The sequence below is a fragment of the Coenobita brevimanus genome, chromosome 50 (genome assembly GCF_032717465.1).
Source record: "Coenobita brevimanus isolate Jiangsu-jjx chromosome 50, ASM3271746v2, whole genome shotgun sequence".
Classification (NCBI taxonomy): domain Eukaryota; kingdom Metazoa; phylum Arthropoda; class Malacostraca; order Decapoda; family Coenobitidae; genus Coenobita; species Coenobita brevimanus.
The window spans coordinates 37,420,126-37,564,304 of record NC_137003.1 but is presented as its reverse complement, the minus strand read 5'-3'; the positions used below and the strand labels follow the sequence as shown (position 1 = coordinate 37,564,304).

At 44.6% G+C, this 144,179-nt stretch overlaps 1 protein-coding gene across 1 annotated transcript; it reads right to left on the bottom strand.

The window, feature by feature from the left end:
• Nucleotides 1-30,220: 30,220 nt before the first annotated feature.
• Nucleotides 30,221-132,750, bottom strand: Faa (fumarylacetoacetate hydrolase). The gene is made up of 8 exons (XM_080272357.1): nucleotides 132,618-132,750; nucleotides 122,529-122,639; nucleotides 112,662-112,783; nucleotides 110,292-110,432; nucleotides 59,265-59,515; nucleotides 37,994-38,200; nucleotides 37,624-37,772; nucleotides 30,221-31,883 (listed from the first exon to the last, which is right to left on the bottom strand). The coding sequence occupies exons 1-8, from the start codon at nucleotides 132,699-132,701 to the stop codon at nucleotides 31,686-31,688; spliced, it is 1,263 nt and encodes a 420-aa protein (XP_080128483.1). The 5' UTR covers nucleotides 132,702-132,750; the 3' UTR covers nucleotides 30,221-31,685.
• Nucleotides 132,751-144,179: the final 11,429 nt, after the last annotated feature.

The following is a 144,179-nucleotide window of genomic DNA, read 5'->3' as shown; positions in this document are numbered from 1 at the left end:
CTGCATCCATAATAGGACACTCACTATGGTGGAAACGGCGAGTGGCAGTCCTGAGCGAGGGAAGGTGTCGTCGATCCCAGCTTGGGTACTGAGGCAGCCCAGAATTGCCAGCTGCACCAGTTCTGAGCTTGCTTAGCTCTAGGCAGAGCCCACAGATAATCTTCCTCAAGCTGGGGCTTTTAACTCCCTCTTGGCATTACACATTTTTCTTTCGGCGAAAACAACTTCAAGGAGTGCGCTGCTGATGAGGATGTTTGTTGCGTCGGAAGGCAATGGCACACATCACTAGCGACACCTGCTGTATATGGAGGGTTACCAACGACATTGGTCCCTTCTTTAGTATACCTTCTGGCACAGTGTGCCACACTGCCACATCACAACCTTCCAGTCACACCGCATCTCCTGTAGTAAGAGGGGACCCACGTTGTTTATTATTACCAGCCTCGATAGCGAAGCTGGTATTGTTTTCAGTTTGTCTGTCTGTCTGTCTGTCTGTCTGTCTGTGTATCTCTTAGCACGATAGCTTCGCATCCTTTCAAGATACTATCACAAAATTTTACAGTGTGAAGTAGGGATGGAAATCTACGAGTTCGAAATTGGTGAAAGTAGGTCTGTGTGTCTGTTACCACGATAACTTCGCAACCACTCAAGATATTATCACATTTTTTTCACGTGTGTAGTAGAGATGACAGTCTTACAAGTTCGAAATTGGTGGAAGTAGGTCGGGGTCAAGGTCATATTCCGAGTCGAGCTAGAAATGTATCGGCTGGCGGCTGGTGTGATCTCCCCCCTGGGGCAGCCGCTGGCTGGGTCTTTGTCGGCAGCTCCATTATTACCTGCATAGTAAGATGCCACGTATATGAAAGCAACGCGGCCTTACTTGTTTTTCCATAGTCTTGTACTTATCTGTGTATTTACCAAAAGATAGAACTACATCGAGTGACTGGATGGTGGAAGCCCCGATCTACCATTTACACACACACATACACACACACACACACACACACACACACACACATATATATATATATATATATATATATATATATATATATATATATATATATATATATATATATATGTTATATATATGTCAGCACATTTCCTGAGACCCAGCAGTTCTACTGTACGTGCCACACATTCACATGTCAAGGCTTCGGCGCGAACCCACCGTCCATTTTGAATACATGGCAGGGCCGTCTTTTTGAAGGCTGGTGTGATTTTAGCCGGGGTGTTTGTGTAACATGACTGTGGGTCTTGTGGAGGATCAGTAGCCTGTAGACATTCAGGAGACATTCAAATGATCAAACTGGTCCCTGCCCCAGCCTGGGATCGAACTCGACTCTTTATAGGCCAAAGATCGTTTCTCTAACCATTTGGTCACCACTTCCCGTACGAAGCTTTTTTTTCGCCATAGGTATGATTATTTATCTATGTAAGTAAAATACATTGCACGGCGAGTTATTCAATAGTCTTCAGAGGCTATAGTATCATCAGAGTGTTACTGGTGGACAGATCATTAGATATAGTGTAGGGAATCTGTTGAGGAGACGAAGGGGAAGACAGGAGGAAACAGCTCCTGTGAGAAGAGTGGAGAATTTGCAAGATAGTGAGAAAATGGCAGAGTATAAGAGCATAGTGGAAGAAAGATTGGGAAGGTATGAGCTACAGCAGATGGGAGGGGTGGAAGTCGTAAGATATTTACGGAAGAGATAGGCGCAGCGTGTGAGGTGGTTTGTGGAGTGACGAGATGCATGGGTGTGCAAGGGACAGCATGGTGCAACGATGAGGTGAAACGAGCTGTGGAACAAAAGAAGAAGGCACATAGTGAATGGTTAGCAAGTAGAGGTAGGGGAGAAGATGAGAGAAAGAGAGAGGTATATGTGAGTAGGAGAAGGGAGGTGAAGAGACTGGTGAAGGAGAGTAGAAGAAAGTGGATGAAGAGTTTGGGAGGAATCTGAGTGTGAAATGGAGGGAGAGTAAGAAATTGTTTTCGAAGGAGGTAAAGAAAGTAAGGCAGTGTGAAAGGGGAAATAATAGGGGAGTGAAAGATTGGAATAATCGATTGTTGGTGGAGAAGAGAGAGAAATTGAGATGGAAGGAGCGCTTTGAGGATTTGTTGAATGTAGAGAGAGACAGCAGTGTGAGTATAAGTGGTTGGGGAATGGCTGGGAGAAGAAGAGATGAGAGGAGGGAGGAAGAGATCAGTAGGACGGAAGTAGTGGAAGCAATGAAGAAGATCAAGTTGGGAAAGGCTCCAGGAATTGATGGAGTGTGTGGTGAAATGCTTAGGTATGGGGGTGAGATTTTTGTGGAGTGGATATGGAAGTTGTGTAGATTGGCTTGGGAAGAGGGAAGGGTTCCAGAGGACTGGAAATCAGGTATAATTGTTCCTTTATATAAAGGAAAAGGGGAGAGAGAAGTATGTGGTAACCATAGGGGTATTTGCCTACTTAGTGTGACTGGTAAAATATATGGTAGAATACTCATTGATAGGGTTAGGCATATGACAGAGGAACTAGTTGGAGAAGAACAAGGGGGATTTAGGAAGGGAAAAGGGTGTGTAGATTAGATATTTGTTCTAAGATATTTAGTGGAGAAGTATGTAGAGAAGGGAAAGAAAGTGTATGCGCCTTCATGGACTTGGAGAAAGCTTATGACAGAATAGATAGGCAAGGTATGTGGAAGGTATTAAGAATATATAGAGTGGATGGGAAATTGTTGAATGCTGTGAAGAGTATGTACAAAGGAGCTAGGGCTACGGTGCGAGTGGATGGTGAGCTGAGTGAGTTCTTTGATCTCAATGTGAGACTGAAACAGGGTTGTGTGATGTCTCCATGGCTGTTTAATATATACATGGATGAGGTTGTAAAGGAGATGCAGGGTAGGGCAGTGGATGTGGGGGTGGCTCTAATGAATGAGGGTGAGATTTGGAAGATTTCGGTGTTGCTGTTTGCTGATGATACAGTACTGTTGAGTGAAGATGAATGGGAGTTGCAAGGTTTGGTGAATGAATTTGGGACAGTGTGTAAGAGGAGGAAGCTGAAAGTTAATGTAAACAAAAATAAAGTTATGGTGTTTGAGAAGAATGAAGTCACAGAATGTACAGTGAGGTTGGATGGTGAGGATATGGAGAGTGTGAGTGCATTCAAGTACATGGGTAGTGTGATGAGTAAGGATGGAACTTTGGGGGATGAAGTGCTTGAAAGGGTACAGCAGGGAAGGAAGGTTGTTGGTTCACTGAAAGCAGTGATGAGAAATACGGAGGTGAGAATGGAAGTTAAGAAGTCACTGCATGATAGTATTGTGATCCCTACCCTGACGTATGGAAGCGAGGTGTGGACCTTGCAAGAGGGGAACAAGTCAAGAGTGAGAGCAGTGGAAATGAGTTACTTGAGAGGAGCATGTGGAGTGACATGGAGGGACAGGTTGACGAATGAAGAAGTGAAGGAACGTTGTGGGGTGGATGTGGATGTGGTTGAGAAGATTAGGAGAAATACACTGAGGTGGTTTGGACATGTGGAGAGAATGGAGAATGAAAGACTGACTAAGAGGGTGTATGTAGGTGAGGTGGAGGGAGGGAGAGGGAGGGGTAGACCGAGGATGAGGTGGAGGGATGGAGTTGAGAGGTATATGAGGGAGCGGGGGGGGGGGGGAGTTGGGGGAGGGTAGTCAAATGGTGGGTGACAGAGCGACTTGGAGGCGTTTTGTCTGCGGCCACCCTTTGCGGGATTATGGCGTCGGGCTATAGATAGATAGATAGATAGAATCTGTTTGTTTCTTATGTTACTTTGCCTTACACAGGGTGAGGGAACTATGGTGGGTGGTGATAACCTGCATCCCTCATCACACACCCGACCTCACTCCCACCCTCTTTCCCCTCACACCCTCCACCAGTAATCCTGTCACTGCAGAGAGTAATTCTTAAGCAATACGGTACTTGACATGTTCCATATGTTCTTCATTCTTAGTTTCTTACATATTGACAAGGTCTGTCTGCCCATACATACTGTATACATATATATTTTTATATGAATGATATATCATCGTCATCATCATCATCATCATCACTTATAGCATGAGTCAGTCCATCTCGGGACAGAGACCTCACATTTTTTTGCACTTTGACCTGTTGGCTGTTAACCTGTTCCATCCAGTCCTAGCGAAAGTCCAAATCTCATCTTGCCATCTTGGTTTAGTATAGTTTTAAAGTAGTCTTTCAGTAGCATAACATTGCTTTTTGAAGACTTTCAGAGGCTGTTGTTTCCGTTTCGCTGTGTGTGGCCTGTCCATCCAGTTTCTCACTCTTTTCTAAGCAAGTACCTTCTCATTAGACAAGAGAAACAGTAACAACACTGGAGATTATTCGAACGCCATATTCATTACCTTCAGACGTTTCGAGGTATGTTCTCACGCATATTGATGTTTGCATTATCTCTGGTGTACTTGATCGCTTGCAAGTACGAGGCTCCAAGAATACTCCCAGTTCAAAAGTTCTGAAGATTGTGAAGTAGGACTGCTGGATTTGGGGTAGAAAGCTGATATCGGTATCAAAGAGTGACGTGCAATCACATTTTATTCTCTCAGTCTCGAACTTCCCACAGTGTCGTGACGTCAGCACTGGAGAGTCTATATCTGAATTTGTGCAGGTAAAACACAGGCCTTCTTTTGTTGCGCCTGTGTGTGTGTGTGTGTGTGTGTGTGTGTGTGTGTGTGTGTGTGTGTGTGTGTGTGTGTGTGTGTGTGTGTGTGTGTGTGTGTGTGTGTGTGTGTGTGTGTGTGTGTGTGTGTGTGTGTGTGTGTGTGTGTGTGTGTGTGTGTGTGTGTGTGTGTGTGTGTGTGTGTGTGTGTGTGTGTGTGTGTGTGTGTGTGTGTGTGTGTGTGTGTGTGTGTGTGTGTGTGTGTGTGTGTGTGTGTGTGTGTGTGTGTGTGTGTGTGTGTGTGTGTGTGTGTGTGTGTGTGTGTGTGTGTGTGTGTGTGTGTGTGTGTGTGTGTGTGTGTGTGTGTGTGTGTGTGTGTGTGTGTGTGTGTGTGTGTGTGTGTGTGTGTGTGTGTGTGTGTGTGTGTGTGTGTGTGTGTGTGTGTGTGTGTGTGTGTGTGTGTGTGTGTGTGTGTGTGTGTGTGTGTGTGTGTGTGTGTGTGTGTGTGTGTGTGTGTGTGTGTGTGTGTGTGTGTGTGTGTGTGTGTGTGTGTGTGTGTGTGTGTGTGTGTGTGTGTGTGTGTGTGTGTGTGTGTGTGTGTGTGTGTGTGTGTGTGTGTGTGTGTGTGTGTGTGTGTGTGTGTGTGTGTGTGTGTGTGTGTGTGTGTGTGTGTGTGTGTGTGTGTGTGTGTGTGTGTGTGTGTGTGTGTGTGTGTGTGTGTGTGTGTGTGTGTGTGTGTGTGTGTGTGTGTGTGTGTGTGTGTGTGTGTGTGTGTGTGTGTGTGTGTGTGTGTGTGTGTGTGTGTGTGTGTGTGTGTGTGTGTGTGTGTGTGTGTGTGTGTGTGTGTGTGTGTGTGTGTGTGTGTGTGTGTGTGTGTGTGTGTGTGTGTGTGTGTGTGTGTGTGTGTGTGTGTGTGTGTGTGTGTTCACGAGTAGCTTCTTGTTTGAGTGGGTGTTCACAGTAATACTTAAACCATGGTCACGACAGCACACGCCACACACCACGCCATTTTCAGTAGGCCCCCCACCCTTGTCCTGCAGCCGTCTCGGTCTCCGTTATAAAAATGGCTGTTCAGCTGCCTGTATGATGCAATTGACCCTTCTGTTTCATCGTTTGTTGAACTTTTATCTTATGTTCAATTGCCTGTGTGATGCGATTGACCCATTTTTATATAATGAATTTTATTTCCTCCGCCTCCCTTTATCCCACAGGTTCACTGGTTATTTATAGTTGCTTGCCCCAGTCCCGCCCATCACCTCTGGCCACCGCTTAATCGTGTATGAAGGGTCGATAAGTGTTTCATATTTAGCTCCTGTTTATCATTTTCCCTATCCTGGGTGTAACAGATGGTGTATATAATAATTCTTTTTACTACTAAAGTTCGGTTTGTGAAGCGACCAGAGTAGTGTATACTGGAGGATACCAGCTTAACTTAGTGGACGCATTGATTGCATTGCTACGAGAGGTTACTCCAAAGTTGAAAAAAAAAAATGCAGCAAGAATAAATACAACGATCATCGTCGTGCTGAGGTTAAAGAATTTCACACAGGAACTCTGTCCATTATTATAGGATCGTCTTTGGTGCTGGGTTCAGTATAGTAAAGCATAGTGTCAAGCTGTACAAGTGCTTAAGGATAACAGCCACATTCAGCAACCAAATAAACAAGTGATTAAGCATGAATTCTTTTGAATTTATAACTGATGTGTACCTAATTTCTTACTCAGTACCTTACATTGTGCTTCGCAGTTCCATGCTAGAGGTTTGGTAGTAATGATATGATGCTGAGGAAACTGAATATCTTTGCAATATTACTGCGTGACAAAATTTGGTAATGACCTGGTTGACATACCATAGTTCTCCCAGAGGGCAGCCCGTGCTGCACTGTCTGAATATTAAGCTGGGTTACATTGACCTGGATCACTTATGATATTAATGGATGGATATATTTAGTTTGTGTGTTTGTGTTACTTCTGGCGTGTCCACACACAAATATATATTTAGACCTGGGGAGTCTTTTAATTCACTTTTTCTGGAATATTGCGAATGAATAATAGCTATGCTTATGGACAGATCTAGCGTGTTTAACCATTAGCGAATGTGTGTGTGTGTGTGTGTGTGTGTGTGTGTGTGTGTGTGTGTGTGTGTGTGTGGATGGGTGGATATGTGTTTGTGTGGTGTGTGGGCGTGGGTGTGTTTACAGGTGTGAGTATCGGCATGTATCTATATGTAGGTGTGTATATTTATGTGTAGGTATGTTTGTGTTTGTGCATGTTGTAGAGGAAATTTATTAAGTTAGGATATGGCATGAGCGAGTCGTAAAGTGAAGGTGGCGGTCATCCCTCAGCCCCAACCCTGTCTCGCCGAAACCCCTGTGCAGCCAGCGCAAAGTTACACCATCCAGTCCCTTCCTCCTATTTTTTTTTTCCTTTTCCCTTTCGTTTTTGTTTATCTCAAAGTTTCTTCAGACTTCTCTATATTTTTTTTTTCTTTTTTCCATTTCGTTATTGTTTATCATAATTTCGACACACTTTCTTTTTTTTGCGACACACTGCATAGCTAGAGTGAGGTGTGTGTGTGTATTCTGTAATGTATACTCGTATATGCACGTTTTTACCTAAATAATAAAACAAAATGGATAGGTATTGGATAGGTATAATATTGATTCCGCCCTACCACGAAAGTCAGCATATCAACTTGAGTGCCGTGTATTCTGAGAGCCAGCGTGCGGGGGCTTTAATGTTTTAGAGTGATAGTGTGCAGCCCTCCCTCATACCACACCCGTCACCGCAATAGTTATGCACTACACTCCTTCGACAGCCTTACACTGCAGCCATAATGACACTAACATCAACACATTCCACGTGACGCTTCATACACGGCATAACACCTTCACACCCTACATAACACGCCCACATCCCTCATGATATTCCCACACCCACATACCACACATGACACCTCCACACACATACACAGTACACTCACACACCCCACATGATACATCCACGTCCCAGCTAATACCAATATATCAGTCCTGTATGAGACAGCCCTAGCATGTATTCAGTATGGATGGTGGGTGCTAGCGCCGAAGTGGTGACATGTAGAGGTGTGCGGTGTGTAGGAGGACTACTGGGCCTTGAAAGCAGGCTGTGAAGCCTATGCCCAGAGTCGGTCACATTTAAAAAAAAAAAAAAAAAAAAGATGCCCCCGTACCCCACATAACGCCTCCACACACCCCATATGACACCTCACCCACACCCCACATAAAACTGGCTTCCATGATAAGTCCACCCTCCTCATGACGCCCCCACATCATAAATGATACCTCACCCACACCCCACGACACCTCACCCACACCCCACATGACATCTCCAAACCCCAATACCACCTCACCCACACCCCAAATGACACCTCACTCAAACGCCACGTGACACACATGACACCTTAATTACAACCCGCATGACACCTCAGCAAATCCACGTGAAACCTCACCCACATCCCACATTACGCCACACCTATACCCCACATTTCACTACACCCGTATCCCACGTACCACCACATGCACACCCCACATAACACACCCTACATACTCCTCCACAACCCATGGCACCGCCCACTCCATGTAGCACCACACACTCCACATGAGATGGTGGCCGAGTCGATACAGAGGTGGTCTGTTGTCCTGATGAAAGCGAATTCTATTCCCGACTGGAACAAGACACAGTTTAAGAATTTGAATTTGGTGAAAGAGATTACTACTTTACCATAAGACCCACCAGACTGTCGTAATAACACCCTTTCTAATACCAGTACACCAGTTTTATAGTAGACACCCGTAACAATGTATTCAGTATAAACGGTAGGTGTAAGCGCCGAAGTGGTGACGTGGAGGTGTGCGGTACGTAGGAGGACTGCTGGGCTTTAGGGAACGGGCAGTTAAGCCCGAGGCCTTGGTTAAGCCTTTGCCCAGAGTCAGACGCATGAAAAAAAGGAAAAAATCTACACACCACATCACACCACACCATTCCATCTTTATCACACACACGCCCCAGTGACACCAGACACAACTTCATACTTCACATCCATCACTGCACTCTTACTCCCATAAACATCCTATACGTATACATCTCAATTCATTTTCTCCTATGAGTAAACTTTATCAGGCAGCAGGAAGAAAATATTAAGACAGTGGTATATTATGAATTAATGGAAATTATCTCTAAACCGCATCACTACAAAAGACCGTATCTAATATAAGTGTTACCAACGTTCCCGGGAAAATACAAAATGATCTCCATAGCTATAATATATTGGCAAACGTCTGTGCAACTTGCCATGATAATTCATAAACATACCGTACAAGAATACAAGATCCCAGAGGTCTGTATTTTTTTTACTTTTTCCCTCATAAACCCTTTAGAAAGGTTAGATAAAAGTAAGTAAATAAATAAAAAGGTTACAGTAGAAATAAATAAAGAAAGAAACTGATGGAATAGAATATGTCTCCAAGTCATATGAATATTATTAGCCTGGTGGGAGCAAGACTAAAATAAAACGTCATCGAGTTAAAATGGGTAATCTCCCTTGACACATTCTCAGCCCGTCTTTAGTCCCACCACTGCACAGGTCACACATACTTGGTATCCCACGGCCCGGTTTTTTGTTGTTTTATCATCCCACGTCTCCCTTCTGTTTTGACACCTCACGTCTGTTTTTTTCCTTTGTTTTACAGATTTGACATAACACGTCTCTTATTCTGTTTGGAGTGACATCCCACATGCTTTTTGCCCCTCTATTTCGACATCCCACGTCTATTTTGCTTAATTTTATATTCCAATATTCCCCTCCTTTAGCTCACGTGATACCTTTACACTGTAACTACCCCCAAACTTTATACTCTTCGATACCAATTGTCTCCACTCTCATGACCTAAAACTCTTTTCATGAAACCCTCACTCGCCCCACAACGCGTCCGAGTTATTCAAGGTGTCACTGTTACATCCTTCCATGACACTTCACATCCCTCGTGACACTTCATATCCCTCACGACACATTTCACTTACAATACTGCCATGCCCTTCGTGCTACATCACACGTGATACTTAACATCCCATAATTGACACATCACATTGCATTTATTGAAAGAGCACTTAATACTTCTTGACACTTCTGCATTGACACTAATAACCTATGGCATTATATGGCTGCCTTATATCCTTCTGACACCTGCATTCCATACATGACAGCCGCACCTCATGGCACCATCACAGTTAGCGTAACATTCTCGCTTCATGGTACCCTCACACTCGGAGTCGCATTATGTGTAAACGTAATGGTAATAATTGCATATTTTTGCGTAGCAGGTTTGGCTTCGTATGTGTCATTATTCGTTGACAAGTGCGGATGAGATGATACAAAATTATAAAATATGTGCAGCCTCCTGAATGATGTGTTTATCACGGGCAAACTGTTGACTTGACTGACTGACTGCGTACATGATTTGAGGTGAATCAAGATCTTCATTTCTTTGCGGGTACGACGACCCTGGCTGAGGCTTAGCGACCAAAGGAAATGAACCGAGAATGACGAGTATGTGAATGGGTGTGAGATTACCGGGAGTGCGACTGAGGTGCATGAATGTTGGTAATTTGGTAAGAACCTACCTGTCTGGACGGGCGGGGTGACAGGATGAAGAGAGGTTGTATCCTGCACCATGGTTGGTGTCTAGCGAGAGGCTCACAGCAGGAGGATCACCACGGGCAAGACAGGTGAGGGCAGGGCAGGGCAGGGCGGGGCAGAACAACGGACACGACGCGACACCACCGCCGCCCACCACACACTCACACAATATGGCCGCCCCGTCGCCACTCGTCTCGGGATGCCAGACACTTCCTGATGCGGCCGAGGGCGTGCGGGCGGGAAGGTGGCCTTAAGTGCCTTTACTGTAGTATAACTGGGTGAAGTGTGTGAGGAAGTGTATGAAGGAGTGTGTGTGAAGGCTGAAGTAACAGGTGTATGGGAGTTGGGAGGGGTGACGGGCGTGCGCACAGGCCCGCCCAGCCTGTGAGTGGGCGGCATCCCCCTTCCCCCCACCTCACTGTATCCCACCTCCCTTTACGCCACCCCCCACAGTATACGCACATACACGCGCGCACACACAAACATACACACGCACACACAATTATATACAGTGATTTAGAGTTTAAGGTATACCTGTGAATATCACGACTTCTGACCTCTGCTGTCTGTCAGAAGTATTGATCGAGCGTAACCTTGTTCTCTCTCTCTCTCTCTCTCTCTACTCGCTTGCTGTGCCTCTTTCTTTTAGGTGGGAGAGAGAGTCGTCTTCACCTGTACTCCAGGGATAAAGGACGAGAGAGGCCAGAGTGCGGAACATGTGGTGCATCAGTACTGGTAGCATAAAAAATAGGTACTTCGTACGATACCACGGAGGGATAAGTGCCAGGTCTTTGAACAACAGTAGACACTAATTTAGTTAAGCCTAAGGACTAAGAAAGTATATGTAATTATTCAAGTCTTGTACCATGAGACTTCAGTGTTTTATTACTTACGCATTCCATTTGGAAGTTTGTGCTTATCAGTGTAAAACAGTAACGATATCCCGCTGATTTACCATTGAAAATAGATACTATCGAGTACTTTGGAGTAATACTGGAACGTGGCTGTGAAATTCATTGGGGATTATTATATCGTTGTGGTGAAGGGTAGTTCATGAATATGGCTGTCATGTGTGTGTAGGAGAAGGGTGTCTCTATACCACTGCGTTAGTACTAGGACGAGAACTGTTCGTTGCGAGAAGTTTTTTTTTTTTTTTCTAAACTCTTAATCTCAGTTCATTCAAGGTGGGCGCGACAAGAACACCTCCATGCACTTTTCATCTCTCCACAACCAGTCTAAGCCCCCTCCCCACATGTACTGTTATATGTACTCACTTTTTCGTTCCATCATTCTCCTCATCATCTCTGCTTCTATACACAGTAATAAATTTTCATTCATTGCCTTCCACAGTACCGCCTTTCACGATATATGCAACGTCCACCGTTAAAGCACTTTCCTGCACACTCATTCTTTCGTTCCCCCCACCTCTCTCTCTCTCTCTCTCTCTCTCTCTCCCCTTACTTGTACTCTTCAAAAAATTAATCTCCACCGCTCTCTTGACTGGTTTGCATGTAACTGAATTCTGGGAGGTGAAATTGAGAACAGGGTATTTAGGAGAGATTCTGAAGAAATGGAGTTAATGGCTGAGAGCTTCCATCTGCTTTTATTTCCTGATGATTCATTGGTGGAAAGTAATGAGTGAAATTGGGTAATATGTGCTAGACTAGAAAGTAAACGCACAAGAGAGGTAGCGTTTTAAAGAGGCACAGAGACGAATTGTGGGGTTAGGGGTATTCAGGTATATGAGCAGTGTTGTGATTTAAAATGGTATAGCAGTAAATCAGAAAGACAGGACAAAAATGTTGAGAGCAGTTAAAAAAATGAAAGTGTGGGGGAAAAAAGAGAATATTGACTGATAGTGGATTAGTTTCAACACTGACATCCAGGAGTGATGCGTGGATTGATGCTGGAACGACTTCAGTCAGGAGTGAGATCTGTTGAAACGAGTAAGTTTGACGAACTCGTAGAAAGACAAGGAATGGATGAGGGAAGGCTCTGGAGTGGATGGGGTGGTGTATTGGGGACTGTGATCGTAGGATTGATACTAGCTGTTGTAAGGAAGCTTGTGAATTTAAATTCGATTACACCGTTTTCAGTGTTCTTCCGTATACCCCCACCGAAGCATTATAAAACTTGAGGGGCGCCCAGTGGAGCGCATCTCTCCGACAAAGGCAACGTAATTTCCAAACCACTCATCATAATGGGTTAAGTTTTCTCATCCCTGATTAGGGTTTTGCAAAAAGTGTTTTCCGGATCCAGAATTTGTAATACGATCCGGATCGGTCCCAAAAGGTAATCGATTGTTCCCTGGGACATGGGCTATATACCCACCAAATTTGGTCCAGGTCTCTCTTTTAGTTTTTGAGTAATCCTGCCAACAGACAAACAAACAGAGTGAAAACATACTCTCCTTGTAGGAGAGAAAAATCACTAATGTCGTAATAACGGATCTGATCGTGGTGTCCATTGCATACCACACAAGAGATAGAAGGTCATCGTCGTCGTCGTCATGTGTCAGTTCACTAAAGGAAGAACACCTCTCCCCATCTTGTACTTTGACTCATTATCTGGTAGCTTTTTCCAATCAGCAGTTCCTGAATCGCGTTTCTTCATCTTGTATGCCTGCCTTTCCTTCTCCCACCATCACTAGGTTGCCACTCCTTTACGCTGGTTATTTGTCTATTATTCGTTCTACGAAGGTCATGACCTGCCCACATCCATTTTTTGCATTTTGATTATATCCTCTAGTTTCGTCTGTTCACTTATCCAGGAGACTTTCATTTTCTCCCTTCATGTGACACCTAACAGTAATATCCATTCCTCTCTTTGCATTCTCAGGTGTTTTCCAACGGTGTCGTTATATTCCATGTTTCCAAGATTTTCAGAATGGGAGAGGTTAGGTGTGACTTTCATTACTGTACCTTTTCGCAACGAGAGATTGGCCATTGTTGAATAAAATCGTCAGGAGGTGGCAAGAATATACTAAAACATCATTGTAGTGAAAGGGTCAAAATATATTCCAAATTTCATGTGTAAACTGCTCTTCTGAAGCGTGATAAGACAAAAGGAGGGAATAGAAACTCATTGTTGAGAGCATTCATTTTAAAACTTTTTTCTGGCCTAACAAGTGAACGCCAGCCCTCTGATGAAAGCAACAAAGTGAAGTCATAAAAGAGGCTTCGAGAGTTGTTGAACTGGAGAGAAATTCTGGCTGAGGAAATGGGACAGCACTCACTATCATCATCATCATCATCATCATCGTCGTCGTCGTCGTCGTCATCGTCATCATCGTCATCATCATCATCATCATCATCATCAACAATCAGTCAGTCAGTCAGTCAGTCAATCAATCAATCAGTCAATCAATCAATCAATCAATCATCATCTTCATCTTCATCTTCATTATTATTATTATTATTATTATTATTGTTGTTGTTGTTGTTATTGTTGTTGTTGTTTACTTTTAGCGTTCTTTAGATCAAGAAGACTGCTTAATTAAGGTCAAAGTTAGCTTAGAGTGTGAACAATAAGCATTATTTGACGGCCCTGAGAGTGTTTCATTAAGTGAGATTGTGTCAGTCTTTCGTCAGGTGAAACAAAATCAGATATAGGAAGCCAGGTACGGCAATGACCCATTGTTTGTATGCTTGGTAAAACTACAGGCCCTGGCACACTTGACTACTGCAGAAATGGCTGACAATAAATATTTCTTTCGTTTCCTGGCAGGTAAGGAACAGATTGTGTAGCTCGACCAGTAGGATAAAAAAAAAAAATCAGTGTAAACTCTGATGAACAGTGCAACCTCTTGACTTTCTTGGGTGTTACCGATTAGACTGGACTTTTTTCCCCCCTACAGCACAGCTCTGACTGTGTTGTTCATGCTGTCTTACCTAAGCGGAATGATTCTCTCTCTCTCTCTCTCTCTCTCTTTCGGTCATAGACTTGATCATTAGACAGTACCTGCAGTACTCATGCGCAACAAATGGCGCCACAAATCATATGTCACCACTTGTGCTAGTACGGTTCAGTTCATACTAAGTAAATGGCTGGGAACTGTCATTCAGCACGGACGTAAAGTTATCAGCAGGGATATTTCGACATGTAAATCTTGTAGGAGAACTGATATGAAATTCGATCCCTAAAATGTCCCCTACCACAGCCTGGGATTAATCTCTGGTCCTTTCGAATTGTGCTGCCACTTCACCGCCTCCTTCCTCTGTTGAGCGGTGTTTTTTCATGTGTGTGACTTTGTATTTTACATCACTTGCAGCAGGAGATGCGTGTGAATTTAACGACACCGATTGACCGAAACAGTCATAATCGTCATTAACCGTGTCAATTCATCAGTTGAGAGAGAGAGAGAGAGAGAGAGAGAGAGAGAGAGAGAGAGAGAGAGAGAGTTTGATTTCTCTTATATTCATCTTCTAGTCTTCATATTTAACTTGACAGTTATGTATGACTTTAAACAGAAAAACTGAGGTTGGTCTGGAAACTTAATTTGTCAAAGGGTTCTTGAATTTAAGTCATCAAGGCTAATACTCTAAAGATGCTGAATAAACACCGACTACTATGTTGTCTAATGTAGGTAAATGGTGGGTTAGTATGCCAATATTTACTCTCCAATCACATGTAACATTATCGGAGCGATTTAAGGTAAACCCTGATTTGTTTTGGTAATTTGTTCAGTATGAAGTACGTAGACAAAAGAAATACACTGGAAGGAGTAGAAAGTAAACTTGGTTGTATATCGGCGAATGACATAATTAATGGTAGATAAGTTTTGTAATTATTGAGTAACTGATTACTAAAAATTCACTTTTTTTTGGCGAAATGAAGATGACCAGCAGATAAAATTTTGAACTTATATACTAGGCAGGTTAATTTTATTCTGAAACAGTATGGATTATGAGCAGAAATAGTTTCATAGGTTGCTGTTCTGATGACAGTACGTTTTATTATTCTTTTTGACATTTGTTTCCTGAATTACTTCAGTATTCACACACACACACACACACACACACACACACACGCACACACACACACACACACACACACACCGCTCGCTGGTGCAGTGGTAACGTTCTCGCTTGCCAACTGGTGGACGGGAGTTCGCGCCTCGCTCAGGTTGCGAAAAGTTTCACTGATGAAATGGGTGGTTACTGTCCCCCTTGAGCAAGGGGACGGGTGTGTGCGTGAGTGAAGGTCACAGCCTTGCCCTTAGATCGGACTATATGAGCTCTCAGCTCCCTTCCGGGAGGGTAAAAGCTGACGATCACGACCATCAAGTGATCCTGACCGACCCAGTGAATTACACACACACACACACACACACACAAACTGATAGGTACGGTACCAATATTCTTGCCTATATCATAATGTACGAGTGGTTAGTGAGGTTCAGAGGTAATTTTCTGGGTAAAGTTTGCCGAGTTCCAATACCTCCCCCCCCCCTTAGAAACAAAAAGTATAATGGGAATAAACTCAGACTTCACCCATTCTGCAAAATTAAAAGAATTACTCTAAAGATGAAAGTGTTCCATGGTGGCCTAGTTGAATAATGTGTTTTGATGGTTAACTTTTTCTCTGTCGTGTTTACAGGTGGTTAACAGTTGTGTCGTGCTGGAGTGTAGTTAGTGCGAGTGGCTGTGCAGGGGCCAGAGTCTCCAGTGCTGCTGAGTGGCCGATGCTTTGTGGAGAGTGGCTTGACATGACACGGCGGGCCGCGGAGGACAAGGAGACGCGAAGTAAGAGCGAGCAGTGAAGAAATTTTGTTATTGTATCAGGGCTCAAACTTCGTCTCACCATAACTATGCGGTAGCACTCAGTCCCATACTGTGTTATCCATCTTCCAAGCGTAGGAGCCTGAAGCTAGACCATCGTAGTCTACTTTTCAGTATGTATCGGACTATGGTAGCCTAGACCCGGGCCCCTACGCATAGAAGGAAGGTATTATGAAACCGGTTATACCGTATCGAGGTGCTTATGAAATGAAAATGTGAAATAGTATCCTCTCTATCCATTATATAATTATAATCCATTTAGTTTGTCTTCCTTTTTGTATCTGAGGACGTGTGGACAGAGAAGGTAGATTTGGAAGAGTAGGTTCAGGACAGCAGGTCAGTGTATATGACAGGATTATTTTTATTTTCCGGAGCATCCCACTTCTTTTTTGTCTTACGCCTTTGTAACATCACACCTTTCCTTACCTCCTCCTCCCATCTCTCTCTCTCTCTCTCTCTCTCTCTCTCTCTCTCTCTCTCTCTGTGGGCAGCGGTTGCCTTGACAACGAGGAGGATGAAGGACCTGGAGAGGGGGACGAGAGGGGTCGGATGAATGAAGGAAGGCAAGCAGGTGAAGGACGAGAGAGAGAGAGAGAGAGAGAGAGGTTGATCCGCAATGTGTACAGTATGTGGCAGGTGGATAGATCTTGCCTTTGTCTTGGAAGCCACCCACCCATCCCATTCTCCCAGCTGACTTCCACCCTCACCTTACTCACACTGCTTAAACTCACCCTATGTACATTCACCCTCACCCCACTCACCCTACGTACACTTACCCTCACCCCACTCACCGTACGTACACTCACCCTCACCCCACTCACCCTACATACACTCACCCTCACCTCACTCACCCTAAATACACTCACCACAAATACACTCACCACTCATCCCATTCACCCTACGTACACTCACTCTCACCCCACTCACCCTAAATACACTCACCCTCGCGCCACATACCTTATACTCACCCCACCCCACTCACCTTAAACCCACCCCCACCCCTCACACTACGTACTTTCACCCTCATCCCATTCACCTTATACTCACACCCACCCCACTTACCTGCTGTGCTTACACTCACCTTACTCGTACTCACCCTTACCCCAATCACCCTGCTTATACTCACCCTCATTCTGTTCACCTTGCTTTTACGTTCACCCTTACCCCACTCACTCTGCTTACACCCACCCTCACTCCACTCTCTCTGCATATACTCACCCTCACCCCACTCATTCTACTTATACGCATCCTCACCCCACTCATTCTGTCCATCCTCACCCTAACTCCACTCAGCTTACTTCTACTCATCCACCATTCTACTGATACAAATCCAAACCGCGTTCATTCTGCTTGCACTCACCCTAACCCCACTCACCCTCCTTACACAGCCTCACCTCTGTCACCCTTACCCCACTTACACTCTCGCCCCACGTGCACACACTCACCCCACTTACACTCTCATCCCACTTACACACTCACCCCACTTACATTCTCACCCCACGTACGCACACATTCACCCTACTAACACTCTCATCCCACTTACACACACTCACCCCACGTACACACACTATCCCCACTTACACTCTCACCCCACTTACACTTTCACCCCACGTACACACACTCATCCCACTTACACACTCACTCCATTCACTCACGCTCTAACCCCACTTACACACACTCTAACCCCCCCCCAACACACACACTCTACACTGTCACCCCATTTGTTCACTCCCCCTCCTTATTCCGTCTCACCTCACTCACTCTGCTGTACACATCCTCACCTCCATTCACCTGCTTTGCAGTCACCCTGTTTAAGTTCATCCTTGCCCCACTCACCTTACTGAAACTTACCTACACCTGGCTTACACGCGTCCTTGCCTTTGTCCCACTCCCTTTCCCCTCCACCCTCTCACCCTTGCCTCATCCCATCCTCACCCAGCTGCTCCTCTCCACTTACATTTGCTCCTCTCACACTTACTGCCGTTACCTTCACCACACCTGACCCCACATCCCATACCCCACTCACTTCTTCCACTCACCCTACTCATCTTTACCCCGCCATATTCATCACCCTGTTCAGCCTCACCCCAACACCTCATTCACCCGCACATCAGCACCCCACTCATCGTCCTTTCTCTCACACTCACCCTCATCACAAAACATTGCTCATCCTAACCTCACCTACCCCACCACTTTACTTAGCCTCACACCACCACCCCACTCAGCCTCACACCACCATCCCACTCAGCCTCCTACCACAACCCCACTCAGCCTCACACCACCACCCCACTCAGCCTCCTACCACCACCCCACTCAGCCTCACACCACCATCCCACTCAGCCTCACACCACCACCCAACTCATGTCAGGACTCCATATTATAAATACAAATCATAATAGATAGATGGATGGATAGATAGATAGACAGAGCACCTGACAAGGTGTGGGAACGGGAAATTAGCTTGCAACTCTTTAAGTGAAGGAATGTTGGTCATGCACCGGAAGCAGTACATACACACAGACATACAGTATTCTAGAAGCTTCCACGACAGTATAGCACACGTGACACGACCCCTGCTAAACGAGAATGTAGGAATCAGAGCTCAGAAAGGGACTGGCCATAGAACCGGCAGGTAGTGGAGAGATCAAATAAGAAGAGGGGTCCAGCTAGACATAGTTAGTATATTAGGTCCCTTGTAATACATACGCTGCTCAACTTAGACTTTCTCTGAAGATAATAAATCAAGATCAACTCCCCGTATTCATCTTGAACTCCTCCTGCTCTTCGATTACCAAAATAACTTTAACCAAAACTCAAGACTTAAATATTATAAGAATAAAGAGTTATATATATATAAATGGTGGCTACGAAGTTCCAACACTCAGCCTCCTACCACCACCCCACTCAGTCTGACATCACCACCCCACTCAGCCTCATACCACCACCCCACTCAGCCTCATACCACCACCCCACTCAGCCTCACATCACCACCCCACTCAGCCTCATACCACCACCCCACTCAGCCTCACATCACCACCCCACTCAGCCTCACATCACCACCCCACTCAGCCTCACACCACCACCCTACTCAGCCTCACACCACCACCCCACTCAGCCTCACATCACCACCCCACTCAGCCTCACAACACCACCCCACTCAGCCTCACACCACCACCCCACTCAGCCTCACACCACCACCCCACTCAGCCTCACACCACCACCCCACTCAGCCTTACACCACCCCACTCAGCCTCACACCACCACCCCACTCAGCCTCACACCACCACCCCACTCAGCACCACCCCACTCAGCCTCACACCACCACCCCACTCAGCCTCACACCACCACCCCACTCAGCCTCACACCACCACCCCACTCAGCCTCACCCCACCACCCCACCCAGCCTCACACCACCACCCCACTCTTACCCCACTCAGCCTCACACTGCCACCTCACTCAGCCTGACATCACCACCCCACTAAGCCTCACACCACCACCCCACTCAGCCTCACACCACCACCCCACTCAGCCTCACACTGCCACCTCACTCAGCCTGACATCACCACCCCACTAAGCCTCACACCACCACCCCAAGCCTCACACCACCACCCCACTCAGCCTCACACCACCACCCCACTCGGCCTCACACCATCACCCCACTCAGCCTCACACCACCACCCCACTCGGCCTCACACCATCACCCCACTCAGCCTCACACCACAACCCCACTCAGCCTCACACCACAACCCCACTCAGCCTCACACCACAACCCCACTCAGCCTCACACCACAACCCCACTCAGCCTCACACCACAACCCCACTCAGCCTCACACTACCACCCCACTCAGCCTTACACCGCCACCCCACTCAGCCTGACCTCACGAACCCCATCACCTTACACACCTTAACCGCACCTACCCCACCACCTTACTCACCCAAACCTCACCTACCCCACCACCTTACCCTAACCTCACCTACCCCATAACTTACTCACCCAAACGTCACCTACACCACCACCTTCCACTAACCTCACCTACCCCATAACCTTGCTCACCCTAACCTCACCTACCCCACCACCTTACTCACCCTAACCTCACCTACCCCACCACCTTACTCACCCTAACCTCACCTACCCCACCACCTTACTCACCCTAACCTCACTTACCCCACCACCTTACTCACCCTAACCTCACTTACCACACCACGTTACTCTCCCTAACCTCACCTACCCCACCACCTTACTCACCCTAACCTCACCTACCCCACCACCTTACTCACCCTAACCTCACGTACCCCACCACCTTACTCACCCTAACCTCACCTACCCCACCACCATACTCACCCTAACCTCACCTACCCCACCACCTTACCCTAACCTCACCTACCCCACCACCTTACTCACCCTAACCTCACCTACCCCACCACCTTACTCACCCTAACCTCACCTACCCCACCACCTTACCCTAACCTCACCTATGCCACCACCTTACCCTAACCTCACCTACCCCACCACCTTACTCACCCTAACCTCACCTACCCCACCACCTTACTCACCCTAACCTCACCTACCCCACCACCTTACCCTAACCTCACCTACCCCACCACCTTACTCACCCTAACCTCACCTACCCCACCACCTTACTCACCCTAACCTCACCTACCCCACCACCTTACCCTAACCTCACCTACCCCTTCACCTTACTCACCCTAACCTTACCTACCCCACCACCTTACCTACCCCACCACCTTACTCACCCTAACCTCACCTACTCCACTACCTTACTCACCCTAACCTCACCTACCCCACCACCTTACTCACCCTAACCTCACCTATGCCACCACCTTACTCACCCTAACCTCCCCTACTCCACTACCTTACTCACCCTAACCTTACCTACCCCACCACCTTACCCTAACCTCACCTACTCCACTACTTTACTCACCCTAACCTCACCTATGCCACCACCTTACTCACCCTAACCTCCCCTACTCCACTACCTTACTCACCCTAACCTCACCTACTCCACTACTTTACTCACCCTAACCTCACCTATGCCACCACCTTACTCACCCTAACCACACCTACTCCACTATCTTACCCTAACCTCACCTACCCCACCACCTCACTCACTCTAACCTCACCTATGCCACCACCTTACTCACCGTAACCTCACCTACCCCACCACCTTACTCACTTTCACCTACCCCACCACCTTACTCACCCTCACTCACCCCACTGTTCCCACACAGCCACACCTAGTCACCGTACTCTATTAGAGCATGTTGATTTACGGGGTAAAATTTAAATGAGAATTTTTCTGCTCTAGGATGCTGAAAACAATTTATTTTGTCATTTAGCCTGGTAAATAATGACTACAATATCAAAAAAAAAAAATAAAATAAAAGCCATTCTCCTTGAAAGCAGACATATAATGCAATTTTTTGCTTGCATTTTAAGTAAAATCCAACTGAAACTACAGTATTTCATTATTTAATTAAAGCCATTCCTTAATGAGAAGAAATAACATCAGCAAACCATGTAACTTAATAGATCAAGTCCTGCTTTGATTTATTTTTGAACATCAGCTGCCTGCTTGCTGCTTGGCCTCTGATGATGCCTTCTCATTTCTCATAGCTAAATACTTGGCCTGCAGCTTCTGTAACTTGTCTGACACATTATCCAGTGGTTTACCACTCAGGGATTTTTTTTTTTCACAGAAGAAGGAACCAAAGGCCAGAAGCTCATAAGATTGTTCCCTCAAAGAAAAAATAAAAACAAGAGAACTGTGAGCCAAATGCAAGATCTGTTTTTTTTCGAGATGCCTGGACACGTTGCGTTTGAAAGACTGTAGGTCATAGACAGTAGGAAATACAGACTTGGGAAGACAGTTCCAGAGTTGACCTGTTGCTTACATGGAGGATTGGAAGTAACACTTAACTCTTGCATTAGAGAGTTGGTCAGCAAAGGGATGAGAGTTTGTTGCTAGACAGGTACTACACGCCTGTCGTAGTGGTGGAGGGATGCAAGCACACACTTCACAGGAGCAGTGACCACTGAAGCAGCGATAGAGAAGAGATAAAGATGCAATACTGCGGCATAGAGACAGAGGTTGAAGGAGCCTTTGACTCCACCTTGTTGAGAGGAGCTGTATGTGGGGAGCCTCCATAAACATGAGAGTTGTACTCTACATAGGGGCAAATAAAACCCATGTATAAAGTAAACAACTGTGCAGGAGTAAAGAAGGCACGGAGACGACTTAGCACATCTAATCTCTTGGGAGCAGATTTTACAAGTGACGAAATATCTTTCCAAGATAAATCCCAAGTGAATGAAACCCCTAATATGTTTAAAGATGATGCAGAATTGAGTTGGATATTGTTAAAAATAGAAGATACCCCTGTGGAAGATTTTGACGAGTTGAAAGATGTAAGAACTGAGTTTTTGAAGCATTAAAAACAACAAGATTATTTTTATCCCAAACAGAGATGTAAGCCAAGTCAGACATCGGGTGTGCCATAGCCTCATCCCTTATTTGTTGAGGTAACTGCTGCTATGGATGCTGTGGGAAGTGAATGGAATGGTGAAGGGTGGAGTCATCAGCATACTCGTATGAGTGGACAGGGTTAGATGTACAGCTTTGGAGGTCACTGATGAATAGAAGGAAGAGAGTTTGTGATAGGACAGAACCCTGAGGAACACCACTGTTGATAGCACTAGAAGATGAGCGGTGGCCGTCTACAACAGCAGCTATAGAACGACCAGAAAGGAGGCTAGAGATGAAGCACTGATAGGGGGATAGAAACTGTCAGAGGGCAGTTTGGAAATTAAAGATTTATGCTAGACTCAATCGAAAGCCTTTGAGATGTCAAGTGCAATGGCAAAGGTTTTGCCTGAGTCCTAAAAGGAGGATGACCAGGAGTCTGAAAGGTAGGTGAGAACATCGCTAGTGGAGCGTCCCTGGCGGAACCCATACTGACAATCAGAAAGGTGGTAATAGGAAAGGTGTTTTAAAAAAATTTGTTAAGAATTGATTTTAAAAATTTTTAAATATAGGATGTTAAAGCAGTTGGGCGATAGTTAGAGGACTGGGAATGGTCACTCTTCTTTTGGACGGGCTGAATGGGAGAAAACTTCCAGCAAGAAGGAAAGGTACAAGTTGACAGAGAAAGGCAAAAGAGTTTACCTAGGCAGGGTGCAAGCACAGAAGCACAGTTCTTGAGGACAACAGGAGGGACCCCATCAGGCCCATATGCCTTGTTAGTAATGTCGCCAGCGATGACAGAAAATACATTGCTTGAAAAAATTTTAATGTCAGCCATGAGGAAATCAGAGGCGGGAAGTGATGGAGTCTAAGGTGGAACTGGAGGAGAAAGTCTGAGTGAAGAGTTATGCTTTATCAGTAGAAGATACAGGCACAGAACCATCAGAGTGGAAAGAGGAGGGAAGGATGATGAGGTAATGTTGTTAGAAAGGTTTTTGGCAAGGTGCCAGAAGGAGCGGAAAGAATTTGAGTTGGAGAGTTCAGAGCATTTACTACAAATGAAATTATTTTTAGCAAAGCAAAGAACAGACTTAACACGATTCCAGGCAGAAACATAAAAGAGATGAGAGTCAGGAGTGGGTTGGCTTTGGTACCTTTTGTAGGCCCTCTCCTTGTTGTGGGCAGCATTAGAACAAGCTTAATTAAACCATTTTTTTTCTTGCATTAGTCACATGATAAAGGAATGTATGCTTCTATGTCCAAGAGAATAACCTTTGTAATGCGCAAGGCACACTCTGATGGCCCTCGGCCATGAAAGCAATACAGTAATCATTCCAGGGAAAATCAAAGTACTGCCTGAGGGCCTCCAATTAGCAGCCCCAAAGTGCCACAGCCGCCACTTCTTGGAAGGGTCCATAGGCCTTATTGGAGCAATAGTACAGGTTAAGGTGATAAGGTTGTGATCAGAGGGATCCAATGGAGAGAAAAGATTAACAGCATAAGCAGAAGGATTAGTTGTAAGGAAGAGGTCAAGTATGCTGGAACTCTTTCCAAGGCGGCCAGGGATGCAGGTAGGGTGCTGTACAAGCTGCTGTAGGTCATTAAGGACAGAAAAGATACAGGCTTGTTCACCATGTGAGTCAGTGAAAGGAGAGGAGAGCTAGAGGTAGTGGCGAAAATTAAAATAATCGAGAATGGAGATTTCAGAGAAAGGAGGAATTTAAAGGATGTGTTCTATCGTAGATGTAAGGTAGTTGAAGAATTTTTCAGTCAGTAGAATTAGGGGATAAGGAAAATAGTACAGATATATTTAGTCAGAGAATAACAGGATAGCTGAAGCCAGAAAGTAGAGAATTCAAAATATTCAAGTTCAGGAACATGGGAGCAAGATATGTTGTTGCATACATATACATACTGCCTCGGAGATGAACTTCTTCACTTCAGGTGTTGTGAGCCCACAAGTTAATGGTGGTTTGGAGGTTCCATTAGGTCATTCATTTGAGTCCAAGAATGAGATGCTTCTGGTTTGATGGAAGAAATCTTCCTGGCATAGACAGAAATATCCCCAAATTGAGTGCCATCATCTCCCTCGCTTCTCAAGTCAGTAATCTTTTGGACACAATTCTTCATCTCGTCACTCTCATCAGAGCAAATCATTGCTTGAATTATCATTCCACTAAAGGCAAACCATGCTGACTGCTGTATGGTAGGCATGACAATATCCTCCACACCCTTTTCTGTGCTTTAGCTGCTGCATTTGGAACGAAATGTGACGAGGGCCCTGAATTCAAGAGTGTTTAACTGAAATACTGAACCAGCATGTATAGCACACCTGCAGTGTACTCCACTATCATTCTCAGATTACTCACATGTTTTCCTTTGAGGCCATGCTTTGATGCCCATAACTGGCAATACTGAACCAGCATGTACAGCACACCTGCAGTGTACTCCATTATCATTCTCAGATTACTTACATGTTTTCCTTTGAGGCCATGTTTTGATGCCCATAACTGGCAAAGTCTGTTTGCTGTTGTCAACCACCTTCAGTGATTTACAGGGTCAGTCTCAAGAAGAGCCAGCATTGTTGGCAGATTACCTGTTCTGATTGCCTGTGTAATCAAGTAACCATAGGCTTGATCAGTAAAGAGATCTTTCAGTATTTCGTTTCTCAGGTGAACAAGAGGTTCGCCATTTTGTATCTTTGTATACGAAGCACTTATTTACTTCTAGCTCTGCGACAGAATCAAGCATCTTTCCTGTAGTGCCAGTCTACTTGTTGTTTGACAGGGTTTTGCCATTCACTGCTGTTATTAAGTGTCACAGAGGTAACTCATTGGTATGGAGGCCACAAATCAACTGGGTCAGCTTACGACCAAGCTTCAACTCCAGTGCATAGTGCCCCCCCCCCCAGCCAGTGTTGACACTTGTGGAGTCACCACCAATGGCTTGAAGACTCTTGTCAATGCCTCTTTCATTCATGAATTCTACGAGATTGTCTGCAATGATCTCAGCACGTTTCCATGTCTTTGAGGCTTTGTCAGGTGTGACAGTTTCTGTTTGTCATAGTGGTTTTTCTTCAGTCTATCATGGAGTCATGTATTGGTATTTTTAGCTTTTTTATTAAGGTAGACTGCCACAGGAGTAGTTAGAGCACTCTCATTAGTGACTGCCGAGGTTGAGATATCATGGCACTGGCTGGATCCTTTTTATCAGTAGAGTGATATTGGATGGTATCTGCAGTTTTTCACAACATTGCCTGTTTGGGTATGGGTGTTGGAGCAGTAGCTGAATCCTCAACGGCGACTGTTAAGGCTGATATGACACACAGATAAGTGAAACTGTTGTCATTGGTGACTCAGGGTGAAAGTTACCAGGGTTGTAGCTGAAACCCATCTTTACAATAGCCTTCAGAGTAGTTATATTTTTGCAGTAGGGTGGGTATTCGAAGGCAGTTGCTGGAACCGTGCTTAGTGGTGGCCCTAAACTGATTTGGGCTGGCTTCCTCATTCCCTAATATGTATACCCCCCCGGGTGGATTTAGTTCACTGCTTCTCGAAGGTTCCTTTTGCAGGTGTTCACTTAGGTAGACTGACGACACATGATAACCCTAAGTTAATGTGAAGTTGCCCTCCCTAGGATGTAATAGGCCCAAACTCTGACAAATCTGTGTAAATACAGAAGGGGAAAGAACCTACTGATTGTTCTGACATGTCTTTTTCAAGGTCCAGAAAGCTTCCTTCTTTCTTCTATGCTGGTAGTGGGATCTGACACTGGCTGAAAAGTGGGAATGACCCTTTGGTAGAATGTGACCAAACCCAAGAATGCCTGCACTTTTGTTGGGTTCATTAATTGTCTTTTGCTATAGATGTGGAGCTTTCATGAGTGTCATTTTGTGATGTTACATGCCTCAGGTCAAAATTGATGAGGAGCCTACATGTGGTGGCACTTTGTAGCTTGGAAGAAACAAGGCAGCTGTAGTGTCCACCCAGGAGCCAAATCTCTTCATATTTCCCTGCACCTCACCAGGGGAAAGGGCCCTAGTCTGACCCAGGCAAGGTGGTGTTTTCCTCAAAGGGGCATCGGTTCCCTGCATGGTTTGTGTGCAATACTGTACATGTAGGACAGCCCCACAGAAGTTGCTTATCTGTGGATGGTAGGTCTGCTTGGTCAGATAGCAAGGGGCTAAGCAACAACAGCGGCATGTACTATGTATGGTACAGTGATGAGTTTGATGTTTTCAAGTTTAGATCAGTATTCAATAGGTGTTGCAGGATTTAGTGTGTTTAGTGGATGTTAATGCCATGCGAGTGCAAATATTACGTTTTCTGAGATTACTTAGCAGGTTTCCTAGGTAAGCTCTTTAAGAAGTTAAGAAGTGCAATCACTAAGTGGGAGAATGTAGCTGGGTCATGCCAAAAGTGCTTAAAGACAGCACATTGAACTAGTGACATTAATTTAGCCAAATGATCACAGTCACGTTGTTTTAGCCAAATGATCACAGTCACGTTCTCCCCCTCTGACTTCCTTATGTCTATAGTTCATAGTTTCGTAGAATGTACCTTCTGCCCTCTCAGGGCCTCAATACTAAAAAGGTGTATGGACCTGATGTGGTCCATCCCATTGTTCTCAAGAATTTGTGCACCCGTGGTTACCCAATGTCTAAGCAAACTCTTTTGCCATTTTCTGTAACCTTACACCTTCCCTTCTGGATTGATCACAATGCTGGATTGCTCAGTTGCTTTAAAGTCTTGCATTTCCAAACTCTTTGAGTCTGGCCCAGATAGGAAGACCCTATAGCACCTTCTCTTTCATAACTTTTCACACTGACTGCCAGTATGGGTTCTGTTGAGGGTGTTTCACTGACTATACCTTCACTTTCCCTTCTAACTCTTGGTCATCCTGTTTTCAAGACTGGTAAAACCCTTGCAATCGCACCTGACATCTCAAAGGCTTTCAACAGTCTGGCATTAATCTTATGATTTTTATTCTGTCTGCTATAAGCTCTGCCCTCCCTTCTCCTGCCCTGTAACTTGTTATAGATGGCCATTTTTTTTCTAAACCCATTAGTTATGGACTTCTCCGAGGAAATGTCCTGTTACCACATCTCTTCCTCCTATTCATTTATGATCTATGCTGCACATCTAGCCCTATCCACTCATATGCTGATGATGCCTTCTTTCACATTTGCACCTGCTTCTCACAGCATCTATCACAGCAGTTCCTTAGTCATGAGATGAGGCTATGGCACACCTAACTTCTGACCTGGCTATTGCCGTTATTTCTGACTGGATTAAAAAAAAAAAAAAAAAAAAAAAAAAAAAAAAAAAAAGTTTTTAATGCAGCAAAAACTCAATTCCACCATCTTTTATCCTGCTAAAATTTTTTCCATGAGCCTATCCCTAAATATTCAACAATACTTGTATACAACTCATTCTGTTGTCTCCTAGTATCCTTGGGTATTTTTCTCTTGGAAACTAACATGGAAAAATTACGTTACTTCCCTTGCAAAATTAGCTTCCTAGAGACTAGGTGTACTGAGTTTTTGCAGTGAAAGAGAAGTAACTGGGCACAGGAAATGGAAAATCAAGTAGCACAGGGAAGAGAGTGGCTGGAACTTTGAAGGCCTTGATATGAAACTGAGGAGTTATGGAGGATTGAATGTGAAATGCAGAAAGTGGTTTGGATAAAGAATAATGGAGTTATGGAGGAATATATGTAGAATACGTATGGAATCAGAGAGTGGTTAGGATAGAGTAATGTGGTTTGTGAAAATTGTGGAGGAAGGAAATCTGTCGACACTAGAGTTGGAGACAGTATGATTATATGGAGAGGATGAATGCAAATAAGGTGATGAAAATGTTATGTGAGAGAAAGATTGAAGGTGGGAGGCAGCATGGTCGGCCATGAAGGTGGGCAGATAAGGTAAATGAGTGTGTGAGTCAGGTATGGAGTTACTGAGAGTATGAAGCTGATGGGACTGAGCTGGTTGGAAGAATTTTTTATGTCTGAGTGTATGACATGGGTCTGAGTTTGCTATCCCTGTTTTTATCTGGTGATGTGATAGTTGCTGGAGTGACTGGCTAGGTGGTAATGTGAAGTGCCTAAAGGTAGAATGTTATGCTTATCAGGATTCCTGTGGCTTAATGTTGAGTGAATGAGTGTGGTCCATTTAACTGGGCAAGCTGTTTATTAGTTCCTGTACTGGGATTTTTTTTTTTTTTTTTTCTTGCTGTCTGACCCTACACTGTCCCATCCTTGGGTGGGAAAAAGAACTCAGGATGAAGTCAGTGAGGCAGCTTGCTGTTTAGAGAGGGTATTTTTAAATATGTTGTGTCAGAGTATTTGCATTTAGTCTTAATTTTATACAGTACTAATTTTGCACTATCATTCAATCACACTAACCCACTTTAATGAACACAGGCACAGTAAAAAAAATATATATGGTATATATAAACTTAGCAAAATTTATTGCATACATTAGGCTAGTTGGACTTACTGCACAGTCCTTACAAATGCTTCTGGACATTATTACACAAATTTCTCAGTACAGGCAAACCCCAATATACGATACCCCTAGATGCCGTACCCTGGAATAGTGATGCGGGTTGAAATACCACCCTACCCTGCCTATTGCAGGCCTACCCCTGGTTTTGCGTGGATCTTTATTTATTTATTTATTTTACCGATTTTGATGATACTTTAGACTTAAATCCAGTGTTTTGGTTGATTCATAAACTTTTAAAACTTAGATTAATGCATTTTAGTCATAAGTGGAGTGAACACTGTCATTTGGGGTATGGATTCTCGCCCATCAGGCGAGGTACAAAACAGTTTGGACTAGGTGACTCAACAAAGAATATTTCGTGTTTGACCACTGAACATCTAATCTATCGTGGATTACATAATAATAATTTTTGATAAATATTAATAATTGTGAAAGCCTTAACCCGAGGCGTCCCGACAATGTATGGATACGTTCCCACATTTTGTCACGGTGACACCCGACAACGTATCCATACGTTTTGCAATTGCAAGGTCCATCATTTTGCACATTTTTCAAGTTTCATAGGTGATTTTTGGTAGCCATATGTGGGAGACCTTCCTCTACCCAACGCCAGGCGGGGCTAATGCCTGGCCCCACCTGACCCCCCTTCCCCCTCCTGCACGCCATTTTCTCGGTAACTCACCTGTTAGCAGTGACCTGGCCAGTAAAGACATGTCGTACCACGGTCTCTCCAATGACGAAATTTAAGGCGAAAGTGATTCCCGAGGTGGAGAACAAAGGAAGAAACATGCCAGAGAAGAAACAAACAGAAGTGATGTGGTAACATTGTAAAGGAAGGTGCCATATGTTGATGTGTTTGGTGAGTGAACAATGCTTATATTGCCTATATTATTGTGTGAAAACCAATATACTCTTGTACTACATATAAATTCGTACCAAATAAATAAATATTTACATAAAATGAGTGGTTTGGAATAGTTACCCCTCCCAAGAAAACGTCTTCTCTGGAGCCTGGCCTGAGAGAACACAGTACCAAGGTGAGGATACTGTTACCTGTATATGTATTTCTAAACTCAACTGAGCATATTCTCTCTGAATTTTTGATGTTTCTCACAAAAAGTGGAGGTTTTAGCAAAAAAAAAAAAAAAAAAAGGCCAGGATTGGGGAGAGTCATTGGTGGAAAATTTGCCGGGATGCAGCGGGTTAAAGAGCAAATATTTCATGCATTGATGAAAACCGACATTGATAAATCATGTGTTTTGAATTTGAAATATTTATTGTCGTCATGTGTTTACATTCAGGCGGTTCAAGGAAAAACGCTTGAAAATACAAAGGAATTTCTAAATAAATGTTGGAAAGTAAGAGAGAAAAAATAAAGCTCAGCAACCAGAACAGTAACTAAAACGACATAAAGAGGGGCCATTGAAAAGGCCATCACAATCGCATCATTGACTGACAAATTATGTGTTTAAATTCGGGCTGTTCAAGGGAAAATGCTTTGAAAATACTAAGGAATTTCTTAATAAATGTTAGAAAATAAGAGAGAAGAAAAGAGCTCAGCAACCAGAATAGTAACTAAAACGATGGAAAGAGGTGCCGCTGAAAAGGCTATCCTGCCTGCATCATCGATTGCATTCCCCCTCAAGAGAATTCCCCGTCAAAACAACGATTCCCCATCACGACAATTTGCACCTTTTGCGATTCTGCGTCATTCATACATTATTATTATGCATAACTGATGTTTATTTCATTGTCCCGGGACCATCTGATGATGGGATTGTATACAATGCTGCTGCTTCTTCTCTACTGTGTTTGAATACGAGTCAGAGATCGCATTCTCCAGTGACCTCGATACAAGCGGGATGGGCACTGGTTTTAGGCTTAGGTTGGCTTCTTTTACAGCTGTTAGGCCATTTAGATTGGCTTTAAACTTATTCTTGGACTCATTTCAGTGGGTTTAGGACTTGGTTGGGAGGTAAACCCAAGGCTCAAAAATGCATCCCTGTAGTTTACATGTTAAATCTACCCTGAGATACGATTCCCAGCCCAGCGACGGGCTTTTACTTAACCAATTGCATTGTTAAACTGGGGTTTGCCTGTATTAATGATAGTGTGTAAAATTTAAAAGTATTTAATATCGTACAAAAACATCTGAAATACTGTCCTCACTTAATACACCACAGATATACAGTACTACTGTATATAAAGTGCTGAATACAGTGGTGACACTGAATTGCCAAAATAATTCAAGCTGTCTTATGTTCATCTACCTAAAATCACTTATAAACAGGTTGTAAAGCAGCACAATTATGCTGCACCTGAGCAACAGTTATGCTAATTTATTGGAAGAATAAGGAATGCACAGAACCGGTAACTGGACCCTGATAGCTAGTGGCCAAAAAATAGCAATAATTCAGAAATAAATGCAAGCTTTTGAGACACAGATAATCTTGTACACTATGCAAGTATTGTAATCAGTGTACTTTCTTGGCACCGATAGCAATAATGTTATTGACCACACATCTCTACCAAGAATAAAAAAAAAAAGTTTGAGACATATATCAACAACAGATACAACTTGCTGAGGTATCTCTAGATGCCCTATTGCAGAGGATGAGCTGGGAGAACCTTGCCAGTACAGGCACCAAAGCCAACCTTGTATCCATCTCCCTCGCAGAATGCAGTCATGATAACCTCATCACCATCCTGCAAAAACTTCCGAGTGGCACCACCCCCAATGTCCACAGTCTTACTTCCACGCCATGACAGTTCCAGCATTGATCCAAATGATTCTTCAGACTGTGGCAAAAGGTAAGTTGGTGATATAATTAGTATTTATTGCATGGTGAATGTGCATAATGTTAAACTAGAAGCTGTTAGTGGAGTGGATAATTCTTTTATCAGCCAATAAGATAAAGATGCCTGGTGAGTAGAAAATAATACATATTAACAGTATTCCCTCAGTCCAATGCATTGTTCTGTTTACTGCAAACAGTTATTCAGCCTGAAGTGACTTCTCAGTCTGAAGAGATAATAAGCTGTGTCCATTAATACTTAATATTTTTACTTTTTTTTGACAACCAGCAAACATTTTTAATAAGTTTATTTCAGATGTCTCACACTTACTAGGGTTACCAGTAATTAACCTCTTTAATCCAATTCTGATTTATTATTTCTGCCTCCTAACAATTTTATTCACTTTGAGAGATACGTGGTGGCGCTCACCATCCACTCACTCGATGTAGTGCTGCTGTCGGGTGTCTGCCCTTTCCTCTCCTCCATCATTCTTTCCTTCCATCCTTGTCTGTCTTCCTTTTCTTCATTCTTTCCTTGTCCTTCTGCCTATGGGTAACTTTAAACTCCCTCTTCTGTCTTTCTTTCCTTCATTCTTTCCTCTTCCTTCTGCTTGTGGGTGACTCTACACTGAGTGACAAGCCAAATGGTTTCCTGTACACCAGGAAACCATTTACTATGCTGGATGGTAACCATAGAACCAAATTTTGGTGCCTGGTGATCTTGTGGGTAATTATCGCACTCCAATTGGACTGAGCTGGTGAAGGTTTATATCCAAGGGGTGGTTGGGGTTGTTTGCTCATGTAATGCCACTCAGGGATGAGTGAGGCTCGTCACTCTCATCTTCAATGTCAGGACCAACTGCCTAGTCCCGGGCTCCTACGCTCCTCATTGGGCAATGTAGGATTGGATGATGATGATGATGAGATATTTTACAGTGTGGAGGGGTAATAAACAACTTTAATTAATCCTTTCACTACTACAGAATTTTCAGTCTGATTCCAAATTTCACAATTATTGATGCATTTCTAATGATTCGGTTAAGTTTATCATACAGTCATCCTTTCCATCCATCCATCCATCATCCAATCCTATATTGCTCCATGAGGAGCACAGGAGCCTGGGGCTAGGCAAATTGGTCCTGACATTTAAGATGAGAGTGACCAGCCTCACTCATCCCTGAGTGGCATTACGTGAGCAGTAAACCCCAACCACCTCTTGGATATAAACCTGCACCAGCTCAATCCAATTGGAGCACCATAATTATTCACTAAACCACCAGGTGCCATAATTTGGTTGGAGAAGAACAGGGAGGCTTTAGGAAGGGAAGAGGTTGTGTAGATCAAATATTCATTCTTAGATCTTTTGTGGAAAAGTTTCTAGAGAGGCGAAAGAAATTGTATGCAGCCTTCATGAATCTGGAGAAAGCATATGACAGGGTGGATAGACAAGGATTGTGGAAAGTACTGTATTAAAAATATATGGAATAAATGGAAATTGTTGAATGCTGTGAAGAGTACTGTATGTATGAAGGTGCTAAGGCAGCAGTGCGTGTGGACAGTGAACTGAGTGAATTTTTCTATTTAAAGGTTGGATTGAAACAGGGATGTGTCATGTCTCCATGGTAGTAGTAGTAGTAGTAGTAGTTGTTCCCTAGGCAGTCTGGCTGAACAGCCCCGAGTCCCTTAGGAAGGCCACGGCCGAGACCGGACCCTCCCACAGAGCTCCCAAAGAGTGCATGTTGCGCTGCTGGCACAGGTGATTGTGTGCAATGCAATCCCCCACAATGCTCTCAATAGTATGGGGTGCTGTGTTGCATCCTGGACAGGCACCAGCGACGGAGCCATCCAGCCCCCTCTGGTAGCTCAAGAGGGCTGGATGGTGCCCACATCTCAGCCCGGCCAGGTGGACCCTGTCCTCACGAGGAAGATAGGATTCAGAAGGGTGGATGTCAGGAGGCCGTGCATGCAGCTGTGTGTTGTCTTTAAGTGACTGAATGGAGCGGCGAGTGATCTGAGTGTGGATATGCTTCTGGAAGCTGGTCTGAGGTGGGCAAGGGGGGACAGATGACAGTATTTGTGTATGGTATTGTGTGCTGGGTGTTGTTTTGATGTTCCCTGGTGTGGGCGGACACGCTGCCATGTACTGCAGTGGACGTTGTGGGCTTGTGGAGGCTGCAGCAAGAAACTGGGTGCCTCTCAGGTCCACGCGATCCCCGACTTTGAGGACCCTGGTCTCCTGATGTAAGTGGTCTGCGGGTGCAGCAGCTGTGCAGCCTGTGACTATCTTTAGGGCCCTGTTCTGCATGGTCTGCAGAGTGTTGTAGTGTGTTCCGGTCAGGTTAGAAGCCCAGGCAGGGCTTGCACAATTCATCACTGAACGCATGCATTGCTTGTACACTGTGGTGGTGGTTTCCCCGCTGTGTCTGAATGTTGTATGGGCAAGCGACCCCAAAGCACTGAGTCTTGGTGTTATTTTATTTTTAATGTTTGTGATGTGTTTCTCAAATGACACTGACGTATTGTATGTTACACCAAGGATTTTGGGTGTGTGTGTGTGTGGTAGGGGAGTGCTGTTTATGGTGAGGTGTGGGACGCGACTGTGTTCCGCTGTCCAATTTGTGAGAAGAGTCACTGTAGATTTGGCTGGGGCTACTTTGAGCCTGTTTGTGGTGAACCACTCATGTAGTGTTGCTGAGGTAAGGTTGAATGATGTGTGCAGCTGCGTTTGCGCTCTGGTGTGCACATGCAAGCGTCATATCATCTGCATAGGAAGCCACATGTATCTGTGGTGTGTGGGGTGTGGGTACGTCGTGCATGTATAGATTAAAGAGTGTAGGGGACAAAACAGATCCTTGGGGGACGCCGTTTGCGAAGTTTCTGATGTTAGAAGACTGACCAGCAAATGTTACGTGTGCACATCTGCCCGCTAAGCAGTTTGCCAGCCATCTTTTTGTGTTATTGTGCATGTTTGTGTTGAGTATCTTGCTTGTGAGGTTGTGGTGGGGGATGGCATCAAAAGCTTTGTTAATGTCTAGTGTGACTAGGAGTGCTCTGTGTGGTGGCCCAGCCGAACTCATGCCATCAAAAACTCTCTGTGCAAGGTCTGCAAGAAGGGTGCTTGTGGAGTGCAGTGGCCCAAAGCCATGTTGTGACCAGGCTAGGGGAATGTGAGGTGTGACCAGTTGCAGTATCAGTCGTTCAGTGACTTTAGAGGGGGTGCAGAGGAGTGCGACAGGGCGATGTGAAGAGGCTAACGTGGGGTCTTTGTTGGGTTTAGGGATAGTAATGATATTGCCATGCTTCCAGATGTTGGGTATTATGTTGTGTGAGTAGCTGTAGTTTGATATGTTGGTGAGTGCTTGTATGCCTTGTGGTCCCAGGTGTTTAAGGTGAATGTTGCTCATGTTGTCTGGTCCACAGGCAGATGAGTGCTTGAGGTTGTTAATGATGTGCTTCGTCTAGTTGTAAGTGAAAGGTGCGTAGTCTGGGTCTGTGGGAAACTGTCTCTTACGTCTGATGATACGTCGGTCTTCCGGATGGGGGGTTAGATGGCTGACTTGTGAAAAGTGATTGATGAGACTGTTTGCTTGTTGTTTGTTTGAGGGTATGGTGTCTGTTGTTGTGATGGCAGCATAGGACTGTGTGGTGTTGCTGTTGGAAAGTGTGATGCTGTTTAGTGTTTTGTAGAGTCTGCTGATGTTTGTTCTGTGGTCAAGTGTTTGGAGGTAATTTTTCCAGTTTAGTGTTTGCTGTTTTGATATTTTACTGTTTATCTGAGTGTTGAGTTCTTGTATTTGTTGTATGGTGTCTCGTGAATGGGGTGTTGGGGAGTGTCGCAGTGTGTCCCGTTGTCTGATGAGGCCCTGAATTTCTGGTGTGAAGTTGGGGTTGTCTCTCTTTCTGTTGCCTCTAGGGATGTGTCTCCATGGTTGTTCGATCTATATATGGATGGGGTTATAAAAGAGATCCAAGTTAGGGCAGTGGGTGTTGGAGGGATCCTAGTGAGAGAGGGCAGTGTGTGAAAACTCCCTGTACTGTTGTTTGCAGATGACACTGTGTTGTTAAGTGAAGACGAAGGGGAGCTGTAAGGCTTGGTGAATGAGTCTGGGAGAGTATTTAAGAAATGGAATCTAAAGGTGAAAGTAGGAGAAAGTAAAGTTATGGTGTTCGAGACAATTGAAGTCACTGAATGTACAGTTTGTATGAAGAGGAAACGGAAAATATGAAAGCATGTAAGTACTAGGGTAGTGTGATGAACAAGGATGGAAGTTTGGAGGGTGAAGTGCTTGATAGGGTACAACAGGGAAGAAAGTTTGCTGGTTCTTTGAAGGCAGTGATAAGAAACAGAGAAGTAAGCATGGAAGTGAAAGGGTTACTGCATGACAGTATTGTGATACCACCACCAACATATGGAAGTGAAGCTTGGACCTTGTTGGAGGGACACAAGTCAAGAGTGGGGACAGTGGAAATGAATTATCTGAGAGGAGCACGTGGAGTCACATGGAACAACAGACTTACAAATGAGGAAGTGAAGGAGCATTGTGATGTGGATGTGGCAGGAAGCGTTAGGAGGAATACAATGCGGTGGTTTGGCCATGTGGAGAGGATGGAGAGCGAGAGACTGATGAGGAGAGTGTATGTGAGTGAGGTGGAGGGAGGGAGAGGGAGGGGGAGGCCAAGGATGAGATGACGGGATGGAGTGGAGCGGTATGTGAGAGAGAGGGGTATAAGCTGGGAGCAGGGCAGTGAAATGGCAGGGGACAGGGCAACATGAAGGCGATTTATTTGTGGCCACCCTGTACGGGATTAAGGCATCTGGCAGTAGATAGATAGATAGGTTACCACCCAGCATTAAATGGTTTCCTGGTGTCCAGGAAACCATTTGGCTTGTCATTCAGTGTAGAGTCACCCTTAGGCAGAAGGAAGAGGAAAGAAAGTTAAAAATTATGTACTGTATTACGGTTACTAAAAATTAACCTATCTTAATAATCGGTGCTTTCAGAAAAGCACAAATATTTTTTTCTTCCTTCTCTTTATGCTTCCTCTTTGGGGGCTCTCTGAGGAAAAAGTTTTCAGCTATCTTATGATACCAACCAGGCATTATAATGGTAATCATCCCAGACTAAAGAGAGAGTGCATTAATTCTTGTCTCCAGTTTAAAAATTTCTCAAGACACTGCATTTTTTCCAAGTTGTCACTGTCTTATCTGCTCCTGCCAAACAGGAACCACCAAGCTTCAAACAGTGGTGCAGAAACCCAGAACATACATACTGTACATTTTTCCAGGGAAAGATCCTTCTCACCACACACATAAGTATACAGGGTGGTCCACATATCCACATCCCAATTCTCAAGTGCTGTGAGAAATGCTCAGTCTGCATTACCAGTGTCTTCTACTTCCTATGAACCTTTTCATACTCCACAGTCAGATTTTTTTGTGTCCATGGACTGCATGGCTGAGTAGTAATCCTCACACCAACAGACTGAACCATTCTTGCAACAGGAGAATCTCCCTTGCACTTATGGAGGAAAAAAAAAAAAAAAATGGCTAGTCTGATATTAGTGACCACATTTATGGAGGAAGAGAAAGTTTCATGTTCCTCACAATAATGAAAAGCACTTTAAAAAATGACAATATCTTTGACTAGTTTGACAGTTACATGTTGAACCTTTCAGAATGAAAGCTTCTGTGTATGATTATGGGAAAAATCAGTATATCAGGAAAGTGCTTAAAAAATTCTCACAGGGCCGGAAATGGTGCCAGATGCAAGAAGGTCTCCAGGGCGAGTATTGCAGCCAGTGATAGTGTGGTGGGCCAGTTGTTGCTTCATGGTCCAGTACATATATCGGAAGTTGCTCTTGCAAACAGTACTTGCCTTTTCACTTCCCTCTGCTGAAGTACAGTATCAAACACGTAGATTAACAAAAAGCACTGGAAGCTATATTCTTTTTCTTTTCTTATATGGTTTATTTAATTATCTTTTATCTTCATCCATTGATACAACAGTGATTATATCTTGACCTGTGATTAATATAGGACTGAGAATAAATTCTTTTCAGCTTAACTTAGATGATAATCAATTATTTCGTGTAAAACTAATAAGATATACTTACACCGAATAGCAACTTCAAGTCTGATATCAAAATTATATTTGTCATTGTGAGCTAGGTAAGGGAAGGGCACTGGGTCTTGAGGGAAGTTATCCACCAAAAAAGGCTTCAGGGCATCCATGGTAACCACCCACGGGGAGATGGTGGTTCCTAGGTTCTTTGCAAGGAAGGGGCCCAGAGGTACATATTCCCACTTCTGGATATCTCTTGCTGGAACCACATGTAACAGTATTATGTACTCATCACATTACTGATTACACTATATGAAAATCTACGTACAAAATGAATTATTAATTACTTGTTTTATGTGCAGTAAATCTGTTGTCTAGTAAACTAATCTCCAAACATCACATATATAACTGCAGCAAAATGGCCAAGCACTCATATCTTAATTTGACTTTCTACATACAATATTAAACTAATCATACAATATTAAACTAATCTTCAAACTCTACTCTTCCACCTACCTAAACCTCATCCTTGTATAACAGGTAACTGTGCTTCTATAACCTCTTATTATTCAGGTATTTGCACATACACTTCTTTATCATTCCTAGTTATCAATTTCTATCTATCTATCTGTCTATCATCCAAACCTATGTCACCCCATAAGGAGCGTTCGAACCCGAGGCTAGGCAAGTTGGTCCTGACATTTAAGATGAGAATGACCAGCCTCACTCATCCCTGAGTGGCATTACGTGAGCAATAAACCCCAACCATCCCTTGGATATGAACCTACACAGGCTCAATCCAACTGGAGTGCCTTAATTACCCACTAAACCACCAGGCACCATAATGTGGTTATATGGTTATCACCTAGCGTACTAAATAGTTTCCTGGTGTATGGGAAACCATTTGGCTTGTCACTCAGTGTACAGTCACCCACAGGCAGAAGGAAGAGGAAAGAATGAAGGAAGGATGACAGAAGAGGGAGTGTAAAGTCATCCGTAGGCAGAAGAAAGAGGAAAGAATGAAGGAAAGAAAGACTGAAAAGAAAAGATGGTGAGAGTCCCCACCTACTATCAGTTTTGATACAATAAATTCAATAAGCACAAATGCAAAGTTTGGAATAACGCTGAAAAATACAATCTTGGACAGTACAGTATTATTATTCTCAAAGGTAATTTTTGCCCTGTGACCTAATAACTAGCTGTTTACACTCTTATGCTGATAATAAAATGCTACTACTTCACACAAAAAGCTTCTTTCACCACATGCATCACCTGATTTGCAGTCTCATATGGAATGAAAGTGCAGTAACTCCTCTAAGACCCAGACGACCAAGATCCAGTCACCCCAAGTCCCGAACATTTTGGGCTTGGGTCCATTAGTCTAAGTCTCGGATATTCCCTAAGATATCCAGACAAAAGGCCATCTGGATGAACGTCCAAAATGATCTGGGACACAAATAATGTCCAAAATATGTCAAAATGCATAATAAAAAGCCAATACGTTTTCCCCCCTACTCTTTAACCCCTTGGCTGCTAAAAGCCTCTGAGGCAGACCTATAGATAGCCTGCTACAGACCTCTCAGAAGGCGCCCTTTGATCTCAAATTTTGCACCTTTGATTTCGGCGGGAATGCAGAACGTATCAGCCCTCTCAAGCACAGAGTTGCCACACAGTGGTTTTCTGAGTCACCCAGCGTCGCCAGGCTGATGCCAAGAGCGCGGGGTGAGTGGCGAGGCAGCCACGGACTCAGTGACCCGAAAAAACAGCCACAAATGCTCTCTCTTCAACCTGTTCACACGACACCATAAAAGGCTCTACCTCTTCACAAATGTGCTTTTAGATAAGTAGAAAGGTGTCGGCTTCTGATGCAGGTGCTTTTTCTTTCATTTTTTGTCTCTAACTATAAACAAACAGGAGTTGAAAATGACTGAATTTTGCTCAAAGTAGCTGCACCAGGGCACGACGTAGCTCATAGCCCGCCGCACCCGAGGAGTTAAATTTTTGTGCAGTGACGAACAGCTGCGTTTTGGCACATAGTTCCGGCAACGTCCGCTAGAGCGCCCCTATATCCTCCCCACTTCCCGAGTAAGAAGAGAATGTGCAGTGTTAAAAAATTATAATTCACAGTGCAAAGGATTAAGTGCAGCGCAACACTGGATTACTGTACGTGCTTCAAGTGCACCTTCACCACTGTCAGAGCCATAGAGGAGGCGGGTTAATCATCACAATGGCCACGGACGTGTCTTAAGTACCCTGTACACTGCTTATTATTTTCCTTACTCACTTGTAATTTCTCATTCTCTGGTTCCTTTTCATTTATTTTATGGTTTCTGTCCCTTATCTGTGTGAATGGGGTCTTAAATGGATGCTGTGCATGTCCGGTAGGGATTTTTTTAGGTGGCTTTAAAAGTTAGGTTGGGTTGGGGACTATAAGTACCATCTAGGGGCATTTTGCCCTAGTCCCCAACATTACTTGGGCTCCATTACGTCGGATATTGGAAGGGTTACTGTACATTTTTTTTTTTTTTTTTTTTTTTTTTTTTAACTATGCACCTTGATATGAACAGATTTTGAATTTGGCTCTAATTTTTTGCTGGCTAGAACAACTTATATATGGGTTTCCAGACCTTGGTTCTTGTTTTTTGTACAAGTAATCTCTCAGTTACTGTATCTGGACGCTCTGTATCTGGTCATGCTCCATATGCAGATGTTAGGCCTTGGCTCTGTTAGGTCTGTATCTGGATTTATTTGTCCAGCCGGCTGGCCTACAAAAAAAAAAAAAAAAAAAAAAAAAAAAAAAAAAGTCTGTCTGGTGGCTCATCAGCCTCTCTATCCATGCATGGGTAATATACCATAACCTACAAGCAAAGCAAACAAGGCTTTCTGGCTCCCTACCAAATGGTTGAAATCCCCCGGCCACCCCAATCACAGGAAACATACCAGCAGCGCATGAGGAAAGCAGACGCAACCCACAAGCTGTCTGAGAATGGCTGTCCAGATACCTACTGAATGGTTGAATTTCCCCGGCCACCCATATAAGTTGGAAACTCCCGGCCACAAACGGCCATCGGCCCCCTTACTGAATGGTCAAAGTCGCATCGTTGACCGGATTACTTGGTCACTCCTTAGGCCCATGATGTACAGAGACCCAGTGTTTCTACGACATTGTGACATTTGCCTGGGTAAGCAAAAAGGACCCTTGCGCTTGTAGGTCAGTGTGCCTCGTTTTGCTTGTGCGCTCATAGCCAAGCGTGGGTAGAGACATGGCAATGCCGTGCTCCCCAGCGGTACTGCACCTCAGTTCCCGCCTTTGTCTCTCTGCGTGTGGATATGCTTGGCTGAGGCTAAACAATGGCTTCTTCCATTGTTGCATTTGTGGTGGTGCCCTACGTTCTGCAGGCCTTAATTCTCCTCTGTGGTTTTCTCGTGTGTGAGATGATGGCCCCACTACCACCTGAGAAATTCAAGAGGATTAAGTGTGAGATACTGGGCAAGGTTGATGTTGGCTGGCCAACTTCACACATTCTGCATGAATATGACGGCCTGTTCAACCTTGTTTGATTGTCAAGAAACCTCGGGACAAGCTGACTCAGTACAGACAGGACTACAGTGATACCACTTGAAAAGGCGACCGGAAGGTCTCAGCCCTGCCAGTGTCAACCAGCCGACTTTGGTTTGGTTCTGCCAGCAATGGAGTGCTGGCGTGCTTGTACGTGGGACCAAGTTGAAGGCTGCAGCTGAGAAGTTTGCACACCTGCACAACATGCACGACTTCAAGGCATCCAAGGGTTCAAACTTCAACATGGACTTACTGGCTGTAAGGCACAAGGTGAGGCTTTGGAAGCGGCAGTGGAGGATATTGAGCCGTTTAGCCAGAAAGTGCAGCGTCTGATCAAGAAGGAGGGCCTTGCTCTCGGTCAGGTGTCCAGTGCTGATGAAACTGGCCTGTTCTTCAGCTCCATGCCAGCCAAAACCCTGGCAGAAGAGAAGGAGAAGACTGTGCCTAGTCGGAAGCTGTCCAAACAACGTGTCCCGGTGTTGTGCTGTGCCACTGCTAATGGGATGCACCACCTCATACCTGTTATTGTTGGACATGAAAAACAGCCACCTTGTCTCTGCAGGTTGATGGATAACTTGCCTGTTGTGTGGTACCATTCTGTGATGGCTTGGTTTACTGCAAATATCTTCAGAGATTTGTTCCACAGACACTTTATCAAGGAGGTCTCCATTATCAAACTGAGGAACTTGGTATCCCTTGCAGCCAGGTGAAGGTTTTTCTAATCCTTGACAATGCCCCTGCACATCCATCAGAGAAGGATTTGGTTGCTGATGACGACCGTGTCAGGTGCATGTTTCTGCCACCTATTGCAACTGTTCTCGTTCAACTAATGGACCAAGATGTTATCGTGGCAGCCAAGAGACTTTACCGTCAGAGGTTCCTCAACGAGGTGATGGCGGTGCTTGAGGACAAGGAAGGGGTTGACACACGTGGGGAACTGACCTTGGAGAATCTGCGGTGTTACAACATCATGTCTCCAGTGTTCAACTGGGCCAGTGCTTGGAAGGAAGTCTCCATCAGAACCTTAAAAAGTGGTTGGTGTCATCTCCTTCAGGGATGCAGGGCCATGCATAACCTTGGAGGATTTGACGTGGACAGTTTCCACCTCTGGCTACGAAATGCAGGTGAGGATGTGGACGTCGGCGACGTGAGGGATTGGTTGAACGATGATGGCGGAAATCCAGGTTATCAGACATTGATGAGGAGATCGCCACTGTTGTCTCTGTGGGGCAAACAAAGGAGAGCAAAAAGGACGAGGACCCTGACTCTGGCCACCCTGCTACTCCATCACTCCCTCATCTTGGTGTGCTGCGGGCTGGCATTGAGCAAGAGCTCAAATATGCTGAGCACCCTCATTGTGACAGGGAGTTGGTGCCACTTAAGCTGGCAATGGATCTGCTGGCAGTCAGGGATGCTGCCATCCTCCGACAAAATCGTTGCACCTATCGTCAGACGAAGATCGACTCCTTCTTCAAGCCCACCGCTCCCATGAGTGCCAGCCCTTTCTCCCTACCATGACCATCACCAGCCGCTCGACCCCAGTCTTCACTCTCAGACCCACAACCAAGCACATTGACAGCTGTTGAGCCACCATTAGACATGAGCTTGCGGCCGTCTTCAGAGAGTCCTGAGGTGGGTAGGGCTCAATCACCTCGCTGCATGTTCCCGCTCAACGGCTGGCTTCAGCAGATGGAGGAGGAGGAGTTCTTTGACCTTTGTTAGGTGACTGTGTTAGCCACTAGACCACATGGGATACCTATAAACCTGCTGCAGCCTACCGGGTTATGACAACTCTGCCGTTCACTGGGTGGTAAGTTTACTGTGTTTTTATCATTTTTATTGTTTATCCATTGATTTCTTATTGTTTAGGATTATACTGCTTATTGCAATGTGTATTTTGCTGTCAAAAAACAGCTGAATGACCACAGAACATTGCCAAAATTAGGAGGGGTACTGTGCACCAAGACAGTTTTTGTTGTTGTTACTGTTTATGCAGTGTTTCTTAGTGTTCTGGATTATACTGCATATTGCAATGTGTGTTTTGATGTCAGAAAACAGCCGAAAGACTGCACAACACTGCCAAAATTAGGAGGGGTACTATGCATACTGGTATTTTTTTTTTGCTGTTGTTTATGAATTGTTTTCATGGTGTTTAGGATTATATTGCAGATTCAGTTGTGTGTTTTGATGTCTCAAAAGAGCTGAAAGACTGCAGAACACTGCCAAAATTAGGAAGGGTACTGTACATGTTGGTATGGTTGTGCATATTGGTATTTTTTTTAATGCATCGTTTTCTTAGTGTTTAGGATTAAATTGTGTAATTCCAATGTGCAATTTGACGTCTAAAAAGAGCTGAAGGACCACAGAACACTGCCAAAATTAGGAGGGGTACTGTACATGTTGGTAGGGTCGTGTATATCGATTTTTTTATTTATTTATTTTTTTACTGCATTGTTTTCTTAGTTTTCAGGATTATATTGTATATTGCAATATTTTGATGTCTAAGAAGAGCCAAAAGACCACAGAACACGGCCAAAATTAGGAGGGGTACTGTACATATTGGTAGGGTTGTGTATATTGGTCAACTTTTTTTTTTTTTTTTTTTGTACTACTCATCACATAACTTGGGTAGTGTAATGAATAGGGATGGAAGTTTAGAGGGTGAAGTGCTTGAAAGGGTACAACAGGGAAGAAAGGCTGCTGGCTCTTTGAAAGCAGTGATAAGAAACAGGGAAGTGAGCATGGAAGTGAAAAAGTTACCGCATGACAGTATTGTGATACCAGCACTAACGTATGGAAATGAAGCTTGGACCTTGTTGGAGGGACACAAGTCATGAGTGACAGCAGTGGAAATGAGTTATCTGAGAGGAGCTTGTGGAGTTACATGGAGAGAGAGACTGACAAATGAGGAAGTGAAGGAGCGTTGTGGTGTGGATATGGATGTGATAGGAAATGTTAGGAGAAACACATGAGGTGGTTTGGCCATGGGGAAAGGATGTAGAGCGAGAGACTGACAAGGAGCGTGTATGTGAGGGAGCTGGAGGGGGGTGGATGTATATATATATATATTTGTGGTAGGTGGGGGCACTCACCATCCACTCACTCAATGTAGTGCTGCTCTCAGGTGTTTGCCCTGTCCTCTCCTCCATCCTTCTTTCCTTCCATCTTCTTCTATCTTTCTTTCCTTCATTCTTTCCTCGTCCTTCTGCCTACGGGTGACTTTACACTCCCTCTTCTGTCTTTCAATCCTTCATTCTTTCCTCTTTCTTCTGCCTATGGGTGACTCTACACTGAGAGACATGCCAAATGGTTTCCTGTACACCAGGAAACTATTTACTACGCTGGGTGGTAACCATGTAACCAAATTTTGGCGCCTGGTGGTTTAGTGGGTAATTATTGTGCTCCAATTGGACTGAGCCAGTGAAGGTTTATATCCAAGGGGTGGTTGGGGTTTATTGCTCATGTAATGGCACTCAGGGATGAGTGAGGTTGGTCACTCTCATCTTAAATGTCAGAACCAACTGCCTAGCCCCGAGCTCCTACGCTCCTCATGGGGCAACGTAAAATTGGATGATGGATGGATGGATGGATATACATACATACATATATATATATATATATATATATATATACAGTATATATATATACAGTATATATATATATATATATATATATATATATATATATATATACAGTATATATATATATATATATATCTCATCAGCCATTTGAGTGTCCACTGCAGGATCGGCCTATCCCTACTGAAGTGGGGACGATACGGCCAATGTATCTCTACCAAGTGGCTTAGGGTGTCTGGTAGAGATTGTACAGTATGTAGGGTGAGAAGTGCTTGTAAGTGTAACTGTAGCGTTGTAGTCGCTTTGGATGTGCACGTAGTCTGTGAACCAAGTGTAATCGGCCCACGCAAGCCGACTGGGTGCAAGCATACTTCATAGTATGCGACACTGGTTCAACCACAGCACCCCTGATGTCCGCCAAGCAGTACGTGGCCAGAAGCTCCCAAAGTTTATTACCCTGGCGGGGCACGAACCCTCATTCTTCAGTGTACGAAAATGCACACTTTACCACAGAGGCTCCATATATATATATTATATATATAAATACAGTATATATATCTCATTCCAGCAGTTTGAGTGTCCACTGCAGGACCGGCTTATCCCTACCGAAGTGGGGATGATACAGCCACAGTATCTCTACCAAGTGGCTTAGGCTGCCTGGTAGAGATTGTATGTAGGGTGAGAAGTGCTTGTAAGTGTAACTGTAGTGTTGTAGTGGCTTTGGATGTGTGTGTAGTCTGTGAACCAGGTGTAATCGGCCTGCGCAAGCCAACTGGGTGCAAGCATACTTTATAGTATGAGACACTGGTTCAACCATAGCACCCCTGATGTCTGCCAAGCAGTATGTGCCCAGAAGAACACTTCCAAAGTTTATTACCCTGGCGGGGCGCGAACCCTCGTTCTTCAGTGTACAAAAACGTACACTCTAGCACAGTACTGCAGAGGCTCCATATATATATATATATATACTCAACCCTCTGCTATCACGCCTAATTGGTCACAGGAAACGCGCGTGATAGCTGAATACGCGATAGCTGAACCGAATAATCAAGGGGAAAATTTCTAATTGATTTTTCGGTAGCCCATTTTTCTAACTTTTAACCACTTTATGACTACGATTTCCTGCCAATCTCTCCTCTAACATGAAATAAAGCATTATTATATTAATAATAACAGTATAAGGAATAAATAAACAACATAAAAGGCCATCAAACTTTTATAAGGATTACGGCTTGGGTGGTTTGATGGGTTCCGAGGCTTGGGAGTGGCGTAGTTGCCGCCAGATCTCTTTGGCTGTCTCCATTTCTTTAGTGTCCACAGCTAAAGGGGGTATCACATGGTACCTTATATCAGGAATGGCTGAGGAACACTTAAGTGGAACAAAACTTGGACGCTATGACACATGCTCCTCACACTGTCGTCAGAGCCCCGTCTCAGTTGTAAACACGTGATTATCGACATCACAGTTTTTTCGGCATAAGAAATATTAACTCTTTATAAGGGTTTCAAAACGATTGATTTTATTCTAAAATACAATATTAATAAGTATTCAGTGTTAGGCTAAATTTCAATGCTGTAGTACGATATATTCTTTCGAGCCGAATGGGTTTTGGTCACTGTTTTGCCCGTCGTGTCCTCGGCAGGAATCCGTTCAGGTGCATTCCAAATGCCCGTGCTATAATCGGGAATTTTACCATGTTACCGTTCCGATTAACCACCGTATCCTCTGCAAACCTCGTATGAAGTGCCATGTGAATAAGTTTTGCTTAGCCTGTCTTCAAATTCGACACGTGATAGCGGTCTTGGGGTGCGTGATAGCATGTATGGTTGTGCATTTGATGTGTGCATGATAGCAGATAAGCATGATAGCTGAACGCGTGATAGCAGGGGGTTGAGTGTATATATATAAACAGTAATCCCTGTAATATCCGGACGCCCATTTTCCGGACATCCCCAATAACCGGACATTTTCGTCCCGGAATCCAATATTCCCAAAATGGGCCAAAAACCGCAAAGAAATAAAAAAAAAATATGACTTTCTTTCCCACCCGTAATTTGAAATCGCCACGTGGCGCCGAACAGCTGTTACACCATGGTCACTTCACCCCTTCCTTCCTCCCTCCTCCCCTGTCAGGGTTGCCATTTGGTATTTTTCATTACCAAATGTGGGCCAATTTGGTAATGAAAAATTTGTTTGGTAATGAATCAGAATAATACAATACCAAACGGATTTTTCACATGTATGAGGATACACAAGATGAAGATGGTAGATTATTTGCTCTCTCTGATTAATTTGGTAGCCTATACAGCATGATAATAATCAACATGCTGTTAATTATAAGAAGAGTGATTACATATATTTCCACTTGTGTATATAATTAGTGAAGAACAGATGCTAGCTTTACAAATTTGATAATGAAAGTTAAAAATGGTAATGAAAATTGAGGAGTTTGGTAATGTGGCCGTTGTGATCTGGCAACTCTGTTACCCCGCCATCATCAACAGTCACAGCTTAATTCCGATCGAGAGCAGATGCTGATAGCAATGCAAGCCACAGGTGCTCATTTTTTGTGAATAAACAGTGAATAAACTGCAATACACTGTCACTAGAACACACGGGAATTTACAGTGTTGTGCAGTGTTAAGAAATTAGAATTTAGAGTGCAAAGGATTAACTGTGGACTGCAAACTGGTGGTTCAAACCAGTCCAGGAGCCAGGGACTTGTTGTAAGTACCCAGAATATTTAATATTGTATAAACTCACCTCTAAAACCTCATTTTATGGTTCTTTTGCATTTATTTCAGTCTTTTATGTCCCTTATTGGTGTGATTTGGGTCTTAAATAGATGCAATGCATGTCCAGAGGGAGTTGTATAGGTCTTTTTCTGAGTTAGGGTCCATAAGTACAAGTCCAGGAGGCTGGGGTCCAATATCCGGACATGCCTTTGGCTCTATTACATCGGATATTGGAGGGATTACTGTATATATATACCTATATGTATGTATATATATATATATATATATATATATATATATATATACATATGTATATGTATATGTATATGTGTATGTATATATATATACATATACAGTAATCCCTATATTATCCAGACGCCCACTTTCCGGACACCCCACTTACCGGACACTGTGGGCCTGGACCTTCAGAACCTAAAAATGGCCAAAAAAAGAAAAACATCCCCCCCAAATCAGATTTTTTTCCCCTCCCGTGATTTGAAACTGCCGCGCGGCGCCAAATAGCTGTTTACACCACGGCCCCTTCACCCCTTCCTTCCTCCCCCCTCCCCCCTTCTGTCAGGGTTGCCATTTGGTATTTTTCATTACCAAATGTGGGCCAATTTGGTAGTAAAAAATTCTTTTGGTAATGAATCAGAATAATGCATTAACAAACGGATTTTTCACATGTATGAGGATACACAGGATGGAGATGGTGGATTGTCTGCTCTCTCTGATTAATCTGCTAGCCTACATAGCATGAAAATAATCAACAGGCTGTTAATTATAAGTAAAGTGATTACATGTATTTTCACTTGTACAGTTACCTCTCAACTAACACGAGTTTAAAAAATGCGTTTTCGTTTTAACACCGAGCAAATATTTAAGGAGATATGTTTAACTAACAAGTGTTTCTCGATTTAACAAGACTTTACATGTACATGATGGTTTAAAATTAGCCCCACGCGCCTTGGACAGTCCCGAGCTGATAGACCGTGTGTGGCAGTTTATGCATAAAAACATTTTTTTATTTGTCTGTTGCTTAAACTGGTTTTATTCAAACTATAATATTCGAAAATGAAGTTTGGCCACATTCTGAGCAATTTGGCTCATTTTCAGACAAAATTTGGCCAGGAAAGTGATGGTAGATCTAAATTGTCAAAACTTGATGCTGCAGAACAGAAAGAAGAAAACTACTCAGACCAAGATAGAGCAGTTCTTTATGAAGAAGACAGAAAACTTAAGGGAGTTATCTTCATCACCAGTAGCACGGGACTCAGAGGAAGAGGAAGGACAGCAGAGCGAGGAGGGACAACAAATTTAGGGTGGGGAGCGGCAGAAGGTGAGGTAGCGGGGTAAGGAGGGACAGCAGCAGACGACGAGTGATGCATAGGCGAAGTGAGGCTGTGTTGTTATTGTTGGTGACCTACTTACTGTAATGAAAATGTTGCTTTTACTGCAGTGTTTTTATGACCTACTAATGCATTAATAATGTTGAGGAGCGTTCACAATGCCATGAATGAAGCAGAATTGAAAGAGAATCCACGTAAAAAACGAAAACAGTTTGTATTTGGGGAGAAGTAAACAATGCTTTGGCCCAACTAGGGCTCAAATGTTGTTTATTTCTCCCCAGATATACTGTTTTTGTTTTTTACGTGGATTTTCCTTCAAATTAATATTGTTGCTTTTAAGTTTAGAGTAGCATAACTCCCTAAATGGATAGACTTTCCCAGAGTCCAAGAATGTAACCCCCAATATTACCATTGTTTCTTATGGGAAATACACTGAGGTGGTTTGGACATGTGGAGAGGATGGAGAATGAAAGACTGACTAAGAGGGTGTATGTAGGTGAGGTGGAGGGAGGGAGAGGGAGGGGTAGACCGAGGATGAGGTGGAGGGATGGAGTTGAGAGGTATATGAGGGAGGGGGGGGTGAGTTGGGGGGAGGGGAGTCAAATGGTGAGTGACAGAGTGACTTGGAGGCGTTTTGTCTGCGGCCACCCTTTGCGGGATTAGGGCATCGGGCTATAGATAGATAGATAGATTTTTATGGGAAAATTATGTTTAAAAAACACGTTTTTAACTAATGCGACCTCTCCAGGAACCTAACCCTCGCGTTATTTGAGAGGTAACGGTATATATAATTAGTGAAGAATAAATGCTAGCTTTACGAATTTGGTAATGAAAAGTTAAATTTGGTAATGAAAACTGAGGAGTTTGGTAATGTGGCCATTGCGATCTGACAACTCAGTTTCCCCGTCAACAACAGTTACTGACTAACTTCGATCGCGAGTAGATGCTTATTGCAGTGGATGCCACATGTGCTCGTTTTTTGTGAATAAACTGCAATACCTCGCCAATAGACCACATGGGAATTTACAGTGTTTTGTAGTGTTAAGAAATTAGAATTTAGAGTGCAAAGGATTAACTGTGGAGTGCAAACTGGCGGTTGAAACTGGCGTGGTGCAATTAACAATGTGCAGTGTTAAACAATTATAGCTCACAGAGCAAAGAATTACTGTGTGCAGCACAACACTGGATTACTGTACTTGCTTCAAGAGCATTTTCACCACTGCCAAAGCCTTAGAGAACGTGGCCACAGACATGCTGTAAGTACCCTGGCTGAGATACGGTCACTTCTAATTGCTCATTCTTTGGTTCCTTTTAATATATTTCATGCTTTATGTCCATTATTGGTGTGAACAGGGTCTTAAATAGGTTTAAATAGGTGCTATGTATGTCCGGTAAGGAGTTATTTAGGTGGCTTTCAAAGTTAGGCTGGGTTAGGGTCCTTAAGTACCAGTCCAGCAGGCAGGGGCCCACTTTCTGGACAGGACCACCTACTGGACATGCCTTTGGCTCTATTACATCGGATGGTGGAGGGATTACTGTGTGTGTGTGTGTGTATATATATATATATATATATATATATATACACAGTATTCCCCATACAATCCAGATGCCCACTTACTGGACATCCCCACTTACCTGATATTTTGGTTCTGGGATCCAATATTCCCAAAATGGGCCAAAAATCGCAAAAACTTCTAAAAAAATCCGACTTTTTCCCCCACGTAATTTGAACTTCATGCGCGCGGTGCGGATCAGTTGTGTTTTGGTGCGTAGTTCCGCCGCCGTCTGCTAGAACGCCCTTGGATCCTCCCCACTTACCAACGTCTTTTGTTGTGAGTGCTCGCTCGTCATCATGGCGGCTCACGTGCTCGCTTTTGCGGTGGTGCATTACCTGCTGCAGGCTCTGCTGCTGCTCTCCTGCCTCTTGTTAATGTGTGTGATGATGGCCCCGCCGCCTGAGGAGAGGAAGAGAACGATTCTCATTCCAGAGAAGAAGAGGGAGATATTGGACAAGGTGGACACAGGATGGTCTACCTCACACATCCTCCATGAATTCAACCTGGCCCGATCTATTTTGTTTGATATCAAGAGATCCCGAGACAAACTCACGCAGTACATGGCTGACTTCTCGTCGAAAAGCAAACGCAACGTGGAGAGGAAGATGATGTTTACTCCCTGGTATGCTGAAGTTGACAGCTCCACGTTGATTTGATACTGACAACAATGTGCTACTGGTGTGCTGGTGCATGGCACGGAGCTGAAGGCTGCTGCTGAGAAGTTCGCAAGGCTTCACGATGCCCCAAACTTCAAGGCATCCGAGGGTTGGCTCTTCACGTTCAAGTTACAACAAGGCATTACCAACCGTAGGGCCCATGGTGAAGCTCTGGACACCAACAAGGATGGAGTAGAGGAGTTTCGGCACAAGGTGCAGTACTTGATTGACAGGGAGGCCCTCACTCTCGGTCAAGTCTACAACGCTGACGAAACTGGTTTATTCTATCGCTCTTTGCCAACGAACACTCTAGCCAAGGAGATGGAGATGCGTGTACATGGCCGCAAGCTCTCCAAGCAATGGATATCTGCTTTGTGTTGTGCCAATGCTAACGGCATGCACCAGCTTAAGCTTGTTATTGTTGGCCATGCAAGGCAGCCTCGGTGTCTTCGTGTGGTGATGGATGTCCTTCCTGTCATTTGGTACCATTCTTTGAAGGCATAGTTCACTGCCCAGATCTTCAAAGACTGGTTCCACCGCCATTTCATCACGGAGGTCATCCATTACCAGAAGAAGACACTGGGAATCCCGCGCGACCAGGTAAAGGCCCTCCTTCTCCTCGACAATGCACCTGCTCACACGTGCGACAAGGACTTGGTGGCTGAGAATGGGCGCATTAAGTGCATGTTTCTGCCACCTAATATGACTGCTCTCATCCAACCAATGGACCAAGGAGTGATCATGGGAACAAAGAGGCTGTACCGACGGAAGTTCCTACATGAGGTGATGGTTGTTCTCGAGGACGAGGACCAGCACAGGGAGGGACGGGACACACGAGGCCAGCGGATTTTGGAAAACCTTCGCCGGTACAACATCAAGTCTGCCATTTACAACCGGGCCAGTGCATGGAAGGAAGTCCCCGTCAAGACTCTAGAAAATGGCTGGTCTCGTCTGCTTCTTGGAACGGATGTGGAGCACGATTTCCTAGGTTTTGATGTAGATGACTTCCATGCAAGTCTACGTGCGAATGGCGACGATGTTGATGTGGACGAAGTGCGTGAGTGGTTGGATGACAACGAGGGCGATCCTGGTTATCAGACCATGTTTGATATAGAGATCATATCTTCAGTTGCAGGTGTCAGTACCCAGCTTGAAGATTCTGAAGAGGACGGCGACGATGATGTGGACTCCTCTCAGCGTGACACTACTCTAGCCATTCCCAAGCTGAGCGCACTCCGGGAACATGTAGAGTTCGTTCTCAACTACCTGGAACACCCGGACTGCGACAGGGAGATGGGGCCCTTGGGACTTGTGGAGGAAGTGCGCGCTTTCAGGCAGCGCATCATTAATTGCCAAAATCGTCGTTCCTTGCATCAATCAACCATTGACAGCTTTTTCAGACTCGTGACCCCCACTGTGCCCAGCCTTGGCTCCATACCACTGCCTCCCCAAGACAGGCCCTCATCCTCCAAGCCACAGCCCAGCACATCAGGCATGGTGGAGTCACCACTTGATATGAGTTTGCGCCTCTCTTCGTAGTTGTCAGCAGTGGATACTCCATCACCACAACCCAGCGACGCACCCCAAGGCCATCTGCATCAGCTACTCTCAGACTCTGACAGTGAATAAACAGCAAGCACTCGCCACTAGACCACACGGGAATTTACAGTGTTGAGCAGTGAAAAAAACAGTGCGTAGTGTTAAGAAATTAGAATTGTGAGTGCAAAGACTAATGTGCAGAGTGCAACACTGATTTTATTGACGTTCAGTGGAGCGCAAATTAGACTAGAGTGTGTAATGTTAAGAAAATGGATTTATGAGTGCAAAGACTTAAGTGCAGAGTGCAACACTTATTTCATTAAGGTGCAATGGAGCGCAAGTAAGACTAGAGTGCACTGTGTTAAGAGAATGGAATCCTGAGTGCAAATGACTAAGTTCAGTGCAAGATTTCATGTACAGTGTACTGCAGGTGCTTCAGGTACTCCTTTTTACTGTCAGAGTCTGAGAGGAGGCGGGTTGTTCATCGAGATGGCGAGGGACTTCTTGTATGTACCCAGAATGTTTCATATTGTACTGTATTTCCATACTTACCTCTAAAACCTCATTTCACTCTTTTATGTCCCTTATTGGTGTGAATAGGGTCTTAGGTGCTATGCATGTGCAGTAGGGAGGTGTTTTTCTGAGTCAGGCTAGGTTAGGGTCCATAAGTACCAGTCCAGGAGCCAGGGACTTGTTGTAAGTACCCAGAATGTTTAATATTGTATAAACTCACCTCTAAAACCTCATTCTCTGATTCTTTTGCATTTATTTCAGTCTTTTATGTCCCTTATTGGTGTGATTTGGGTCTTAAATAGGTGCTATGCATGTCCAGATAGAGTTGTATAGGTGTTTTTCTGAGTCAGGGTAGGTTAGGGTCCATAAGTACAAGTCCAGGAGGCTGGGGCCCACTATTCGGACAGGACCACTTTCCGGACATGCTTTTGGCTCTATTACATCGGAAAGTAGAGGAATTACTGTACAGTATATATATATATTTATATATATATATATATACACCCACCTCAAATTGACTTAGGACCGACATACAGAATTGCTATGGGAGAGCTGTCTGTCTTTGCTCTGTGTTTCCACCTCCACAAAATGAATTTTGGGGTCAAGAAGTAACTGGCAACTCCTCTGGTGTTAGCGGAAGGTCATGAAACACTCAGCACATCAGTGTTTGCCCAGAAACGAGAGTGGGAGTATATGTTCCCATCGCTCAGAGCTTGCACCTCCCTCTTTTTTCGTAAGCATTACTGCTTGCCCTGTTATTTTCCTAGAGTCGAGTTGTCATGCCTGGAAAGTACTGCTCAAGGGATGAGGAGGTCCCTATCATTGCACGGAGGCAGGATAATGTCCCTATCAACACGATTTGTGAACGTACTGCACTTTCAAAGTCGCCTGTCATGAAGATTCTTGCTGCGGCGTGTGGCCTGCCACCTGATGTTGTACCAGAGCACCAGCATGGCGGTGGAAAAAAGACGACTTCCAGAGGTACAGATACGCTTCTTAAGACAGAAGTAATCAAGACTCCTCGACTGACAGCAGAAGAATTGAAGAGAATGAATCCCCAGCTGTCACAAGACGTCTCAATTCGAACTATCCAACACCACTTGCAGAAGGAGCTGGGTTTGCCAAGCTGCACTGCAGCCAAGAAACTGCTTGTCACTGACCGCATGAAGAAGCAGCGCATTCAGTTTGCCAAGAAGTATGCACACTGGACATCGGATGAGGGGAGAAAAGTTATGTTTTCCGATGAAGGCACATTTCAAGTGTTCCTGGTGCATTCTGCCAAGTTTCAATGCCCTGCCTCCCATAGTCAATGTGATCCTGCTTACACGGTGCCGACTGTTAAGCACTCACAATCAGTAATGGTGTGGGGGTGTTTCTCAGGTGAAATGGGAAAGGGAGGCCTCTGCTTTCTTCCTTAGAACTTGATGATGAATGGTGGCCATAACATTCAAGTTCTGAAAGATTATATATTAAACTTTTTTGCTTCAAGGGTGTGACTTTTTCATGCACGATTCAGCTCCATGTCACAAATCAAATGGCTTCAGGGTATTCGGACTGAGGTCCTCGACTGGCCTGGTAACAGTCCGGATCTAAATCAGACAGAAAACTGCAGGGCAAAGATGAAAATCACGGCAGAGAAGAAGACACCCAATCTGGACAACCTCAAGACTGAGCTGACATATGTTTGGTGCAAAGAAATGTCCTTAGATTACCTTAGAGATCTAAGTGATTCCATGCCAAAACACATGCAACTGGTCCTGAAAAACAAGGGAAACATGTTTTTATATTAAAGAATGGCATTTCATGAACAAACATTGTGATATACTATGATTTCTGTGTTCTAACCCTAGATAGGTACTGTGGGGTCTCAGAAACCCCAGTCCCTGAAATTTAATTTTTAAAAATATGAGCATAAGGTCTACAGATCTGTCCGTCTCATTACCTTCCTGCCTAGTGATGCTCTTCATGGGGATGATGGGGTCATAGCTGTACCTGGCTCTGATTTTGCTCTATAGAGCCACTGGGGTATGTTAGACCCCAGATTACCTACAATGTAACCTCAGTTGATCCCTCTTGTGATTTTTTTATTTCAATTTGCTGTCTTTCTCCTTTTGTATACAGAAGGTCCCAACATCGGTACTGCAGCCCAACCAAGGAATCATGATATTATTTTTCAATTTTGCAAGATTTAATTTTAAAATTTGTATACCTAAAATTTAATCATTTTTGTATAACTTTAAAAAAATATATATTTTTTCAATAAAACTGTATTTTTTCTGGCCCTATTTAAAGATAAGGGGTTAAATTATTTGTATACTGAAGCATTTTGAAATATCTCAAACGGAATTTTTTTTTTTTTTTTTTTTTTTTTTTTTTCCGTGGGGGCCATCAGACCCCACGTTACCTAATATAGTAACAAAATCAAGATTACCTATCTAGGGGCTTGTGAAAGGAGGTCCTAAGTCAATTTGCAGTAGCTGTATACAGTATATATACCCATCCATCCATCATCCAATCCTACGTTGCCCCATGAGGAGCGTAGGAACCTGGGGCTAGGCAAGTTGGTCCGGAAATTTAAGATGAGAGTGATCAGCCTCACTCATCCCTGAGTGGCATTATGTGAGCAATAAACCCCAACCACCCCTTGGATATACACCTTCACTGGCTCAATCCCATTAGAGCACTGCAATTACCCACTAAACCACCAGGCACCATAATTTAGTTATATGGTTACCACCTAAAATAGTAAATGGTTTCCTGGTGTACAGGAAACCATTTGGCTTGTCACTCAGTGCAGAGTATACATATATACAGTAATCCCTCCAAGATCCGACGTAATAGAGCCAAAGGCATGTCCGGGACTTGGTCTTGTCCGGGACTTGGGAAAAATGCCCCTGGACAGGTGCTTATAGACCCCAACCCAATCTAACTTTGAAAGCCACCTAAATAACTCCCTACCAGACATGCACAGCACCTATTTAAGACCCTATTTCCCATGTGGTCTAGTGGTGAGGCATTGCAGTTTATTCACAAAAGCTAGCACTTGGTCAGCCATGGCGACGAGCGTGCAGTCACGACAGTAAGTACGCGGGAAATGGGGAGGAAGCAGGGGTGCTCTAGCAGACGTCGCTGGAACTACGTACCAAAACATAGCTGTTCGTCACCATGCGGCAATTTAGAGTAGGTATGAACACATATCGGCTTTTTTTATTTATTTTTATTTTTTTGCATTTTGATGTTTTTTGGCCATTTTTGGTGTCCCGGATCCCAAGCCTTAAATGTCCGAAACTTGGGGTGTCCGGGTCTTAAAGGGATTACTTATATATATATATATATATATATATATATATATATATACACTGTATGTATATACAGTATATACACAGTATGTACATATATATATATATATATATATATATATATATATATATATATATATATATACTGTATATATATATACACAGTCGGAGCAATGGAAGTCTGGACCTAGTCAGGGCACTACCAAAACAACAACAAATTATCACAGAAAACATTTATTTATGAAGAGAAAATGTACATCAGTGCTTATCTTAGTACTCTATCATTTCCCTCTTGGCCATGATCACCTCTTGCTTTCTCCTTGGCATACTCTCTACTACTGTAGATTAGTGAAGTAATTGATATCCATCTCCAGACACCACACACGCATGATAACTTCCTGAAACTCGGGCACTGACGACACTTTGGCAGCCTTCATCTTGTCCTTGATCTCCTTCCATGCATTTTCAATAGGGTTTAAGTCAGGACTATTGCCTGGCCATGGAAGAATGGGAATATTTTTACTCTGGAGCAACTTCTTCACTTTTTGAGCATTGTGACAAGGGGCCGAGTCATGCATGAAAATGGAGGTCCTGTGGATAGCCATGTGATCAAACAGATGCCTCTTCAGAACCTCCCTGTACTGAGCAGCATTCATTGTGCATTTTTCGGTAAGAAATATATACCACCTCTACCCATTTTGGCACTGAAACAAGCCCAAACCATCACTGAGGGACTGTGCTTTACAGTCTTGATGATGTAGCGCCTGTCATACCTGTTGGTCCCCTCTGGCTTGCGTACCTTGATTCGATGTGAGCTAAGCACCTGAAATGTACTTTCATCCGAGAACATAACCTCACTCCAGTCCTGGACAGTCCAGTGCTGATGTTGTCTTGCAAATTCAAGTCGCTTCTTCCTCATCTTTTCTGTCAGGAGAAGTTTCAGTGCAGCAGTACGGCTGGGGATCTTGAGGTCTTTCTGAAGTCGATGATGTATGGTTCTTTCAGACACATCTTTCAGCAATTCTGGATACATATCTTTCAGTTGTCTAGCAGTCAAATGTGGGTCTTTTATCACAGCTTGCTTCAGTAACCTGTCTGTAACTGGTGATGTCTTCCTTTTAGGTTCTAGCCTGTTTTTATGTTGGGGAATTGTGTTTTTTGGCAGGTGGCGGGCAGCAGCAAGGAGTGACATAACGGTAGATTTTCCTCGCCCAGTTCGAATACAAATATCCTTAATTTTTACATTTTCTTCTCTCATAGTTAAAATTCAGGCTTTTTCTACATCAGTTAGTGGCTTGGGACCCATCTCCAATGATTAACTAAGGCAGAGGACGGTGTGAAAACGAGAGCTTTGAAATAAACATGGGCCAGGCAGGACAAGAAAATCTGACATGCTTTCCCATCCAAAGTCAGGCAGGCACTGAGCTCATAAACTCACAGCACATGTTGGTAAGCCTGTAAAGTTGTTAGAAACCACCAGAAAAAAATCCACCAACTACAGGAATTTTCCTACAATATTTCCTGGACCCTACCAGGTCCAGGTGTGAACTGGAGGGTCCAGACTTCCAATGCGCCGACTGTACATATATACCTATTTAAGACCCTATTCACACAGATAAGGGACAGAAACCATAAAAAAGGAACCAGAGAATGAGAAATTAGAAAAACATAAGGAAAATATTTAGCGGTGTACAGGGTACTTATGACAAGTCCGAGGCCGTCGTGAAGATTAACCTGCCTCCTCTATGGCTCTGACAGTGGTGAAGGTGCACTTGAAGCACGTACAGTAATCCAGTGTTGCGCTGCACTTAGTCCTTTGCACTGTGTGAATTATAACTTTAACACTGCACATTCTGTTCTTACTTGCGCCATGCCAGTCGCAACAAGCCAGCGTCGCACCCTGCATTTAATCCTTTGCACTCTGAATTCTAATTTCTTAACACTGCACAACACTGTAAATTCCCATGTGGTCTAGTGGTGAGGCATTGCAGTTTATTCACAAAAGTGAGCATGTGGGCAGCCATGGCAACGAGCGTGCAGTTACGACGGTAGGTATGCGGGAAATGGGGAGGATGCAGGGGCGCTCTAGCAGACGTCGCTAGAACTACGTACCAAAACACAGCTGTTTGTCACCGTGTGGCAATTTAGAGTAGGGATGAACACATATCAGCTTCCCCCCCCCCCCCCAGATCCTAAGCCCAAAATGTCCAGGACTTGGGGTGTCTGGGTCTTAAAGGGATTACTTATATATATATATATATATATATATATATATATATATATATATATATCTGTATCTCTCTATCTATCTATCTATATAAGTTGTTCGCTTTCATCTTAAATGTCTGAATCAACTTGCCTAGCCCCAGGCTCCTGTGCTTCTCATGAGGCAACACTGGATGAGATGATGGATGGATGCATGGACTTAAGTTGTATTGCTTTACCTGAATCCACAAAAATAATTAAATACCTGGTAAGAACATCCCATCATGGGAAATGTGGAGACGGGTATGTATCATACACAAGTAAGTTACTTACCACTCCAGTCATTCATAAGCACCATGCCAAAGATGTGGTTCTCTGCATCCTTTATGCTGATGGGGTGACCAAGGGTGTTGCCTGGGCCTACAAAGAAGGCCATCTCAAGCTCGAAGTCCATCAGGCGGCATGGCCCAAAGGTAGGAGGCTCATCATCCTTGGGCCGAGTCTGACCATTGGGACGGCGAATAGGGGTGCCAGACACTACTAAACTTGAAGCCCTGCCATGGTATCCCACTGGTAGGTATTTCCTGTTTGGAACACAGTAACATGTACTTAATAAGCCTCACTGAAACTAGAACACACCAAGAACTTGCAAAATTCCACTTCTTTATAAACCCTTCAAGATGATGGCATTATATTTTACTCTAGTCACCTCAAGATAATTCTATTCATATGTGAGGAGATTTGATGTACTGAAGAGGTTAGAAGCTGCCTCCATTACTTTCAATCTGAGATGTCTCCTCCAGACTGCATAAAAGTGTTCAGTGGTATCAAGAACATTCAGTGGTATCAAGAACACAATACAACACAAGTCTTGGGCTTTGTAGTTTTTTATTTGACACTGGTATTCAGAAAACTCTAAATCTGTTTACAATGATCCTGTTCACTATTAGCAAGCACCAGTATATCACTGCCAAACATAGCTACAGTACATCAGATACGTGATACAGTATTCCGTTTTTCACCATTTAACATTCCCACCCCTCTTTCCATAACTTGAGTTTTAATCTCTCATAATAACAACCATGTACTGTATAATATACATATATATATATGACATACATACAAGTGCTCGTGGGCCTTTTGGGCCCCTTTCACTTGCTCCTGCGGAGGGCTCTCGCGTTTATGTGCTGTCACTTGGATTTTTTGCAGCTAGCCAATTGATCGTGTTAATTGCAGCTTCGGGAATGGAACCCAGTTTAATTCAGTTCTATCTCTGAGCAAAAAATTCTACGGAGATCCTATGCCGAGCTTCGGGAGCAGCATTTTTTGGTCAAAATGTGATCGCTCATTAAATATAGTAAAAGTTTTTCAATCATGATGGGACCAAGTTTTTTCACATCGGCGAATTTTTTGCGGGTTTTGTGCCAATTTTGGTGCGATTTGAAAGTGTAGTTTTGGCTGCCCAAAATACACACACACACACACACACCTACTGCTATAGTATATTATTTTATATATATATATATATATATATATGTGGATGGGGAACTAAGTGAATTTTTCTCTTTGAAAGTTGGGTTGAAACAGGGATGTGTCATGTCTCCATGGTTGTTCAATCTGTACATGGATGGGGTAATAAAAGAGGTACAAGGTAGGGTAGTGGATGTTGAAGTGGCCCTGGTGAGAGAGGATAGTGTTTGGAAACTCCCTGTACTGTTGTTTGCAGATGATACCGTGTTGTTGAGTGAAGACGAAGGGGAGCTGCAAGGCTTGGTGGATGAGTTTGAGAGAGTGTGTAAGAAACGGAATCTAAAGGTGAATGTAGGGAAGAGTAAAGTGATGGTCTTTGAGAGAGGTGAAGTCAGTGAATGTACAGCGAGGTTGGATGGTGAGGAATTGGAAAATGTGAGTACGTTTAAGTACTTGGGTAGTGTGATGAGTAAGGATGGAGGTTTGAGGGTGAAGTGCTTGAAAGGGTACAGCAGGGAAGAAAGGTTGCTGGTTCTTTGAAAGCAGTGATAAGAAACAGGGAAGTGAGCATGGAAGTGAAAAAGTTACTACATGACAGTATTGTGATACCAACTCTAACGTACGGAAGTGAAGCTTGGACGTTGTTGGAAGGACACAAGTCAAGAGTGAGAGCCGTGGAAATGAGTTATTTAAGAGGAGCCTGTGGAGTCACATGGAGAGACAGGCTGACGAATGAGGATATAAAGGAGCGTTGTGGTGTTGATGTGGATGTGATAGGAAGCATTATGAGGAACACACTGAGGTGGTTTGGCCATGTGGAGAGGATGGAGGGTGAAAGACTGACGAAGAGAGTGTATGTGAGTGAGGTGGAGGGGGAAAGAGGGAGGGGGAGGCCGAGGATGAGATGGAGAGATGGGGTGGAGAGGTATATGAGAGAGGGGGGTGTGAGTTGGGAGCAGGGGAGTGAAATGGCGGGGGACAGGGCGACTTGGAGGCGATTTGTTTGTGGCCACCCCAAACGGGATTGAGGCGTCTGGCAATAGATAGATAGAGATAGATAGATATTATATCTATCTATCTACAAGTGTCTATCTATCTATCTATGTCTATAAATCTATTTTTCTATAATTATACACAGTGAAATTCCTAAATCACAGCTTTGTGAGACTGAGCACACACCACAATTTCAGAATATTAGTTCAGTTAAGCTTATTTAATGGGAATGAACAATACTGTAAGATTCTTACCTGACTCTGACTGATGACACTGCTTGAATGGAGGGGGGAGGGGTTCTGAGGCTTGAGGCGGACTACCGCCTCTCAGCACGAGGCGAGTATGCTACCACCTCATGCTGCTGCCTCTGTGCCACTTTCGCCTCATCAGCCTCCGTCAGGAACCCCTCAAAGTCCTGTGCGAAGACAATGGAAGCAGTGTCATCGTCACCCTCGGCTGCCTCAATGTCATCGTAAGAATCGTTGATTTGTTAATAAAGAATTACCACTGAGATTAATTCCTTACCAAATGGGTGCGGCCTTTCCATATTTTCTATTGAAATGTCTTTCACAGGTTACTTGTTCTTATTCCTGGATTACCACCGCTGCTGGGTGTCATGAATTTCCAACATCGTATTACTGCAATCCCTTGATTATTTAATGTAACAGAGCCAAAGGCATATCCGGGTAATGGATGCGTCCAGATAATGGACTTCTTCCCTGGCTCCCATTCGTACATAATATAATTTTGAAAGCCAGTGTAACAGGCCACTACAGTACAACATTCAACATATGTTCCTGTTGTTTAACACTACTCTTATCTGATCAAGCAGACCTATAAACCACAAGCCAAGCAATTATCATGGTCAAGCAGACCCATCAACCACAGTCAAGCAATCACCACTGCAGGGACATACCCTGCTGTGACAAGAAAAAAGCATGAGAAAACCATCTACACATGAAAAATGCAGTGGGCACACAAAACATAATCATAAAATAGAATAAAATTATGGTAGAGTATAGTAAGCTACAGTAAAATCAATGTCAACACTCACAATTCCTTGCTGGCACTGTGCTGAATAATTCGCTATCTCCTTGACTTGGACTGTTGTACTGCGGCTGGCAATGCTGGTGAACAGCACAGTACATCCCATGTGGTCTAGTGGTGTAGTCTGAAGAGCTTAGTCCGAGTCAGAGTCAAGGCGGATATCCAGCAGTCGGCCCAGGGGAGCAGCTGTGGAACGTGGTGACGAGCTGCCTACTTCAGATGAATCTGAAGCCAGCCGCAAACTCACATCCAGAGGGGGCACAATGGCTAACAATGTGACAGGTTGAGGCTCCGCTGTTGAAGGCGTGGTTTGATGCTGTAATGATGACAGAGAAGAGGTGGACTGGGCTGGGGTCAGAGGCCTGAAAAAAGAGTCGATCTTGGACTTGAAATAGAAGCGACAATTCAGGCATCGGATGACACTCTCCTGCACAGAATGCAGTTCCTCCACAAGGCGAACAGGCACCACCTCTAGCACATTCTGGGTGCTTGGTATAATCAAGCACCTGGTCAAGATGTGCCCAGAATGTGCTCGGGTGGGAATAGCTGGAATACTGCAGTTCTCCAGGCCATCTGCGTCGTCCTTGTCACTTTCTTCTGGCCGTGCAGCAGCAACAGAAGTGGCGATCTCAAAGTCCGGCATAACCTGATGGCTGGGATCGCCCCATCATCGTCTAACCACTCGCCTGCATTACAACGACAAGTGTGGGAGTCATCCACATCAAAGCCCAGAAAGTCGTGTCTGCTCTCGTGTCCCTGAAGGAAATGAGACCAACCATTTTCAAGGGTTTTCAGAGAGCCTTCCTTCCATGCACTCACTCAGTTGTACACTGCTGACTTCAGGTTGTAGTGTCGCTGGGTTTCCATTGTCCTCTGCCCTCACATGTCCAGTCCCCAACTCTGCTCGTCCTCATCCCTGAGAACAACCATCACCATGTTGAGGAACCTCTGTCGATACAGCCTCTTCATGGCCACGATCACATCCTGGTCCACTGGTTGAATCAGTTATGGTATTAGGTGGCAAAAACATGCACCTAATGCAAACATCATCTGCAACCAATTCTTTCTCAGAGAGATGCACGAGGGCATTGTCCAGGAGAACATGAGCCTTTACCTGGTCACGATGGATTCCAAGTTCCTCCGTTTGGTAATGAATGGCCTCCTTGATGAAATGCCTGTGAAACCAATCTGTGAAGATCTTGCAGGTAAACCAGGCCTTCACAGAATGGTACCACACAACAGGAGGGACATCCATTAGCCCACGAAGGCAATGGGGAGGTTTAGCATGCCCAACAATAACAGGTAACAACTGGTGCGACCCATTAGCATTAGCACAGCACAAAACAGATACCCATTGCTTAGACTTGTGACTAGGCACACACTTCTCCTTCTCGTCTACCAAGGTATTTATGGGCACTGAGTAGTAGAAGAGGCCAGTTTGATCAGCATTATAGACATGACCTAGGCCTTCCTTCTCAGTCAAGCCTAATAAATTCTGCTGAAATTCCTCCACTCCCTCCTCACTAGCGTCCAAAGCTTCGCCGTGGGTCTTACAATTGGTAAGGCCATGTCAAAGCTAGAACCAGAACAGTCAACCTTCGCATGCCTTGAAGTCGGGGACGTTGTGAAGATGGATAAACTTCTCAGCAGCAGCCTTCAACTAGGTGCCTCTCACTAGCAGGCCTGCAGTCTATTGTTGCTAGTAATAGATGAGTGTCGAATGGCCAACTTCAGCATGCCGGGCCAAACTTACAGTCTTCCGTTTGGTCTTGTGTCTGTTCTGGCCAGAGTCTGCTGTGTACTGGGTGAGTTTGTCACGGGCTTTTCTGATGTTGTGTAGGGTTGAGCAGGCCAGGTCCTACTCCTTAGCCCCCAAATGCTGAGCTACTTTTAACACAGTCATCACCTCACTATGGGCAATTTCCAAGAAAATGCTTGTTTTCAAGCCTTAATACCTCGAAGAGTATAGCACTTAGGGAAACAAATTAAAGACCATAATACTCACCAACTCTTCCTCTTGCGGATGATAGTATGCCCAGGTCTGTAGGCCATTGCACTGATGGGTAGTGACATGAAGAAGAGTTCGTGCATCTGCCCACATCACCAACTATGGCTTGGCTCTCAACGTGATAACTTCTCCACTACAAGATAAACTAGATGCTGTTGCATCCAAGGCATGCTGTATGGCACTATCACTGAGTCCTTTTCTAGTATCGTTGGAAAGAGGCTTGGCAGGGGTGGATGATGCAATTGGCTACAGGCAGTGCAGATGAAATCAGACAAATAGGAACCTGAGGACATCACTGTACACCTGGCAAAAGCAGGGGACAGACTGACTCCCTCCCTACCCTTCGGTGATGAGATGAAATAGCCGGTTCAAAAGGTCGTGGGAAGACACTTGCATGTATAGCTGCTACCCGGTGGCCATGTAGCATCCTAAGTTTGACGTGTATGGACGTTACATGGTGGGTAGGGGTTAAGGATGCGGGAAGTGGGCCATACCCCATCAGTCTTACTCAGGATCTCCTGCTTTGTCTCCAGACTCAACACTACCCTCTTCCTTTTCCCTGATGTAGGGGCCATCATCACACACCTTAGGATGAGGCATGCAAAGAAAAGCAATGCCTGTATCAGGTAGGGAACCACCACAAAGGCCACTACATGTGCCATCACCATAACAATGGTCGGGGAAGAGTTGCTGACAACACAAGCGATGGGAAATGAGAACAAGCTACGCTGGTCGCTGGCAGATGTAGGGTAAACGAACTGGCCCAACACGGCAGCGCACTGGGCTATTCCTGCCCGAAAGGCAGAAATTTTTCACATAGCCATAATTTTAAAACAGATGCAAGCATTTTGTCTGGATAGTGGGAAAAAATATACGAATAATGGTTTGGAACAGCCAGATCACAGCATCCAGGAAATGGCTGTCCAGATAAAAGAAAGATTACACTATTATGGGAGTCTACAAATGCTAGTGGTTATTGCAGTGAACTTTATTCCCACGTTTGACTCAGATTGGAACAAATTTTCGAAACAGTTATCACTGTTTCAGGAGTGACTGTCTTTATGCACAGACATTAGTGTATCACTGAGCGAAATTAGTACAAGTATGTATATACAGTTCGCCCCACCCCTGTAACCACTGGGAGAGGGTTCTGCCCTCTTCCCTCAGGCATGCACAGGGCATCCCATGAGAACAAAGTCAGTTGGAGATGGGCACCCCTGAGAGACAGACGTAGGACAGGATACAGCAACCAGCAGCAATCAGCAGACAGCAGATTGCCCAGTCTTCTCACAGTTCTGTAACTTCACATCTCTCCATGTCACGGGGTTTTTCTAATATCACGATATTTTTAAAATAATTGCTGCTTAAATATTTAAATTGATATTAATATTCAATAATATTAAAGAGCAGGGACAATGATTGTCTTGCTAAATCGTGCAACGATTCTCTAAGAACGAGAATTTAAAAACTTTCTCAACAGTACACAGCAGAGACTAATTACTCACAATTGCTGAATTACTGTACTGTTAGCCTCTGGAGAAAGTTACTTCACCCCTGACAATAAATAACTAATACTAATAATAATATCAGGTTCTTGCTGATGCTTTAACTCCTATCTGGCACAATGGATTTTAAGTTACTACAACAAGACTGGTCTAAGTACCAGTTATGAAGGCAAACGTTTATGCAAGCTAGGAGCTATATGGAAAATAAGCTTGATTTGGAGAAATGAAACAAGATTTACTTTACATTAAGCTCAAGAAAAAGAACTGTTAAATTTATTGATTACAAAAAATAAATTTAACGTTACATTTCAAATCAAATCAATGAGACGCACTCACTCACTCACACAAAAGCTAAATTCTTACGCCTAGAAAAAAAACACCTTAATTAAACTCTTAAGACTAGGAAAACAAAAGGAAATACTGAACGATGAATGCTTTGTATCACCAAGGGGTGGGAGTTTGGAGAAACTGATACTCTGTGGAGCCTGGGTGCTAGCTGACCTCTCACACTTCTGGAGCACAGGACCTCTCTCCGTCAAAGCCACAACTAGACTGAATTCAAAATACATTGTATGGGCAGGACGCACAAGCCACCGGAAGAAGGCGTGGCTAACGGTTGAGGCAAGCAGAGGCGAACAATAAAAAAACAATAGTATCGCTCAGTAGCGCACTTAGTGACGTGCATTAAATCGGTCACTTTTAAACAGTGACGAATGTTTTGAAAAGTATACCCCGAAATGGAGAGAGAAACGGTTAACTGAGCGATACACAGTGAGTTTTCCACTAATAGTTCGTGGCTTCTCACAAAAGGGAAATGTCGCGAATTGATTCGTGACATTACGCCCCTACAAAGTTAAATTTTTTCCTTATGGGAAAAAATTTGTGGATATATATATATATATATATGTACACATCCTAACTCAGTCACACAAGAGTCACACTGTGGTGTGTGTGCTATCCTGCTACAGGAGAAAGTCACAGTCGCCAGTGAGCGAAATAAACCTCGTATTTACGTTAATAGAAGCAAGCTTGAGGGAAAAACTCCGTGACGACGGTGAAAATCCTGTACTCAGGTCAAACTGAGCGAAAAGTCGCTACATTTACACTGACAACTAATTGTTGTGTAGCGTGGTGTATGTAATACACGGTGTAGGTGTGACAGGTGTAGTGTAACTGTACCTACGTGTAAAACGACACAATAATAATAATATGACGACGACAAAGGCAGAGGAGAAGAGGCGGCAGCGTGCGGCAGACGATCAGCTGGCCCGCACAGCAAAACTGCTACACCCATTGCTGAACCTGCAAAACCAATTAAGGTGGAGCATCAAAAGTGTCAGTGAAACAAAATTCTTATTAAGTTACAATTACTCTCTCTGCTTAGCAATCAGTACATGCTACGAAAAGTACATTCGAGGTCGCCATTAATTTTAGCACACGATTAGTGTCGGCAAGTTGAGAATCCCTGTGCAAACTCGGGTCTTCCATAGCCTCGAACTGCACACGGGTCCTCAACCTGTGCCTTAACCTACAGTACTTATATTAATATCGGGAAGCTGAGAATCCTTGTGCAAACTCGGGTCTTCCATAGCCTCAAGTCGCCTCTGTGGAGTTCTCACTTCCCCCTTAACCTACAGTACTGATATTAGTATCGGAGAGCTGAGAATCCTTGTGCAAACTCGGGTCTTCCATAGCCTCGAGTCGCCTCTGCAGAATTCTCACTTCTCCCTTAACCTACAGTACTTATATTAGTATCGGGGAGCTGAGAATCCTTGTGCAAACTCGGGTCTTCCATAGCCTCAAGTCGCCTCCGCGGAATTCTCACTTCAACTTCTCTCTTAACCTACAGTACTTATATTAGTATCGGGGAGCTGAGAATCCTTGTGCAAACTTGGGTCTTCCATAGCCTCAAGTCGCCTCTCAACTTCCCCCTTAACTTACGGTACATAATATGTATGTACAGGCCCTGGACATAATGTGTCCTGTGGGGCCAATGGGCGAGACATCAGGTCTGCACCCACTTCACCACTACCCTGTCTCTCAACTGACTCAGAGATTACAGGTGTGGTTATGAGTGGCACAGGAAGGGCATGTCCCTGATTAGTGGTGATACTTAGACACACACTGCAGGAACGGACAAAACTATCTATGTCTCGTCCCATCCCTGGCCAGAAAAAGTCAGCTCGGATACGGCCCTGGGTCTTCCTTTTGCCCATGTGACCTCCTGAGGCTGAACAATGACCCCATTCTAACACTGCTTGGCGGTACTTGGCGGGGACGACAAACTGCAGTCAAACCTCGCCCTCGGGTGTTCGTGACTCACGGTAGAGCCGTCCTTGTTTGCGAAGGAACTTGGCTCGACCTCCCCATGAATACTTTATCACTCGACCCTTTTGTTTGTTCCGCACGGCAGCAAGTGTCGGGTCAGAATGTTGTTCTTGCACAACAAGTTGACTACACATCAGATCTTGCAGCGATTCAATGATCACTGGGGTGACACAGTTTGGAGCCTCAGCCATGGCTCGTGTTACCGCAGCAGCCGAAGTCTGAGTAGCGTCATCGGAGCAACTATCCTTGACTCCATTAATATTTCCAATGATGAGGTCAAATAAAGGTTCTGGCATGACAACTGCAAGTGTCGTACCAGTATAAAATGGAGATGCCACCTGGATACATGCCTCAGGGAACAATCTCACTGATCCATCAATAAGGCTTGCATGGGTCTGTCGACCTGTATACTGCTCAGGCCGAACTAGACTCTGTTGACAGAGCAACCTGAGGAACCATTGTCTCTCAGGACCTTCACAGGAATGCCTCCCACAAACCCTGGCTGAACAAGGAAGGTACTGTCACCTGTGGGAGGGCCTGTGGAGGAAGCAGCTAGCCACTCATGAGGCTGCTGAATTGATGCGGCAAACATTGTGCCTTGACAATTATAAGGAGATGGAACATTGGTCATCTGTGGAGGGGGGTTCACTGTCACTGTGGGACTAGTGAACTGTGGGGAAGTACCCACACTGGTAGGGACGTGACCACCGTGCTGCTGCTGAGGAATGAAGGCTGCATTCGCTTCCTGCCTCTTTTGAGCTGGTGATGAAAAAGTTTGTCCCGACGGTCGGTTGCGTGGCTGATACTGCTGCTGGTTAGGGTACTTGTTGTACCTCTTCCACTCAGGTTTCTGAGTGTTTTGCCCCTGGTCCTTCTGCGATTTGCTTGGACCTTGGCCATTACTCTGAGAACGGCCTTGGTGCTGGGATTCAGTCTGAGACGGCTTCCCAGACTTGGCAGTGTCTTTTCTGCTCCAGGTGTTTTGCTTACGAGTTTGATACCCATATGCAGTAAAGAATGCGTCCGCCTTCTCTGCCATTTGGCTGGCATCTTTCACCTGGCAGATCTTAAGCTGTGCTATGAGCTCAGCAGGCCACGACCTCTCTAGCTGTGTACGCAGCATAAGGTCAATTATCCCCTCACGCGTGGAAAGAGTTTCATCTTTCTCCATCCACTCATTTAAGTAAGCTGTGAGACGATCAAGGAACTGAACAGCTCTCCTTGTCTTGGAGACGAGCTCGCATGAACTGAACTTTGGCGTCGTCTACTGTGAGACCATACGCCTTAATGAGTGCAGCTTTCATCATCTCATATGTGAGATTGTCTCCACGAATTCTGTGGAGAATATCGAGGGCAGGGCCCTCAAATAAACTAAGAAATTGGATCCGCTTAGCTGCCTCATCCAGTTGATACATGTCTGCCATGTCCTCAAAACGAGCTATGTACGGCTCGATTCGCTCACATTCCTTGTATGAAGGAAGCTTGATGCGTGGGGTCGCCAGGACATGTGCAGGGAGAACGCTCGTGGAGCTTTGACCAACTGCACCAGATGTATCTGAAGCCAAGGAATCTCGCTTGAGCTTCAGCGCTTCAAGTTCATGCTTTCCTCGTGCCTCTCGCTCGGCACGTTCGTGTTCTCGTTCTCTGTCTCGTTGTTCACGCTCGTATTCGCGCTGTTCACGCTCGTATTTGCGCTGTTCTCGCTCGCATTCGCGCTGAATCTTACGCTCTTCACGGGCATCATTCTCGCGCTGCTGCTCCTGATTATGCCGTGAGAGTATACACTCTTTAATTTCGGTTGGGTCCGAAAGACCCATTTCTTTGGCTTCCTGTTAAAATACAGTAGTAGCCATGGCGCTAATTTATTAAGCAAAACCGAAATTGAGTACTGACTGCTTAGCGACGAATACTAATAAACACAAGTAAAGAGTACAGACACAAGCTAGTGGTGACCAGTCTTATCCAGTTAACTGGCAAAGAATAAATCAAAAATGTAAATGCCTGGGAAGACTCAATAATAAACACAATGGGTACGGCGACTTCCTAGGAGCGAATAAAATCGTCTGGCGTTACCAAAAATAAACTAGAGTTTAAGTATACTATTGATTAATAAAGCAAAATTCACTTGCTAAATTAAGGGTAAACACCAGTAAGCTTGTGCCTATAAACTTTAATGATAAATACCTAAATATGAATGAGTGAGCACTATCTCGTGAATAGCTTTAGAGCTAGGAGTTAATATCCTGGCGAGGTCGCCAATTGTCACGGGGGTTTTCTAATATCACGATATTTTTAAAATAATTGCTGCTTAAATATTTAAATTGATATTAATATTCAATAATATTAAAGAGCAGGGACAATGATTGTCTTGCTAAATCGTGCAACGATTCTCTAAGAACGAGAATTTAAAAACTTTCTCAACAGTACACAGCAGAGACTAATTACTCACAATTGCTGAATTACTGTACTGTTAGCCTCTGGAGAAAGTTACTTCACCCCTGACAATAAATAACTAATACTAATAATAATATCAGGTTCTTGCTGATGCTTTAACTCCTATCTGGCACAACGGATTTTAAGTTACTACAACAAGACTGGTCTAAGTACCTGTTATGAAGGCAAACGTTTATGCAAGCTAGGTGCTATATGGAAAATAAGCTTAATTTGGAGAAATGAAACAAGATTTTACTTTACATTAAGCTCAAGAAAAAGAACTGTTAAATTTATTGATTACAAAAAATAAATTTAACGTTACATTTCAAATCAAATCAATGAGACGCACTCACTCACTCACACAAAAGCTAAATTCTTATGCCTAGAAAAAAACACCTTAATTAAACTCTTAAGACTAGGAAAACAAAAGGAAATACTGAACGATGAATGCTTTGTATCACCAAGGGGTGGGAGTTTGGAGAAACTGATACTCTGTGGAGCCTGGGTGCTAGCTGACCTCTCACACTTCTGGAGCACAGGACCTCTCTCCGTCAAAGCCACAACTAGACTGAATTCAAAATACATTGTATGGGCAGGACGCACAAGCCACCGGAAGAAGGCGTGGCTAACGGTTGAGGCAAGCAGAGGCGAACAATAAAAAAAAATAGTATCGCTCAGTAGCGCACTTAGTGACGTGCATTAAATCGGTCACTTTTAAACAGTGACGAATGTTTTGAAAAGTATACCACGAAATGGAGAGAGAAACGGTTAACTGAGCGATACACAGTGGGTTTTCCACTAATAGTTCGTGGCTTCTCACAAAAGGGAAATGTCGGGAATTGATTCGTGACACTCCGTATACTGTACCAGTACAGTAATCTCTCCAATATCTGAAGTAATACAGCCAAAAGCATGTCCGATAAGTGGGTTTGTCTGGATACTGGGAAAATGCCTCCTGGACAGGTACTTATGGACCCTGACCCAACCTAACTCAGAAAACCACCTACTGGTACATAACTCCCTGCCGGACATGCACAGCACCTATTTAAGACCCTGTTCACACAAAGAAGGGACAGAAAACATGAAATAAATGAAATGGAACCAGAGAATGATGAATTAGGAGCGAGTATCGAAAACATTTAGCAGTGTACAAAGTACTTATAACACGTTCGTGGCCATTACGAAGGTTAACCCACCTCCTCTAAGGCTCTGGCAGTGGTGAAAATGCTCTTGAAGCAAGTACAGTAATCCGGTGTTGTGTTGCACTTAATCCTTTGCACTGTGAATTATAATTGTTTAACACTGCACATTCTGTTCTTACTTGCACCATGCCAGTTGCAACCACCAGTTTGCACTCTGCACTTAATCCTTTGCACTCTGAATTCTAATTTCTTAACACTACACAACAATGTAAATTCCCATGTGGTCAAGTGGTGAGGTATTGCAGTTTATTCACCATTCACAAAAACGAGCATGTGCGGCATCCACTGCGATGAGCGTCTCGTCATGATGGTAGTTAGGCGGTAACTGGGAAGGGGAGGAAGCAAGGGACCGCGCATAAACAAAGCTGTTCGTCACCGAGCACCAAGTTCAAATTACGGATGAAAAAAATGTTGGATATTTATTTTTGGCTTTTTTACGTCTTCTGATCATTTTGGGGTTCCAAAGGCCCAGGTCCAAAATGTCTGGACATTGGGGTGTCCGGTTGCTGGGCGTCTGGATATTACAGGGATTACTTTTCATTTTGTTTTCTAGATTTATGAGCAGTAGGTAGCTTCAGTGCATGAGTGAGTGAATTTACTTGCTTTAAGTTCCCTTGTAACATAAGCATTAATTTTGTTGAACAGTCTTTCCTCATACTTCGATGTTTTGCACTTCGACGATTCACGCTTTGATGTGATGAAAAGTTTCCATTTTCCTCAAAGTTGGACAAAAAATTCACACTTCAACGTTACTCCCTGGCCGAGAAAACGCCACCCACGTGTACCGATGCTCACTTGTTGGCAAATTACGACAAGGAGACAGCTGCAATGGAAATGACAGAGGAAGAGGTGAATAGTGAGGAAGAGACATTGCTTTACTGATACTGTTTACAATGCAACACTAATGTTTAAGCGCTGTTTGTATCTCTTTAAAAGTGTTACCCATGTCGGCTACGATAAATAGCCAGACACAAACAGAGAAGATGACGTACTACCTCCGATATTCATCCAGTCTTAAATAATCTGACAATGGCAAATCTTATACATTATGGCCAGAGTCACACGAGGATTCTTTTCAATAAACATTTTGCTTGTTAATTTGCCCAAAAAAGAAAATCTGCCATCAAGGTCACACGAGTGGTTTGGCTTATGACGTCCAGCTGGAAAAAAACAAGTGAGCGCTGCCATGCTAGTACATGAGACACGCGATAACAAGTGACTCTTACACTTACTAATAACAACATTAAGGATAATAATATTCCTTGAATATAATTTATTATCAGTGTTGCGGTGTAGGCCAGAATGGCATTTATGGCTGAATATAAACCAAACAGTATGGATATGGTGGCAACCTCCCACATCTCAAATGTGTTGTGCTTTCATTATCCAGCACGAGATATGCATGTTTTGATGTATTAGTTTCTAAATCTGACGCTCCACCATACCAAATATCAGCAGGATGGGTCGTTTTAGTTTAACAGGGCTACCAACCAGAAAATTTTTCCTTTTCTTGGAAGGAAATCTTTAAGCATACCGAAGGGAAAAAAGAATCCTTTAAAGGGATGCAAAACTTTAGGGAAGGAATTATTTTTAAGAATATGGCTGTGAAAGCCCAGAGCAGCCATGGGAGGGCAAGATGAGCATGCAGAAATTATCCCACTGCCTGTCCACCGTAACAAGAGCTGGTAACCACCATCGACGCACACACCAGGACCGTGCCAGAGGTACCCCAAATCCTGTCCAGCTTAAATGCTACAAAGTCTAAACTGTTGGAAGTGTATGATAACAGCATTAGGGAGCAGAAACAAACAAAAATAACAAGATATTTCCAGGAAAGACCAAATGTAGCAGATATTATTAGAGACTTTGATGTGTCTGGTACTGGCGATGAGGAGGAAGGAGAAATGGACAGAGAAGAGGCAGATGAACTGGAACCAGGGTTTGGCTTCAAAGGATTCAGCCTAGGTGATGGTAATGGGTCTTCCCCAGAAAGACCCATGTCACCTAGTCACTAGCCCCATCCACCCTGCACAGAAATTCTCATGCCCTTCACACACACACACACACACATCTAGTCACTATCCCCCATCCACCCTGTACAGAACTACACATGCCCTACAAGAACATCCTCACCTAACCCCTGCATTTGATTTTCATTTTTTGTCAATTTTTCAATAACTTGTGTAATCGTACATACTGTACATTTTTTATTTTTACCTGTTATTATCATCCAGTTTGACCCTATTTACAATGTAATGTCACCTAAAAATATTCTTCAGTTCATTTCGTTGGGTATTTCTTATGTATGAGGATTTTTTTTTAGAAAAGTTAGGTAGGTAACCTAGCTGTCCCTCCAGAACACTTTTAATTTTTCACATAAACAATTAACTTCATACTTCCATGTTTCACACCGCGCAGTTTTGGCGGAACATACCTCCGTCAAAGTATGAAGAAAGACTGTAATTAATAAATTTACAGCTTTTCTTTTGAGCTCAATTAAATGTAAAACTGTGTTTCACTTTTCCAAATTGTTCTTACTTAACCCTTTAACCGCGGGTATTGTTTTGGTCTGACTGTCCTCTCCCGCGGGGGTTTCAGCCAAATGTAAACAAACCTTTAAACCATAATAACTCTGCACAGAATAAAGCTAGAGAAAAAAATAAGGTACCATTAGAAAGTACTAACCTTCAGCTTTCCATTGATGTAGGTTTCATGACTTTGTTGACTTTCACAGGACGGGGAGAGCCGTTAGAAGTGAGGGGTGTGAAATAACTATTTTACTCCCCACACACCAGTACCAAATGCCAACCACTCTCTCATAATAGTAATATAAACATATATGAACACTGTACATACGATAAACACCCACTCTGTGTTCACTGAGGTAGGTAAAAGGCACTTCCCTGCGGCTGCGCCCACTCTTCACTGCGGCTGCGCCTCACTTCACTGCGGCGGCACCCGCTCACTGACGTTTCATGTGATCTTTTCATTCTTTCTAACTTCTAATATTATTTTACATATAATATGGGCAATATACATTATATTTACAATGCACTTATTACTATATTGCGTCACTGGCGCATCACAGAATTACATAAGTGCCGCAGAATTCCACAAGTGCCGCAGATTCTCTTATTACAATATCACTTATTATACTGGCCAATATTTCCTTTTTTTTCTAGGCAAAATATCCCTTATTACTACATTATCCATTATACAATTATTGGCAAAGCACGTCACTGTTGCATCACTATATATCACTGTCACTTTCAGTATTTACTCAGAGAGTGGTACTCGGCAAAGCACGGAGTTACACATAGAGCGACTTGGCATTCAAGGCACTGGTGTGTGCTCATTTTTCTCATCCTAGGCCTCCGTGTGGTGGTAGAACATACTCTGCAGCGGCCCTGTGACAACCTGCCGCCTGCTGTAAGAGGCAATTTCACAAGCTGGTGCCGGCTCATGTAATTGCGGCACTCAAGACGGTCAGGTTGTGTGTCAGAGTGTCGCCTCGGGATCAATGCCGTCACCTGACCAAATCGTGCAAGTAGCTGCTGCACGACAGTCTTGGAAAACTGTCTCAGTGATGGTTGCCTTATGCCCCCGACTTGTGTCTTGTAGAGAATGAAGGCGTTGAGCATGCACATATCGAGCATGTGCAGGCAAGCCTTCCTGTACCATCGGGTGTTTCTCCTGAGACAGTCGATTTCGCCAATCATCATATCAGACTTATCAACAAGTCTCATATTTACATTATAATCAATGACGGCATCAGGCTTCATGATTGGCTCTCCCGTCCTGTAGCTGACCTTCCCAGTTCTCTTCAATTCCCCCTTGTGGATGGTGCTGATCATATTCACGACCTTCTTGTCATGCCACCTGATCGCAAGAAGCTTGTCTGACTTCTTCAGGTGAACATCTCCCCTGGATGATGATGATGCTTCGGGAAACTAGGCCACTCTTTCCTATAGCTCCGTACAGTGCCAACAGTGCCAATGCCGTGTTCAGCAAGGTATTTGGAGAGTTTCGGTGCTGTGTAATAATTGTCTGTGTACAGCACATGATTACCACCAAAATACCTCTCCATCAGCACTTTTACAACGGAGCCAGAGAAGCCAAGGGGGTCTTTCCTGTTCACATCCATTGTGCTAGCCGAGTAAATGACAAAATCCAGGATATACCCCGTCTCACAGTCACACAGCACAAAGAACTTTATCCCAAAGCGGTGGCGTTTGCTGGGGATGTACTGCATGAATTTGAGACGTCCTCTGAACAATACCAGGGATTCGTCTATGACGACTTTCTGCATAGGCCTGAAAAATCGCATAAATCGATCCCTAATCCTGTTGAGAAAATCCCTCACTTTCCACAAAGGGTCAGTTTGGGACGGGTTGTCATTGTCAGCGAAGTGCAGGTATCCAAGCAGCTGTCGGAACCGATCCCGTGACATATACTTCCCGAATATTGGGATAGTAGTTATGTCATCCACAAGCCAGTACTCCTCCAACTCATGTCTCTTTATATGGGGCATCAAAAACATTAGTGCAAAGAACACATACAGCTCTCTGATCCCGACAGGCAACCACGACACTTGCTTTGGTGAGCCAATAGGTCCCAGCCCTTCTGCTGCACACTGAGCTGCATACCTATTGGTCTCATCGCTGACATGCTGCACAATTTCATCATCCATGAAGGCCAGGAAGTAATCAACAAAGTCATCACCTGCGCTGCATGGGAAGGCAGGCTGTATTCCAGCATTTGTCATATCAAACGGTGGATTGTGTGGCTGAAAATCTCCACCGTCAGACCAAACAAATGCATCCACTTGCCTTGTGCGTGGTTCAGTGGCAGGGGCAGGTTGCATTCCACTCGTTTCCCCGTGAGAAGGAGCTGAGGTGGAGGCAATGGGTGAGGCAGGAGGTGAGGCAGGAGGCAAGCGGGAGGTGGGTGAGGCAGGAGGCAACGGGGAGGGGGGTGAGTGCGGGGGCGGTGAGTGGGGGGGTGGCGCGGGTGAGGGAACTGAGCGGGGGGCAGGCGGGGGGGTTTCTGACCTGGTGCGTGGTGAAACTTGACCCTTTCTACCCCGCTTATCACCTCGCTTATCGCCCAGCTTTGCCCTCCAACTGCCACGCATCCCCTTTGTTCTAGGCCTGCCTGCACGGCCTGCCTTCCCTCGCTTTGCAGGCTTTGGTAATTCGTACTCCTCAGATGATGTAGACTGAGGAGAGGGCACGACAGATGATGATGATGATGATGATGTGAGGGCAATAGGGCTAGGGGAACGGGAAATTGATGGGAAATGCGTACTAGGGCCTGGTGTGGGAGACGTGAGCCTGCGCTTCACTCCCTTCCCACGTGCAATACCAGATTTGCCCATAGGAGCCTTTCCTTTCCCAGAGTAAGTTGGGGGTGGTGGGGGGGAATCAACACGATCACTTTCATCACTGTCACTATCAATGGAAAATGGTTCACCACCAATCACTGCCAAATCATCACTGCTTGCTGTGAGTGTGTCACTTTCACTGCCACAATCAAGAGTAGTACTTACAGTTTTGTCCAGCTCAGTTCTAATTTCAGGAGTGCTCAACCCCTTCTGCCTCGCCATCGGCAGTTCCTTTACCGGTGTAGAGGTAGGGGGAACACTAGCACTAATCATTGTAGAGGAGGAAGCGAGCGACGATGAGTCGGGACGAAGCGCCATTATCACGCACAGAGCTGGACAGATACTGACTGACGCGGGTCAGGGCAGGGGTGGGGGGGGGCCCCCTCGGGGTTGGAGGAGGGAGGTGTGGGATGGCTGGCGTGAAAGAACTCGACAGCTACTCTTGCGTGAGACTATTTGCGCGCCGGGAAAACGCGCGGTGTTCAAAATATTCACGATCATTCCAGAATGACACCCGCGGTTTGGTCCAGTTTTGTCACTGTCATTCTGGAATGACACCCGCGGTTAAAGGGTTAACCCCCAAATGCCAGGGTATTTTTAACCCGCCCCGTCCCATCGACGTATGGGTACGTTGCAACGATTTGCATTTGCCAGTCCCGGTGACGTACCGGTACGTTGTGCAATTGCAATGTGCATAATTTCGACAATTTTCAAAATTCGCGCTTGATTTGCGGTACGTACCCTCGCATGACCTTCCCCTACCTGCTACCAGGTGGGGACACTCGGCGACCCCGTGCGACCCGCTCTAGCCCACCACTCGTCCACTCACCTGGTAGCCACGGTCCTGCTCAGACATGGCTAAGAGAGGTCTCTCAGACAACGAAATTCAAGTCGCCCTGGACACCTTTACCGGCGACAGTGATTCCCCACTGGACGACGAGGATATGGACAAGGATTATGTGCAGCCAGAGGAGGAAGAAACCACCAGCAGTGACGAGGAAGTTCCGTCTCCCAGGAAGCGGCAGTACGTGACTTACCGTGCTGCTAGAGAGGGGCAGGAAGCAAAGAAGGCATGTGCAATATCCTATCCCTATCCCCAGCATGATTTGGAACCAGAAATAGAGGACGAGGACGATGACGGAGCCGTGGGACGTGCTGCCACGTGGTATGGACGTGAGGTGATAACACATCGTGGCCCAGAGCGCACACCACGTCATATGAGCAGGTATGGGCCTAGCATTTTGTTTGGGGAGTTAGGAAGTCAAGTGGAGGGAGTGGGGAGTGAAAGGGAAAGTCCAGGGAGGATTAGGGAAAGTGAGAGTGACGTGAGTGAGTCATTGCTCTCCCTACGTAGTGTGAGGCGGCGTAGTGGATCACGTGGGCCAGTGCGGGTGCGTTCCTTATCACGTGGGGTTGTAAGGGAGGGGAAAGGTGGGGAGGAACCACTCCAAAGCACGTCTTATGCTCCCCAATATCCCCTAACACGTGGTCGAGCTAGGATGCGTGAGAGAGCACGTGGTGTTGTCATGGAGGGGGAAGGTGGGGAGGAACCACTCCCCAGCACATCTTATGCTCCCCAATATCCCCTAACACGTGGTCGAGCTAGGATGCGTGAGAAAGCACGTGGTGTTGTCATGGAGGGGGAAGGTGTGGAGGAACCACTCCCCAGCACATCTTATGCTCCCCAATATCCCCTAACACGTGGTCGAGCTAGGATGCGTGAGAAAGCACGTGGTGTTGTCATGGAGGGGGAAGGTGGGGAGGAACCACTCCCCAGCACATCTTCTGCTCCCCAATATTCCCCTATTTCATCCCCACAGCCCCCTAATGTTCCTCAAGGCTGTAAGGTATGGGAAAGGGAAAGGGTAAAGGCAGAGGGAAGAGGAGTGACAGTGGGGAAGCCCTCCGCACTCCTTCTCCCCCACCTCCCCAACCAGGATCTCCCCACCCAGACGAAGGTGGTGATGGGGATGATGGGGACGAGGGATTTGTGTCGTGGGATTGGGAGGATGGGAGTGATTTTTCTCCCCTCATTCACCCCTTCACTGAGCAGGGGCGATCTGGTTGCATTGCTCCAGGAATTCACCGTAATTCCACCAGGTTGGATTTTTTCCACCTGTCTTTCAGTGAGGCATTTGTTGATCAGATTGTATACCAAACTAACCTGTTTGCAAGCGCCCAGTGCCTAGAGAGTGAAAGATTGGGAACAAGGAGTAGGCATTCTATCATCTATGATTACCCTGTCTCCCTTCCAGAAATGTTCTTATTTTTTGCCCTGGTCCTTTTGATGGGTATTATAAGAAAGAATAGAATTCCTGCTTACTGGACTAGGGACCCTGTTATGTTTACCCCAATATTTGGTCAAGTGATGAGCCGTAATCGGTGTCAACAAATTCTAAGTCGCCTCCATTTCTATGATGCTCATGACCCTGCAAATGCAAACAACACTGATAAAATGAGGCGAATTAGGCTGGTCTTTGATCACCTCAGGCAAACCTTTCGTTCCTCATTCTATCCCTACAGAGACCTCGTCATAGACAAGAGTCTCGTGTTGTGGAGAGGCAATATTTCATTCAGACAGTATATACCCAGCAAAAGGCACCGTTTTGGGTTCAAGATCTTTGTTTTGTGCGACTGTAGGACGGGATATGTGCAAGACATAGTCTTGTACACCGGTGCACAGACAGACATAATAGAAGATCGAAGTATTGGACTGTCGGGAGCAGTGGTAAAGACGATGATATTAGACTACCTTCATCGTGGTCACGTTCTCTACCTGGACAATTGGTACAATAGCCCTCTTCTCGCTCGTTATCTTCACACGCATGAAACGGGAGTCTGTGGAACCGTAAAGGTGAACCGGCGTCACATGGCCAAGGTAGGGCGGAAACTTGCAAGAAATGAGGTTGTCTTCTTCAGAGCCAACAACATCCTTGCAACAATGTGGAACCACAACAGAGAAGTAAGCCTCTTGTCCACGGTTCACCGCTCCTTGATGCACCGTACTGATTCTGTAGTTTACCGCAGCGAGAACAGGCGTCGTGTTTGGAAACCTGAGTGTGTCATGGATTACAATATAAACATGCGCCTCGTGGACCAGTCAGACTCCATGATATCGACGGTAGAGTGTGCCAGGACCACGATGAAGTGGTATAAGAATCTGTTCTTTCACTTGCTAGATATCACTGCTCTGAATTGCCACCACCTTCACGCCATGACAACAGGAGTTCAGGAAACATTTGAAGGGTTTGTGAGGGAGCTCACAAGAGAAATCTTTGCAAAATATGCAAAGGCCCCAACATCGCACCCGCACTGCCCCTATTGCACAAACTCCCTTGAGAATATCTGGCCGCCATTTCCCCACTCCTATCCCTCCCCAGCCAAACAGACCTAGGCCCCAACGCAGGTGTCACGTGTGCAGTAATTCCCAGGTGAGACTCATGACACAGAGGAAGGACACCCGCTATGAGTGCGTGCAGTGTGACGTGGGTCTCTGTATTCACCCATGTTTTAGTGAATATCACACGTTGATGCAATTTTAGTATGGTGTGAATGCGAAAGGACGCAGAAATTATGAGGTAAATGCGACAGACAGACGCTCAGTGAAATTATCAGTCATGTTGATCTCCAAATATTAGTATAAAGTGCATACGGGTAGAACATAAGTGCAAACATTGTATGTAAGTATATAAATCTGCCCTAAGTTGAAACTTACATAGCGAGGGTTTTATGATGCGATATTCTGTCGCTCAGTGCAATAAATACGGCCCGTAATTATATAATTATTATTATTGGAAATTCTTACAGGTATAATATAAGTTCAAATTATTGTAAGTGCTGATATATATTCTAAGTCAAATATTCATAGCGTGTGTATAGAGATGCGATTTCCTGATGCTCAGTTGAATGAATAAGGCACGTATTAGTGAAAATAAAAGTCAGCAAGTGGTAAAGTGTGTAATATATGTGAAGAATTAGTATATAAGTGTGTGAGTATTATGTTGGTCGAAACATTCCTTGCGAGGGTATTTTCATGCGATATTCTCACGCTCACTTGAATAAATAATGGCAGTAAGTATGTACAGTGCATTATAGGGGTGTAAACTTGTGTAATGTAAGCGGGAAATTATAATTGGAGTGAATAAATAAAGTAGATGATGAAACACGAGTGTTTGAGATCGTGGTTGCCATGTGAATATGCGCTAGCATATCGCTAAATGCCCTCGTAATGAATGAAAATAATTGAAAACCTTCACAGTGGTGGAGGAAAGGTTCTATGTAAAGGGGAAAATAATTGGAAAGTGATAAAACAATTTGGTATGTTGAAATAAGAGTCATAGCGAGTGCGCTTACTAAGCTGATGTGCGCTATACTTATGCTGCATGTCATCATAATGAATGAAAACATCTGAAAACACTTACAAACAGTTGTAATTGGTAAAATGTCATTGAAACAGAAGTATACAATTAGAAAAAATGATAGGTTGACTCATACCAGACACTTAGCATATTGCATGTTACGACTTGGACCAAACTCGCTATGCTCGCACGATGGTACAATGCTAATTTTTCATATATATGTGTCTGAAATCCATTATATTGTTGCTGTTATTGTTTATTAGTTCAAATTCAATAAATATAGAGGTGTTGTGTGTTGTTTCTCCCATTATTCCTTACCATAGAAAACGTCCGCATATCCTGCCCATTACAGAACACCACACCTGCCAGGGGGAACCGCACCTGTACGGACCACTTGTAGACCGCGGGAACCACTTTCTTTGTGATTTTCCTTCGTTTCTCGACCCAAGCGGAAGTTTTAGCAAAAAAAAAATTTTTCCAAAAAGACTCGGGACTGGGGGATGTCACAGGTGCGGAAAACCTCAGGACGTGACGGGTTAACGCAGTTGCTACCTCACTACGGGCAATTTCCCTGAAACCACTGAAAACTTCTTGTCTTCAAACCTAAATATCTTGGAAAGTACAGCACTTAGGGAAATGAGTTAATGACCGTTTTACTCATCAACCCTTCCTCTTGTTAATGAAAGTATCCCCAGGTCTGTAGGTCATTGCACTGATAAGTAATGATGTGAGGAAGAGAACTAATTTTCAGCAAGATAGCAGGACATGTTCATGTGTCTGCCAACAGCACTAATTATGGCTTTGCTCTCAATGTGATAACTTCTCCACTACTAAATAAACTAGACACTCACATCCAAGGCATGCCTTATGGCACACTGTCACTGAGCCCTTTTCTAGCATCCTTGAAATGAGGCTTGGCAGGGGTGGATGATGCAAGGGTCCACATAAGGCAGGAACAGAAACGGAAACGGACGTGAGACATAAGAAAACAATGTCCTACAGCTGGCAGAGTCACAAGAACGATAGAGGTATGCTTGCCTCGGATGCTGGGAGGCCATCCCTACCCTCTGGTGACAAAATCAAGTGGCAGACACTTCAAACTGTGGTGTGAAAACACTTGCGGCTATAGCTGTCACCCGGCAGCCCTGATCCACCGATTTTGTATCGGATAAAATCGTCACCCAGCGCTTAGGGATTAATTTACATAGCTTCCAGCTTGAGAGTGATGCCCGTGAGAAGTGTAGAATTCAGAAGGACACAAGCATAAACAGTGGAAATGTGAACATGAACTGCGTGTGTACGAATGAGCCGAATGTGAGACACATGAGAGGCATGAGCTTAAAGTACCGAAACTCATGCTAGACTTTTAGGCCCCTCCGTGGCTGTGCCTCCGGAATTTGTTGGGACCACTGGGCTGATTTTTCAAATTTTGAAAACTGATTTCTTTTGTTTCTTGCCAATTGAAGAGGAATGTCAGATGCACCTGGTAGTGCAAATCTGAGCTTCCTAGATCCATCCTGAGCCATGCAATGGAGCACAGAACTTGCGCAAATTTACACAGATGATATCGATGACAAATAGATTCCCTCCCCCCCACAAATTTCAGTGGTGTTGAAATGGTTTGAAATGACCCTGTTCACACAAAGGAGAACTTGTATCTGGTTTCAGTCAAAAAATATTATCTCTCGCCTCTTTTTGGATACAAACTAAGCCACCCAGACCACAGAAATAAGTCAGTACTTGCATAAACACAATAAACATCAAAAAATGTGAAAAAATAATAATAATTATGTTTTTTTTTTAATGAAACCTGCCATATTATGTACTGATTTTGTTTGTTGCCTTTATGGACTTGAAGAAAGCTTATGACAGAATAGATAGGCATGGTATGTGGAAGGTATTAAGAATATATGAAGTGGAGGGGAAATTGTTGAGTGCTGTGAAGAGTATGTACGAAGGAGCTAGGGCTACGGTGCGAGTGGATGGTAAGCTGAGCGAGTTCTTTGATCTCAATGTGGGACTGAAACAGGGTTGTGTGATGTCTCCATGGCTGTTTAATATATACATGGATGGGGTTGTAAAGGAGGTGCAAGGTAGGGCAGTGGATGTAGGGGTGGCTGTAATGAATGAGGGTGAGATTTGGAAGATTCCGGTGTTGCTGTTTGCTGATAATACAGTATTGTTGAGTGAAGATGAATGGGAGTTGCAAGGTTTGGTGAATGAATTTGGGACAGTGTGTAGGAGGAGGAAGCTGAAAGTTAATGTAAACAAAAGTAAAGTTATGGTGTTTGAGAGGAATGAAGTCACAGAATGTACAGTAAGGTTGGATGGTGAGGATATGGAGAATGTGAGTGCATTTAAGTACTTTGGTAGTGTGATGAGTAAGGATGGAACTTTGGGGGATGAAGTGTATGAAAGTGTACAGCAGGGAAGGAAGGTTGTTGGTTCACTGAAAGCAGTGATGAGGAATAGGGAGGTGAGTATGGAAGTTAAGAAATCACTGCATGATAGTATTGTGATCCCTACCCTGACGTATGGAAGCGAGGCGTGGACCCTGCAGGAGAACAAGTCAAGAGAGAGAGCAGTGGAAATGAGTTACTTGAGAGGAGCATGTGGAGTTACATGGAGGGACAGGTTGATGAATGAAGAAGTGAAGGAACGTTGTGGGGTGGATGTGGATGTGGTTGAGAAGATTTGGAGAAATACACTGAGGTGGTTTGGACATGTGGAGAAAATGGAGAATGAAAGACTAAGAAGGTGTATGTAGGTGAGGTGGAGGGAGGGAGAGGGAGGGGTAGACCGAGGATGAGGTGGAGGGATGGAGTTGAGAGGTAATGATGGAGGGTGGGGAGAGTTGAGGGGAGGGTAGTCATAAGGTGGGTGACAGAGCAACTTGGAGGCGTTTTGTCTGCAGCCACCCTTTGCAGGATTAGGGCGTCAGGCTATAGATAGATAGATAAATATATGTATGTATATATATATATATATATATATATATACACTATATATATATATATCTATCTACAGTAATCTCTCATTATACGATGGGGTTCCGTTCCTGAAAACCTCATCGTAAAGCAATCCCATTATAACATGGAGTCAATGGGGATACGTTGCCAGACGTGACTAAACTCTCACATACACACACCTTAGCACTCACATACATGAAATATCCTTATGTTTAAACATTGAAAGTAACACATTAATAGTGAATAAAGAGAAAAAAACATGAAAACTACAGTATACAGTAGTTCTTACCTTTACTGAAGCAAGCAAGGGTTGTTTATGTGGTTCCTAGACAATTCGCCATGAAGTCGACAATTCGCTGTCATAATATGGACGTTCCTCGTCAGGACAATTCCCCGTCATTCTATAAATTTACTTATTACTGATTAACTGATACTTTAATAACTAATTTTCATGGGGATCTATCAAAGTCTATTTTCATTCAATAGCGTTGGCTTTGGATATCATTTGTAAGTTGCACTTTTAGACAATATTTAACTTGTTTCTACCTTGCTGTAGTTGACTTTTGAATTATGTTCTAGCATCACCCATAGCTGTTTTCATTAATTTCCATTGGTACTACAACATCCTGGGTATATTTTAAAACGACTTTGAAGAGGTACAAGTACAGTACTAAAAAACTAGTGTACTTCCTAAATAAACTGATATGAAAATAAACGACGGGGAATCATCCTGACGACAAAAAATCCCCATGGCGAACTGTCTTGTTATTGTTGTGATGGCGAATTGACTTGATGGCCAACTGCCCCGAAACATTTATATAGACATAATATGAAGATTATTCGTATAATTCCAAAGTATGTCGCTAGTTCACTTAAGGTAATTAGGCATTTATATAAATGCCAATGTCTTGTATGTAGCCTTATGCTAAGATGAAGGAACGATCATAAATCAGCTGATTCACGTTTCAATGTATTATTATTTTTTCATTTAATGCCCATGATTTGATGCCATATTTTATATTTACTATATAAACAATAAACCATCATCACTTTTATAACTTACATAATTCAAAAAATAGTGTACTTGCTAAATAAACTGATACGTAAACAAATGACGGGGAATCGTCCTGACGGCGAATTGTCCCGACTCGGCCTCACAGCCACAGCCCTCACTCATCAATGTCAGAACTGGCTGGCTGGGCAGGGCTAGCTAATGAGGCTGGACCGGTGGACAAGTGTGTGTGGTCGAATGCCGACAGTGTGAGGACGTCTTTGTTGCGTTTGCACATTCGCTGTTCACTGAGCCGCGGATGATCCATCGTTGTAGCAAATCGTTCCCATTGTATAGTGGGCATAGGGTACTAAAATTTTGACATTGTAAAAGCGAAATATTGTATAAGAGGCATCGTATAATGCGGGATTACTGTATCTATATACCTAGGCTACTTTAATGGTCACTGCTCCTCTGAACTGTCTGCTTGCATTCCTCCACCTCTACGACGGGCGCGTAGCACCCGTCTGGCAGCAAACTCTCATCCCTTTTCTGTCCAACTCTCTAATGCAAGAGTTAACCGTTATTCCCAGTCTTTCATTTATGCAACAGGTCAGCTCTGGAACTGTCTCCCTCTGTCTGTATTTCCTGCTGCCTATGATCTCCAGTCTTTCAAACGCAGTGTGTCCAGGCATCTCAAAATGATTGGATCTTGAATTTGGCTCTCTATTGTATTTTGTTTTTCTCTTGGAGGGAACTGTTACTGCGGGCTCATGGCCTTTGGTTCCTTCTTCCTCGCATTAAAAAAAAAAAAAAAAAAAAAAAGGCTGCTTCTCCCAAGGCAAGGGAGATAGCCGAGACAGGACGACACACTCCCCATTTACTCATCCATTCAAAGACATTCATTCGCATCTTAGCCCCAAAGGGGAGAACTGACAGATCCTCACCGCACCACACCACACAAGGGTCAACTGCACAATGCAATCAGTGACATCCGCAGCAGGGCCCGACAGCAGAGCTGGTTTACCCCTGCCACATCATAACAGACTCATCCCCCTAACCCCACCTGACCTGAAATAGCTGATCAGACCAAAAGCGGGAGAATATCCCCTTGGGGCTGTGTCATCACTTATTCATTCACAATTTCTCTCCATTTATTTCTGTCACGCACAGCCACTCTTCCTTGCTCAACAGACATCCCTCTTGCATCCAGCGCTCTCTTCACACTGTCCATTCATCTATTCGTGGTCTTCCTCTCAGCCTTACACCTCTCACATCAGATCTAGTTATCTTTTTCACCAATCGCTCATTATCCATTCTCTCCATATGCCCAAACCATTGCAACACCCTCTGCTCCACTCTACCAGCCATCTCCCTAACAACTCCAGTTCTCCTTTGCACTTCATCATTTCGCACTCGATCCATACGCGTCACTCCACACATACTCCTCAGACACCTCATCTCCATTACATTCAAACTTTTCCTCTCTGCTACACCCATATTCCATGTTTCAGCCCCATATAATGCAGTCGGTACCACAACACCCTCATACAGCCTTCTCTTTACATCCATTCTAAGCGAATGACATCTAAACACTTTTTTCATTCCTCCCAGCACCTTTCCTACTTCATTTATTCTAAACTTCACTTCTGCATCTATTCTTCCATCCACAGCAACATGTGACCCTAGATATTTAAAACACTCTACCTCCTCAAGCAACTCACCATTCAAAACTATATTCATCCCCCTACCATCTACCAACCTCGTACACTTCATCACTTTACTCTTATTCTCATTTACTTTCAATTTCCTCATTTCACACACCCTTCCAAACTCCTCTACCAACTGTCTCAATCTCTCCTCTGAATCAGCCACCAGTGCAGTATCATCTGCAAACAGCAGCTGCTTCAGATTCCACTCTCCACCATCAATATTCACCAGACTCAGACCTCCACCTAAAACTCTTCCATTCACCTCCCTTACAACACCATCCATGTAAATATTAAACAACTAAGGCGACATCACACATCCCTGTCGCAGCCCCACTCTCACAGGAAACCAATCACTCACAGCATTTCCCACTCTTACACACACTCTACTATTTGCATAAAAACTTTTCACCCCTTTAAGTAACCTACCATCAAGTCCATACAATCTTAAAACAGTCCACAAAGCCTCTCTATCAATTCTATCATACGCTTTCTCTAAATCCATGAATGCCCAAAACACATCCTTGCCTTTTGCTAAATACTTTTCACACACTTGTCTCACCGCAAACACCTGATCCACGCATCCCCTCCCTCTCCTAAAGCCACACTGCTCCTCACCAATCACTCCCTCTGTACCCTCTGTAACTCTCATTATTAACACTCTACCATATACCTTACCTACAACACTCAACAGACTTATACCCCTAAAGCTAGTACATTCATACTTATCACCCTTGCCTTTATACAATGGGACCACACAAGCACTTGCCCAGTCAACTGGCACCATACCTTTCACAAAGCACACATTCAACAGTCTTACTAACCAGTCAACAATAGTCAATCCACCACCCTTCAGGCATTCCACAGCACACCCATCCATACCTGCAGCTTTCCCTGTTTTCATTTCCTTTACTGCCTTCTCCACTTCCTCCTTCGCGATCAAAGAATCATTCAACTCTCCCAACACATTTATTCCTTGCACCCTTCCATCCGCCACAATCTCAGCCACCCTTTCCTCCTCTACATTTAACGATCTTTCAAAATACTCTGCCCATCTCTTCCTTACTGCATCCATCTCAATTAACATCCTTCATCCTCTGCTTTTACTCGTTCTTCCTTCCCAGACTCTCCCTTTCGCACCCATTTCACCTCCTTCCAAAAAATTTTCTTATTCTGTTGAAAATTCTCTGTCAGCCGCCTACCCCATCTCTCATCTGCTGCCACTTTAGCATCACGCACAGCCCCTCTCGCCTTATTCCTCTTTTCCTTCTACCTCTCATATGACATCTCATCCCTCCTCTGCAGCCACACTTCATATGCACGTCTCTTCTCAGCCACAGCCATACTTACTTCCTCGCACCATCATTCACTTCCTTTTCTTACACCAACACCCACACGTCTCACACCACACACCTCTTCTGCATGCCCCACCACAGCATTCTTAAATAACTGCCATTCCTCCTCCACACTGCCATTTTCCCGATCTTTCACTGCGTTCCACTCATCTTTCAATTTCTCCTGATACTCTATCTTTTTCTCTCTTTTATCCAACTCACTCACTTTCAAAATCTCCTTGCCACACCTAACCCTCCTAGCTCTCACCCATCTCTTACCTACTCTTAACTTTCCCTCCACCAGATAGTGGTCAGACATACCTCCACCCTCCCCTCTCAGAACTCTCACATCCAACAATCTTCCTATTACATTCCTAGACACAACCACATAGTCCATCAAAGCTCTATCAACAACCCTTCCACCCTCCTGTCTCATCCATGTATACTTATAAATATCTTTCTTCTCAAACAGCGTATTTCCAATCACCATCTCTCGCTCAACACACATCGCTATCATTCGTTCCCCATTTTCATTTCTTCCAGGCACACCATGCATACCAACTACACCTTCAACTGCTACATTTCCCACTCTAGCATTCAGATCTCCCATCATTACCACATTCACATTTGCTCCAAAACTCTGCAGACATCAACATCATTCCAGAAAGACTCCCTCTCTTCATCCCTTTCACTACAAGGCCCATATGCACTCACAAACACCCACAACTCACGTTCAAATTTCGCTTTCACCCACATCAGTCTCGATGACACCTCCTTCCATTCAATCACGCACTGCTGTACTTCCGGACTCACTAACAAGGCCACACCTTCTCTTGCCCTTCCTCTATCAACACCTGACAATCTTCCATTCACACTTCCAAACATAGACTCACCCTTCCATTTCATCTTCGTTTCACTCAAAGCTAACACATCCAACTTTCTTCTCACAAACATTCTCTCAATCTCCTCCCTTTTAGCCTCAATCGTACTACATCCACGCACATTCATAGACCCAATCTTCAGGGTACGGGGATAACTCCATCCCCCATCCCTTTCTATGGCCTGTCTCTTTTTAAGAACTAAAAAACAGAGGAGGGGGTCACTAGTCCCCTCACCCCGCCCCTTTTAGTCGCCTTTTATGACACGCAGGGAATACGGTGGCAGTATTCTTCCTAACACAAATATATATATATATATATATATACTTATATATAAATGGTTTATGCCAGGCAGGGAGACCACTGATGCTATATTCATTGTTCGACAGCTTCAGGAAAAATATATTGGTAGGAGAAGGGATCTTTATTTTGTTTTTGTTGATTTGGAAAAGGCCTTTGACAAAGTCCCTAGAGAGGTGGTCAAGTGGGCAATGAGAAAGCTTGGCTTGGAGAAGTGGCTGGTTAGAGTGGTTATGGCTATGTATGTGGGTGCTCACACCCAGGTAAGAGTGAACAGAGGTTTGAGTGATGAGTTTTCCGTGAATGTTGGTGTGCATCAGGGGTCAGTCTTGAGTCCCATGTTGTTTATCATGGTACTTGAAGCCCTTTCACGCGACTTTAGAAACGGACTCCCTTGGGAGTTGTTGTATGCTGATGATTTGGTGTTGATTGCAGAGAACGAAAGGGAGGCGGAGGAAAGGTTTAGGAAGTGGAGAGATGGTATGGGGCACAAGGGCTTAAGGGTAAATGCAGTAAAAACAAAAGTGATGATATCTAGGGTTGGTGGCGGTACTGTCAAAGACGAGGGAGAGTTGCCATGTGCAGTTTGCCACAAGGGCGTGGGAAGTAATTCTATCTTGTGCGGTGTTTGTGATACATGGGTGCATAAGAGATGTACTGGTATCAGAGGTAGACTGCAAGATAATGCTGATTTTATGTGTGCGTCGTGTCGGGGTGAGCAGGTGGAGATTGTCAGACGTGAAAGGACTGAACTTGCTGGTGACCCTCTTGAGTGTGTGGAAGAGTTTTGTTATTTGAGAGACATGTGTGCTGGAGGTGGGGCTGGGGTAAGAAGTGGTTGGAAGAAGTTCAGGGAGCTCTTGCCTCTCCTGACATTGAGAGGACTCTCCCTATGTGCTAAGGGGTCTTTGTATGCAGCATGTGTTAGGAGTGTAATGCTGTATGGTAGTGAGTCCTGGGCAGTGAAGAAGGAAGATATTCACCAGCTCAGACATACAGAAATGACAATGATTAGGTGGATGTGCAGTGCGTCCCTGCGTCCAAGGCCTGGAGGGGCTGGGTTTACGATGGAAGAGTTGAGAGGTAGGATGGGACTGGAGTGTATTGGTGTTGTGATGAGGAGAGGTAGATTGAGATGGTTTGGACATGTGGAGAGGATGGGGGATGATAATTGGGTGAGGAAGGTGAGAAGTGTTAATACTGGGGGTGAGGTTATGAGGGGTAGACCGAGAAAGACATGGGACGAAGTCATTAAGTGTGACCTCAGGGTTAAGGGTCTGAACACGGAGGCTGCAATGGATCGTGCAGCGTGGAGAGCCACCATTAGGTGACCAAGGCCGACACATGCAAGCATGTTGGAGCCTTTAAAAACGAAACGAAACGAAACAATATATATATATATGTATATACAGTACCCTCGTGTCCAGCACGGTAATATTGTCATGCATGGGTCACGTGTTGGACCAAAAACGTGTTGGACTAACAATAGAGCTTATGGGGAAAAATGAATTATGTCAGCAACCCTAGGAAAAGTCACCCTAAATACCTACCATATACCTATACATATATTGGTACTATTGTAATTATAATAAATGGTACTGCGCTATGAATGATAACTAACCTTTTAGGATAGTGTTGGTGGGCTTGCTGGGAATGGAAGGTGGTATCCAAGGCTGTAGGTAGTCCTACTGGGTCCCCGGAGGATGGCTGCTGGCGTCACTACTGGGTAATGGCTGTTGCTCCTCCTCAACCTCCCTCATAAATCCTTCGAAATCACACTCAGAATCACTATCTTCGTCCACAGCCATGGAAGGTCCTGCTTCTGCCTGTCCTAGCACTCAGTAATCCTCGGCAAAGTGCATGCTTCTCACACTGTTGCCATAGCCCCGTCTCGTGACTGTGTAAAGTGATCGCTGTTGCTGACTCGGTAGAGAATAAGGAGAAGCAACTTTGTTTATAAACTGGTACGCACGCCGATAAGAAGGGTTTCAAAATGACTGATAATTATTCTAAAATATTAATATGAATTCAGTGTCAGGCTAAATGTTCAATGCTGTAGTACGATACATTCTCTGTCGAGTCGCCTAGGTTTTGGTCACACTGTTTTGCCCGTCGTATCCTCGGCAGGAATCCATCCAGATGAATTCCAAATGCCCGTGGTATCGTTGGCAATTTTACCATGTTACTGTTCCGATTTACCTTCGTATCCTCGGCAAACCTGGTATGAAGTGCCGTGTGATAGCCTTCGGCTGCCAGGATCTTGTCTTAGTTTTTTTATTATGATCCTCACGTTGGCTTCATTCATGTCGTAGGCCTTGGCAATGTCAATTTTCCTCTCTCCTTTCTTCTTCCTCTCGATGCTTTCTAGCTTGGTGGCCTGAGGGAGGTGCCGACGCTTCTTGGGGTTCTCAGAAGGCTTCCTAGGCATCGTGAGCAGGGTAAAATGCAGTAACAAGGGCAGAAAATGCAGCAAGAAAAAAGCACCTTCCAATGTGAATTATGCGACTGAGTGGCACTGTGGCGGGAGAAATTTAAACAAAACATCACGTGACACCAGAAGCGTTTTTAATTGGGCGGCATCACGATCACATCACGATAGCAGGCGGGGAAGGCTACTTGATCAGAAGTTTTCATTGGCTATCATCATCATGGGAATGTCCAGTATGTCCGTGTTGGACCAGGGGTGATCGTGCTAGAGTGAACTCTGCGGATTTCGCCCACTTCTCGGAGCTCTGTGCATGTCATGCTAACACACTCGTGTTGCAGTAATTAAATCGTATTAAATAATACTATTTAATTGCTCTCCGTGCTGGACCCGAATCGTGCTGGACTAACGCGTGTTGGACGCGAGGGTACTGTATATATATATATATATATATAAATAGATAGATAGATAGATATACTATATACATATATGAGGCATCTAGCTGCAGAGTGACATATGCACCAGGGAGTTATTTTCAAGTAATTAAAGCTTAAATTTGAAGAATGTGTACATAAAAGGTATAAAGAAAAAACTAATGTTGTTTTATATTAACCCCTCCATGGCCGCCGGCATCGAATGACGTTTAGCCTAGCCGATCAATGGCCGCAGGCGTCGTTTCAGCGCGGCCTATAAAAAACTGCAACAATTTTTGGGAAGTGAACGAACGTTCTGAACGTCTTCACACTGACCTACACTACACTCCCATACACCTCATCAAGCAGTTCAAAGCCTGCTGCTGTGATGAGTGGATTATCAATTTTTTTCGCTCCTAGCCATGCCTAAACAAGCACAACTACACCCATTATCTCGACCCATGCAGAACATATCATCTTTGTCCTCTCTTGCAAATCACACACAACCACCTGCTTATGATTATGAAGTAATACTGGCACATACAAAAAAGACATGATAATAAGTGAAAAATACATTTTTGTCTTGGTATCTTTACCTATTTGCTCAGGTTTGTTGTAATGGTTTGGATCATTTGATGCAGTGCAACTTGTAGAAAACTGTGAAAACCTTCAGGAAGTGAACGAAAATCTGGGACATCCGACTGACCTTGACTTCACCCTCTCACATAGGGTAAATGTGCCACAGGAGACGAACTTGCCTGAAGGAGACGAACTTGAACAAAAAAAAAATTCCACACACGGGGGATAAATAGATGGAAGCATGAGCAGTGTGCCAAAACATTCTTTAACCATCGCCTGAGAGTCTCATGCGGTATCATCATCTTATTTTCCTCTGTAATGGTACAACTTGAGGTCATGTGAAAGAAAGTGTGTTTTTCAACAGATTTCTTACAGAAAGCTTAAGAATTTCACATTTTTTAAGGCCAATTTTCTCACATTTCCCTAATACAGTCTTCTTTTCTGTTGTTGCAAGTGCACTGTGCACGGCTTGAAGAATACCACTGCACGACCAGAAGAGTTATACCTGCATGCCTGAAGGGGGGGGAGGGTGCGTCTCCATAGGTACTGTAAAAAGAGGTGATGTCTTATGCAGACGCAGTTTTTTGAGGTGGAGCCAGAGGGTCATAAAGCTCACTGGTAGAATGCAAACCCTACCTCTATGTCTGGTATAAATAAGGTTGGGTTTCCTTCACCACGGACGGAGTTACCACCTTGAGAACAAGGGGGGTAGAACAGTACCTACGGAGAAGCACTGCGTAATGCTTATAGAAATGCGCGTGTGCTTAGGGTGGCCTGGTTGCATCTCCTTACGGCGCCATAAATAAACTCTTCTAATAATTGAAATGCACGGTCCCCTCACTGTTTAATCATACTAACCTTGTACTTCTTTCCAGGTGCATCAAATCTGATCGTTATTACAGCTAGAGCATGATTAAAAACTATGTCAAGTGCACCTAAAAACAGAATCATTTCAAGGGCTTTACTTTCCCATCTGCCATAACAGTATCAATCACCTCTTACTTTCAAAAGTAATTTAAGCCAAGGAACAACTAGGCCTATGCCAATTCTCAGAAAGTCTTTACTTTTTTTGTGTGTCTCTTAGATAGTTTTGCTTCTGCATATAATCATAAGTGGTTGATAAATCATTGGTGTATCACTTCCCTGAATCATTTAAAGTCTTATGTTTGCATCCTACATGGAGCCAATGCAGGAACTGAGTAATTTGAGATACATTCTGTGCCTTTTTCTTAAATTTTGATTTATATACTGCAAATCTCAATTGCTTCTGCTGACTAAGTATTGTAAGCTTACAGTCTAAGGTAATATTCTTTGTTTCTTGCTTTCTAGCAGCTACAGAAGTTATAATTTGGCACTTAAAAAAAAAAAAAAAAAAAAATACTACTGCATCTCCTAAAGTCAAGGGGCATCTGATTAAGGTTTTTATGTCCTAACAAGCATATCTTATTTGCATTCTACTCTTAAACAATAAATAATAAAAGAAAAATTGATCATATTTTTTGAAAATACAGTTATCACTCCAATATCCAACGTAACAGAGCCATAGGTAGGTCCGGTTATTGGTTTTGTCCGGATATTGGGCCCCAGCTTAAGGACTTGTACTTATGGACCCTAACTCAGAGAAACACCTATACAACTTCCTCTGGACATGCATAGCACCTATTTAAGACCCAAATCACACCAATAAGGCACATAAATGACTGAAATAAATGCAAAAGAAACGTAAAATGAGGGTTTAGAAGTATGTTCATACATTAATAAACATTCTGGTACTTATGGACCCTAACCTAGCCTAACTCAGAAAAACACATTCCTACCGCACATGCATAGCTACTAACACCCTATTCACACCAATAAAGGACATTAAAGAGTGAAATGAGGTAAGTATAGCATGGAAAAAAGTACTGTACAGTATGAAACATTCTGGCTACTTACAGCAAGTCCCTGGCCACCTCGATGAATAACCGCCTCCTCTCAGACTCTGACAGTAAGAACGATTTCCTGAAGCACTTGCAGTACACTGTTCCTGAAGTCTTGCACTGAACTTAGTCAATAACACACAGAAGTCCGTTCTCTTCACAGTGTGCACTTTTGTCTAAATAATGCTCCATTGTAACTTACTAAGTGTTGCACTTTAACTTTTCCCATTCTTTTCATTTTCCAAAGCCAAAACAAACAGGTCTATTTATGTTAAATTTTTTTTCTATAGAGTCTTTTCTCTCACAACTTTAAATCCTTAACAGAACACACTGTTTTTTTCACTGCACAACACTCAAAATTCCCGTGTGATCTAGTGGAGATGTTCTTGCTGTTTATTCACTGTCAGAGTCCGATAGTATCACTGGCAGGCGACCTAGGGATGCATCGCTGGGTCGTGGTGATGGCGTACCCACTGCAGACGACTCTGAAGACAGCCGCAAACTCAGGTCGAGCGGTGACTCCACCGTGGCTGATGTGCTGGGCTGTGGCTCGGAGCATGAGGGCCTGTCTTGGGGAGGCAACGGAGTGGAGCCAGGGCTGGGCACAGCGGGGGTCACGGGCCTGAAAAAACTGTCAATGGTTGATTGACGCAATGACCGACGATTCTGACGATTGATGATGCACTGCCTGAAAGCACGCACTTCCTCCACGAGCCCCAAAGGGCCCCATCTCCCTGTCGCAGTCCGGGTGTTCCAGGTAGTCTAGGACGAATTCTAGATGTTCCCGGAATGCGCTCAGCTTGGGGATGGCTGGAGTAGTGTCCTGCTGAGAGGAGTCCGCATCATCGTCGCCTTTGTCGTCAGAATCTTCAAGTTCGGTACTGACACCTGCAACCGAAGACGCGATCTCGATATCAGACAACGTCTGATACCCAGGATTGCCCTCGTCGTCATCCAACCACTCACGAACATCGTCCACATCTACATCGTCGCCGTGCGTACGTATCCGAGCATGGAAGTCATCCACGTCAAACCCTAAAAAATCGTACTCCACATCCGTTCCGAGAAGCAGACGAGACCAACTATTTTCCAGAGTTTTCACGGGGACTTCCTTCCATGCACTAGCCCAGTTGTACAGTGCAGACTTGATGTTGTAGCGGCGAAGGTTTTCCAAAGTCCGCTTGCCTCGTGTGTCCCGTCCCTCCCTGCGCTCGTCCTCGTCCTCGAGAACAACCATCACCTCGTCCAGGAACTTCCGACGGTATAGGCGCTTTGTTGCCACGATCACTCCTTGGTCCATTGGTTGGATGAGAGCAGTCGTATTAGGTGGCAGAAACATGCACCTAATACGGCCATTTTCAGCAACCAAGTCCTTGTCACACGGGTGGGCAGGTGCATTGTCGAGTAGAAGGAGGGCCTTTACCTGGTCGCGCGGGATTCCCAGTGTCTTCGTCTGGTAATGGATGACCTCCTTGACGAAGTGACGGTGAAACCAGTCTTTGAAGATCACAGCTGTGAACCATGCCTTCAAAGAATGGTACCAGACGACAGGAAGGACATCCATCACCCCACGAAGGCACCGAGGCTTCTTTGCGCGGCCAACAACAACGGGCTTAAGCCGGTGCATGCCATTAGCACTGGCACAACACAAAGCAGATATCCGTTCCTTGGAAAGCTTGTGGCCAGGTACACGCTTCTCCGTCTCCTCGGCTAGAGTGTTCGTTGGCAGCGAGCGATAGAATAGGCCAGTTTCGTCAGCGTTGTAGACTTGACCGAGAGTTAGGCCCTCCCTGTCGATTAAGCCTTTCACCTTGTGCCGAAACTCGTCAACTCCATCCTCGTTAGCGTCCAATGTTTCACCATGTGCTTTACGGTTGGTAAGGCCAAGCTGCAAATTGAACGTGAAGAGCCAACCCTCGGATGCCTTGAAGTCTAGGGCGTCGTGAAGCCTGGCGAACTTCTCAGCAGCAGCCTTCAGCTCCGTTCCACGTACCATCACACCAGCAGCATGTTGTCGATACCAAATCAACGTGGATCGGTCGATTTCTGCAAACTTGGGGGTAAACATAACCTTCCTTTCCACGTTGCGTTTGCTTCTTGACGAGAAATCAGCCGTGTACTGCATGAGTTTGTCTCGGGACCTCTTGATATCGAACAAAGTAGACCAGGCCAGGTTAAACTCGCGGAGAATGCGGGAAGAAGACCACCCCACATCTACTTTCTCCAATATCTCCCTCTTCTTCTCCAGAGTCAACACCACTCTCTTCCTTTTCTCAGGTGGCGGGGCCATCATCACACACACTAAGAGGAGGCCCGAGAGCAGCAGGAGGCCCTGCAGCAGGTAGGGCACCACCACAAAAGCGATCACGTGGGCAGCCATTACGACGAGCGTGCACTCGTGGTGAGAGACAGGCGGAAAGTGGGGAGGATGCAGCGGCGCTCTATCGGATGTCGGAGGAATGACGCGCCAAAACAATGCTCTCCCGCGGCGGGTGCGGTAAGTTCAAATTACGGACGGGGAATTTTTTTTTTTTTTTTTTTTTGTGTGACCATTTTGGGAATGTTGGATCCCAGGACGATTATGTCCGGGTAGTGGGGATGTTCGGTTATTGGGCATCCGGATATTAGAGTGACTACTGTATAACCTTTTAGCTATTCATCTCCCCTGCCCCCAACTTCTAATCTGATACAGGCTGACAACAAGAACGCGATAAAAAAAAAAAAGGTGCGAAAAAATGTGTCTGCATTGGGCAGTCTACCCTATCATCTGTCAGTTCACCACCTGCTGTCATAACGAGTGGATGTACGATTTTTTCGCTCATGGCCATGCCTAAAAACACATAGTTACACCCATTACCTCGACCCAGACAGAAAATACCGTACAATCTTTTTCCTCCCTTGCAAAACACATACAACCACCCTGTTTATGAGACAACAATATACATTGGGAAAATAACAAGGTAAAATGAGAAATATGAATGTAAAATGATAAAGATGAACATGTTATTACGGAAAAAATACGTTTTCCCCCGTCTGTAAACTTATTTATTTCTGCTTTGTATCTGTATTCGTAATAATCAGAATTCTGAAACTGCATTATGATTCTATTTTAAGCCATGCTCGTGGTGTGGGAGCTCGAAGTTGCAACTCAACCTCCTCATTGCTAATCGGATCTGACCCTCCACTTTATTCTCCTGTGGCAGAGTCTAACCTTGGAGGACGTGCAGTTTTCTCATTTAGGACCAAAAATTCAACCCTTTCGCTCCCTTTTCCAAGCATGGGCACAACAATAGCTTAAAAAATAACTCAAAACTACCATAAACATATTTTATATCAAAAAGGTGCAAAAGTATTCATAATTTTTTTTTTTTCCAGCCATTCCTAACAGATTATGTACTGAAATCATTTGATATCATCATATCTCATATATGCTCAACATTTCAGCACCATTTGTATTGTTTTGGGAGGTAAAAAAAAAAAAAAAAAAAAAACACCTGCCCAGTTGCGTTGCAGCATGCCCCTGGGTGGCGGATATCAGTTGCCGATATTTCTGCAACGTCCGTGCTCCATTGCAAGCAATAAAATGCATCTAGGAAGCTGGGATTGCACTGTTAGGTGCATCTGAACTTTCTCTTCAATATGGCAAGAAAAAAAAAATCAATTTTCGAAACTTCAAAAAATGGCCCTGGCATCAGCCTGGTGTGCAAAGAAAATTCCAGGCCTTCGGCCACAGAGGGGTTAATGGAATGCTCTCAAAAATGCAATTTAATGAATCCATTGTTTAGAAAAAATAACAAACAAAAACCAAAACCAAACACACAAACGCACACCTGCCCATTGGGGGTCATACACAAAATATTAACATGGGTTATAATTATGTCTATCTATTTATCTATCTATCTATTGCCAGACGCCATAATCCCGTAAGGGGTGGCCATTTGACTTTGAGTTAGTTGTTTTACGGGGAAGGGCTCTAACCCTCCACCAACCCACTTGTTGACATGTAGGGAACACGTATGGTTTGGTTATATGGTTACCACCCAGCGTTGTAAATGGTTTCTTGGCTTATAGGAAACCATTAGGCTTGTCACTCAATGTAAAGCCACCTGTAAAGGAAAGAAAAGCAATAACAGGTGACAGGAAATATGGGAGAAATAGGAAGAGAGGAGCGCAGGCACAGAAAAAGAATGATAAAGGCTAAGATCCAAATAAAAATAAACATAAAAATTGATAAAGTGTGAAAGTTTTATATTAATAATGCAATTTCTTGATTTTTTATTAATTTTCATATTGTAAATTTTTAATCAAAAGCACTCAAAACGGGCAGAGGACAGTGCAGCCCATCAACCACATGTGAGGTTTAGGGGGACACTGGTGGGGGACTGGCTGAGGCTGGGGGCTAGTACTGAGATGCGGCCTCCCAGTGGCTAGCCGCTTGTGGCCTGTACGTCCCTCTGCCATGTGGGAGCAGATTTCCTCTATGGGTTTTCAAGGCCTAAAACACACGATGCTTGCCGATCTGCCAGCCGCCATAAGGGTCCTTTTTGTATGTAGCTTTATACAGGGACAATCTAGAAGGCTCCACCTACATATTGGCAGGAATAACTCACCATTGGCCATTTTTGGCGCATACGTCACTATGCCTCTAGACGCCTCATATACAGTAATCCCTCATTATACGATGGGGTTCCGTTCCTGAAAACCCCATCGTAAAGCAATCCATCGTATAGCAGTCCCATTATAACATGGAGTCAATGGGGATACGTTCCCAGACGTGCCTAAACTCTCACATACACACACCTTAGCACTCACATACATGAAATATCCTTATGTTTAAACACTGAAAGTAACACATTAATAGTGAATAAAGAGAAAAAAACATGAAAACTACAGTATACAGTAGTTCTTACCTTTACTGAAGCAAGCAAGGGTTGTTTATGTGGTTCCTAGACAATTCGCCATGAAGTCGACAATTCGCCGTCATAATATGGACGTTCCCCGTCCGGACAATTCCCCGTCATTCTATAAATTTACTTATTACTGATTAACTGATACTTTAATAACTAATTTTCATGGGGATCTATCAAAGTCTATTTTCATTCAATAGCGTTGGCTTTGGATATCATTTGTAAGTTGCACTTTTAGACAATATTTAACTTGTTTCTACCTTGCTGTAGTTGACTTTTGAATTATGTTCTAGCATCACCCATAGCTGTTTTCATTAATTTCCATTGGTACTACAACATCCTGGGTATATTTTAAAACGACTTTGAAGAGGTACAAGTACAGTACTAAAAAACTAGTGTACTTCCTAAATAAACTGATATGAAAATAAACGACGGGGAATCATCCTGACGACAAAAAATCCCCATGGCGAACTGTCTTGTTATTGTTGTGATGGCGAATTGACTTGATGGCCAACTGTCCCGAAACATTTATATAGAAGGCAGAATATTAGAGGGAAGTGGAAGAGCGAATGGGTAAATATAGACTGGAGCAGATGGGGGACGTGGAAGGTGTGTGCAAGATATTCACAGAAGAAATCTGTGCAGCATATGAGGTGGTGTGTGGGGTGAAGGGAAGATGAAAGGGGGTGCAGGGAACACAATGGTGGACTGAAGAGGTGAGAGAGGCTGTGGCACAAAAGAAGAAAGCATATAGTGAGTGGATTAGAAACAGAGGCGTCGAAGAAGTTGAGACACAGAAGAAAGAGTTACATGTAGAGAGGAAGAGAGAGGTGAAAAGATTAATAAAAGAGAGTAAGAAGAGAGTAGATGAAGAATTTGGAAGGACTTTGAGTGTAAAGAGGAGGGATGTAAGAAACTTTTCTGGAAAGAGGTAAAGAGAGTTAGACAGGGTGCCAAAGATGTTGGTTGTGGAGTGAAAGATAAAAATGGTAGATGATTAGTGGAGAAGGGAGAAAAAGTGAAAAGATGGAGAGAACAATTTAAGGAATTGTTGAACATAGAGAATGAAATTAATGCAAGTATGAGTGGCTGGGGAATGCCTGGGAGAAGGAGAGATGTGAGAAGAAAAAAAGAAATCAGTAGGATAGAAGTTGTGGAAGCAATGAAGAAAGTCAAAATGGGTAAAGCCCCATGAATTGATGGAGTGTGTGGTGAAATGCTGAAGCATGGGGGAGATATAGTAATAGAAAGGGTGTGGAAGATGTGCAGATTGACCTGGGAGGAAGGTAAAGTCCTGGAAGATTGGAAGTCAGGTATAATTATTTCCCTGTACAAAGGAAAAGGGAAAAAAAGAATTGTGGTAATCAGTGGGGCATTTGCCTTCTTAGTGTAACAGAAAAAGTAAATGGTAGGATACTTATTAATAGAGTTAGGGAAAGAACAGAGGAATTAGTCGGAGAAGAACATGGAGGTTTTAGGAAGGGAAGAGGTTATGTAGATAAGATACTCATTCTTAGATCTTCAGTGGGAAAGTTTCTAGAGAAAGGAAAGAAGTTGTATGCAGCCTTCATGGATTTGGAGAAAGCATATGACAGGGTGGATAGACAAGGATTGTGGAAAGTGTTAAGAATATATCGAGTAGACGGGAAATTGTTGAAGGCTGTGAAGAGTATGTATGAGGGTGCTAAGGCTGCAGTGCATGTGGATAGCGAGAGTGAATTTTTCTGTTTGAAGGTTGGACTGAAACAAGGATGTGTCATGTCTCCATGGTTGTTCAAACTGTATATGGATGGGGTTATAAATGAGATACAAGGTAGGACAGTGGATGTTGGAGCAGCCCTAGTGAGAGAAGGCAGTGTTTGAACACTCCCTGTACTGTTGTTTGCCACTGATACTGTGTTGCTGAGTGCTGCAAGGCTTGGTGGATGAGTCTGGTAGAGTGCGTAAGAAGTGAAATCTAAAGGTGAATGTAGGGAAAAGTTATGGTCTTCGAGAGAAGTGATGTCAATGAATGCAGAGTGAGGTTGGATGAGGAAGAAATGGAAAATGTGAGTGTGTTTAAGTACTTGGGTAGTGTGACTAGTAATGATGGAAGTTGTTTTTTTTTTTTTTTTTTTTTTTAATGCAAGGAAGAAGGAACTAAAGGCCAGGAGCCTGCAAATTATTCCTTTCACGAAAAAAAACAAAAACGATACAAAAGAGAGCCAAACTCAAGATCTGATCATTTCGAGATGCCTGGACACGCTGCGTTTGAAAGACTGGAGATCGTAGGAAGCAGGAAATACAGACAGAGGGAGACAGTTCCAGAGCTGACCTGTTACATAAATAAAGGACTGGGAATAATAGTTAACTCTTGCATTAGAGAGCTGGACAGAAAAGGGATGAGATTTTGTTGCTAAACGTGTGTTACATGCCTGTCGTAGAGGTGGAGGGATGCAAGCAGACAGTTCAGAGAAGCATTGACCATTGAAGTAGCGACAGAAAAGAGGTAAAGATGCAATAGTGCGGCAAAGAGACAGAGGTTGAATGAAGCCAGTAAGAGATGCAGGGTTAATGAAATGAAAGGCCTTTGACTCCACCCTAATGAGAAGAGCTGTATGTGGGGAGCCTCCCCACACGAGTTGTACTCCACACAGGGGGGAATAAAACCCGTGTATAAAGTCAGCAAATGTGCAGAGGTAAAGAAGGCACGGAGTCGGCTTAGCACACCTAATCTCCTGCAAGCAAATTTTACAAGAGATGCAATATGATCTTTCCAAGATTAGTCCCAAGTGAATGAAACCCCAAGCATGTTCAAGGATGGTGCAGGATTGAGCTGAATGTTATTAAACATCAGTGGGTATTCCTGTGGAAGATTTTGTCGGGTTGATATGTGTAAGAACTGAGACCTTGATGCATTAAAAACGACAAGAATATTTTTACTCCAGTCAGAGATACGAGCCAAGTCAGACACTAGGTGTGCCATTGCCTCATCCCTTGTTTGTTGAAGTAATTGCCAAGATGGATATTGCGGGAACTGAATGGAAAGGTGAAGGGTGGAATCATCAGCGTACGAGTGGATAGGGTTAGATGTACAGCTTAGAAGGTCAATGATGAATGAAAGGAAGAGAGTTGGCAATAGGACAGAGCCTTGATGAACACCACTGTTGATGGATCTAGGAGAAGAACAATGGCCATCTACAAAAGCGGCTATAGAACGACCAGAGAGGAAACTATAGATGAAGGCAAAGATAGAAGGATAGAAACCATTAGAGGGCAGTTTGGATATTAAAGATTTATGCTAGACTTGATCAAAAGCCTTTGAGATGTCAAGTGCAGTGGCAAAGCTTTCACCAAAGTCCTGAAATGAGGATGAGCAGGAGTCTGATAGGTAGGTGAGAAGATCGCCCGTAAAGCATCCCTGACAGAACCCATACTGACAGTCAGAAACAAAGCTGTGATAGGAAAGATGCTTTAAAATTTTTCTGTTAAGAATCGACTCAAAAATTTTTGAGACACAGGATGTAAAAGGAATTGGATGACAGTTAGAGGGTTGGGAATGGTCACCCTTCTTTGGGACTGGGTGAATAAGAGCAAACTTCCAGCAAGAAGGAAAGGTACAAGTTGACAGAGAAAGGCGAAAGAGTTTACTTAGGCAGGGTGTAAGCACAAAACCACAGTTCTTGAGGACAACAGGAGGGACTCCATCAGGCCCATATGCCTTGTTAGTATTGAGGGCAGTGATGGCAGAAAATACATCAGCTGAAAAAATTTTAATGTCAGCCATGAGGAAGTCAGAGGGGGGAAGTGATGGAGGAACAGCACCGGAATCATCTAAGGTGGAACCGGAGCGAAGAGATCTGCTTTATCAGAAGAAGAAATAGCTACATAGCCATCAGAGTAGAAAAGAGAAGGGAAGGATGATGAGGTAAAGTTCTTAGAAAGGTTTCTGGCAAGGTGCCAGAAGGAGGGGGAAGAATTCGAGTTGGGGAGTTGAGAACATTTAGTACGGTAAAGTGCTTGAAAAGGTACAACAGGGAAGAAAGGTTGCTGGTTCCTTGAAAGCAGTGATAAGAAACAGGGAAGTGAGCATGGAAGTGAATAAGCTACTATATGACAGTATTGTGATACCAACTCTAACATATGGAAGTGAAGCTTGGACCTTGTTGGAGGGACACAAGAGTGAGTGCAGTGGAAATGAGTTATCTGAGAGGGGCATGTGGAGTCACATGGAGAGACAGACTGGCAAGTGAGGATAAAAACGAGCATTGTCGTGTGGATGTGGATGTGATACGAAGCATTAGGAGAAACAGATTAAGGTGGTTTGGCCATGTGGTGAGGATGGAGAGTGAGAGACTGACAAGGAGAGTGTGTGAGTGAAGTGGAGGGGGGGAGAGGGAGGGGGAGGCCAAGGATGAGATGGAGGGATGGAGTGGAGAGGTGTATGAGAGAGGGGGGTGTGAGCTGGGAGCATGGCAATGAAATGTCGGGGGACAGGGAGACATGGAGGTGATATGCTTGTAGCCACCCCTTATGGGATTAAGGCGTCTGGAAACTGATAGATAGATGGATATATAGGTATATATACTGTATATATAAACAGTAAACTCCCAATTACAGTATCTGGCATATTAGAGCCAAAACCCTGATATATATTATCAAAAAGTCAGGAAAAGTCCCCCCTACGGACCCCTAACCCCCAACCCTATAACAATTATCCATTGTCTAACCCCCTACAAAACACTTTAAAACGTCAAAAAGTGGCTAACAGACGTTCCTGATAATAAAATACAGGTGGGTCCCGATCTTACGACCTAATTGGGAGCAAGGATTTTGCTCGTTAACTGAATTCTCGTTAACTGAAGTGAAGAACTTATGGGAAAATTAGGGTTAGGGAGCAAGGCCTCCAAGCAACCTCCCCCCAAACCACCAAAACTGATTTTCTGATCATTTTAAGCTGGAATAAGGGGTTAAAACAAGAGGGTAATACACCAAACAGCACTAGAAAATGGAAGAAAAACATATTCAACAAGCTATTGGATGTCTTACTTGGGTCCGAGTGTCTCCCGTGACGTATGCCAGTTGTGCTCCACCATTGCTCAGCTGGCTCATTTCCTCTCTCCAAGGCCTGAGAGGGTGCGGTGGTGAGAGGCTGGTAGGAGATTCGAAGGCCCAACTCCTCCACCTCTGCCTCCAATGACGGAGACGAAAGGAGGCTCTCAAGCCCATGGAAATCTTCCTCTTCCTCTTGAGGTGGCAACGGTGTTGAGGGTGCTGGTGGCTGTGGGGTGCGGGATGCTGAAGGCTTGGAGGGAGGAGGTGTAGGGGAGCTGAACAGAGTCCTGGGAACTGCCTTGATCATACTGGGTCCTGGATCCAACGCTGATGTGCTAATCGAGAGGCGAGATTTGTTCTTGAAGAAACTATCGATGGTGGTCAGGGTTGCATTCGCCTTCTTCTGATGGAGCAGCTCCTTGTACCCTGACAGTAGCTTCACCATCCCTGTCTTGAAATTCATAGACCGGTTAACAACAGGGTCTGCATCCAGCAATCGTCTGCCAGTCCCATCGCTTTGTTGATGATGTTGCCGAGGAACCTGGTGGTTAGCTCCTTAACCTAAGGCAGCTTATCCTCCTCCACTGCCTCCTGCTCTAGCTGTTCGTCGAGCTGGAAGAGGTCATCATCTGTCAGCTCCTGTGAGTCGGACTGCAGGAGCTCCTCCACATCCCGCTAGTTAACCTCGTCGAAACCAGCGGTCTGTGCAACGGCAACGAAGTCGTTCTGCACATCAGCCACCGGCTCGGCTGGAAAGCCACGGAACGAGTTCACACACTCCAGCCACAGAGACGTCCACACTCCATTCAGGTTCCCCTCCTTCACCTCCTCCCAGGATTCCTTAATGCTGGGGATGGATTCCTTAATGTTGTACGCCTTCCAGAATTCCTTGACAGACTTCCCAGCATGTAAGGCGTCATAAGTTTCTTCGTACACTTCCTGGCGTAATATGCCTTTAAAGGAGGCAATTACACCCTGGTCCTTGGGCTGCAGTAAGGTAGTGGTGTTAGGTGGGAGAAACACCACTTTTACATTCGGGAACACTTCCTCAATGGTTGTCGGGTGTCCCAGGGCATTATCCAGGATGAGCAAACTCCTGTTGGCCAGGTTGTTCTTGTCACAGTACTTCTTCAGGAAAGGTATGAAGTATTCCGTCAGGTACTCCAGGAACAAGGTCCTTGTCACCCAGGCCTTCTTGTTTGCCCTCCAAACAACAGGGAGGCTATAGAGATATATGCCATGCAGCACCCTTGGGTGTTGGGAGTGGTACACCAGGAGATGTTTCAGCTGTGCATCCCCTGAAGCGTTGCCGCTGAGAAGCAGAGTTAGGCAATCCTTACTGGCCTTGAAGCCATATGCCGACCTCTCCTCCCGAGATGTAGGTGCAGGAAGGCATCTTCTTCCAGAAGAGACCAGTCATGTCCAGGTTAAAGACCTGCCTCACGTCGTAGCCACTCTCTTCGATGATCCTTTGCAGCTGCTCGGGGAATGCCTTGGCTGCATCCGTATCAGCACTCGCTGCCTTGCCTTGAATGCTGATACTATGGAGGTTTGCACACCTCTTAAAATGTACAAACTATCACTGGCCATGAAGGTGTCACTGACAGGCGAGGGCTTGCCACGGGCCTGGCTGGGACCCCCACCACCACTACCCCCACAGCTAGCACCACTACTCCCACAGCCAGCACTACTACTGGGGTCAGCACTCGATGCGCTGCCGTCACTCGTCACATCACTTGCACTCGCACTACCTACAACACTTGCATCACACTCTTCCTTGCACCCTTCCCACACTTTCAGTGCTTTGGCTTGAATCAGGGCCTTGGAGAGGGGCAAGCAGGCCTGGGTCTGGTACTCCACCCAGACTCGTAACAGCCTCTCCATTTTCTCCATCACATAATCACGGGCACGGGTCTGGGTAGCACTCAGAGGCACAATACATGAAGCAGCCAAAACAGTAAGTTTCTGCTTGTTCTTCAGGATGGTGCACACGGTCGAGGACGAGAGCTTGCAGGTAGAGCAAATCTCCGCCACGCGCACACCACTATGGTGCTTCCTAATTATCTCCAGTTTCCGGGCAACAGCGATAAAAAGCCGAGCACGCTTAACACTGAGACTACTAGGGGTCACAATGGAATGCTTAGAGGGCATGGTTATACAGTAATCCTGGGCACAGAAAAAAAGTCATGCTTCAAGACCGACCTTAACTAGGAAAGCTTGGCTGGAAGAATGTTTATGAGTATAAGGCAGGAAGAGGCTTGCACGGCTAGCATGCGACTCGTCTCCTAGCCGCCAAGGTAAACATGGCGGACAGCTGCGGCACGACCCTCGTCTCGATTCTCGTAAGTACGGATTTTTACCAGCTTGTTAAACAGTCGGTGGTGCAAATTACAAAATCTCGTATCAGCAAATTCTTGCTAAGCGATTGCTCGTTAGCCGGGACTTACCTGTACTGTTAAGTGCACTCTTATGTACAGAAGCAATTTCACGTTGACGATGGGGATAATATCAAAGTCCCCCCAGCTGGAAGACCCATTTTCTTTCACCCAGCAGTACATGTACAGTATAATGCACATTGTAAACACTATAAATTGTCAAAAATCAGCTAAAAGACTTTTCTAATATTGAAATACTGTATGTACTGTGAAGTACACTGTAATCTTATGTACAGAAACACGTTTGGTGGTGGTGGTGGTGGTGGTGGTTGTGGTGATGGTGGTGGCGGTGGTGGAGGCGGTGGTGGTGGTGGCAGAGGCGGTGGTGGTGGTGGTGGGGGGGGGGTGAAGACATTATTGGAGAATACTGTACACTAACACCCAAAATACACAATCAACACATCATAAAACAGAAAAAACATGAATAAAATGAAGCATGCTTTACTGCTGTACTGTGTACACCATACTGTACTTCTATCAAAATTCTAGCACTCTGCCACACAGAACACAACTAAACTTTCATCTCATAGTAGCAAGGGCAAACTTCACTTGGGAAGAAACAATAATGATTTTTTATATTGTGTTAACAGTTTCACTGTAGTATGATAATTTTGCTTAGTAAAATAAACACATTTTTATCAACTCTTCTTGTTTGGTAACACAATTTAATCGACTTTTGTTTCCAATAAACCAGCGGTTCTCAAACTTTACAGTGTGTGATCCCATTTGGAATATTTCAAGGCTTTGCGACCGATAGGGTAGAGAGAGAGAGAGAGAGAGAGTAACTGGTATATAGCCTATTGTAGTTGTTATGAAAATGCTAATTGTGTAATAGGGATAATTACAATTTCAACTAAGTAAATAAAATACATTGAATGCATTAGGCCTATTCTATGTCCCTGCAACTCATCAAAATTCCTCTCATGACCCATCTTTGGGTCGCGACCCATAGTTTGAGAATCACTCCAATAAACTTTCATCGGTGCCTTAGCAGAATCCAACAGTCACTTGTATTGTACAGTAATGTACACTTTAGAACACTGTTACTTGTACTTACCAGAGAGGAGGGGGGGGGAGCAGTGTGACATGTCAGAAAGACACAGCAGCACTAGAAGGCCAGCCAGGATTGGAGGGAAACCCATTGCAATGTTGCCATTTAATAATAATAATGTTTTGGAAAAGACATAGAGTGCAGTGTAGGTTTGTTTGAATATCGGCATCATAACAGTGGAGGAATACAATGGAACGTAAGAGAACATCCACCCTCCTCCTGCCAGCCGATGGAAACTGCATTAAAATTCTCAATCCCCTGCCTTAATCAATCAAAACTCTTTTACTCCCAACCACTGCATCTCCCCTCCCTATCCCCACCAAACACCCCATGAGCTAGGCCCACCAACCATCAGTCCTCCCTCCCTCTCCTCCTCAAACTCCTTTCATATTACAGTACTTGTACAGTATGACTGCATTCTTTTTGTGTATTTTTTTTATTTTCTTTTTTTGTAATTGTGGCTAGAGTTTTGATGACAACAAGTCTCTCACGCAGGATAATAATGTACTTTTAGCCAGAAGAAAGGGTCCTTCATGTCGAGTTGTGTCAAATATTTTATATTTTCTGCCAGATACCATTTCAATTAAGCCATTAGCTACACCAAATAATGTTGTATGCTGGGTAGTGCCGAGATGGATAATCGGGAGTTTACTGTATGTGTACAGGGATCCCCACTATACGATACCATGCTACTCAATATCCCGGATTAGTGATGGGGGTAGAAATACCACCCTACCCTGCCTATTGTAGGCCTACCCCCAGTTTTGTGATGGGTCCTGCGAGGTATCGTCCGGGGGTGATTGGCTAAAAGTTTGAATCACCACCCCCCTGAGCCATCGCATCAGTCTCCCACTATCATCACCCCACCTCGCCAGCCTCCCACCCTCGACCGTCCCCCTGAGTTTGAGGGCTTTGAGGAGGACAAGTGAGTGCTAGGGAGCAACATATGTCCCCGAGCCTCAGGGAGGATAGCAAGGATGACAACCAGTACCAGATGTGGACTTTAAAGAAGTAAGTGATGAAAGCTACTCGATATTTTCTGACCTATTTTTTATGATTTTCAGGTTTTATTTGTTGGTTTTGGTGAGTTATTAACAGGTTTTAGGCTTAGGTTAGCTTCTTTTAAAGCTGTTAGGCCATTTAGATTGGCTATACTGGAAATTTGTTTTTGGACTCATTTGGGTGGGTTTAGGGCTTGGTTGGGGAGGAATCCCAAGGCACAAAAACACATCCCTATACTTTACATGTTAAATCTACCCAGTTATACGATACCCCACCTAGCGATGGTTTTTTCCTTATCGCAACCCATCGTAAAACCGGGGTTGCCCTGTATATATAATTATGTATCACAGTTTTAGGATATTTTTAATTCAAAGGGATTTCTGAAATGTGGTATAATGTACTATAATACCAGTCATAATCATAATGGCATTTATTGTCAAATCTTGTAATTATTCTGAATACAGTATTTTGTATGATATTTTGGTACGTAGTAGAATTGTAGTCATAAGAACCACACTGTACTACCAATTCGACCTCATGCCCCCCTCCCCCCTCAAGGCCAGATGGCTAGCTGTGCCACTGGTACTGGATAATGTGTAGCTATAAGACTAGTATTTTACATCAAATCATGCATTATGTGAAGCCTTTAAACTGAGTTATAAGTTAACATATTCTACAAGGACTCACCAGTTAGGCATAAGAGCATTTTCACGACCCCTGAACATTGTGCCTACGTTAGTTGCATGATCTAGAGATGAGTAGAAATCAGTGTAGTCTCCTATTTCTGCCGGCAAATGCATGGTGGCAGAGTTCTGTGGCACCAAGGCTCTGAAAAAGAGATGGGAAAGTTCATTACCATCATTTCAACCCTTATTCTCACTAGAAATAAAGTGAGGTAGCATCCAGAAACACACAATACAGATGCATAAAACTGCATGAAATGATCAGCAGTATGCCCAATGAAATGGACCATACAATCTTTGAAGCTTTTAGAATCCTTGTTCCAGCTCACAAAGATAACCACTGGCACAATTCAAAATTGCTAGAAACTATGTAAAGGCAGTGATAAATCTCACCAAACCAAACTTTCTTCACAACCAAGCATCCAAACCATTAAATAATCCTATTGACAACAGAATATTCTTGTCATCTTGCAGTTCTTTTATACCTTTAACAGGTCATTACCCGTGCCTCCCAAAAATCTTCAGATGAAGGCACTCTAAATGACCCGCGTGGAAAAGCGAGCATCCTTGCCAGCACGTTTGCCAGAAATTCTACAATAGAGGAAGTCAGTCAGAACATTTCTGTACTAGAGGTTCACTCTCCTGAAATTGCTCTGCTAAAAACACAGACATGATAATTATGTAATAGCCATCCTAGACAATTTACCAACCAACAAAGCTCCTGGTCCAAGTGGAATTCCTCCAATCATTTTGAGAAAGTGTTCCCCCAAACTTGCTCCTGTTCAAGCTGAATTATTCAGAGTATGCATACATACTTTTTAATTCCCGAATTCTTGGACTGAAGCTGATATCCACCCAATTCTGAAGAAAGGATGGTCCTTTGATCCCTCTGATCACAGACCAATAGCTATCACATCTCTTGGTAACATATTTGAGATTGTTGTAAATAAGCACACTGTTAGGCCTAAACATCTTGAATCCAACAACTTAATTAGTGACAGACTATGATTTTCACTACAAAAGATCCATTGTTGATATACTCAATCTATTGACTCATACCATCCACTGGTCAACTGACCAACATGGAGAGACCCATGCACCAGCCTTTGAAGTTTCTAAAGCTTTAGACAGCATGGCAGCATTTCTTGATATCCAGCCTCCCATGCTAAAGCCTGTCATCTTTTGTTCCACTGATTTCCTCATATCTCAACAACAGAAAAATAAATGTAGATGATGCACATTCCAATTTCCACTTAGTTAATGTCAGAGTGCCACAAGGATCAGTCCTGGCTCCAACCCTATTTCTAACTTGTATTAATGATCTTGTGTCTATCACCCATAATCCCATTCACTCACATGCAGAAGACTCAACACTTTACAGTTCCTTCACACTAAACAGCCATTCACAAAGTTTGATATCTCTAACCCCCAACTCAGTACAGCGATCTCCATAAATCAAGATTTATCAAGGATCACTGAATAGTGACAAAATAGGGGTCTCATTCAATAACAGGAAAACCAGATACTAATAGACTGATACTGCCTGATTCCTATATTACCTTCAAATGAACCAATATTCGCAATCACGATAGAGCTCCTAGTTGGTGCACTATTTTAAAAAGTTTGGTTTCCTTTTGGACAGACCTCATATTTTGACAAAACTTTTCATTTTACTCTCTCCACACATTTAATCACCTCTTCAAGTACCTTATTAACGCCTGCCTTCTCATTCTTTGCACACTTCTCAGCATTCTTCACTTCTGTCAATGTCACATTCACAAGTATCACCTTCCTTCTCTTCACACCACCAAAACTAGTCATGTACCACTGACCTGCTCTTGCCATTTATGAACCTTTCTAGAAATCTGCTTGATCCTCATCTCTTAAATTTCTTCCACTCACATAAATTTAAATATCCATCTACTCTTGGTGTTCATATATAACGATGACATAAACTGTGAATTTAACAGATCAGCCATGCTGGTTAGAGCAAGTAGATGTTTGGTTTACAGCATGTGCAACTGTGGTATTTTGTTTGCACCAACAGACGTGGTGAGGTGAACAGCCTAATTATTACAACAGCATAATTGATAGCTTGAAGACTAGTAGGTGGCTTGGCTCCTGATCAGAGTGAGCAGACATCATCGCGCCACTTTGTCAGACTGAAACAGAGGAAACAGGGCCACCAAGAATGACAAGCGAGAAGACAGACAGCCAGACAGTGCAAACAACATACAACTGGACTGCCAGTACAAATTTTGTGTGTAAAAATCCTTGCAGAGAAAGTATATGTACAGCACTACCATCACAAACTCATCATAACATGCAGCTTGCTGTATGTTATAATAACTATGAAAAGGCCAGATATACTTGCCTGGCGCGTAGCTGAGCATCATCTCGGAGACAAGGGTTATCCTGACTCAGCAGCTGCTGTAAAGTTGTCCTTGCCTCACTCCAGGCACATCGACCCAAAGCCATAAACATATTAAGATTTTTCTGCAATATACAGTAATAAGCATGAAGTGTTATTCATACAGAGGATATAATATCTAAAGATCCATACAGATTAGATGTTTTTAAAAAATAATCTATCTATCTATAGCCTGACGCCCTAATCCTGCAAAGGGTGGCCGCAGACAAAACGCCTCCAAGTCGCTGTCACCCACCATTTGACTGCCCTCCCCCCAGCTCCTCCTCCCTCATATACCTCTCAACTTTATGCCTCCACATCATCCTCCATCTTCCCCTCCCTCTCCCTCCCTCCACTTCACCTACATACACCTTCTTAGTCAGTCTTTCATTCTCCATTCTCTCCACATGTCCAAACCACCTCAGTGTATTTTTCCTAATTTTCTCATTACATCCACATCCTCCCCACAACGTTCTTTCACTTCTTCATTCGCCAACCTGTCTCTCCATGTCACTCCATATGCTCCTCTCAAGTAACTCATTTCCATTGCTCTCACTCTTGACTTGTTCCCAACTAACAAGGTCCACGCCTCTCTTCCATACATCAGGGTAGGGAACATGCAGTGACTTCTTAACTTCCATACTCACCTCCCTATTTCTCATCACCGCTTTCATTGAACCAACAACCTTCCTTCCCTGCTGTGCCCTTTCAAGCACTTCATCCCCAAAACTTCCATCCATACTCATTACACTACCCAAGTACTTGAATGAACTCACTTTCTCCATATCCTCACCATCCAACCTCACTGTGCATTCTGTGACTTCATTCCTCTCAAACACCATAACTTTACTTTTGTTTATATTAACTTTCGGAGTTCTCTTCTTACACACTGTCCCAAATTCATTCACCAAACCTTGCAACTCCCATTCATCTTCATCTTCACTCAACAATACTGTATCATCAGCAAACAACACTGAAATTCTCCACATCTCACCCTTATTCATTAGAGCCACCCCTACATCCACTGCCTTACCTTGCACCTCCTTTATAACCCCATCCCTGATTATATTAAACAGCCATGGAGACATCACACATCCCTGTTTCAGTTCCACCTTTAAATCAACGAACTTGCTTGGCTCCCCATCCACTTGCATCGTGGCCCTAGCTCCCTCATACATACTGTTCACAGCACTCAACAATTTCCTATCCCCTTCATATATTCTTAATACCTTCCAAATACCTAGCCTATCTACTGTCATATGCTTTCTCCAAGTCCATGAAGGCAGCATACACTTTCTTCCCTTCTCTACATACTTCTCCACTAAACATCTTAGAACAAATATCTGATCTACACACCTTTTTCCCTCCCTAAATCCTCCTTGCTCTTCTCCAACTAGCTCTTCTGTCATATGCCTAACCCTATCAATAAGTATTCTACTATATATTTTTCCAATAACACTAAGACGGCAAATACCCCTATGGTTACCATGTACTTCTCTCTCCCCTTTTCCTTTGTATAAGGGAACAATTATATCTGATTTCCAGTCCTCTGGAACCCTTCCTTCTTCCCAAGCCAATCTACACAACTTCTATACCCACTCCTCAACAATCTCACCCTCATACTTCAGCATTTCACCACACACTCCATCAATTCCTGGGGCCTTTCCCATCCTGATCTTCTTCATTGCTTTCACTACTTCCATCCTACTGATCTCTTCCTTCCTCCTCTCGTCTCTTCTTCCCCCAGCCATTTCCCAACCAGTTATACATGCACTGCTCTCTCTCTCTACCTTCAACAGATCCTCAAAGTGCTCTTTCCATCTCCTCATTCTCTCTCTCTTCTCCACCAACAATCTATTATTCCTATCTTTAACTCCCCTACTATTTCCCCTTTCACACTGTCTTGATTTCTTTACCTCCTTCCAAAACAATTTCTTACTCTCCTTCCATTTCACACTCACATTCCTCCCAAACTCTTCATCCACTCTTTTCTTATTCTCCTTCAATCTCTTCACCTCCCTTCTCCTGCTCACATATACAGTAGTGCACCAACTTTCGCTACAGCAAGATTCGCGGAATCCACTTTCGCGGCATGCACCAAATATTCCCTAACTTCCACTTTCGCTTGAAAAAAATCGATTTTCGCGCACAAATTTTGGGTTTGGGACAATATTTTGAACTTTGAATTTCCTGCACCGCCCGCCCGCAACCCACCGCCATCTTGAATGACGTCATGTCAACACTCTGTCCACCCATTCCCGCCATTGTGTACGAGCGTGCTAGCTCCATTGTGTTGGATTCTCACGGTTCAGTGGCCTCTACTATACCTGGTAGTGTGGGGAAAGGGCCTGGTGGTGTGGGGGGAGGGCCGGGAGGCAGTGGTGGTGATAAAAAGTGGCCGGGACATTCAAAGTCGGGAGGAAAGGCCAAGGTCATTGTTAACCATCTCTCCCTCCCCTCCCCTCCCCTCCCTATTTTCTCTCCTCTTCCCTTCCTCTCTCTCTCTCTCTCTCTCTTAAATGGCTTCCTTACGTATTCTTTCCATATATGTACTGTATTGCAAGTGAAAATGAAAATCTGATGTTACCTTAGGATAACCGGGAACCAATTAGCCTTTTTGCCATAAAGACAATGCCCCAACTTTCGCTAATTCCACTTTCGCGCATTATTTTTGGACCCAATTAGGCGCGAAAATTGGTGCCCCACTGTACTTCTCTCTTCTCTCTCTTATCTTCTCCCCTACCTATACTCTTTAGCCAGTCACTATATGACTTCTTCTTTTGTTCCACAGCTCATTTCACCTCATCATTCCACCATGTTGTCCCTTGCACATTTCAACATCTCCTCCTCACTCCACAAATCACCTCGCACGCTGCGCCTATCTATTCCGTGAATATCTTGCATACTTCTTCCACCCCCTCCATCTGCTCTAACTCATACCGTAAAACACCCTAACTTCGGACATTTTTTTTGTGTTTTAATGAATAATTCTGTGTAAAATGGTGCAATTTTATCCCTGTTGGTGTCATGAGGTAGCCAGGGACAGTACTTCCTGAATCCATTTAATAAAAATATTAGCCACACTAAACTTTTTTTGTTTTGTTTTTTTAAGTGCCCGAAGTTAGGAACAAATTTATTAACTTCGGACAGCTGTTCCAAACTTCGGCCATCCATGTATTTGCCCTTTAAACATGAGAATGGTTAATAGCACCTATCTCTGGACACACTGTCCAAACGTCGGACACTTTAAAGTTTTTAAATGTAAAAAAAAAATATTGGGCATACGTGGCCTGAGTTATACATATATACAGTAACCTCTCAACTAACGCAAGTGAAAAAAAAAAAAAAAAAAAAAAAAACGCGTTTTCATTTTAACACGAGCAAATATTTAAGGAGATATGTTTAACTAACAATGGTTTCTCAAATTTAACACGACTTTACACATAAGTGATGGTTTCAAATTAGCCATGCGGGCCTTGGACAGTCCCGAGCTGATAGACCGTGTGTGGCAGTTTATGTATAAATACAATTTTTTATTTGCCTGTTGCTTAAATTGGTTTTATTTGAACTATATTATTTGAACATGAAGTTTGGCCCCATTATGAGCAATTTGGCTCATTTTCGGACAAAATTTGGCCAGGAAAGTGATGGCAGATCCAAATTGTTACAACTTGCTGCAGAACAGAAAGAAGAAAACCGCTCAGACCAAGATAGAGCAGTTCTTTATGAAAAGACAGAAAACTTAAGGGAGTTATCTTCATTACCAGTTGCACGGGAGTCAGAGGAAGAGGAAGGACAGCAGAACGAGGAGGGACAACAAATTTAGGGTGGGGAGCGGCGGAAGGTGAGGGAGCGGGGTGGGAGGGACAGCAGCAGACGAGTGATGCATAGATGAAGTGAGGCTGTGAGTGTTGTTACTGTTTGTGACCTACTTACTGAAATGAAAATGTTGCTTTTACTGTAGTGTTTTTATGACCTACTAATGCATTAATAATGTTGAGGAACTTTCACAATGCCGTGAATGAAGCAGAATTGAAAGAAAATCCACGTAAAAAACAAAAACAGTATGTATTTGGGGAGAAGTAAACAATGCTCCAGCCCAACTAGGGCTCAAATGTTGTTTATTTCTCCTCAAACATAGTGTTTTTGTTATTCATGTGGATTTTCCTTCAAATTAATATTGTTAATTTTAAGTTTAGAGTAGCATAACTCCCCAAACGGGTAGATTTTCCCAGAGTACAGGAACGTATCCCCCATTATTATCGTTGTTTATGGGAAAATTATGTTTAAATAACGCATTTTTAACTAACGCGACCTCTCCAGGAACCTAACCCTCACATCATTTGAGAGGGTACTGTATAGAGAAATATCCAAAAATATCTTCTTTTTTGAGCTCATAAATTGAGATCACATTAAGTTGCATCATTATCACATTATAGTGAGGTATTCTGGCCATAAATATAACTAAGAACTATTCAACAACTTTTTCAGACAAAAAAAAATATATGAAAAATGCATTGCATATACCTCAAACTGTCAGAGGAACTGGCCTCTTATTCCTAAACAAAACTTCACTTAATTATCAAGTAGCTACCTCACTAACTCAACAAATGCATACTGAAATAATATAATGTTAAACACTTCTTACTGGTTCTAATGACACCCACACACCCACTTACATGCACACAAATCAACAGACACAAGCACACACAGGCACATGTTATGAAGGAACCATGGAACGTATTAATGAGCTACACACTTTGGTCTTATACACACATTAGTAAAACACACACACACACACACACACACAAACACCAACAGTCTGTATTTTTTCAGTAATTTGTGTGTCCAAAGTTAGGACTTTATTCTGGAAAATAAAGAAATATTCATTAAAATAGTCATAGCAAGATTATGCTTGTATATATTTTAAAATAGTTTACTGTCCAGTACTTACAACACTTTTCCACATATAACCATACTAACCACATTCTTACAACTGAAACTGTTTGTTCTGTGTGAACAAAGTTTTGCAGGGTTAAAAAATGCCGATTCTTTTTCCATTTGATTCATAAATTTTTTCCACCCACACATATTCAAGCTAGTTTAATAGGACGCGTGGACGGAGTGGTTGGTCAGTGGGGTGTGCCAGCTGACGTAGATGGGAATGGTAATGCTTTGGTGGACATCTGTGCTGGTTAAGGAGTTGGCAATAGCCAACACCTACTTTCGACATAAGATGATCCACCGGTATACATGGAGAGGAGGATGGATGGTGAACATGTTAAACAAAAGGCAATGATAGACTACGTGTGTGTGGATGAGCAAATGAGAAGACAAGTGTTGGATGCAAGAGTGTGGAGAGAGTGGGGGAATGGAGTCTTGGACCATCACTTAGTGATGGTCAAGGAAAAGCTGCAAAGAAAATGGTTGAGGTGACAAAGGGGAAGACAGGAGGAAACAGCTCCTGTGAGAAAAGTGGAGAATGTGCAAGATAGTAAGAAAATGGCAGAGTATAAGAGCACAGTGGAAGAAAGATTGGGAAGGTATGAGCTAGAGCAGATGGAAGGGGTGGAAGGTGGATGTAAGATATTTATGGAAGAGATAGGCGCAGCGTGTGAGGTGGTTTGTGGAGTGAGGAGGAGATGCAAGGGTGTGCAAGTGACAGCATGGTGGAATGATGAGGTGAAACGAGCTGTGGAACAAAAGAAGGCATATAGTGAATGGTTAGCAAGAAGAGGTAGGGGAGACGATGAGAGAGAGAAGAGAGAAGTATACGTGAGTAGAAGGGAGGTGAAGAGACTGGTGAAGGAGAGTAAGAAGAAAGTGGATGAAGAGTTTGGGAGGAATATGCGTGTGAAATGGAGGGAGAGTAAGAAATTGTTTTGAAAGGAAGTAAAGAAAGTAAGGCAGTGTGAAAGGGGAAATAGTAGGGGAGTGAAAGAATAATAGATTGTTGGTGGAGAAGAGAGAGAAATTGAGGAGATGGAAGGGGCACTTTGAGGATCTGTTGAATGTAAAGAGTGAGAGCAGTGTGAGTGTAAGTGGTTGGGGAATGGCTGGGAGAAGAAGAGATAAGCGGAGGGAGGAAGAGATCAGTAGGACGGAAGTAGTGGAAGCAATGAAGAAGATCAAGTTGGGAAAGGCCCCAGGAATTGATGGAGTGTGTGGTGAAATACTGAGGTATGGGGGTGAGATTGTTGTGGAGTGGATATGGAAGTTGTGTAGATTGGCTTGGGAAGAGGGAAGGGTTCCAGAGGACTGGAAACCAGGTATAATTGTTCCTTTATATAAAGGAAAAGGGGAGAGAGAAGTATGTGGAAACCATAGGGGTATTTGCCTTCTTAGTGTGACTGGTAAAATATATGGTAGAATACTCATTGATAGGGTTAGGCATATGACAGAAGAGCTAGTTGGAGAAGAACAAGGGGGATTTAGGAAGGGAAAAGGGTGTGTAGATCAGATATTTGTTCTAAGATGTTTAGTGGAGAAGTATCTAGAGAAGGGAAAGAAAGTGTATGCTGGCTTCATGGATCTGGAGAAAGCTTATGACAGAACCGATAGGCAAGGTATGTGGAAGGTATTAAGAAAATATGGAGTGGAGGGGAAATTGTTGAGTGCTGTGAAGAGTATGAACGAAGGAGCTAGGGCTACGGTGCGAGTGGATGGTGAGCTGAGTGAGTTCTTTGATCACTATGTGGGACTGAAACAGGGTTGTGTGATGTCTCCATGGCTGTTTAATATATACATGGATGGGTTTGTAAAGGAGGTGCAGGGTAGGGCAGTGGATGTGGGGGTGGCTCTAATGAATGAGGGTGAGATTTGGAAGATTCCGGTGTTGCTGTTTCCTGATGATACAGTATTGTTGAGTGAAGATGAATGGGAGTTGCAAGGTTTGGTGAATGAATTTGGGACAGTGTGCAGGAGGAGGAAGCTGAAAGCTAATGTAAACAAAAGTAAAGTTATGGTGTTTGAGAGGAATGAAGTCACAGAATGTACAGTGAGGTTGGATGGTGAGGATATGGAGAGTGTGAGTGCATTCAAGTACTTGGGTAGTGTGATGAGTAAGAATGGAACTTTGGGGGATGAAGTGCGTGAAAGGGTACAGCAGGGAAGGATGGTTGTTGGTTCACTGAAAGCAATGATGAGAAATAGGGAGGTGAGTATGGAAGCTAAGAAGTCACTGCATGATAGTATTGTGATCCCTACCCTGACGTATGGAAGCGAGGTGTGGACCTTGCAAGAGGGGAACAAGTCAAGAGTGAGAGCAGTGGAAATGAGTTACTTGAGAGGAGCATGTGGAGTGACATGGAGGGACAGGTTAACGAATGAGGAAGTGAAGGAACATTGTGGGGTGGATGTGGATGTGGTTGAGAAGATTAGGAGAAATACACTGAGGTGGTTTGGACATGTGGAGAGAATGGAGAATGAAAGACTGACTAAGAGGGTGTATGTAGGTGAGGTGGAGGGAGGGAGCGGGAGGGGCAGACCGAAGATCAGGTGGAGGGATGGAGTTGAGAGGTATATGATGGATGGGGGGGGTGAGCTGGGGGGAGGGTAGTCAAATGGTGGGTGACAGAGCGACTTGGAGGTGTTTTGTCTGCAGCCACCCTTTGTGGGATTAGGGCGTCAAGCTATAGATAGACAGATTAATAGGACTTATACATAATAATCTTTGAAGATTACCCTACCTACCCATATCATTATTTTTTGCAAATATCACACTCTCTTCCAATAAACTTGAATTTTATTACATTTTTTCGCAAAATGTCCGAAGTTTGGGCGCAGTCCGAAGTTATGGTGTTTTACGGTACCTTCCCAATCTTTCTTCCACTATGCTCTTATATTCTGCTATTTTCTCACTTTCTTGCAACTTCTCCATGCTTTTCACAGGAGCTGCTTCCTCCTGTCTTTCCCTTCGTCTCTTCACTCATTCTCTTTGCAGCCTTACCTTGGCCATCACTAAGTGATGGTCCGAGATTCCATCGCTTCTCCACACTCTTGCATCCAACACTTGTCTTTTCATTCACTTATCCACACACACGTAATCTATCATTGCCTTTCGTTCAACAGGTTCACCGTCCATCCTCCTCATGACTATCCATATATATCTGTGGATCACCTTATGCCGGAAGGTGTTGGCTATTGCCAAAAATAAACAGCAAGTTATTAGCCCTTTCATATGGGAATATATGACACACTTTGCTCTTACATTTATAAATCAATCAAGCCACATAACACTATTGTATTGCAATTCATGAATGAAATGATGGTTCTGATGGCAAAATGAGAGAAAGAAATGTATATTCATGTCACTAGAAAGATGCAGCAAACTAATTCATTTTTTTATTTTTATTATTTTGTTCGTCCAAGAGTTAGTGTTAACCAGAAACATGTAAAATGTTAAACTTTTAGTTAGCACACTTTAATCTGCCCATTAAATCTTAATCAGAGAATTGTCTGCATGCTTCTCTGTGACAATAAAGTCTTGAAAGTATGGGATAAGCTGACAAGCCTTGCAAACTCAAGATGACTTGCACTCTTCCATTTCTTTTTCATGAAAAAACTAAGTTATTATTTTAATAACTTCTGGTCAAAATAATAGGGTCATGTTATTACCATGCAACTGTAATTCAATGATTCTTAAACTTCAAAAATAAACATATAATCTAATAAAAGTCTGTCTACAAAACTTGTGAAAAAATTACACACATGAATGAATGCATGCATAACATTGTGGCATTTGACAATCATACCTGATCAGATGTTTCCAAAAATGCATTAATATACTGTATAACGGTGTAACTGCTACAATGTGGGATCCAATGCCTTTCCCAGTACTTTTGTCACTATACATTGGGCTCTTGGTTATTGCACACATGGGTACTGCAGTTTTTGTTATCACTGCGAGATGAAAATCTGCACTTCTGCCATTATAGCACTTTTTTTTTTTTGTCTCAAAAACATCATTATCACACACCTGAGCTGTTTTCTGCCAACAATGATGATGCATTGTCTGTGGTTTCTGATGTCTGAGGGATTCAAAGATAAGGCCCTACTTCAGTTAAATCCAGGTGGTCGAGACCAGTGTCTCTCCACCCCTTGTCTCAGAACCCCTTACCTCAGGCCCATCTCAGGTCTCTCTATGGTACATCTTTCTTCGTTATTGTACCCGTTTCATCACTTTCTATTAACCTAACCATGCTTATATGTGTTTCTGATACAATAAGAGCATGTATGTATGCATTTAGTGGGTCTAAATTTTTGTAAATGGAAAAATTTGGATTTGCATTTTGGATGCCTGGTACCAGTTAGGATAAATCTCATAGGTTCTGTGCTTTTGTTATTGCACAACTTCATTATCATGCACCATGTTCCATACCAATTATGCACGATAATGAAAGCATCACTGTACAGTATGACACAAAAGAACAATATGAAACACATCTCTCAACAATTCCCTGTATACTTGCTCGGCATGCCATGCAGCACCATTTTTTAATCGTGTACAGGTACAGTACAGTAGTTAATTAATAGCAACTAGCTACTGTACAACTTTTTCCTGGCTTTGGCCATTATTATCCTTTGTTCCATGATCATACTTTCCTGCTTTGTTACACTTCTCTTGTAGGCTACATTGTTCTACAGCAATTACATGCTTAAGTTGCGCTTCTTCACAATTAGCACTTTCAGACATTATAACAGATTATATATATATATATATATATATATATATATATATATATATATATATATATATATATATATATATACACACACACACACACACACACAGTATAATAAACAGAATTTCTGTGAAAAGAAAAAGAGTACCTGCTCGAAGACATGTTGTTGAGTTTTAAGTAGTGGTCCAGTGAAGAGGTGGCAAACAACAGACAGATCCAGAATCAGATCACCAATGGCTACACCAATGCGGGGAGTTTTCTGAAAATACCAAGAACACAACCTGTATTTACATGTTTCACTGCTCTTCCCAATAGGCTTTTCATGTCATTAACTCATCTTTAATGTCAGGACCAGCTTGCCTAGCCCCGGGTTCCTACGCTTCTCATGGGGCGACATAGGATTGGGTGATGGATGGATGGATGAACTCTCCTCCTCCTACTGGTTCCCTTCACCCTTTGTCTCTCTGTGGCACTGTTGTATCTATCTCTCTTCTATCCCTGCTTCAGTGGCCGCTGCTTCTTGGAGCAATGTTAATACCAAATGCATGACCCTTCAAAGTGTAGCCAGTAGTAGTAGCTGTTCCCTAGGCAGTCTGGCTGAGCAGCCCCAAGTCCCTAAGGAAGGCCACGGCTGAAATCGGGCTTTCCCACAGAGCTCTCAAGAAGTGTTTGTTGTGTTGTTGGCATAGATGAATGTGTGCAATGCAGTCTTCCAGAATGTGCATAATAGTATGGGGTGCTGTTACATCCTGGACAGGCATCAGCGACAGAGTCATCCAGCCTCTTCTGATAACGTAAGAGGGCTGGATGATGCCCACATCTCAGCCTGGCCAGGTAGGCCCTGTTCTCACAAGGGAGATAGGATTCAGAAGGATGGATATCAGGAGGCCATGCATGCAGCTGTGTGTCGTTTTCAAGTGACTGAATGGAGCTGCGAGTGTTGTGAGTATGGATATGCTTCTGGAAGCTGGTCTGAGGTGGGCGAGGGGGGAGAGATAACAGTATTTGTGTATGACATTGTGTGCTGGGTGTTGTTCTGATGTTCCTTGGTGTGTGTGGATGTGCTGCCATGTAGTGTAGTGGATGTTGTGGGTTTGTGGAGGCTGCAGCGAGAATCTGGGTGCCTCTCATGTCTATATGATCCTTGACTTTAAAGACTTTGGTTTCTTGATGCAGGTAGTCTGTGGGTATAGTAGCTGTGCTGCCTGTGATTATTTTTAGGGCCTTGTTCTGTGTGGTCTGTAGAGCGTTGTAGTGTGTTTTAGTGAGGTTAGGAGCCCATGCAGGGCTTGCATAATTTATCACTTAACATATATACTGTTTGTATACTGTGGTGGTGATTTCTTTGTTGTGTCCAAATGTTGTATCGGCATGTGACCTCAAGGCATTGAGTCTTGGTGTTAGTTTATTTTTAATGTTTGTGATTTGTTGTTTAAATGACACTGATGTATGTTACACCAGGGATTGTGTGTGTGTGTGTGTGTGTGTGTGTGTGTGTGTGTGTGTGTGTGTGTGTGTGTGTGTGTGTGTGTGTGTGTGTGTGTGTGTGTGTGTGTGTGTGTGTGTGTGTGTGTGTGTGTGTTTATGGTGAGGTGTGGAATGTGACTGTGCTCTGCTGTCCAGTTTGTGAGAAGGGTCACTGTAGATTTGGCTAGGGCTACTTTATGCCTGTTTGTGGTGAACCATTCATGAAGTGTATTGAGATAAGGTTGGAGGATGTGTGCAGTTGTGTTTATGTTTTGGTGTGTACACGTGTTATGTCACCTGCATAGGAAGCTACGTGTATCTGTGGTGTGTGGGGTGTGGGTATGTCGTGCATGTATTGTATGGGTTAAAAAGTGTTGGGGACAAAACATCCTTGGGGGACGCCATCTGTGAAGTTTCTGATGTTTGAAGACTGACCAGCAAATGTTACAGGTGCACATCTGCCTGCTAAGTAGTTTGCCAGCCATCTTTTTGTGTTATTGTGCATGTTTGTGTTGAAGATTGTGTTTGTGAGGTCGTGGCAGGGGATGGCATCAAAAGCTTTGCTTATGTCTGGTGTGACTGGGAGTGTTCTGTGTGGTGGCCTAGCTGAATTCATGCCATCAAAAACTCTCTGTGTAAGGTCTGTAAGAAGAGTGTTTGTAGAGTGTAGTAGCCTAAAACCATGTTGTGATGGGGTTAGGGGGATGTGAGGTGTAACTAGTTGTAGTACCAGTCATTCAGTGACTTTGGAGGAGGTGCAGAGGAGTGTGATGGGGTGGTGTGAGGAAGGTAATGTGGGGTCTTTGTTGGGTTTGGGGACAGTGATGATTATGCCATGCTTTCAGATGCTGGGTATTATGCTGTGTGAGTAGCTGTAGTTTGATATGTTGGTGAGTACTTGTATGCCTTACGGACCAAGGTGTCTAAGGTGAATGTTGCTTACATTGTCTGGTCCACAGGCAGATGAGTGCTTAAGGTTGCTAATGATATACTTCGTCTGGTTGTAAGTGAAAGGTGCGAAGTCTGGGTCTGTGGGGAACTGTCTCTTACGTCAGATGATACATTGGTAATCACGATGAGGGTTTAGATGGCTGAAGTGTTAAAAGTGATTGATGAGAGCGTTTGAGTGTTGTCTGTTTGAAGGTATGGTGTCTGTTGTTGAGATGGCAGCATGTGATTGTGTAGTGTTGCTGCTGGAGAGTTTGATGCTGTTTAGTGTTTTGTAGAATTTGCTTGTGTTTGTTTTGTTGCAAAGTGTTTGGTGATAATTACTTCAATTTAGTATTTGCTGTTTTGATATTTTATTATTTATTTGGGTGTTTAGTTCTTGTATTTGTTGTACGATGTCTTGTGTATGGGGTGTTGGGGAGTGTTGCAGTGTGTCCTGATGACTGATGAGGACTTGAATTTCTGGTGTGAAAATGGGGTTGTCTCTCTTTCTGTTGCCTCTAGGGATGTGTCTTTTGTCTGTTTTTTGTATAACTGTATGAAAGTGTGCACAGCAGTGTTGATGTTTGTGATGGATGTACTGCTTAATGTTCAAAATGTTGTTCTGTTTCAGTTGTGAAAGTGCAGCTAGTTGATGTCTGCAAAGAAAACTTTATCTATCTATCTATCTATTGCCAGACGCCATAATCCCGTAAGGGGTGGCCATTTGACTTTGAGTTAGTTGTTTTATGGGGAGGGGCACTAACCCTCCACCAACCCACTTGCTGACACGTAGGGAGCACGTATGGTTTGGTTATATGGTTACCACCCAGCGTTGTAAATGGTGTCTTGGCTTACAGGAAACCATTTGGCTTGTCACTCAATGTAAAGCCACCTGTAAAGGAAAGAAAAGCAATAAGAAGTGATAGGAAAGATGGGAGAAATAGGAAGAGAGGAGGACAGGCACAGAAAAAGAATGATAAAGGCTAAGCAAGAAGTAGGCTGCACTACATCAAGTGAGTGGATGATGGTCGCCACCACCTACCACAATTCCACCACCTACCACAATAACTTCCAATACTGGGTGGGCAGGCATGTGGGTGGGCTATCTTCAAGGTCTGTTGCTGCCAATAGGATGTTGGGTCTTAGGTAAAACTGGGGTAAAAGTCATGAGTAAAATATATAATGATGGGGCTTTTCTCCCCTCGAAGTAGATGAATGGGTAGACTATCAAGTGATCTGGCTCGCTGAATAATGCTGACCTCTGGGAGACTGTTGCTGTAATTTAGGAGCAGGGTTTTTTTTGTGGCTATGAATGATGTAGTACAGGAGCAGTCTACCCTCTTTTCCTTAACTAGATGAGTCATGAGCCATCAAGGAAAGACAATACTAAAATAAATAATAATTTAGCCATTGAAATTCACAAAGCCACCTTTTCATAAGGACAAGCCTATGTACCCACACACCCCTACAATGCCTACCAACTTAGGAAGGTAACATTTTCAATTTGTACGGTATAGGAAAACTCTGCTGACGGATTTGCTGTTTCCACTTAAAGACCTTGGCAATATTTGAGCATGGAACTAACAATCACTAATGCAACCAGTCATGCCAACAGGCCACTTTATATTTACACTTACTACAGTATATATATATTTTTTTTGTAAATAAAAGCCAAGTTTTTCTAACCAATAGTTAATTAGTATATTGCCCTGTACTGGTAACCTGGCATGCTCATATATTTTTCTTTGAAAGAATGCCTTAGGGCATATTCAAATCCAGCAAAAACAGCCTGCATGTTAAATTCTACAAGATACTACAATCGGCTGCAATTTTCTTTAGGCACGGAAAGAAACTCCCAGCAAAGTTGAGAATCATGTATGTTTACAGTGATTTAGCAAGTCACTGTTATAAGCATGACTTGCTTCTCAGTTCACCTTCATTCTTCCTCCACCTTTTAAATATGGTATAGGGGCCCATACAGCAAATGAGCAAAAGCTTTATGACAGTTCCTTACCAACATTGTAATTTCTTCCATATTTCTCATTCCTTCCTGAAAATCAATGTCCATTCTTCTCATATTTTTTTGGTGTGCACTTCACATGATCAGTCACATGAAAAAATTTCATATAACATCTTCCATGACCTCAGCTGGCAGTGAAGCTTCAGGGAACTTTTGCATAAGGCTGTAAACTACAATGTGAAAGAAGAGTATGGCAATAGATTTTGGTAGGCAATACAGGGTTAAAAGATTAAACAGTGAATTGCATGGGACAGATGGGAGGTAAGATACTTGAGGATGATACTTTTAAGTATCTGGGAGCTGTATTATGTAAACGTGGCAAAATGGAGGGTGAAATTAAGGAAAGATTGCTCATTGGGAAAAAGGTAACTGGAGAGCTCAATTGTATTTTGAGGGGGAGGAGAGTTAGCATAGAGGTTAAGAAAGCCCTGCATGAATGTCTTAATGACAACACTCAAATGTGAATGAAACTCAGGCAATGAGTGACAAGAGACCCGCCCAGGCTACAAGCTGCTGAAACAGCATTTCTTAGAAGAGCTGCAAGCATGGGAAGTTCCAATGGAGGGTGTATGAAATGGTGACATTTACGGGCATTATGGGATGGAAGAAAAAGGTATAGGTGTGGTGTGGAAATGCTGAGTGGAAAAAGAGGAGTACACTGTGATATGAATATGTATAAAGAATACACATAAAAAGAGTACCAAAGTAAATATGTAAAATTGGTATAGAGGGTAGTGTTGGATAGGTACACCTTATGTGGTGTGGAAGAAGAAAGTGGAACAATAAATTTTAAAAAGGATAGGAAGATGAAGGGGAGTGTTTGACAGATGAGAAAGGTGAGTATGGGGTGTTTCTGTCACAGCCATCCCCTTTCTGGGACCTCCCTTTAGGCAGCAAGGTGTCTGAGATGGTTATGATGATGTACACCACGAAATATTTTTAATCCATCACCACCACATACCATGCAGTATTAACTACAATCATTCACTAGCTATGTCTATAATTAATCTACCTTTCACAATCATCTATGCTCCAGCACCACAAAAGATTAGCACAGCATGCATATCTGGTTTACAAAGCCAGGTAGCTACAGTAATTTGGGTTACGTAATGGGGTACTTTATGGGGTGGAAGACAAATGACAATCGTCATGGTCGAGCCTGCCACAGACGTCGTAGGACACGCATGCTCATGAATCATATGCTGCATTTGTTTGTGTGCACTTGTGATAGGATTAATGTCATTCCTACTTACAAAACCACTTACACTCTCCAATGAATACACACAACAAGAGCTTATTCATTTGTATGAGTCTTACAAAAAGGTAAAAATATTCTAATCTGGCAAGTCTAGCAACTAGTCATCTCATTCATCCCTTATAATTTAATGTTTTCTATGTTAATTCTTTAGATATGAGTAGATTTGTATCTCTTAATATATGGTTTCAATGAGGAAAGTCATATTTTCCTCCTCTGAGATGATTTACTAACTTAAATTTATTAGTGGCTAAATTCGCCTTCAGTCAACGATTTCGACAAACCGTCCCAAATCCAGGAACGGTCAACAGTCATTTTTTGCCTGCTCTGAGAGAGGTCGGAAGGCTGGACTGAAGTTGAGAGGATGCACGCTGAGAATCTGAGATGTCAGGATCGTACTCTTGTGTTCCCCTGTGCATTAATAGGGGTGGCCATCAATTTCCACAGATTATGAATGATGAAATTACAAAATAAACAATTTGGATAATATAGTGTCACATACAGTATGTATATATTTCTCAAAGTAGCTAATCAATCCAGAATAGAATATATTCTCTATAATAAGTATATATAGAAAAATATATGTGTACATATATATATAAAAATGTGCTTTTCACTTTCACAAAGTACACACTGCTTCCTACCCAGATGACTTAACACTCCCACACACACTTCATAACTGGTGTACTACAAAAAGACTCAGAATGGCCTCTTTTATGGTAGAACACAGTCATAACTCACACCTCACTATCAACAACATCCCCCTTGTCCCACATGCACACAAAATCTTTGGTGAAATGAAAGCACAGTAACAGAAGAATTTGGTAATATCTTGCAGCATAGAGCAGTTAGTTAGAAGCTGATCCGTAAAAATATTTATCTAAGACAGCCTTTCTGAAATTGTCTTGATGTCCTTCAAATGTGAATATTACAAAATCTTGGGTACCGCAATATTTGTAAACAAAAGCAGAGTCTATCTTGTCCCTGGGACTGTACCTTCAATGCGCAAGCGCCACTTGGATATTTGGGATGTTACGAGCGTCGTACCGATTTTTTACTTATATTGGCTAGTAATCGACTTGAAGAGGGCAATTACAAAGTATTTCGTTCCAGCCAATAGTGAGTAATGTAACTCCACCTCTTTCAGTACAATAAAAGACTACTTTTGCAAAATAAATGAGGATATTGGAATTCATTTGATGCTAGTCTAGCTGGATAAATATTTTTTACGTATTACTATGAAAATAATAAGTAGTTTGCCTTCATTTCTTCTCAATTATTTGAGAAAAAAATAATTCCTCTACACATACAAACATTAATTTGAATCATAAGTCCACACAAAGATATATTATTAATGATTCATGAGAGTGCGACTGTTCACTGTCAGTGGCAGGCTCGACCACTTCAATGGCGGCTCCAAAGCACCCCATTAAAGTTAAGTTTGGTTAAGTCTGTGTTGGTTTGATTGGCTTTTTGAATTTCTAAGTGTACCATACACATTATGCTTGTTTTAATCCAGCATTTTCCTCATCTTCAAAGCCCTGCCAACTTTTGGTGATGACTAAGATTGTCAGGGGAAATGGGATTGTAACAGAGAAAGAAGATATTTCTCCAAGAAATGAATAGTATAATAACAGAATTCAGCATCAAAAACTTAAAAATAAATATATATAAATCTAATGCTAATACAAACTGCTGGTCTTTATGTAGAGTACAGTACCCTCACATCCAACACGGTAATACTGTCATGCATGGGTCACGTGTTGGACCAAAAACGTGTTGGACAAAGAACAGAGCTTATGGGGAAAAATGAATTATGTCAGCAACCCTAGGAAAAGTCACCCTAAATACCTACCATATACCTATACATATATTGGTACTACTGTAATTATAATAAATGGTACTGTACTATGAATGATAACTAACCTTTTAGGATAATGTTGGTGGGCTTGCTGGGAATGGAAGGTGATATCCGAGACTGTAGGTAGTCCTACTGGGACCCTGGAGGATGGCTGCTGGCGTAACTAACAGGTAATGGCTGCTGCTCCTCCTCAACCTCCCTCATAAATCCTCTGAAATTCCTCTCCCCTTTCTTCTGAATGAATTCTAGCTTGGTGGCCTGAGGGAGGTGCCACCACTTCTTGGGGTTCTCAGAAGGCTTCCTAGGCATCGTGAGCAGGGTAAAATGCAGTAGCAAGGGCAGAAAGTGCTGCGAGAAAAAAGCACCGTCCAATGCGAATTATGCAACTGAGTGGCGCTGTGGCGGGAGAAATTTAAACAAAACATCACGTGAGAGCAGAAGCATTTTTCATTGGGCGACATCACGATCTCGTCACGATAGCGGGCGGGGGAGGCTACTTGATTGGAAGTTTTGATTGGCTGTCAGCCTCACGGGAATGTCCAGTATGACCGTGTTGGACCGGGGGTGATTGTGCTAGAGGCGAACTCTGCAGATTTCCCCCGCTTCTCGGAGCTCCGTCAGTGTTAAGCTTACGCACCCATTTTACAGTACAGTAACCCCTCCAATATCCGGATCAATAGAGCCATAGGCAGGTCCGGATAGTGGTCCTGTCCGGATATTGGGCCCCAGCTTATGGACTTGTACTTATGGACCCTAACTCTGAAAAACACCTATACAACTCCCTCTGGACATGCATTGCACCTATTTAAGACCCAAATCACACCAATAAGGGACATAAAAGACTGAAATAAATGCAAAAGAACCATAAAATGAGGTTTTAGAGGTGAGTTTATACAATATTAAACATTCTGGGTACTTACAAGTCTCTTGCTCTTGGACTGGTTTGAACCGCCAGTTTGCAGTCCACAGTTAATCCTCTGCACTCTAAATTCTAATTTCTTAACACTGCACAACACTGTAAATTCCCGTGTGTTCTAGTGGCAAGGTATTGCAGTTTATTCACTGTTTATTCACAAAAAACAAGCACCTGTGGCTTGCACTGTTATGAGTATCTGCTCTCCATCGGAGTTAAGCTGTGACTGTTGATGTTGGTGGGGTAACAGAGTTGCCAGATCGCAACAGCCACATTACCAATCTCCTCAACTTTCATTGTCAAATATAACTTTTCATTACCAAATTCGTAAAGCTAGCATATATTCTTCACTAATTATATATACAAGTGGAAATACATGTAATCACTCTCCTTATAACTAACACCATGTTGATTATTTTCACACTATGTAGGGTAGCAGATTAATCAGAGAGAGCAAACAATCAACCATCTCCATCCTGTGTATCCTCATACATGTGAAAAATCCATTTGGTAATGCATTATTCTAATTCATTACCAAGCAATTTTCATTACCAAATTGGCCCACACTTTGTAATGAAAAATACCAAATGGCAACCTGACAGGGGAGAGGGGAGGGGGAGGAAGGAAGGGGTGAAGGGACCATGGTGTAACAGCTGTTTGGCGCCCGGCGGGAATTTCAAATTATGGGAGGGAAAAAAGTCAGATTTTTTTCGAATTTTTTGCGGGTTTTGGCCCATTTTGGGAATAATGGATCCCAGGAGGATTATGTCCGGTTAGTGGGGATGTTCGGATATTAGAGGGATTACTGTACTTAAATCATATTAAATCGTACTTTTTTGCTCTCCGTGCTGGACGCGAATCGTGCTAGACAAACGCGTGTTGGACGCGAGGGTACTGTACCAGTGCTTGGATGGATCTTTTGGTTATCATCACCCTTGGTATGCATGTTTTTTTGTATCTGGGCACATTTTTACTTTGCATAATTTTTCTTTTATGAACCATGTGGTCTAGCTGGATTATGGTTTTGAAAAGCTGATGTACATAATGAGGCCTTGGAGCTGTATTCATAAACTTGAGTCAAAGTTGAATATAGGATTGCTTGATAATACTGTCATCATCACTCATGCTGCTAATAAACATTTAAATTAGTGAATATCAGAGTGACAAAGAAAAAGACCCATAAGCTTTGTTTTATATATATATATATATATATATATATATATATATATATATATATACCGGTATATATATAAGAAACTTTATTGAAGAGAGCCACTTTTTTTTTTTTTATGTGGGTTAGGCTTCATCTGGTTATCAAAGTCAAACTCACTCTTGACTTACAAAATCCTAAAAATAACAGCTTACAAATACTAACCGGCAACTTAAAATTCAACAGTTTGGTGACTTGACAAACCCAGATAAAACAAACTACAAATATGAACTCAATTCACAAGAATGTATGAAGACCTGAATTGCACTGCCCTCTTTATACTGCATTAATAAATAGCCCAGCAAGCAAATTCATGCGTAAAAAGAATACTAGCTTCAAAAATAGAACTGACCCCACGGGGTCGCCCAGGGGACTCACTGTCAAACCACCTTTCCTCCCCTTTTTCTTACAGCACTGCACACGCACGCCATCCAAATAATTACTTCCCAATATTCTGGCGTATTAAGAATGGAATCACACATGAGAAGAACAAAGGTAAATTTTTAAATGAAGAGCTGATAAGATGACTGACTGAATCAGTTAGCAACAGAGTATTTCAGCATTAGAACTGTGATACTTACGTTGTCAGGCGTTGAAAATACACCATACGGAAGGTTCTCGATGGGGAAATGGCTGTCAGGCGATACCTCGATGAAAGACTTCATTCTAGGGTGTAAATCCAAGAAAGCTCTATACCCAGCTTCCAAACACCTGCAGGGCGAGTTCTAAAGTGACCGACTCAGCCTCGCAGCCACAGCAGCCTCGCGTAAGCTTGAGACATTACCAATTAGCATATCAAGCCTATCAACTGTTCCGTCAATTTATGTGTTAATGGATGTTCCAAAACGTTCAGGTTAAGCAAATATCTCTTATGTGTACTCTGTTAAGCACTGGAATAAGATGTAAACTCCAGCAATGTTTATATAATTGTCTATTCCACCAAACGTGGAGCTACAGGAGGTGTGTCGCGACACCTCCCTGAAAATCGCCTGTGATTGGGTGAGAAGCGTGACGTCACAAGGTTAGGTCTCGCCATTGGTCACATTATCCCTTGGCAACCCCCATCGCCTGAAGACCCTGAACTTTTGTAAAACGTACACAGTGCTAAAACAACAAAAGAAGTGTGACTCTACCTGGACCCAACCTTTCCTATCTGGGGTTAAAATTGATTCCTTTTTTCGTAACTCTGCAGGCAGCTTGATCAGCGTTTTTGTAATGGTCACCTTTTTCTTTTTTAATCAGTGGGAATTGGGAAACATTTTGGAGTGGAATTTTGTGCTTTACCAAGGATGGGTGACGTTCATAATTGTCATTCTAACATGGCCTGACTTTCGATCGATCTTAGGTTTCTTTCCAAACTTTCCAAGTTCTGAGCACTGTTTTCATTTCACTCACTCCAAATCTCAAGTACTCATGGGCGTCCGGAGGGGGGGCAAGGGGGGGTAGGTGCCCCCCCTTGGATTTCCAAAGTGTGTTTCAGTTCTTGTTCAAGGATGATTGAGTGATTTGAGCCCATTCATGCATTCTGTCCTTTATGCATTTGATGTTGTAATGCTAGGTGAAAAAGGTCCGACTTCTCGGTCCTAGAACACCTAACGCAGGACCCATATACATAATGGGTCCTGACCTAACGTGTAGCGGGATCCTCTTTCGAGACCGGACTTAGTGCAATAAAGAGAGGTAGGACAAAAACTCCAGGCAATAACCTTTACACGTATATTACTGTTATGCTGGTGTTTTTAAGGCGACTTCTCGTCGTAAAAACACTAGCGACTGAAGCGGGGTCCTCTTTCTAGACCGGAAGTAAAGCACCAACAAAGGAACAGGACATAAAAACCAGGCAGTATACCTTAACACATCTATTACTGTAATGCTGGGTTGAATTAGGCTCGACTTCTCGTACCTACTCAACCCAACGCGGAGCGGGGTCCTCTTTCGAGACCCGAGCTAGTGCAATAAAGAGAGGTAGGACATAAAAACCTTCGGCAACACCATACACATATATTACTACAGTCAGACACAGGACACTTCAGCAGACATTACATCACAATATAGAGCAATACAAAAACCTTATCTAAAATATTGTGTATCTCGCAGGATACTAGCTTTCTAGATACTAATGACAATACAACAAATCTTAGTACTAGGAGTGCAGTAAATACAGGTGCGCGCGGAGCGCGTGAGGAGGGAGGGGGGGGGGTTTGTGATCCACCAGGAGGAGGTAGGGGAGACACGGAGAGTGACTTAAAACGGCGAGGAGACAGTTATGGTAATATTGAAGGATGCCCGATATTAGCAAGGGAGTTTAGGTGTTTTCTGTTGGCGAAGATTCTTTGACAAATAACTCTGATTTAATTACTTTGGCTTGAAGAGCGGGAGCGAGGAATGGAGAGAGTTTTTAGGAATAGCGTGCGGAGGAGGGGAATATCGTTATTACTCGCCTTCCTTGTTATTTTGGTGGAAATAGGTTTCTGTAGGCACACACTTATTCATTACACATCTCCTAGGTATGATATGTAGACTCTCGCTTCACAACGCGTAACAAAGTCGGAATACTCGTAAATACTATTCCACCATATTACTTAGAGACTAGCCAATAGAACTCCAATAATAGGTTAGTCTTTCTTCGGGTTCTAGAGATATGTCTTTAGAAAGATTCGGGGTGACACTCGCACGTATTTTCACTTTAGGTCTCAACCCACATTCTCGTCCTTCAACTGGGTATTGTGTTCTGGTTTACCCCAATGGAGATTACATAAAGTTACTGCACAATAGAGAAAAGGAGTCACACTTAACCTACTTCACGATTGTTTCAGGGTCACTCGTATTTCCTCATGGAGAGAAACACGGACACGTCATCGGCGATCCGGTCGGACTGAGGGCGTCGTCAGGGCGGGGCGAGCCGAGAGGGCACGGGGCGACTCGCTAGGGCGTCCTCTCGCGTCCGGGGGTTTCCGGACTGGGCTCCGGCGTAAGGCCCGTAGGACTGGGGCCGAAGTGGTCTAGGAACCTCTGGGTCAAGTCCCGGCGTCGCGGGGGCGTGGTGAGGTCTCGCCCGGGTGTCCTAGGGCGGGCCGGAAGAGGCGACAGACTGCGGTCCCCCACGACCAGGGGCGCCGTCAGGGGAGGACTGCGGCAGCGGCTGTCACGGGGGCCCGACAGGTGGGTCTGCTCGAAGGCCACGCGTAGGGAACAGAGGCCGGGGGAAACAGGGAGGTCTCTCCGAGATATTCTGGAGCGAGACCCCTGGAGTTCAACCTCCGGTTGTGGAGACGTCCCTCTCCTCACTATACCCTGGGAGCGACCATCGATCGTCTCTACCGGAGTGCTGAGGGAGCGACCGTTGATCGTCTCTACCTGAGCTTTGGGAGAGCGACCATTGATCGTCTCTACCTGGATTTTGGGGGAGCGACCATCGATCGTCTCTACCTGGTTTTTAGGGGAGCGACCATTGATCGTCTCTACCGGGGGGCCAAGGGAGCGACCATGGATCGTCTCTACCTGGGCTCTGGGGGAGCGACCGTTGATCGTCTCTACCCGAGTTTTGGGGGAGCGACCATTGATCGTCTCGACCGGAGGGCTAAGGGAGCGACCATTGATCGTCTCTACCTGAGCTTTGGGGGAGCAACCGTTGATCGTCTCTACCTGGGTTTTGGGGGAGTGACCATTGATCGTCTCTACCCGAGCACCGTGGGAGCGACCGTTGATCGTCTCTACCGGAGGGCCAAGGGAGCGACCATTGATCGTCTCTACCTGGGTGTTATGGGAGCGACCATTGATCGTCTCTACCGGGGTTTTATGGGAGCGACCATAGATCGTCTGTACCGGAGGGCCAAGGGAGCGACCATTGATCGTCTCTACCTGGGTGTTACGGGAGCGACCATAGATCGTCTCTACCGGGGTTTTATGGGAGCGACCATAGATCGTCTCTACCGGGGTTTTATGGGAGCGACCATAGATCGTCTCTACCGGGGTTTTAGGGGAGCGACCATAGATCGTCTCTACCTTTTCACTATGGGAGCGACCACAGATCGTCTCTACCTGAGGGGCGCTGCCTGGAGTATTGTTTCTGACTCCACCCCTAGCTAACTCGGTGATTCCGCCACGCGAAGGTAGTGTCTTTCGCCTATGGTGGCGGCGGCGTGGTGGTTGAGTGTCACAGGGGCGCACAGCCCAGGCTGACATACGTCGTTGTTGCCCGGAGTGGTGGTGGCTGGCGGCGGCTACCCTGTGGGGTCCGAGTGGGGGTGTCGGCATTCTTGAGGGCGAACTCCGCTGCTCCTGGTTCGCCTCGATGTCGGGGATACTACGGTATTCTCCGGAATATTCCGGAGTATTGTATGTGTGTCTGTCAAAGCCACGCATTTCACCACCGTGTTCTTGAAAAAAGTCACGTCCCTGTGGCTGGAGGTGGAACGCTAGAGTGTTGGAGGTGGTGTAAACGGGCTGGAGGTGTCGGAGTGTGTGCTGCCAGGCGGCAGTGTAAGAATTTTCCTCTTGTGCTTGGTCATAGGTGAAGAAGAGGGCGGAGGGGGTGGTGGTGTGCTGGAGGATATTTAACAGGTGGTGTGGCCCACGGAGCCGGTGGTTCTTGGTAAAGGAAGGGGCCCATACAGCTTGCTTAATCCTCATGTTGCTTGGTGTGGTTGTCGGTGTGGTTGGAGGTTGAATGCCGGATAGAGTGGGCGAAGGCCGGGTTTTGTGCGGTAGTAATGCGGCGTTGAGTCTCTGGGGAGTACAGGTAGGAGGGATTTGGGCCCGATGTAGCTGGACGGTGTGAAGTCGCGGGGAGGTGGGTGGTGTAGGGGTGTGGGAATATCGGGCGGGTGGGCGTGAGAGGCGGCTGGAGCGGGTGGTGGTGGTGGTGAGGGTAGGGGTGGGGGGGAGGGGGGCGTTGGGTGTGGGCGTGTTGTCTTTCGTGCCGCGGGCGTGGTAGAACGTGGTATTGGTGGAGTGGGCGTATGGGTGGTGGGCAGGGGAAGGGGGTTGTGGTGAAGGGGTGGTGGTGGTGAGGGTAGGGGTGGGGGGGAGGGGGGCGTTGGGTGTGGGCGTGTTGTCTTTCGTGCCACGAGCGTGGTAGAACGTGGTATTGGTGGAGTGGGCATCCGGGTGGTGGGCAGGGGAAGGGGGGTGGAAGGGGGTTATGGTGAAGGGGTGGTGGTGTGGGCGGAAGGGGTGGTGGTGGGCTGGGAGGAGGGGGTGGCGGCAGGGGCCGGAGATGGGGGAGTGAGGACTGAGGGGGAAGCCATGGACGGGTGGGGCAAGGGGGAGGGGGGGTAGCGGGGGAGACGTCAGGTGAGGTGCCTGGGGCAGGAGAGGTGGAGGTGGTAGGGGGGGAGAGGGGGAAGGGGAGGAGGAGATGTAGCACTCATATGTGGTTGTAGAGGGTGGAGCGGGAGCTGTGGGGGGTTGGGGGGGTGGGGTCGGGGCGGGGGGAATGGGCGTGCGGAAGGGGCGCACGTGTCGGTTTCGGAGGGTACGGGGAGTGCCGTGGTAGTCCACGACCACCTGGTAAGGGTTGGGGATCTTGGTGATGGTGTGGGGGCCCGTGAAACGGGGGGCAAGTTTGTGGGGAGTGGGGAGTTGGGCGACGACTACGGTGTCACCCGGCTTGTAGGGGTTGGTGGCTGTGTCGGGTTCAAGATCTAAGTTCCGCTGTAGGTGGTATACCCGCCTTTTTAGCAAGTGTAGCGGGTCCGTGGCAGGGGCAGAGGTGGGCGGTTGCAGGTGATGGCGTAAAGGTAGTAGGAGGGGGGTTTCGCCAAAGATCCTTTCGTGGGGGGAAACCCCGTCCTCTCGGGGGCACGAATTCATGCCCCACTGGACGATTTTGACGTGTGCTGGCCAATCGTTGTCTTTTGTAGCCTCGATTCTGGTCCGTAGCTGATTTGCCAAGGTATGATGGCTGCGTTCACACACCGCGTTCCCTTGAGGCCAATATGGTGAGGAGTGGGAGATTTCGTATCCAAAAATCCTGGCCAGCTCTTCCCAGACTTTCCCGGAGAATTCGGGGGCATTATCGGAATGGATGGCTTGGGGAGTGCCAAAGTAGGGGAAAACGTGTCGGAGTAAGGCATCGGCGACAGCGACGGCGTGATGTTCTTTAGCGGGGCAGGCTACTACGAACTTGGAGTACGTGTCGACAAAAGTGATCACGTACTTATATCCCGATTTAGGAGGGAGAGGCCCTACCACGTCGACTGCTAGGAGCTGCCAGGGTTTGTGGGCGGTGATATGACCAGAAAGCCCGGCGGTCCGGGTAATGTCTTTCCCGAGCGCGCAGGCACGGCAAGTTTGAATAATTTCCTTGGCGAGGGTGGAGGGGTTCAGGGCCCAGTAGACGTCAATAAACACCTGTAGCAATTTTTTTGTGCCCAAATGGATGCCGTTGTGGGCGTGTAACTGGCGCAGGGTGTCACGTGCCGCATCGGGGGCCAAGAGGATGTGTCCAGACGGGGTTAAAAAGGTGGTCGCCCTGTCGGCACAATTTGGGAAACAGGTAGGCTGGAATCCAGGGGGGGCGTTCCTTGTGGTGCCAGAGTTCTAGCAGGTCCCAGTCTGGTTGGATCGCGCGGATGGGAAGGCGGGAGAGGGCATCTGCGTTGGTGTGGAGCTTCCCGGGTCTGTACGAGATCTCGTATTGGAATTCCTCTAGGGTGTCACGCCATCGGACGATTTGAGCATTCTGGGAGTCCGATTGTCGCAGCCACTGGAGTGATTGGTGGTCGGTTATTATAGTGACTTGGGTCCTGGAAAGGTAAGCCCTAAAATATTGGAGGGACCAGATTATGCCGAGGCATTCTCGCTTGGTGGCGGCATAATTTTTCTCGGCTGGGTTCAGTGTGCGGCTGGCACAAGCAATAATGTGTTCCCGACCGGCCTGTACCTGGGCTAGAACAGTGCCAATGGCGTCAAGGGAGACGTCCGTGTAGAGGCAAAAAGGGAGGGCATAGTCGGGGAAGGCCACGATGGGGGCCGAGATAAGCTTGTCTTTCAGCTGTTGGAAAGCGGTTTGACGGTCCTCTGTCCAGAGGAAAGGTTCCCCTTTTCTCGTCAGGTCGTGAAGAGGTTTAGCAATCTGTGCAAACCCCTTCACGAAGCGGCGGTAGTAGGACGCGAGCCCCAAGAAGGCATGGATGCCGTGGACATCCTGTGGAGGTGGTATGTCCGCTATGGCACGCAGCTTGTCGGGGTCTGGGGAAATTCCTGCTTGGGAAATGGTATGGCCTAGAAACGCAACGGTTTTTGCGGCCAGGACACATTTGGATGGATGTAACTTGAGGCCTGCCTGGCGAATTCGGGTGAAAACTCGGCGGAGGCGCCGCAAGTGGTCGACCCAGGTTTGGCTAAAAACAATGACATCATCAAGATAGGCCAAACATATCTCCAAAGTGAGGCCGCTTAAAACAGATTCCATCAGCCTGGAAAACATGGCAGGGGCATTGCAGAGGCCGAATGGCAGGACATTAAATTCATAATGTCGGCCATTACTGGTAGAGAAGGCCGTCTTGCCTCGATGATCCGGGTGGACGGGGACCTGCCAATATCCAGACTGGAGGTCAAGGGTAGAAAACCAAGACGCCCCGTATAGGGAGTCTAGGGAATCGTCGATGCGGGGGAGGGGAGTAGCATCCTTAATTGTGACATCGTTCACGCGGCAGTAATCGATGCAAAACCGCATCGTGCCGTCTTTTTTTTTCACTAGAACGACGGGGGAGGACCACGGGCTGGTGGAGGGGGAAATAACACCCGCCTCTTCCATTTCGCGCACTTGGCGGTCCTCCTCTTCTCTCTGTCGGGGGTTCTTACGTCGGGAAGGTTGTCGTATCGGAGGGCCTGTCGTATGGATCTCGTGAGACAGGTACGTAGTGTGTCCTATATCTGCGGGCCCTGCCGCAAACAAATCCTGGAACTCCAGGAGGAGGTGGCGTAAGGCGTCTGACTGTTGGTCGGAGAGATGGTCAGGGATGGGGGGAAGGGGGGCGGGGCGGTGGAGGGGGGACGGGACGCAGGGCTCGGCTTCTTCCATCTCTCCGACGATAAGCCCTTTGGGGAGGGTGAGAGGGGATGGTGCGAGATTGGCGATGCGAATGGCAGCGCGGTGGGGGGGGAGAAAGGTAGGGGAAACGAGGCAGGCGGAAAGGGGTCTGGCAGGGAGGAGGGGGGAGAACAAAATGGATGGGCCCGAGGGCCTGTTCAGGGGCACCCATGCCTCGTGGTGTGAGGGGATGGTAACGGCGGCGGAAATGGTGGCAGGGAAGGAGGGGGCAAGAGTGGGGTGGGGTGGCGCGGGGGAAGGGGGGGGTGAAGAAGGGGGAAAAAAAGAGAAAGAGTGCGGGGGGGGGGTTTGTGTGGGTCCTCCGGCCGGGGCTGCGGCGTGCAGGTACAAACGGCTGGAGCAGAGCGGGGTGGGGGGTGGAACTGGAGTTGTCGGTTGCGACAGTCGATAGTGGCTCCGAGTTTTTGAAGTAGGTCTAGCCCTAAATATCCATCATAGCTCCGGCAGGAGGAATAAAAAATGATGAAGGGGTGCTGGGCAGATACTGGCTGGTGGGTGTCGACCCATAGGGCCCGAGTCTCCCCACGGATGGGCAGGGAGCCATACCCCGCGTCTATAAGGTGAGTGGTAGTGGGGCGGAGCGGGCCAAACCGTGATTTGTAGCGGGAGAAATAATGGCTGTAAAGACAGGATCTGGCTGCTCCCGTATCAACTAGTAGTCTGGCCTTCACGCCGTTGATTTTCATCTTGTGGTATACCGGGGGGCGATACTTAGGGGTGATGGCCCCCGCCACCGTGGGTTGGTGCGGGGGCGGGCCTAAAAATCCAGCTGGCTAGGGCTCTCGTGCTCCTGTTCCTGCTCTAATTCTCCTGGTGGGGGGTCGTCCGCTGGCGCCAGCTCGTCCCCTGGGGCTTCGCCTTCTAGGGCGGAGACCTTACGCGAACCCGGGGTTGTGCTTTTGCGGCGAGCAGCTTTCAGCTGGTCCCGTATGTCATGAAGGGGGCAACGGGAGTTGCAGGCTGTGAATTCCCACGGGTTGATCAGAATTAAGTTTGGGTTTTCTCGCGGGGCGGGGCGCCGACGAGAGGGGTGCGCCCTGGGTGGGCTAGGCGTCGGGGTCGGGCTGGTGTGGGGCAGGGGCAGACGCAGTGAGGCTGGGGGAGCCGGGGGCAGGGTGGGGAATTTCTTGACAACATTAATTTGTTGTGGAGGAGGGCAGGCGGTCAGGAGGCGCCGTATCAGCTGTATATCCCTATCCATGTCTCCTGTCGGGTCGTGGATAGTAAAGTGTTGCTTCACAACACTTGGGAGTACTCGGAGCAGAGTATTGAAGGTGTGCTGATCCCGGGTTTCTTCGTCTGTCTCCGGGTAGGCAGCAGTAATCAGACTTCTTGCCTGCAACAGGGTATTATCTAAATCCCCGTCATATGTAAAGCTATCCAATTTGGATAGAGCCACCACTTTCCCTAGTGACGGGGTGATGGCTTGGACCGCGAACTTGGTAAAGTTCTGCCAGGTGAGTTCTGGGACAATTTTTGGCGCAATATTCGCTGCGGCTTTACCCAGTAGTGGTAGTGTGACTGCAATTTTTTGTTGGTCATTATCGAAGCCAATATCTAGTAAGGGTTTAATTATTGCAAGATATGTGTGTATGTCATACTGGTCAGGGTCAAACTTGGGTAACTGAACGTGCGGTTTAGTTGCCATTTTCCCAAATATTTCCTATTTACCTCTCTTCTACGCTCGGATCTAGAACCACCGCTGGCCACCAGTGTAATGCTGGGTTGAATTAGGCTCGACTTCTCGTACCTATTCAACCCAACGCGGAGCGGGGTCCTCTTTCGAGACCGGAGCTAGTGCAATAAAGAGAGGTAGGACATAAAAACCTTCGGCAACACCATACACGTATATTACTACAGTCAGACACAGGACACTTCAGCAGACATTACATCACAATATAGAGCAATACAAAAACCTTATCTAAAATATTGTGTATCTCGCAGGATACTAGCTTTCTAGATACTAATGACAATACAACAAATCTTAGTACTAGGAGTGCAGTAAATACAGGTGCGCGCGGAGCGCGTGAGGAGGGGGGGGGGGTTTGTGATCCACCAGGAGGAGGTAGGGGAGACACGGAGAGTGACTTAAAACGGCGAGGAGACAGTTATGGTAATATTGAAGGATGCCCGATATTAGCAAGGGAGTTTACAGTAGGTGTTTTCTGTTGGCGAAGATTCTTTGACAAATAACTCTGATTCTTACTTTGGCTTGAAGAGCGGGAGCGAGGAATGGAGAGAGTTTTTAGGAATAGCGTGCGGAGGAGGGGAATGTCGTTATTACTCGCCTTCCTTGTTATTTTGGTGGAAATAGGTTTCTGTAGGCACACACTTATTCATTACACATCTCCTAGGTATGATATGTAGACTCTCGCTTCACAACGCGTAACAAAGTCGGAATACTCGTAAATACTATTCCACCATATTACTTAGAGACTAGCCAATAGAACTCCAATAATAGGTTAGTCTTTCTTCGGGTTCTAGAGATATGTCTTTAGAAAGATTCGGGGTGACACTCGCACGTATTTTCACTTTAGGTCTCAACCCACATTCTCGTCCTTCAACTGGGTATTGTGTTCTGGTTTATCCCAATGGAGATTACATAAAGTTACTGCACAATACTTATTCTAAGAGAAAAGGAGTCACACTTAACCTACTTCACGATTGTTTCAGGGTCACTCGTATTTCCTCATGGAGAGAAACACGGACACGTCATCGGCGATCCGGTCGGACTGAGGGCGTCGTCAGGGCGAGACGAGCCGAGAGGGCACGGGGCGACTCGCTAGGGCGTCCTCTCGCGTCCGGGGGTTTCCGGACTGGGCTCTGGCGTAAGGCCCGTAGGACTGGGGCCGAAGAGGTCTAGGAACCTCTGGGTCAGGTCCCGGCGTCGCGGGGGCGTGGTGAGGTCTCGCCCGGGTGTCCTAGGGCGGGCCGGAAGAGGCGACAGACTGCGGTCTCCCACGACCAGGGGCGCCGTCAGGGGAGGACTGTGGCAGCGGCTGTCACGGGGGCCCGACAGGTGGGTCTGCTCGAAGGCCACGCGTAGGGAACAGAGGCCGGGGGAAACAGGGAGGTCTCTCCGAGATATTCTGGAGCGAGACCCCTGGAGTTCAACCTCCGGTTGTGGAGACGTCCCTCTCCTCACTATACCCTGGGAGCGACCATCGATCGTCTCTACCGGAGTGCTGAGGGAGCGACCGTTGATCGTCTCTACCTGAGCTTTGGGAGAGCGACCATTGATCATCTCTACCTGGATTTTGGGGGAGCGACCATCGATCGTCTCTACCTGGTTTTTAGGGGAGCGACCATTGATCGTCTCTACCGGGGGGCCAAGGAAGCGACCATGGATCGTCTCTACCTGGGCTTTGGGGGAGCGACCATTGAACGTCTCTACCCGAGTTTTGGGGGAGCGACCATTGATCGTCTCGACCGGAGGGCTAAGGGAGCGACCATTGATCGTCTCGACCGGAGGGCTAAGGGAGCGACCATTGATCGTCTCTACCTGAGCTTTGGGGGAGCGACCGTTGATCGTCTCTACCTGGGTTTTTGGGGAGCGACCATTGATCGTCTCTACCCGGATTTTGGGGGAGCGACCATTGATCATCTCTACCCGAGCACGGTGGGAGCAAACGTTGATCGTCTCTACCGGAGGGCCAAGGGAGCGACAACTGATCATCTCTACCTGGGTGTTATGGGAGCGACCATTGATCGTCTCTACCGGGGTTTTATGGGAGCGACCATAGATTGTCTCTACCGGAGGGCCAAGGGAGCCACCATTGATCGTCTCTACATGGGTGTTACGGGAGCGACCACTGATCGTCTCTACCGGGGTTTTATGGGAGCGACCATAGATCGTCTCTACCGGGGTTTTAGGGGAGTGACCATAGATCGTCTCTACCCTTTCACTATGGGAGCGACCATAGATCATCTCTACCTGAGGGGCACTGCCTGGAGTATTGTTTCTGACTCCACCCCTAGCTAACTCGGTGATTCCGCCACGCGAAGGTAGTGTCTTTCGCCTACGGTGGCGGCGGCGTGGTGGTTGAGTGTCACAGGGGCGCACGGCCCGGGATGACATACGTCG

Coding starts and splice junctions, on each gene's coding strand:
- Faa (XM_080272357.1), bottom strand. CDS start 132,701: ATGAAGTCTTTCATCGAGGTATCGCCTGACAGCCATTTCCCCATCGAG. Junction 110,433..112,661: donor GATGCTCAGCTACGCGCCAG/GCAAGTATATCT, acceptor TCTCTTTTTCAG/AGCCTTGGTGCCACAGAACT. Junction 31,884..37,623: donor CTGGCACCATTTCCGGCCCT/GTGAGAATTTTT, acceptor CTTTTGCCACAG/TCTGAAGAATCATTTGGATC.